At 44.8% G+C, this 144,179-nt stretch overlaps 1 protein-coding gene across 1 annotated transcript; it reads right to left on the bottom strand.

Annotated features, from left to right (window-relative positions):
- Positions 1–57,670: 57,670 nt before the first annotated feature.
- On the bottom strand, positions 57,671–114,380 carry LOC145360912 (uncharacterized). Its single transcript, XM_080216415.1, has 6 exons — positions 114,290–114,380; positions 112,960–113,079; positions 77,187–77,261; positions 65,710–65,861; positions 60,393–60,499; positions 57,671–58,028 (listed from the first exon to the last, which is right to left on the bottom strand). Exons 1-6 carry the CDS (start codon positions 114,378–114,380, stop codon positions 57,671–57,673), a joined length of 903 nt encoding a protein of 300 aa, XP_080072541.1.
- Positions 114,381–144,179: the final 29,799 nt, after the last annotated feature.

Below are 144,179 nucleotides of genomic sequence, written 5' to 3' on the forward strand. Positions count from 1 at the left end.
TTGGTCAATGCATCCACCATGTTAGTTCAATGGCTGTGAGGCAGACTGGGATGAGCCAATCCCAGCACAGAACTGGGCCTGCTGAATGATTGGTTTTACTGAGGGTTGAGAAACACTGACTCTCTGGATTTGATGGAGCTGCTGCTGGTTTTCTGTTTGAGCCCAGTGTGGGGGAGGGGGGTGTGATCAGGTCTGGGGATGTCCTTGTGGAGCTGAGGCTGCTGCCTCCTTTCCCATGGTGATGTTCACCCTCCTGGAGAGTGGCACAGTCAATTGGAATGTTTGACTAGTGGTTGTCACCCACAGTGTTAATTTGAGATGAATTTATTAGTTTAGCACCAAACTGTGAGCAACCCATTTACTGCTCTGAGGCTATGTGACTTTTCCATCATCTCTAAGCTCTTCACCTGAAGAAATTATACCATGAGCCTTCACACTTTAATTTTTTGGCAGGGTCCAACCCAAAATGTGCCCCAGATCACTTGATTTTCCTACAGCTTGTTGCTGTTGTACTGAGATGGTTCAGGATCTTTTCAGCCAGGTAGTCCTCCAACTTGCATCATTGCATGCACAGTTGTAAATGCATTTTACTGACTGCTTGTTCAGTGCTCTATAGTTTGAGATTTGTTTCTGCTGAAAATAGAGCATCTCCAATTTGAAGCTTGAAGATTGAAGATGGGTGAGTTCCAGAACAGGTACAGCACTTGGATATTCTACTGTATTGATAAATTCTCTACAATGGAGTCAGAGGGGACAGTATTTAAACAAACCCTTTGACCCAACTCATCCATGGCATCCAGTTTTTACTGTTAAACTAGTCCTGTATTGCCACTTTCAGTGACCTGTGTACCTGTACACCCAGATCCCTTTGCCTATCAATATTCTTATTCTGCCATTTAATGTATATTTCCTATCCATTTTAGACCTTCCAAAATGCATTACTTAACATTTGCCAGCATTGTGATGGGACTCGCCCCTTTTCTCAGAGCAGGATTTCCCCAATGGATTCCACTGGTCTGATCTTCCAGTCTGGAGGGCAGTGACCCACAGGATGTGAATAATGGTGGCAGTGCCCTGTCACTGGCAGTGGGTTATCTCTTCCACCATGACAGGGAGTGGAAAATCCCATGTTTAGTGTGAGTACACAGTGGAGAAAGCCACCATTCTGTCCATGGCATCAGCACCGTTCTTCCTGCTCCACATCGGCCTTGTCCCATTTCTGGGACAATTCTGCCCACAATGTCGGGTTTTGTCACAGCTGTGTCAATGTTTCCTAACTTTCTCAGAATTCAAAGTATATCTTCACCCTCTCCTTGTCATGGTGATTGTTCTTGCTGCACAGCAAAACTCCATACTGTGTGGACACCTCCATCTACCAGACATAAATTTTATTATTCATTCCTGGGATGTGGGCATCACTGGCTGGCCACATTTGCCCATCCCTAATTGCCCAAGGGCAGCTGAGAGTCAACCATATTGCTGTGCCTCTGGGGTCACATGTAGGCCAGACTAGTAAGGATGGCAGATTTCCTTCCCTAAAAGATATTAGTGAAGCAGATGGGTGTTTCTGACAATTGACATTGGTTTTGTGGTCATCAGTAGATTCTTAATTCCAGATATTTATTGAATTCAAATTCCATCATCTGCTGTGGTGGGAGTCGAACCTGTGTCCCCAGAACATTAGCTTCTGGATAAATAATCTAGTGGTAATACCACTTGGCCATTGCCTAGTATCGCTCTGGGTGTCCTGACACCCCATTCATTTTGGAGGGATTAGAATTATTCTTATCCACTTCCTTCCAGGCTCATAAGGAAGGTGCCATACTTGTCTCTTCCAGCTAACAGTGTAGATAACCACCCATTGGTGGAGGGATAGAGACACAAAGGCAATGGCAGGGGGAGGATGATTGATTTTCTGGAGGCACTGCCTGACACTGTTCTTTCCCAGGAGAACTCCATCATTGTCTGAAATGAAGTGGTTGTCTGGGCCAATGGGGGAACTGCTTTTACAGAGTGGCAAAGATGATGCACCAAATGTCCCAATGACTGAGAACTAACCTGTGGTTCAATAATGTCATCCATAATTTTAATATCTGACTGTTTGTTTCACTGCTAGTCAATAAAACACCCCTAGATTTTAAAAAAATCATTTTTAGGATCTGGGTGTCACTGGCAAGGCCAGCATTTAGAAACATAAAAACCCTACAGTGAAGAAGGAAGCCATTCACCCCCATTGAGCCTGCCCTGACCACAATCCCACCCAGGCCCTAACCCTGTACCCCACATATTCACCTTGTGCATTCGCCCTGACAGTAAGGGACAATTTAGAAAGGCAAAGCCACCAAACCCACACATCCTTGGGCTGTGGGAGGAAACACACAGAATATGGAAACTCCAAACAGACAGTGATCTGAGGCCAGAATTTATTCCCCATCCCTATTTGCCCTCCAGAAGGTGCTGATGACCTGCTTTCCTGAACCATTGCAGTTCCTGCTGGGATGTTCCAGAATTTTGACCCAGCGACAGTGAAGGCACAGTGAGTGGCCTCACTCACCTGAGGAAGGAGCAGTGCTCTGAAAGCTCGTGATAACAAATAAACCTGTTGGACTTTAACCTGGTGTTGTGAGACTTCTGGATGGTGACGGTCATGGGCTTGGAAAGTGCTGGCTAAGGAACCTTGAGTTCTTGGAGATGGTATACGGCTGCCACTGTGTCAGTGGTGGATTAAATGGTTGTGGATGGGTGGGGAGGAGGGGTTGTAATCCAGTGGGCTGCTTTGTTCTGTTCTTGAGTATTGGAGCTATACCTATTGGGGTAAGTGGAGAGTGTTCCATCACACTCCTGACTTGTGCCTTGTCAATGATGGACTGTTACTAGAGAGGCGGTGCTCGACAGACTGGAGGGGCTGATTGTGGACAAGTCCCCAGGACCGGATGGAATGCATCCGAGGGTTCTGAAAGAAATGGCGGAGGTTATAGTGGATGCCTTGGTGGTTATTTTCCAGACGTCGCTTGATTCCGGGGAAGTGCCAGAAGATTGGAAAACGGCTAATGTTACGCCGTTGTTTAAGAAGGGTGCCAGGCAAAAGGCGGGGAATTATAGACTGGTTAGTTTAACATCTGTGGTAGGTAAAATGTTAGAATCTGTCATTAAGGAGGAAATTGCGAGGCATCTTGAAGGGAATTGCTTGATAGAGCAGGCGCAGCACGGTTTCATTAAAGGGAAGTCGTGCCTGACAAATTTACTGGAGTTCTGAGGATGTGTCTAGGGCGGTGGATAGAGGAGAGTCGGTGGATATGGTCTTTCTGGATTTTCAGAAGGCGTTTGACAAAGTACCTCAATAGGTTATTGCAGAAGGTCAGGGCACTTGGAGTTGGGGGTAGGGTGTTAGCGTGGATAGAGGATTGGTTGTCAAATAGGAGGCAGAGAGTAGGGGTCAACGGGTGCTATTCGGATTGGCGGATGGTGACTAGTGGAGTGCCCCAGGGGTCGGTGCTGGGGCCTCAGCTTTTTACCATTTATACAGATGATCTGGAGGAGGGAACCGAGTGTAGGGTGTCGAAATTTGCAGATGACACCAAAATTGGGGGAACGGCAAATTGTGCGGAGGGTGTGGAGAGTCTGCAGAAGGATCTAGATAGGCTGGGCGAATGGGCCAGGAAATGGCAAATGGAATTTAATGTTGGCAAGTGTGAGGTGGTCCACTTTGGTAGGAAGAATGGTAGGAAGGACTATTACTTACATGGTGAAAAACTGCAGCAGGCGACGGTGCAGAGGGACCTCGGGGTCCTTGTGCATGAGTCGCAAAAACCCAGCTTGCAGGTGCAGCAGGTGGTCAGGAAGGCGAATGGGATGCTGGCCTTCATAGCGAAAGGGATTGAATATAAAAGTAGGGAGGTCTTGCTGCAGCTGTATAAGGCATTGGTGAGGCCGCAGCTGGAGTACTGTGTGCAGTTTTGGGCGCCGCACCTGCGCAAAGATATTTTGGCCTTGGAGGGAGTGCAGAGGAGGTTTACTAGGCTGATGCCGGAGCTGAGGGGGTTGAGCTATGAGGAGAGGCTGAATAAACTAGGCTTGTACTCGTTGGCGTTTAGAAGAATGAGGGGAGATCTCATTGAGACGTATAAGATGATGAATGGGATGGATACGATAGAGGTGGAGAGACTCTTCCCGCTCAAAAAAGACAGCAGGACTAGGGGGCACAGCCTCAAGATAAAGGGGGGGCGTTTTAGAACGGAGTTGAGGAGGAACTTCTTCACTCAAAGGGTGGTGAATCTCTGGAATTCTCTACCCGTTGAAGTGGTGGAAGCTGCCTCGCTAAATATTTTCAAGAAGCGGGTTGATGGGTTTTTGATAAGAGAGGGGATTAAGGGTTATGGGGAGAGGGCGGGAAAGTGGAACTGAGCCACGACAGATCAGCCATGATCTTATTGAATGGCGGGGCAGGCTCGAAGGGCCAGATGGCCTACTCCTGCTCCTATTTCTTATGTTCTTATGTCTTTGGGGAGTCAGGAGGTGAGTTCCTCACCACAGGATCCCTAGCCTCTGACCTGCTCTTCCAACCCCAGTATTAATATGATGAGTCTATTTTGGTTTCTGGTCAATGGTAACTCCTAGGGCTTTGAGAGATTTCCCCACTAAGACACTTGTTAAAAGGCCGCACTGTCTGGAATCTCACACTGAAGAGAATATTAACTTCAAACTTGACTGAATTATCACTCCTTTCTGAATCGCCACTTGTAGATGTTTTGACAATTGGGGTCAATTAACTCCTTAAACCCCACACCTAGTTCTGAAAAGATTCAAAATGATAATGACTCTTTTGGTGAAAGTGTATGTTTTGTTCAGTATCAGTAAGACTTTATGAATGTCAGTGAGATATCAAAGCAGAGCAGCATTCCCTTTCCCCATTCTCCATGGAAGTATTCCTCGCTTATGCCCCAGGAGCCATCATATTGGTTAACATGTTGCTAATATCCTGACAATTTCTGTGCTGGAGGAATTTCCTCTTGTGCTTTATTTACACAGAAAAGGCTGTAGACACTGATGTAAGCCAATAATTACTGCCCTGCTACTTGAATACTTCAATAGCAATAAATCTCGATGACCCATTTCCCCATTCAAACCAGATCAGTGTCTCAGGATGAATGGAATTGTCTGTGTTTCATTGTACCATCAGACCCTGATTAGCAGGGTTACGTTGGAAGAACTGTGGCTGGCTCAAACAAAATAATTCGGTGGCCATAATTCCAAAAGCAAAATTCTGCAGATGCTGGAAATATGAAATAAGAGAAAATGCTAAAAGAACAATAGAGTCCAATTGAATTTGCGGCTTTAATTCTGTTTCTCTCTCACAGATGCTGCCATGCGTGTTGGTATTTCCAGCATCTTCTCTTTTAATTATGGGTCAGTTGTGTGGCCTTGGATCTGCCTGGGTCTCCGAGATTCTGTTTGTTTGTCTTTTCATTCTGATGCAGCATACAACCTTATTACACAAGCTGATTGAACTGTTCAGATCTGATAAATCAATGTCAGCAGAAATCTATGTCCAATCAACTGTGACTCACCAGCCAGCCCTGTGGCTGCTTTTTACATCAAGGGTGTAAAATAAGCATTAATTAGCAAGGAAAATAATGCGTACAAGCGATTAGCATTGCTGTCTCACAGCGCCAGGGCCCAGCATTTGATTACGGCATTGGGTGACTGTATACAGTTTATATGATCTCCCTTTATCTGTGTGGGTTTCTTCCCCCACTCTCTAAAGATGTGTAGATTAGATCAATTGGCCATGCTAAATTGTCCCTTAATGTCTCAAGATGTGTAGGCTAGGGGGATTGTAGGGAAAATACTTAGGGATAAAGACTGGGTCAGGTGATGTTTGAAGAGTCAGTGTCGACTTGATGGGGCAAATGGCCTCTTTCTACACTGCAGGCATTCTAAGTAGGAGTGACTATGGGTGGGAATTTATGGTCTTGCTCGTCCTGAATCCTACTCAGGGTCAAGGGACCTTTCTATGGTCTGCCCCTCATCCACAGCGATTGTCTTGGTGGGAGGGATAGTAAATTTCTGGTCGAAATATGTGAGCCATGGAAAAGAATGGAGAGTGAATGAAAAGAGAGGTGAAGCAAGCTAGGAGTGAGAGTGAGTGATGGGGAAAAAGAAAATGGTTGAAAGTGAAGTGATAATGAGAAAGTGGTCAAATATAGGAGAGCATGCCCATAGGATAATGAGGTGCAGGAAATGTTTGGTTCTTCTCAGGATTTAATCAAATTTATAATTGCAGCATAGGGATATTTAAAAATATTCTTCAACTGCTCTCTGAATTTGGTTTGAGTCAGAGCATAAATGCAGGTGTTTGTGCAGCAACTCAGGAGCTGCAGCATGAATCCTATTTCTTGCACAAAAGGATGCAACTATGCAGTCTAGAGCCCAGAAAAACGTATTCTATTCCATATGAAATACAGCATATATATGGACCATAACAGCATGAAATTTCCCGAGATAACAAACAGTAAAATGATGGATTTCCTCCGGCTTTCCATCTCTTGGTCCGTCTCTTGACCCTTTCCACTGTTCTGACAGCGTATTCTCTTGCGGGCTTTGCTAGCCAATAAAATATATCTGACAGTTAAAACATTGAGCAGTAGAATCAGGAAAAAGGGGATCCCAGGGGTTATAACATAATGAACAAGTTCAATTGCTGACCATACAATTGAAAACAGAGCATTGTGTGCTGTATCACAAAACCAAGGAATATTTATCATATAGTATTGACCAGTAAACATAAAATACCAGAAGATATTGTTTGAAACGCTCAGCACAGACACTATTCCAAGAACCACAGCTGCCGTTTTCTCTGTGCAGTAGCTATTTTTCAGCTTCTGGCAACAAATGGCCATGAACCGATCAAAGGTAAACATGACAGTGAACCAGACAGAACAGTCTGTGGCTGCATACAGTAGGACAGCATAGATATTACACACAGGGAGGTAAAGCAGAGGGAAAAAATAGTCATAATAAAGAATTGGAATGTGCCTCAAGATCAGATCGATGATAATGACCAGTAGATCGGATGTTGCCATGGCCACCAAGTAATGAGTGACGCACTTTGAGAGACCGCACTTGCCACCAGCCAGGATCACAATGGTAATTAAGTTTGCTATAAGGAAGGAACAATGCTGGGAACACAGAGCTCTGTTTGACTGATTTTGTGTAGATACTTGCAGATACGTACTGCATCCAGCGATGGATTGTGATGGTTGAACCTTTCAATGAAACAAACTGTTGAACATAAGTAGGCCTTTGGGATTAAATGGGACATCAGGAATAACGTACTATAGGAGAACACACAATTCACTGCTTAACTGGCTGTTTCTTTCATTGTCTGGTTAAAAGAGCTGAATGCTGCAGCAACTCATAAAGGACAAAGCACCGAAACTTCATTTGGGGAAAGTAGAATTAAGCTTCATGGTCTGGGTTTGTGTGTCGAGATCAGCTGAAGTTCTTGATTTTGATCATTCTGCAGTGACCCTAGGCTAGTTTGTGCTAGTCAGCCTAGGCTCCTACTCTTGATAATGGGAGGACTGCAGCCATTGTATCCAGTCCCTGCTTCAAACTCCATTCCCTAGTTGGCAACACTTGGAGATTAATGCAATCTCTTTGTAAATTTGCTATCACATTTGCTTCCCCATTTACCTCTCAACCTCATTCTTGTGGCGTCACTAAAACTGTGCATTTCCACCAGTGTGACTTCACCCAATATTGCCACTATCTCAGCCCATCTGCTGCTGAAACATTCATTTGCACTCTTGTTTCATCTAGACTCAAATATTCCAATATATCACAGCTCATCTCCCAAATTCTACACGCCATTAACTTATAGAAATTAAAAACTCTGCTGCCATTGTCTTCCTAATGCCCTCACTTCTTCCTTCTCTAATTGGACTCTAGACTGCTGAACCCACAGACCACAATCAATGGGCAATAGATAACAACACCTCTTTCATGATTATCATCAACACTGGTGCTCTGCAAGACTGTGTCCTCAGCTTCTTAGTATACTCCTTATACACCTATAACTGTGAGGCCAAATTGCCCTCAAACTCCATTTTCAAGTTTGCTGATGACATCACCACAGTGGATCAGATGCGATGGAGTGTGGGGAAGAGATAGGGAATCTGGAGAACTGGTGTGACGTCAATAATCTCTCTCAATGTCAGTGAAACGAAAGAAATAATCATCCACTTCAGGAACCATAGTCAAGGATATGTCCCCTGTCAACGTCAATGGGGATGAAATGGGAATGGTTGAGAGTTTCAAGTTTCTAGGTGTCCATTATCACCAACAATCTGTCTTGGTCTATCCATGCCAATGTTATAGTTAAGAAAACCCACCAATGCCTCTGCTTTCTCAGGAGGCTGAGAAAATTTGGCATGTCGCTACAACATAAGAAATAGGAGCAGGAGTAGGCCATCTAGCCCTTCGAGCCTGCCCTGCCATTCAATAAGATCATGGGTGATCTGAAGTGGATCAGTTCCACTTTCCTGCTTTCTCCCCAAAACCCTTAATTCCATTGTCTATCAGAAACCTATCTACCCGTGACTTAAACATATTTAGCGAGGCAGCCTCCACCACTTCATCGGGCAGAGAATTCCAGAGATTCACCACCCTTTGAGTGAAGAATTTCCTACTCAACTCCGTTCTAAACTGCACCCCCCCTTATCTTGAGGCTGTGCCCTCTAGTCCTGCTATCCTTTCTAAGCGGGAAGAATCTCTCTACCTCTACCCTATCCATCCCCTTCATTATCTTATACGTCTCTATCAACTATTACAGATGCACCATCGAAAGCATTCTTTCTGGTTGTATCACAGCTTGGAATGGATCCTGCTCTGCCCAAGATCACAAGAAACTACAAAAGGTCATGAATGTAACCCAGTCATCACACAAACCAGCCTCCCATCTATTGACTCTGTCGACTCTTCCCGCTGCCTCAGCAGCATAATCAAGGATCCCACACACCCCGGACATTCTCTCTTCCATGTTCTTCCATTGGGAAAAAGATACAATAGTCTGAGGTCACATATCAACTGACTCAAGAACAACTTCTTCCCTGCTGCTATCAGACTTTTGAATGGACATATGTTATATGAAGTTAATCTTTCTCTACACCCTAGCTATGATGTAAGGCTACATTCTGCACTCTCTCCTTTCCTTCTCTATGAATGGTATGGTGCAGAAGAAAGTGACAATAATGAATCAAATCAAACTCAAATCGAATCATTGATGCCATGAATAATACATTGAAGCACGGGTCAGAGAATTATTAGTTGGAGACAGAGCCTTACCAAGAACTCCAAAGACAGCAAGCAGGGGATAATAAATCTCTTCTATCCTCACAAGGATGTCAAAAAATGAATAACCGTAGCCCATTCTCTGTCTCTGTGAAGCCTTTGGTTCCTGCTATTACTGGTGGTGATCTCTCACTGACACTGTGGAATGACAGATTGAAAACATTCCTATTAATAGGAAATAGGGAGTTTCCAGTGTTGTAATTAGTGTTCCTAAAGACTGCCATTAATTACAGTCACCGAACAAACACTTCCAGTTAACCGCTTTCACATCAAAACATTCTCTAACACTATTTAATTAATGACATGTAAAATCAAACTCTCTAAAACCAATCTATAGTTTTCAAAGCTCCACATTTATCATCAGGTTTATACAGGATGGATCTGTACTTATAAAAGTTTGAGTATTGTGACAGAAGAAAACTAAACATTGTCTATTTTTATAAACTGTATCCTTATTATTTCTTATTTTGAAATGGGAGTTATTGACCAAACAAAGACCATTAAGATGGATAAGCTTCTATCTATTGGCACAATGGCACTGTGGTTTGCCAGGGACCTGGGTTTGATTCCTGGCTTGGGTCACTGTCTGTGTGAAATCTGCACATTCTCCCTGTATCTAGGTGGGTTTCCTCCAGGTGCTCTGGTTTCCTCCCGCTGTCCAGAGCTGTGCGATTTAGGTGTATAGGCCATGCTAAATTCTCCCTAGGTGTCAGGGACTAGCCAGCGTAAATGCATGGGGTTATGGGGATAACCCTGATCAAGCCCTGGAGGGGGTGTAATGCCTCATCCTATCAGTTTGGATTTGGTTCAATCGAGCCCAAGACAAGAGTATGGACTGTCTTGTCAGCTTGGATATGTAAAGTCTCTCATGCGGGGACTCTGGGTCAAAATGGAGTTTTGATTGGAAATAAAGTACCAAAAGGTACAAAGAATTTAAAAAAAATCCTGGCATTGCTAATGACGCTTATTTCCATCCAATGAATAAAAACCCACACCAAAACAAGCCCAGGCCAGGAGGGACAACTGGCCTCCCATCTCACTTCAGTCTGCTGGTTGATTTGTGCTATTTCTTACGAAGCTGCTGCTGCTTCATCTTTGCATCCTCTGCTTCGTCTTGAGACGTCAACACAACCAGAACAAATTTCACAACACCAGTATTCAGCCCACCATCCTCCACTGAAGAATTCCTCCTTGCCCTTTGATTCTGGACTCTGGGAATAAATTCTTACTTCTCTGTGGGAGATGAAGCTCAATACAAACTGGAGGAAACCCACATGTCTCTCCTTGTCTTGCTGCAATGTTCCAGTGAAGCTCAATGTAAACTGGAGGAACAGCATCTCATCTTCCAGCTAGGCACTTTACAGCCTCCCAGTCTCAGCACCCAATTCAACAACATCAGCTGATTAGCTCTGCCCCACCTCGACCCCTTTGTTTCCATTCTATTTTATTTAATTTTATTTCTTTATTGTCTTTCTTCATTTTCTTCCCACTGTTTTGCCCCACTTTATGCCCTTCCCTTACCTTTTCTCCCCCTTTGTTCTCCTTTTCTAAATCTCACCTCTGTCCCATCCACTCGTAGCCAATGTATGTAACCAACATGGAATAGCCTGTTTAATCTGTTGTTCAAAGTTTTGAGATCCTTTGTCTTTCCAGGGTAATTTCAGGGAGTCTGAGCACTTTTCAGTTCCAAAAGTAGTGGTCTTCAGCCCATTTGCGAATTTTTGAAATGTAAATCTGATCAGAGTACCGAATCACATCTGATCACTGAAAACACACTCCTTCTCCGTCCAGATGCCCTCATGAGTTTGAACATGGCACGGTGGCACAGTGGTTAGCACTGCTGCCTCACAGCGCCAGGGATCTGGGTTCGATGGTGGGTGGGACTGCAAGATCCTGCTGCAAGCCAATGGCGGATGAGACTGGAAGATCCCACCACCAGGCCATGGTAGGCAGACTGGAAGATCTTTTTTACCAGCAAATGGTGGGCGGGACTGCAAGATCCCATTACCAGCCAGTGACAGTAGGACTGGAAGATCTTTCTACCAGCCAATGGTGGGCAGAACTGCAAGATCCTGTTACCAACCAGTGACTGTAGGGCTGGAAAATCTTTCTACCAGCCGATGGAAGGCGGACCTGGAAGATCCTACTATCAGCCAATGGCAGGTGGGACTGGAAGATCCCACTCCCAGTCAATGGTAGAAGGACTGGAAGATCTTTTTCCCAGCAAATGGTGGGTGGGACTACAAGATCCTGTTACCAGCCACTGGCTGGGGGACTGGAGGATTTTTCTACCAGCCAGTGGTGGATGGGACTGGAAGATCCCATTAGCGGCAATGGTGAGCAGGACTGGAAGATTCCATTAGCAGCCAAAGGCAGGTGGGACCGGAAGATCCCACTACCAGCCAATGATGGGCTGCCTAATTCGCTACAAAAGAGGCTGCAGAGTGGGCAGGAAATCCTGCCCTTTGTGCTCAACAGATCCCTTTCCTCAAATTCCTCTTAGCTTTACTACTTACAATAACTTCGCCAATATTCTACCCTTGTGCAAAATGCATCGCTGCATTCTTGTACCTGAAAATGTGCCACATCGATGCAGATTTCTGTTTGGTTCTTTCTTCTCACTGGTTTATCCGTTAGCAGTGTGATGTCTGAGATTTGAATGTCAGCAATTCCACAACCTGGAATAACCAATAAAATCAAACAGAAATTAATTCACACATTATGATGGCTTAGGTAACGGAAGAATATGAAAACCCGTTCAAAAATCTGAACTTATTCACTGATCCTCTGGAACGCCATCACCTTCCAGGTCACCTCCGAGTCATTCACCATCCTAACTTGGAAATATCACTGGGTCAAAACCTTGGAGTTCCCTCTCTAACAGCACTGTGGGTGTACCTACACCACATGGACTGCGGTGGTTCAAGCAGGCAGCTCACCTTCTGCATCGGTGCAGCACATATTCATGCACACCGCAATGAACCGTCGCATTTTTCACAAGAGTAGAATATTGGTAAAGTGGTTCAAGGTGGCAGCTCACCACCACCTTCTCAAGGCGCGATTCCAGATGATCAATAAATGCTGGTCTAGTCGTTGATGCTCAAATTGCATGAATGTACTGAGTAAATGATAGGTGGGATTTCAGTAAAATGTGTCATCAGATTCTGACTGAAAATCAGTGTGATTCTCCCCAGACTCACACCACGTTTTCACACCAGCTTCCTGGTACTCAGTGCACAGAAAATCTGAGGGATCTTTGGGGGGGGGGGGGGGGGGAGGTGGGGGGAGGTGGTGGTGGTGGTGATGATGATGATGGTTACCTTGTTAGTGCGATGGGGCAGGACTAGCAGAGATGGCTCCACAGAGATCGGGGCGCCATCCTTAAAGTGCGGACATACAATAATCCCCCATTCCACGGGCATAGAGGAAATGCATGGTGGCACAGCGAGTTAGCACTGCTGCCTCACTGCACCAGGGGCCTGGGTTTGATTCCCAGCTCGGGTCACTGGCTGTGTGGAGTTTGCACGTTCTCCCCATGTCTGTGTGGGTTTCCTCCGGGTGCTCCAGTTCCCTCCCACACTCCAAAAAATGTGTTGGTTAGATATATTGGCCATGCTATATTCTCCCTCAGTGTACCTGAACGGACGCCACAGTGTGGCGACTGGGGCATTTTCACAGTCACTTCATTGCAGTGTTAATGTAAGCCTATTTGTGATGAATGAATAAACTTCCCCAACATCAGGCACATTGTTCCTGCATCTCGCCTGCCCAGTCCCATCAGGAATTTATATGTTTCTATGAGAGCCCTTTTTAGAGTTTGCACATTCTCCCCAAGTCTGCGTGGGTTTCCTCCAGATGCTCCGGTTTTCTCCCACAGTCTGAGACACGTGCGGGTTAGGTGGATAGGTCATGCTCAATTGCCCCTTAATGTCAGGGGGACTAACTAGGGTAAATTCATGGAGATATTTGAATAGGGTCTGGGTGGGATTCTGGTCAGTGCAGACTTGATGGGCTGAATGGCCTCCTTCTGCACTATAGGATTCTATGATTCTACAAGCATCAGAGCAACCCCTCCATACCATACAAGTAGCAGGGCACTCCCCACCTCCAACGGGCATAAAGGTAAACCTACCGCCCCTAAACATGGATCCCACCCCCCCTAAACATGGATCTCCCCTGAGGTGGGTGGCGGTGGAGCATGTCCCTCCCTGGGGGTTATATGTCCACTTGGCAGCCCCGATCACTTCCCCTCGAATGATTGCTGTTTCTATATATCTGCTGTAAACCTCAGCAATGTGAGGTTATGTCAGCGAGATGTGACTATTCAGAGAGTGGCCATCATATGGCTGGGAAGCCCGTTAATGATATTTAAATGTGTTTAAATAGGAGGCAGGAACTTCTTTACATCACAAGCAAGGGGTGTAGTAAATCTGGAGATGGGATCTCTCCGGCGAGAATATCATTTCCCAACTCTCGTGGGATATTGGGCCTGTGCCGCGATTTACACTGAGACCAACATGACCCCACTCTAACCCCCGCCCCGTCTATCTAATCGACAGACTACACACAGGCAAATGATGCAGTTCAGAACTGGAGAAGATTAGTTGAAACATTGCTCCCTCAACATAGATGTGACTAAACAAGGTTAGAGTCATAGGGCAGGATTTTACCACCTCCCTCAGGCAAGATCGTAGGATCCCACCCGAGGCTAAAGGAGCTTTCCTTTGTGGTACCCTCACCTGCCCTGGAATCAGCACAGGTGAGTTAGAGTTTGGGCCATAGAGTCACAGAGATATCCAGCATGGAAACAGGCCTTCAGCCCAACCCACCTATGCTGACCAGGTTTCCTAAACTGAACTAGTCCCATTTGCCTTTGTTTGACCCATATCCCTCTAAACCTTTCCTATCCATGTCCCTGTACAGGAGTCTTTTAAATGTTGTCATTGTACCCGCCTCTACCACCTCCTCTGGCAGCTCATTCCATATACACATCTCTCTCTGTGTGAAAAAGTTGCCCCTCAGATCCTTTTAAATCTTTATCCTCTCACCTTAAACCCATGCCCTCTACTCTTGGACTCCCCCACCCTGGGGAAAAGACCTTGGCTATCTTTGCCCCTCTTGATTTTATAAACCTTTCCCCTCATCCTCCTACGCTCCAGGGAAAAAAGTCCCAGCCTATCCAGCCTCTCCTTATAATTCAAACCTTCCAGTCCTGTTAATGTATTTTGCACTCTCTCCAGTTTAATAACATCCTTCCTATAGCAGGGCGACCAGAATTGTACGCAGTGCTCTAAATGTGGCCTTACCAGTGTCTTGTACAGTTGCAACACAACATCCCAACTCCTGTACTAAGTACTCTGACCCGATGAAGGCAAGTGTCCCAAACACCTTCTTCACCACCTTGTCTATCTGTGACTGAACTTTTATGGAGCTATGTACCTGCATCTCTCTGTTTGACAACATTCTCCAAGCCCGTACCGTTCACCCAATGATGATGCAGAATAGCAGGAACTAAGATGAGGAAGTCTTGCTGCAACAATGCAGATTATTCATGAGAGATCTGGGTCAGAATTTGACTCTCTCCTATTGGATTTTTTTATATCAGAACCATCAGACACCCCCTTCCGAAGTCAGGTGCCTCCCACTGAAGGTGGACTTTGGACCACCCTCATTCTCCCACCCGAGGCTATTTCCAGAAACCCCAATCACCCCCTTTGTGCATCACTAGGCCTTCCTTACGCTCCCCGTCCTGGGACCTCTTGAACTGAGCTGGGCCTCTGGTGCCTGTGATGTTCTCTTGCATTTCCTCATGAGTCCCCAGTTCTGTAGTAGACTCAACACCTGTCCATAGCTCTGTGAACTCAACACCTGTCCATAGCTCTGTGGACTCAACACCTGTCCATAGCTCTGTGGACTCAACACCTGTCCATAGCTCTGTGGACTCAACACCTGTCCATAGCTCTGTGGACTCAACACCTGTCCATAGCTCTGTGGACTCAACACCTGTCCATAGCTCTGTGGACTCAACATCTGCTGGCCAATCAGCTTAGCTCCAAAAATGTGTGGGTTAGGTTGACTGGCCATGCTAAATTGCCCCTTAGTGACAGGAGGATTAGCAGGGTAAATACGGGGATTACAGGGATAGGGCTTGGGTGGGATTGTAGCCACTGCAAGCCTGATGGGCCAAATGGTCTCTGCCATGGTTCTATGACTCCTATTCCTATTTCTCATCCTCCCAGGTTAGAGTGAGATGGGCCTCTGGCCTCTGTTAATATTGCAACAACAACCACATCAATGTGTTTCTATGTAGTACCTTTCATAGGCGGCATGGTGGCACAGTGGTTGGCACTGCTGCCTCACAGTGCCAGAGACCCGGATTCAATTCCCGGCTCGGGTCACTGTCTGTGTGGTGTCTGCACATTCTCCCCATGTCTGCGTGAGTTGCCTCCGGTTTCCTCCCACAGTCTGAAAGACGTTCTGGTTCGGTGCATTGGCCGTGCTAAATTCTGCCTGAGCGTACCTGTACAGGTTCTAGAATGTGACAACCAGGGAATTTATTGCGGTGTTAATGTAAGACTCTTACTAATAAGTAAACTTTAAAAAAACCCCCTCAAATATAATGTATCATCCAAGCTTCTTCACAGTTGCACTAGAAATTATACAATGACACCTACCCACATTTGGGGATATTATCCCGTAGTTTTGTGAAGAGGTAACTAGTTGAGGACAATTTCTAAATGCCGCAACCCAATTGTAGGTTTCCCAGCATGATTCCTCGCATCTGCAATTTTCATTGGCACAGGATCAGGACCTAGTAGTTTGGGGGAGGCATCTCCTAGCCCTCACAATTTCCATGGAGTTATGTCTTCATTTCTAGGACTGATGCTTCATAGACCCTCAGGAGGGTCATGATTAAGAACAAAGAGCAAAGAACAAAAACAGCCCAGGAAACAGGCCCTTCGGCCCAACGAGCCCGCGCCGCCATCTTAACACCACCAGTTCCCCCCTCCACCCATGACCCTTATCTAATGTTTTATGGCCATCCACATTGAGGGAAACTAATTTAGGGACGATTTATTACTGCCAATCAGCCTAATAGCACATCTTTGGGGTGTGGGAGGAAACCGGAGCACCCGGAGAAAACCCACGCAAGCACGGGGAGAATGCGCAAACTCCCACAGACATCGGCCCAAATCCATGTGTCTGCACAGCAATCAGTGATAGTCACTGAGCTGTCGTCTTGCCCAGTATCTGGTCCAGTTTAGGCACACACTAACAACATGAAGCACTAGGCCAACCTCGAACATCCAAGAGCAGCCCCAGTACGACCCATCGCGTGTATGCCCCTCGTTGGACACAAGGCGGACCGACTTAAAACCTGTGAATGAAAAAGAGAAAAAAAACATTATTGTACCGTATCCATTTACCTTACCAGGGACGCCCCAATGCTAATGACCCTTATTTAAAACAATCTCCTATATCCACCCATCTCCAACCCACTCATGTGCCTGTCTAAGTTGCTCTTAAATGACTCTAGTGTGTTTGCCTCCACCACCTTACTTGGCAGAGCATTCCATGCCCCCACTACCCTCTGTGTGAAAAACCTCCCTCTAATATCTGTGTTATACCTCTCCCCCCCTCACCTTAAGCCCATGGCCCCTTGTCCTGTGTGTCTCTATCATAGGAAATAGCTTACCTCTGTTTACTCTATCTATACCCTTCATAATCTTATATACCTCTATTAGATCCCCCCTCAGTCGCTGTCTTTCGAGGGAAAAGAGCCCCAATTTCTTCAATCTTTCCTCATACCCCAGTCCTTCCATACCAGGCAACATCCTGGTAAACCTCCTCTGCACTCTCTCCAGAGTCTCCACGTCCTTCCGGTACTAAGGCGACCAGAACTGGACACAGTACTCTAAATGCGGCCTAACCAAAGTTCTGTACAACTGCAACATTAGACTCCAGCTCTTATATTCTATACCCCTTCCTATAAAGGCTAACATACCATTGGCTTTCTTCACCACACTCTCCACTTGCACTGCCACCTTCAAAGACTTGTGCACTTGCACCCCCAGGTCTCGCTGCGATTCTATACTCTTTATGGGCTTACCCTTTATCATATAACTCCCCCCTACATTATTCCGGCCAAAATGCATCACCTCACATTTATCCGGATTAAACTCCATTTGCCACATATCTGCCCAATCTACCAGCCTATCAATATCCCGCTGTATTGCCAGACACTGTTCCTCACTGCCCGCCAATCCAGCCATCTTGGTGTCATCAGCAAATTTGCTGATCACACCACCTACTCCCTCTTCCAAGTCATTTATATACACTACAAAGAGAAGAGGTCCCAGTACTGAGCCCTGTGGCACACCACTAGTGACAGACCTCCAGCAAGAAAAGGACCCCTCCACTACTACTCTCTGACTCCTCTTTGCAAGCCAGTTCTCTACCCATCTAGATACCTGGCCACATATCCCATGAGCTTTAATCTTCTCTACCAACCTACCATGAGGGACTTTGTCAAACGCCTTACTGAAATCCATATAGATGGCATCAACGGCTCGTCTTTCATCGACCATTTTTGTCACCTCCTCAAAAAATTCTACCAGATTCATAATCTGGATTCTGGAACCATCTGAAAGGTGGGATCTAATCGAAACTTATAGGATACTGCGAGGCCTGAATAGAGTGGACATGGAGAGGATGTTTCCCCTAATAGGAAAAACTAGGCCCAGAGGGCACAACCTCAGGCTAAAGGGACGACCCTTGAAAACAGAGATGAGGAGGAATTTCTTTAGGGTGAATGTGTGGAACTCTTTGCCGCAGAAGGCTACAGTGGCCTCCCCCCCTCCATCCCTGCTTCATCTCCTCCAACCATACCTGCTCCCTCTCCTCAGCCCTACCTCCCCCCCTCTATCCCTACCTTCCCCCTCTCCATCCATACCTGCCCCCTCCATCCCTACCTTGGGAATAGAGGGTTACAAATGGGTGGTCGTTAGGAACACATGCAGGCTTGGACAGCTGAAGGACCTGTTCTTGTGCTGTATTGTTGTTTGTTTTTCCCTGTGGTTCCACCCTCCATCCCGGCCTTCCCCACTCCATCCCGACCAAGCCCCTCCATCCCAATCTTCCCCTATCCTTTCTTACCTGTCCCCTCCATCCCTATCTGCCCCCTCCATTACTACCTTCCCCCTCCAGCTCTACCTACCCCCTCTAGCCATACCTTCCCCATCCATCCTGACCTGCCCGCCTCCATCCCTACCTTCCCCCCTCCATTCCTACCTGCCACCTCCATCCCTACCATCCTCCCTCAATCCCTACCTTCCCCCCTCCATCCTTATCTTCCCTCTCCATCCCTACCTGCCCCCTCCATTCCTACCTTCTCCCGTCAATCCCCACATTTTCCCCCTCCAAGCCTACCATCTTCCCTCCATCCCTACCTGCCTCCTTCATCCCTACCTGTCCCCTTCCATCCCTACCATCCTCCCTCCCTACCATCCTACCACTCACCCTCCATCTCTACCATCCACCCTTATCCCTACCACTCACCCACCATCCCCACCTGCCTCCATCCCTACCATTCCCCACTCATACCTACCATCCCCCTCCATCCCTACCTGCCCCTATCCCTACCGCCTCCCTCACCCCAGCCCCCACCCCAGCCCCCACCCGTTTCTCCCTCCCCCTCCCTGAGCAGGTGGCGGGGCTGCCGGAGCTGAGCCCCTGAAGCCAATAGGAGAGGCTGTGATTGGAGGATCCTGAGCGCGCGCGGGGGCGGGGCCTCAGTCAGCCCAACGGTCAGAGCGCCAGCGGCCGGAGCGCGGGAAAAGGAGAGGCTGTGATTGGAGGATTGGCTGTCCCGGGAGGGGGAGGGGAGCTTCTGGAAAGTTCTGGCGCTCCCGGTGCGGCTGGTGGCGCCTTGTCGGCGGAGAGACTGGGGGAAACTTGCCGGTGATAAGCCCGCATGGAGGAGGAAGAGGAGGCTGTGAGGGATGTGTTACCGGGGCCAGATAGAAGCCGCGGGCTGTGTGTATCTGAGAGCCCCGGCATTGAGCGCTGGGAATGGCCGCTCCCCGGGGAGGTCGGTGTTTCTCGGAGCTCCGGGTGAGGAGCCGCCTCTCTCCCCGGCTCCAGGAGTGGCTGCTGCTGACAGTCAGTAACCGGCTGGTGTGAGGAGACCGCGGGCCCAGCACACACTAACACGCATTGTGTTTATTCCTTAATGGGCTGGACCAACATTTATTGCCCGTCCCTAATTGTCCCGGAGAAACCATCACTTCCACTTTGTGACAGATGATCCAGAACATTCACTGGGTATGTTTATTCCAGGGTCTCCACCTCTGAAGCCTCTTCCTGAGCTGGCTGCATACGATTGAGAACATTTTCTCTTTACTGGTTGTATCACAGCTTGGTATGGCTCCTCTGCCCAAGACGTCAAGAAACTACAAAAGATTCTGAATGTAGCCCAATCCATTATGCAAACCAGCCTCCCATCTATTGACTGTCTACACTTCCTGCTGCCTCACAGAGCAGCCAACATAATTAAGGACCACACTCACCCTGGGCATTTTCTCTTCCACCTACTTCCATCGGCTAAAAGATACAAAAGTCTGAGGTCACGTACCAACCAACTCAATAACAGCTTCTGTTGCCATCAGACTTTTGAACGGACCTACCTTGCATTAAGTTGATCTTTCTCTTCACCCTAGCTATGACTGTCCAGCCGTCCTGACTCTTGTCTTGCCACTGGATCTAGATGGGAATTGGGAAGAGAGAGTGAGGCTGGCACTGTGCAACTCTCCCTCACTTTAATCCAAATCACACGCTAGTTTTGACACCATCATTATCGTCAGTGTCCTGTTCAACCCTTGAAGTCCTGTGGCGATGGGTGAGCGATGAAGCAGCAGGCGTGGATACGCTGGCAGCTGCAGTCACGGACCTGCACGCAGGCGGCTCAGGCCTAATGGTCGTTTTCTGCTGACCATTTTCTGACGGAAATCTTTGTCTCTTCACTGGATACAGGTGAGGTCCCTGAGGATTGGAGGATAGCGAGTGTGGTACCGTTATTTAAGAAGGGTAGCAGGGATAACACAGGTAATTATAGGCCGGTGAGCTTGATGTCCATGGTAGGGAAGTTGTTGGAGAGGATTCTTAAAGATAGGATGTTTGCGCATTTAGAACGGAACAATCTCATTAGTGGCAGACAGCGTGGCTTTGTAAGAGGGAGGTCATGCCTTACAAATTTGGTGGAGTTTTTTGAGGAGATGACAGAAACGGTTGACGAAGGAAGGGTGTCGTCTGTATGGATTTCAGTAAGGCTTTTGACAAAGTCTCTCATGGCAGGTTGGTTAAGAAGGTTAAGGCTCATGGGATACAAGGAGAGGTGGCTAGATGGGTAGAGAACTGGCTTGGCCACAGGAGACAGGGTAGCAGTCGAAGGATCTTTTTCCGGCTGGAGGCCTGTGACCGGTGGTGTTCCGCAGGGATCTGTACTGGGACCTCTGCTATTTGTAATATATATAAATGATATGGAAGAAGGTGTAATTGGTGTTATCAGCAAGTTTGCGGATGACGCGTTGATGGCTGGATTTGCGGATAATTATGAGCATTGTCGAACAATACAGCAGGATATAGATAGGCTGGAAAATTGGGCGGAGAAATGGCAGATGGAATTTAATCCAGATAAATGTGAGGTGATGCATTTTGGAAGAACGAATGTAGGGGGGGAGTATGCAATAAATGGCAGGGCCATCAAGAGTATCGAAACACAGAGGGACCTAGGTGTGCAAGTCCACAAATCCCTGAAGGTGGCAGCACAGGTGGAGAAGGTGGTGAAGAAGGCATATGGTATGCTTGCCTTTATAGGACGGGATGTAGAGTATAAAAGCTGGAGTCTGATGGTGCAGCTGTATCGAACGCTGGTTAGGCCACATTTTGAGTACTGCGTCCAATTCTGGTCGCCGCACTACCAGAAGGACGTGGAGGCTTTAGAAAGAGTGCAGAGAAGGTTTACCAGGATGCTGCCTGGTATGGAGGGTCTTAGCTATGAGGAGAGAGTGGGTAGACTAGGGTTCTTCTCCCTGGAAAGTTGGAGAATGAGGGGAGACCTAATAGAGGTGTACAAAATTATGAAGGGTATAGATAGGGTGAATAGTGGGAAGCTTTATCCTAGGTCAGAGGTGACAATCACAAGGGGTCACAGGCTCAAGGTGAGAGGGGTGAGGTATAACTCCGATATCAGAGGGACGTTTTTTACACAGAGAGTGGTGGGGGCCTGGAATGCCCTCGATTGATGAAGGCCAGTACACCATACCCCTTCATAGCCTTTTGCGATCAAATAAACCTGTTGGACTTTAACCTGGTGCTGTGAGACTTCTTACTATGTTTACCGCAGTCCAGTGTCGGCATCTCCACATCATGAGATAAAAGGAGCCATGAAAGAAATGATGGTGTGTCTCCTGCAGAATATCAGGTGGTGGCCCTCAGTGGGCAAGCGCATTGTACTCTTGGCGGCAGATAGGAGGGAGGTGCTTGGGGTCAGGGGCTGGAAGCATGCAGGGTGCTGGGGAAGAGATCTGGAGGCGTTTTGGGGGAAGATGCGAGATGGGGTTCAGCACTCACCCTGGTTGCCCGGATGAGGCCATTGACTTTTTTCCGGCACTGCATCCCAGATCAGGGGGCCAGTGCCCTGACACTGACGGAAGTAGCAACTGCTTCCCAGGCTGCATTGCCATCAGCCTCTCCTAGGACTGCATTCTCCTGGGGGGAAGAGAATGTCCCATCTCACCTCTGTTGCATCCAGCATCTCCCCAGATCGCCCTCACTAAATCAGGGGGCTAGATGTGTAGTCATTCCTTCTTGCACTGCCTGCCTGCCTGTCCATTCTTGGGGTTTTTATTGGAGCTGTCACTCGTTCGGACTGATCAGCTACAAGTAGGTTGACAGAGCATTCCAATAAGTTCCATGCAGTTTGCTTGTTAGCATTTAGAGGAAGGCAAGTGAGCATTTGCAGGTGTGCTGACGGGGGCTGGTGGGTGGGTAGATCAGTGCCTCAATGATTGGGGACAAGGGAGAGAGAGAGAGGGAGGTGTGGGGGGGAAATGGGAGCTTTGTGCAGTAGGGTCCAGGGTTGGAACGAACAGAATAGGGGGATCACTGCCTGAGATCGGTGGGGAGAGGGGGAATGGGGGGGGGGGGTCTGCTGTCACTCTGCCTGAGATTGGTGGGGGAAGGAGGATGGATGCCATGATTGGTCTGGGTGGCAGGGGATAAGGGGCTCAGTAATGTTGTGGGGTGGGGCAATGTCTGTAGGGGCCAGGGGGAAGCATCCCGCCCAGGAGGGATGTGGCAGGGGAGTAGCTTTTTATAATTTGTTTGCACGTGTGCAGTTGGAGGCTCCAATCGAAGCTGCAGGATTTCGGGCATGTTTCACCCCACTCACAGGCTTGTGTGACATCACTGATATTTTTTCAGGCAGAGTGCGTATGGAGGCGCCTCAGAATGGGCCTAAAAGTCAGATCTGAAACACTCCCAGTTTTGAGTCCACCCAGTACTTAGAATCAAAATGGTAAAATAGGGCCCATCATCTCTTCTGACCTCTAACAATTACTGTCAAGCAGGTTCCAGCACAGGTCGCATGAATCCATTCACTTATCCTACTTTAAAAGCTGCAGTCCCAAAATATAATAATATTCACCAAAATACATCAGCCGGGACTGCTACTTACATCAGGCTACAGCAGCGTAAAGCATTGTGTGAAGTGAAAAGTCACAGTTTCTGTCAACATGAAAGCACAACGCCATTGTTCCTTGCCATATCAGTCATGGGTCATGTTTCCTGATGTTAGGAGCATCGCTGTAGTCAGTGAACATGTCATTATTAGGCCCATTCACTGGAATCATCACTCCACATCAAACAGGTCAGAGGCTGGGAATACTGCGACGAGTAACTCACCACCTGACTCCCCAAAGTCTCCACCATCTAGTCAGGAATGTGATGGAATATTCCCTACTTGCCTGGATGGGTGCAGCTCCAACAACATTCAAGAAGCTTGACACCATCCAGGACAAAGCAGCCAGCTTGATTGGCATCACATCTACTAACATTCACTCCCTCCACTGCCGAGACTCAGTAACAGCAGCTACAGCTGGTTCCTTTTCTTGCCTGTGATTCACAAGGGCACATTCCACTGTACTCAGCAGCCTTCTGCCATTTCCTTACCATGACCAATCTTAACTTGTCAGTTGCACTATTTTTTACACAGAGGGCGGTGGGTGCCTGGAACTCATTGCCAGGGGAGGAAGTGAAAGTGGATACAATAGTGACTTTTAAGGGGCGTCTTGACAGATACATGAATAGGATGGGAATGGAGGGATTATGGTCCCCAGAAGGGTAGAGAGTTTTAGTTCATTCGGGCAGCATATTCACTATCGGCTTGGAGGTGATATTCCCTTGTATTTGTTGCCCTTATTCTTCTAGATGGAAGTAGTCGTGGGTTTAGAAGGTGCTGTCTAAGGATCTTTGGTGAATTGCTGCAGTGCATCTCGTAGATTCCAAGATAGTTCTATTGAATACAGGCTCAGGTAAAGGCTGCATTGTTTACTCTTAACACAACAAGAGTGAAGTAGCAATATGGGCTCTGTGGTAGCGGTTTTTAAAGGACCGGGAAAAGAAAATCTATGGAATTTTTGCCATTGGTAAGTGTCTAAAAGTACCCAGAGGTTTTTGGCTGCACTTGCAAGTTGTATTTTCCTCACATGGATGACAGTGGGTTAAGTGACCTGTCCGCACAAAAGCTGTAATTGTTATAGAGTAGCCATGACAGTACCTCTGGTCTTCTGTCCATCAGAGGACTGTAGACAAGTCAAGCTCCACAATATTCCCTCTGTTAAGTTGAATCTGGATTTCTCCATGCTCCGTAACAATGATGGGAAGCTGACTGGTAGATAGCCAATGTTGGTGTGTGTATCCATGGGCACTGCCAGCATGCCATCTCATCAAGGCCTCATCTGGGTCCTCTTCTGCAGAACTTGCATGCCCCTTTGTCCCCTGGAGAACTATCCTTTCCGCTTGGACGGTGTAGCCAAACGGGTCACCTAAGATGGTGGTTTGCAAAGGCATGCTGGGATAATTGGACGAGACCTGAAACAGACAGGTTGCAACCTCAAAAGTAATTGGACAGAGAGAAACAGGCTGCAGCTGCAAGAGCTAGAATACACAGGATATGGGCCTTCTCTAGAACAAGGGACACTTTCTGGTCAAACTGGGTTGTTTACCAGACGTACAGGTGCCTTAACCCCTTATTTGGGAGGGAGGTATGTGACCTACATGTCTTTAGCACCTATAGGCATGGTCATTGGGGACACACCCAGAGATCGGTGTGGTAGCACTTTATTGGACCCTAACGATCAGGGTGATCAAGTCCTGATCGATTAATTGGCAGTGGCCAAAAGGGTATGAAAATCGAGGTATAAAGGGTGCTGCACAACAAAAGAATCTCTCTCTCCCCCCCCCCCCCCCCCCCCAGTGAACGACAATAATGGTGAACATCGCCAGCAACAACCAGCACGAGGAGAGCCACCACACCCAAGAAAGAAGGAAGACCAGAGCCAGAGTGTAAGACCAGATCAAAGGACCAGATTACACAGAGGGCTACGGAGATCAATACATGGATAAAGGCCAATATCTGCCTGGGTACTTATCAGTCAGACATAAGTCAAGGACTAGCATTGGACTTGAACTTTAGTATTCTGTAAGATAACTTATTGTTGATTGGGTGGGTGATTAATAATTGTGTGTAAATAAATATTATTGCACTAACAAGAAGTCTACTTGCAATTTTTTACCATATAAGGGTTAAAACAGACTGTGTGGTAGATGCGGCAACAATATGTTACATCATACTCATGCCTGGTGACTCACCATTTCCTGACCACAGCCTCCAAGATGTCTGAGCTCATGGCTATGCTTATCAGATCAAATGGCAGAGCTATTTTATTCTTTGTTTTTTCCTTTTCCTCCTTCGGCTGTTGTGGCTGAGCAGGTGGCAGTTCTTGATTATTGAAAAGCAGGAACTCAAAAGGGGAAGTTAGGCGAGTCTAAAACTAGAGGGCATAGGTTTAAGTTGAGAGGAGAGAGATACAAAAGTGTCCAGAGGGGCAATTTTTTCACACAGTGTGTGGTGAGTACCTAGAACAAGCTGCCAGAGGTAGTGGTAGAGGCGGGTACAATTTTGTCCTTTAAAAAACATTTAGACAGTTACATGGGTAAAATGGGTATAGAGGAATATGGGCCAAATGTGAGCAATTGGGATTATCTTAGGGGTTTAAGAAAAAGGGCAGCATGGACAAGTTGGGCAGAAGAGCCTGTTTCCATGCTGTAAACCTCTATGACTCTATGATCCCAAGACTAATTGCCTACAAGTACATTATTTGTTTTGTGATGATACTTTGCCATTGACAAATGTACTTGAGTCATGTTTCTGTGCAGGATGTTTCAGGATACAAGACGTGTGGTAGTCCCTTCCATCTAATCGGTGCCATTGTGTCTACAACCAGTACCCTGCATTGTTACTGCAGCAGCATAATTGCTTCTAATTGCTAGATCGTTGGTTTTCAGATGTTTTTGAGTTGAGAGAGAAGAGTGCCTCTCTTTTCCCTGCTCAGAAGTTGGAGACTGGAATGTCTCTGTCTTGGAGATTCTGCACCATGAGATTGGATTTCTCTCTGAGAGTTGCTGTTTTGCAAGCTGCAGAGAAGGAGAGTTATCCCTTTTTGCCTCTGAAGTGTGAAGACTGGGAGCTGCCAGAGACTAAGTTTACCTCACTGAAAATTTGCTGTTTTTGAGGATTCCTTCTCTGGAAACTGCTGCCTAGATCTCAGTCTAGAAGTCAAATATAACATCACGTAAGCATCTTTCTGTGCTAACTAGTTCTATAGAAGGGGTTCATATCTATGGGGAATACTGCTGAATTGGAACAATAGAAATGATAGTTGTTAATAATCATTCTTAGTCATGTTTAAGTATTTTAATTGATAAAAGTTCATTCTTTTTGTTCTATTCTAACTGATCATAAATGAACTTTGTTTTGATAAAAGCTCCCTAGGGGGTCACTTGAATGATATCTGGGGTGAAAAATATTATGTTCACCAATGTCAAAATCAAATGTGAAAGTTGGGGTTTGAATTAATTTGTAATATATCTTTAGATAAGAACATGCCCCTATCTACATCAACGGGGACAAAGTAAAATTGGTAAGCAGGTTCACGTTTTAGGTGTCCAGATCACCAACAACCTGTCATGGTCCCCCCATGCCGACACTACAGTTAAGAAAGCCAGCCAATGCCTCTACTTTCTCAGAAGACTAAGGAAATTTGACATTTTAGCTACGACTCTCACCAACTTTTACAGATTCTTTCTGGTTGTATCACAGCTTGGTATGGCTCCTGCTCTACCCAAGACCGCAAGGAACTACAGGAGGTCATGAATGTAGCCCAATCCATCGTGCAAACCAGCCTCCCATCCACTGACTCAGTCTATACTTCCCGCTGCTTCAGCAATGCAGCCAGCATAATTAAGGACCCCACATACCCTGGATATTCTCTCTTCCACCTTCTCCCGTCAGAAAAAATGTACAAAAGTCTGAGGTCACGTACAAATCGACTCAAGAACAGCTTCTTCCCTGCTGCAGTCAGACTTTTCAATGGACTTACCTCACATTAAGTTGATCTTTCTCTACACTCTAGCTATAACTGTAACCCTACATTCTGCACTCTTTCCTTTCCTTCTCTATGAACGGTATGCTTTGTACGTATAGCGCGTAAGAAACAATACTTTTCACTGTATGCTAATACATGAGGCAATAATAAAGCAAATCAAAATCAAAAAAATCAGGTCAAATCAAAAAATGTTGGAGTTACTGGTCACGTCCTTAACAGTTTAATACACTGAAGTTCCTCTTTATCTGTTTATCTTAGGCTTGTTTCTATTTCCCACAATGCAGCCATGTTCTGACAATATATTTAGTCATTTATATGTGCAAATTTACAGTACACTCAATGGAGTGGAAGTGCACACAGTGAAATAGAACACACACTAAATGAAATGGGAATTCACACCCTGTGGAATAGGGTTGTGTACACTCGATGGAATGTGAGTTTACAGATGTAGGAGAGCTCACTCAATGGAATCAGAATATACACATCTGGGAGTGGATACACTCTGGAATGGAGTGCACACTCAATGATGGGAGTCATAGAGGCTTACAGCATGGAAACAGGCCCTTTGGCCCAACTTGTCCATGCCACCTTTTTTTTAAATGGCTCAGTTAGTCCCAATTGCCCACATTTGACCCATATCCCTCAACAACCATCTTACTCATGTAACTGTCTGAACACTTTTTTAAAGATAAAATTGTACCTGCCCCTATTACTACCTCTGGCAGCTCGTTCCAGACACTCACCATCCTCAGAGTCAAAGATTTGCCCCTTTGGATTCTTTTGAATCTCTTCTCTCTCATCTTAAACCTATGCCCATTAGTTTTAGATTCCCCTATATTTGGGAAAAGATATTTACTATCTCACTGATCTATGCCCCCATTATTTTATAGACCTCTGTAAAATCGCCCCATGCCTCCTACGCTCCACAGAAAAAGTCCCAGTCTATCCAGCATCTCCTTACAACTCAAACAATCAAGTCCTGGTACCATCCATTAAATCTTTTCTGCACTCTTTTTAGTTTAATAATATCCTTCCTATAATAGGGTGACCAGAACTGGACACAGTATTCCATGTGTGGCCCTAGCAATGTCTTGTACAACTTCAACAAGACATCCCAAATCCTGTATTCAATGTTCTGACCAATGAAACTAAGCATGCCAAATGCCTTCTTCACCACCCTCTTGTGGGAAAATCACCACTTGGAGTCAAATTTAGAGATTCACCACGCAGTTTTATCGGACAAAGCTTTGGGAGAAGTGCTGGACTCTCTGCAATGCGCGCAGTCACCTTCTCAACTTTACAATGGTAGTTGAACATCTTTTATACATTTTAAATAATAGACAGTATAGACATTAGCCGTTAGCACATCATTATACGTTGAGTAGACAAGTACGGACATCGACAGTTAGCACATCGTTACACATAGACAAATATGGACATTGACAGTTATCACATCATTGTACATAGAGTAGATACATTTATGCATTTAGGTCCCCTACCAATGGCTGATCTTGTTATCAAAACTCATTGTTTTAGTCCTGCTTTTATTTCAAGTTAAGGTGCCTCAAGGTCTGATCTGTTTCCTTCACTAATTTAAACACCAACAGGTTTTAACTCGTGCAATGTCTGTGCCCAAGTCACTGCATCTTAATGTCTCTTCTCAAAGTCCATTTTGTGCCAGGTAACCATTTTGCATCCTTTAATTTTGATTTCACTCCAACAACCCTGTCCACCTGTGACTCCACTTTCAATGAGTTATGAAGATGTACCCCTAGATCTCTTTGTACTATAATTCTCCCCAGTGCCCTACCATTAACTGAGTAAGTCCTGCCCTGGTTCGATCTACCAAAATGCATCGCCTCACATTTATCTAAATTAAACTACATATGCCATTCGCCAGCCCACTGGCCCAATTGATCAAGATCCTGTTGCAGTCTGAGAAAACCTTCTTCACTTTCCACTATGCCACTAATATTGATGTCATCTGCAAAGCTACTTACAGTTACAGATATAGGAGTTACGGATATGGAATGCACACTCAATGCAATTGGAATATACACATATGGGAGTGGACACACAGTGGAATGGCAGCATACACTATGGGAGTGGCTACAAAAGACAATGGGAGTGCATACTCAAAGGAATGGGAATATACAGCATGTACGATGGGAGTGGACACAAAAGAGAATGGGAGTACACACACAATGGAATGGGAGTATACACATAAAAGCTGCACACTCAATGGAATGAGACTGGGCAGTCAATGGACTGAGCTTATACACATATGGCAGTGTACATTCAGTGGAAATGGAAATATACACTTATGGGAGTGTACACTTAATGGAATGGGAGTATGAACATACGGGAGTGCACGATCAATGGAACGGGAGTGTATATTCAATAGTTTGGGAGTATACACATTAGGGAACACTGAATGGAATAATAGTGCATAGTCATTGATATAGGAATTCACACTGAATGGAATGCCAATGGGAATGGAAATATACACATATGTGTGTGCATATTCAATGGGAATGGGAGTGCATACTCAATGCAATGGAAGGAGACACTCAAAGGAAAGACGCTGGAAGGTTGTGGATGAAAAGTTGATCTGTAACTTCAAATACTGTACAGAATTCCACAGAAAAGTATTTCGCTAACCAGCTGTAGAAATCATCGAGAGCATACAGGAAATTCAGCAGGGGAATTCAGGCGTGATAGAGGCAGAGGGATAAAAGGTTGGGGGGGAGGGTGGCATTGTTGGTCAGGGAAAATGTTATAGCGGTACTCAGGCAGGATAGATTAGGGAGCTTGTCTGCAGAGACCCTATAGTTGGAGCTGAGAAACAGGAAAGATATGACCACATTAATGGGATTGTATTATAGATCACCCAATAGTCAGCGAGAATTGAAAGAGCAAATCAGCAGGGAGATAGCTGACAACTGCAAGAAACAGAAAGTTGTGATAGTAGGGGATTTTAATTTTCCACATATAGATTGGGACTCGCATACTGTTAAAGGTTTAGACGGGTTAGAGTTTGTAAAATGTGTTCAGGAGAATTTCCTACATCAGTATATAGAGGTGTCAACTAGAGAGGATGAGATACTGGATCTCCTATTGGAAAATGAGTTAGGGCAGGTGATGGATGTGAGTGTGACGGAACGCCTTGGATCCAGTGATCATAATGCCATTAGTTTCAACCTGATGACGGATAAGGATAGATCTGGTCCTCGGGTTGAAGTTCTGAACTGGAAAAAGGCCAAATTTGAAGAAATGAGAAGGGATCTGGGAAGTGTGGATTGGCACAGGCTGTTCTCTGGTAAGGATGTAAATGGAAAGTGGGAGGCCTTGAAAGGAGAAATTTTGAGAGTGCAGAGTTTGTATGTTCCTGTCAGGATTAAAGGCAAAGTAAATAGGGATAAGGAACGTTGGTTCTCGAGGGAGATTGTAACACTGAGTAAGAGGAAGAGAGAGTTGTATGAAATGTACAGGCAGCAAGGAACAGATCAGATGCTCGAGGAGTATAAAAATGCAAGAAGCTACTTAAGAGGGAAATCAGGAGGGCTAAAAGAAGACATGAGGTTGCTTTGGCAGACAGAGTAAAGGAAAATCCAAAGAACTTCTATAGGTATGTAAGGAGCAAAAGGATAGTGAGGGATAAAATTGGTCCTCTTGAAGATCAGAGTGGTAGACTGTGTATGGAACCAAAAGAGATGGGGGAGATACTAAATGGGTTTTTTGCATCCATATTTACTGAGGAAATGGACATGGAGTCTATGGAAATAGGGCAAAAAGGTAGGGAGGTCATGGAACATTTACAGATCAGAGGGGAGGAGGTGCTGGCTGTCTTGAGGCAAATCAGAGTGGATAAATCCCCAGGACCAGACAGGGTATTCCCATGGACCTTGAGGGAGGCTAGTGTTGAACTTGCAGGGGCACTGACAGACATATTTAAAATGTCAGTATGCACGGGGGAGGTGCCGGATGATTGAAGGGTGGTTCATGTTGTTTCATTGTTTAAAAAAGGTTCCAAAAGAAATCCAGGAAATTATAGGCTGGTAAGTTTGACATCGGTGGTGGGCAAGTTATTGGAAGGTGTGATAAGGGATAGGATCTACAAATATTTGGATAGACAGGGACTTATTAGGGAGAGTCAACATGACTTTGTGCATGGTCCGTCATGTTTGACCGATCTATTAAAGTTTTTCAAGGAGGTTACCAGGAAAGTGGATGAAGGGAAGGTGGTGGATGTTGTCTATCTGGATTTTAGCAAGGCCTTTGATAAGGGCCCTCATGGGAGGTTAGTTAGGAAGGTTCAATCGCTAGGTATATGCGGGGAAGTAGTAAATTGGATTAGGCACTGGCTCAATGGAAGAAGCCAGAGAGTGGTTGTGGAGGATTGCTTCTCTGAGTGGAGGCCTGTGACAAGTGGTGTGCTGCAGGGATCGGTGTTGGGTCCAATGCAGTTTTGTCATCTATATCAATGATCTGGATGATAATGTGGTAAATTGGATCAGCAAATTTGCTGATGATACAAAGATTGAGGTGTAGTGGACAGTGAGGAAGGATTTCAAAGCTTGCAGAGGGATTTGGACCAATTAGAAAAATGGGTTGAAAAATGGCAAATGGAATTTAACGCAGACAAATCTGAGGTATTGCACTTTGGAAGGACAAACCAAAGTAGAACGTACAGGGTAAATGGTAGGACTCTGAAGCGTGCAGTTGAACAGAGGGATCTGGGAATACGGGTACAGAATTCCCTAAAAGTGACATCACAGGTGGATAGGGTCGTAAAGAGTGCTTTTGGTACATTGGCCTTTATAAATTGGAGTACTGAGTATAAAAGTTGGAGTGTTATGGTAAGGTTGTATAAGGCATGGGTGACGCTGAATTTACAGTATTTTGTACAGTTTTGGTCACCTAGTTACAGGAAGGATGTAAATAAGGTTGAAAGAGTGCAGAGATGATTCACGAGGATGTTGCCGGAACTTGAGAAGCTGAGTTACAGAGAGAGATTGAATAGGTTAGGACTTTATTCCCTGGAGCGTAGAAGAATGAGGGGAGATTTGATAGAGGTGTATAAGATTTTGATGGGGATGGATAGAGTGAATGCAAGCAGGCTTTTTCCACTGAGGCTAGGGGTGAAAAAAACCCGAGGGCATGGGTTAAGGGTGAAAGGAGAAAAGTTTAAAGAGAATATTAGTTGGGGGGGGGGGGCTTCTTCACGCAGAGAGTGGTGGGAGTGTGGAATGAGCTGCCGGATAAAGTGGTAAATGCGGGGTCACTTTTAATATTTAAGAAAAACTTGGACGGGTACATGGATGAGAGGGGTGTGGAGCGATATGGTTCAAGTGCAGTTCAGTGGGACTAGGCAAAAAATGGTTCGGCACAGACAAGAAGGGCCAAAAGGCCTGTTTCTGAGCTTCTATGGTTTTCTATGGTTCTATGGACACAAAGGGTGGAGGAACATCGAAAAGCAGAAGTGAAAGTGCTGAATCATTTTTCAAAGACAATCTGTGACTTCCTATAAAAACCTGAAAACGCAGCAAGTGGAACTGTGAGAAAGAGCTCGTTTTTGTCTCGTCGCCTCAAGACAAGAAGTTCACCCAGCTGAGAATGGAGTTGCAAAATGACTATCAAAACTTCGATCAGTTTCAATCAAGAGGCAACAGGAAAAAACGGGAAAACCTGAAGCCAGGTACACATCTAATCATTATTGTACAGGCTATTCAGTCCTTGTTAATTGACCAGAATCCAGCCGAACTGGCAACAGTGAAAAGTAATTTTTCATTGGTTGAGAGAACACTTTGTCAGAAAATTCCATTCCTTTAGAAGAATTGATGGATTTTACAGCTAAAAATTGAATTAATGCAATAGGGACAGAACCCCCCAATCCACTATGACCTTTCCTTTAACTGATTGTGAAATTAATAACAAACAGTGGAATGAAACAGTGGGGTCAAAAAACAAACTGTGACCATTGATTCAATGGTAGTATTGACTTGGACTGATATCTGTGAGGAAGATTTTAAAGTAAAGATGCTGATGAGGGATGATGAAATGTTGAAGAATTGATGGGACAGAGCTGTGTGATGGACAATGGTCACTACTCCTTGTATGATGCAGATTACATGAGTAAATTACATTTCATAACTTCTTTTTATAACTGTCCATAACTTGCGTCATTTCAGATTCCTGTCCAATTTAAATCATGTGGCTGCTGTTAATGAATGTTCTTTAATCGTAAAAATGTGAGTTCAGTGGTCTCAACCATTCAAAGTTAACAGTTTAGTGTTGACAGCAATACTCGGCTTCTCTTCTCCAGGAGCAAATGAGGGATAATTTGGAGTCTTTTAAAGAAGACTGGTCCCTCTAATCCGTTCAGTGATAACCTTCTCATACTCTTTACAGAAGACAGTGTGCAAGTGACAGATTCTGTCCGGGGAAAATATCCGTTTCTGATCTTCTACATTCTCTTGGGTCTCTCCATCCTGCTGTCTGTGGTGATTCTAGGAACCACAGTTATACTGTGTAAGTTTTGTGAAATGATTAAATTATGGGACGTATTGTTGTGAATTCTGCAATGACAGTGCACAAAGTTAATTCAAAGATAGGCATTGATGAATGTGTATTAATGGTTGCGATAACTGTGAGTGACTCAGTATGGCAGGTATAAAACAAGAAGATTTATTCAAGGACAAGAAACTTGGTACAACTGAAGGATTTGCAGCATAACATCACAGGTCCCCAACAACTCCCCAATTCACTGTGTCAACTTTCAGTCTTGGGGGTGCGAGCCCTCGCTCCCAATTGGCTGAGCTTCAGGCACTCATAGAATTATAGAATCCAGTGGTGGAATATTATTATCTCACTGTTTGTCATTGTTTTCTATCTCTCCTGTACTCTCTTGCACCCATCAGCAACCGTGGGACACTGATAGCTGTGAGATCAGTGTTGCTGCAGCAAGACCCAAATATACAAAATGCTTTATATTTGAATGCCTTTGAGTTAGAGTTTTGCAGCACTGAAACAGGCCCTTCGGCCCAACTTGTCCATGATGCCCAGTTCTTACCACGAAGCTAGTCCCAGTTGCCTGCATTTGGCCCACATCCCTCTGAACCCATCTTACCCATTTTTTAGAAGACAAAATTGTACCCGCCTCTACTACTACCTCTGGCAGCTCATTCCAGACGCTCACCACCCACTGGGTGAAAAATTGCCCCTCTGGACTCTTGTATCTCTCCTGTCTCACCTTAAACATATATTCTCTAGTTTTTGACTCCCCTGCCTTTGGGAAAGATATTGACTATTGAGCTGATCTCTGCCCCTCATTATTTTACAGTCCTCTATAGGATCACCCCTAAGCCTCCTGTGCTCCATTGTGTTGGAAATATTCACTGTTGTGTCACACCACCAATTGCTGCCTTGTAGGTGGTCAGATGATGATCCATAAACTGTAGAATACACAGCCTCTGACCTGCTTCAGATTGCCACCACTTTTCTGTGGCTGGTTCATTTAAGTTTCTGTTCAGTGGTGACCCCAGATGTTGATGATGAAATATTTGCCATTGAATTTCAAATGGAGGGGATTAGAATCTCTCTTGTTGAAGAAGATCATTTCCTGGTACTTGTGTGGCACAAATCTCTTTTTTCCTTCTGAGTGATCCAGAGGTTATTTTGTTTTTCATCGTGTTTGTCAGGGATTTTCACTCTCTATGCTTCCTTTTTAAGATTTTTATATAAATGTGTTTAGAAATACCACCGTTTACAAAGTAAATCTGGAGAGAAGGTGATAATGGTCTCTTGGTGAAAGTGTGACATCATCTAAAGGGATGTTCCTCTTACAGTTACAGGAATATCTGAGGAGACAAACCTCTCACTTGCTGAACTTAGAACCAACATTTCACAGCTGCAGGACAGTAAGTTTAATAACCATCAGAGGGTTTATAACTTTCAAGTGTTTATACTGTAAGCTTTCAGAATGTTAACACTGGGGTCAGCTGGATTGATCATACTGTACAGCTACTTCCCACTGGCTCTACATGCCCTTTTGTCTCTGTTCTAATTAATAAATGGTGCAGCACGGTAGCACAGTGGCTAAGTACTGCTGACTGACAGCATCAGGGACCTGGGTTCGATTCCCGGCTTGGGTCACTGTGTCTGTGGAGTTTGCACATTCTCCGCCGTTTCTGTCTGGGTTTCCTCCGGGTGCACTGGCTTCCTCCAACATTCTGAAAGATGTGCTGGTTAGGTGCATTGACCCGAACAGGTGCCGGGGTGTGGCGACTAGGGGAATTTCACAGTAACTTCACTGCAGCGTTAATGTCAGCCTTACTTGTGACTAATAATAAATAAACTTTTGAATGATCTCTCCTATTTCTCAGCTCCTGGATGGGAGGTCTTGTGGAACAGTGGGTAGTGTCCCTGTCTCTGTCTCTTGAAGCTCCCAATTCGAATGTCACTCCAGGTGCCTTTGTGACATGACCAAACAGGTTGATTTTCAACCCGCAAAACCGTCTGTGGCAGTGTCAAGAGACTCCTGGTCAGCCATGCTTGATGCCAGTAGCGTTTGGCATGAGGCTAGTGAACTATTCCATGAAAACAAGCTGTGAAAACAGACATAAGCATGTCCTTTGACTGCCTCATGTGTCTCCAGATATGGGAAGTCTTCTAAGTCTCAGCTTGTCATGCTTCTGGGCATTCTCAATTTCCCAACTGAAAATAAAATGGAGGGAGGTTTGGGGGAAGGAAGAAAGACAGAGTTTCTGTGCCTTTAACATGTGAAAACATTACAATCACAAGGGTCTGAAGGGTGAGGGTGTGAACCCCCAGAACTTTTGGATTTTCTTTGAAAACTTTTTGGATGTCGATTTTGAGGGAATTGGGATGTTGAAAGATGATGCCTGGTTTTCTCAGAGGGCAGGCAGTAGATCCATGTGTTCAGTCACTATCTGACCCCTCCAGGGGCTCATCAAATCCTTTGACTCTTTGTGACAGCAGACACAAAGTGCTGAATTTTTCTGGTCCTGTTTCAATAGGTTGAAAGGCGAAACTGGGTGCAAAATTTGAGAATATTGCATTGGGGAGGTCCCCAACACAATCCCCTCTCTGAGTGGTGTTGCAACATGTAGTAGGTGACCAACACCTGCTGCCTGTCTGACAGAAGAACGTGGCTATCAGGTTTGATTAAGGCCTAGTTTTTGGCAATGTTGTGTTTCTGCCACAATGCCCCCATGTTGACACTGAAGACTAAAGGCTGCTTAGAGTTGGCACCTGAAGTGACATTCGAATTGGGAGCTTCAAGGGACAGAGTTGGCCTCCTGCAACACATCTGGAAAAATAAACTTGCTGTGAGTCTGCAGCCGAGCCTTTCTGGCCTCACTGCGGGATGCCCACTATTGACCAGGATCAGAGCCTTGCCAATGACCAGCTCAGTAATTCAGCCAGGGTCAGGTCAGGTGATGCGCGTGTTAGTTTCATTATGCTTGACTGAAAGGATATCAGATCGTTCCCCGCCACTCCCTCATTATCCCCCATGCAGTTGTCAATATTACTCATAGTAAGTTAGTTCGTACTCTGCGTATAAGCAAAACTTGAGCATATAAGACATAATGAAGTAAGCTGCTGCAAAGCTAATACTGTTGAAATGGGCAGCACGCTGGCACAATGGTTAGCACTGCTGCCTCACAGCGGCAGGGACCTGGGTTTGATTCCGGCTCGGCTTACTGTCTGTGTGGAGATTGCATGTTCTCCCCGTGTCTGTGTGGGTGTCCTCTGGGTGCTCCGATTTCCTCCTGCAGTCTGAAAGACGTGCTGGTTACGGTGCATTGGCGGTTCTAAACTCTCCCTCAGTGTAACTGAAAAGGCGCCTGAGTGTGGTGACTAGGGGATTTTGAAAGTAACTTCATTGCACTGTTAATGTAAACCTACTTGTGGGCCTAATAAATAAATAAACTTGCAATAAATCACCAAAATTTTTAAGGCTACAGTCTAATTGCTATTAATATAGACAATCTGTGGTCCATTAGAAGTCCATTGCTCTTGGTGAAGACAGTACGTAGATTAGCACATTCTTGTACATTTTTGCCTCCAGGTCAAAATAAATTTCAGCACAAAATGACTATCTGTCTATTCTTATTACGATTCTTTGAAATATATGATCTGTATGAGCTGAATGCAATCTTTAATACTTTTATATAAACATTGATAACACGATCAGAAATGTCAAATAAATCTGGAGTGAAGGTGATAATGCTGTTTTGGAGAAACAGTGCCACATGACCTAAAGGGATGTTCCTCTTACATTTACAGGAATATCTGAGCAGATAAGCCGTTCACTCGCTCAGCTGAGGGCTGAAATGTCACAACTGAAGAAGAGTAAGTTTAATAACCATCACAAAGGTCTTTAACTTTGGAGTATTCATACTGGAAAATATCAGAATGGTGACACTAGAATCAGCTGGATTGATCATATTGTATACCTGCTTATCACTGGCACAAGATACTAAATACTTCTGTCTCTGTCATGATCACATCAGTAAGTGATCCTCAGTCCCTGCAGATTGGAGGATAGCTAATGTCACCCCAATATTCAAACAAGGAGGTAGAGAGAAAACAGGGAATTTTAGACCAGTAGGCTTAACATCAGTAGTGGGGACAATTCTCAAATCCATTATCAAGGAATTTATAGCAGGGCATTTAGAAAGCAGTGGCAGGATCAGGCAGAGGATCAGTATGGATTTATGAAGGGGAAAACATTCTTGACAAATCTGTTCGAATTATTTGAAGATGTAACTGGTCGAGTTCACAAGGGGGAGCCCGCCGATGTGATATATTTGGACTTTCAGAAAGCGTTCCCTTGTGCACCAGTCACTGAAGGTAAGCATGTAGATGCAGCAGGCAGTAAAGAAGCAGGTGACCTTAGAATCACATGACAACGCAACAAAGATATTACCCACGGTTAACTGCATTCTAAACACCAGGAGCAGTAGCTATACAACCTTTAAAAGTTGTGGCCCCTTTAAGAATGTGATGCTGCACATTAGATGGAGGACTTCGAAAAATTGACGTTGAAAGAGTAAAAGAATCACACTAAATATGTCCCTATATAATATCTGCGCACTCCTGCAATTTAGTTTGCATGCGTTATCTTGGAAAGAGACTTTGTTTCATACATAACAATCCTAATTCAGAGTCAGATGGAACTGGGTTCAAAGCTGACTCCAGACATTCCCTGCAAGTGGAGACCAGAACATGGATTCTCAATCCAGGGCTGTTAATACAAAGAAACTAGAAATGCCTCAGCTATTCATTCTTAAGGATGGGTTGAAAAAAAATCAAATCATGCAAAACCTGTGATACAACTGGCGAAGGGTTCAGTACAATGGCTGGTTCGTGTGTTTATTTTGCATTGATCCTCCCATATTGTTAAATGTTCCCCATTGGATTTGTGCTTGAAACATGCATTTTATATTTTGCAAATATGGGAGCCTGCCAATTTTGCATAAGACATCAAGGATTGTGTTAGAGGGATTTAGGATAACCTGAGACTAAAAGACTAATAGATTATGATAAACTAATTTAGAGTTAATCTGGTATGCTAAAGGTACAAAGTACCAAAAATTACAAAGGTATTGTTTGTGTAGAAATACATATAACCATTATTAGAGAATTTAAACATGTCTTTTCTAGATTCTGTACTAAAATGTACACCTTGGCCTAATACAGACTGCTCCAAGGCATAATGGGATAAAAGCTGAGTCAGACAAACCACATTCTTTAAGAACAATACAGCAAAAGAGCACAGTCTTTATCAGTATGGGTTATAGACAGTACAAGCTTCCCAGGCAGTAGAATGAATAAAGCAATACAATTTTCCCAATAAAAAGAGAGAACTTTTGAACTCAATGGAATTATGTAGAAGGTTGCCGGGAGTCAGCGGGAAAGAACTTTCCAGATTTACGTAGCAGGTTGCCAGGAGATAGTGGGCAAAAATGCCCAGACTTTACAGACCTATGTATTCTCATGTTGCCAGAAGGTGGAATGCCATTAGCCAAGGTAAATGACTCAGACTAAAGTGATTGCTCATCTGGTTAGGTGATCAAATTATGCTGAATCCCATGTAATTTAGAATTGTTTGGGTTGCCCCAGACTATTTTCCCACACGTGCTACACCAGGCCTAGGCAAAATAAAATACGCCTTCAACCAGAATTACTGTCTTTGAGAGTTCTATGTATTTGCTGAGCTGGATTTAATAAAGAGAAATCTCCTGCATAAAAACCAGAATAATACTTAGGTCTCTGAAAAACTCCAACAGATTGTCCGACCATCACTTGTACCCACTCCTAACTGCCTCTAATCCATCCCCCAGTGCTCTGAATGTGTCCCCCACCTTTTCCACTATATTTCCCTCCCTGCTAAGTATCACCATTCCACAACTACCTGTTCCCCCCGGACTCTCTGAATGATCTCTGTTGGGTTGGCTGATCTTGACGCTCCCCAAGACAGATGGGATGCCTGTGGGTCTGAGAGTGGGGTGTGTATTTCACTGGTAACAAATCATTGGGTTGGGCAGACTGATTTCCCAGCCACAGTGTGCATTGAACAGGATTATGTCTGAATCAACTGAGATCCAATTATGGGGCCCTGGAGTTGAGACTCTGAATTGAACCTGGCCTGGGGGAAGACAATTGATCTTTATAATGCTGGGTAAAACCTCAGTGAATCAGGGGATTAACTGTGGCAGCAAGCTGGCACAGTGGTTAGCACTGCTGCCCCACAGCGCCAGTGACCTGGGTTCAATTCCAGCTTGGGTCACTGTGTGGAATTTGCACATTCTCCCTGTGTTTGCGTGGGTTTTCTCTGGTTTCCTCCCACAGTCTGAAAGACATGCTGGTTAGGTGCATTTGCCGTGCTAAATTCTCTCTCAGTGTACCCGAACAGGCACAGGAGTGTGGTGATGAGGGGATTGTCACAGTAACTTCATTGCAGTGTGAATGTAAGCCTACTTATGACTAATAAATAAACTTTAGATTGTCACTGGAATGTACCTAACATTTATTTAAATTTATTCATAGAACTAGTTAATGTCCAGTGTCCTGAGCAGTGGAAGAAGTTCCAACAAAGCTGTTATTTCTTTTCATCAAATGGGAAAAATTGGCTGGAAGCCCAGAGATCCTGTGCCTCAATGGACGCCAATCTTGTTGTCATTAACAGAGCAGACAAACAGGTAACAGAGTGTCAGACTGTTTTTTGCAGCATGTTCAATGATGATGTAGAACCAAATTTGGCATGTCAGCTCTGACTCTCACCAACTTTTACAGATGAACCATAGAAAGCATTTTTTTTCTGGTTGTATCACATCTTGGTATGGCTCCTGCTCTGCCCAAGACCGCAAGGAACTACAAAAAGGCATGAATGTAGCCCAATTCATCACGCTAACCAATCTCCCATCCATTGACTCTGTCTACACTTCCCGCTGCCTTGGAAAAGCAGCTAGCATTATTAAGGACCCCACACACCCTGGACATTCTCTCTTCCACCTTCTTCCATCGGGAAAAGATACAAAAGTCTGAGGTCACAAACCAACTGACTCAAGAACAGCTTCTACTCTGCTGCTGTCAGACTTTTGAATGGACCTACCTCGCATTAAGTTGATCTTTCTCTGCACCCTAGCTATGACTGTAACACTATATTCTGCACTCTCGTTTCCTTCTCTATGAACAGTATGTTTTGTCTGTATAGTGCTCAAGAAACAATGTTTTTCACTGTATGTTAATACATGTGACAATAATAAATCAAAATCAAATCAAAAGAAGACATCAGCACACAAGAAGTCAGAGCAGGATCAGATAATGCAGTCTCTCAGCCTGCTCCACCATTCAATTTGATCATTGCTTCAGCATCCCATTTGCTCCTAAATATTACTCAATTACCTCAGATCTAACATCTGTCTATTGCAGCCATAAATATATGCAATGAGGGAGAAAGACAATTCCAAAGAGTCACAATCAGCTGAGTGAAGAAATTTCTCATCTCCATCCTAAATGTTTGGTCCCTTATCCTGAGACTCTCCCTCAGTGTTCTAGATTCCCCAGCCAGGGCATCAACTTCTCACTGTTGACCCTGTCATTGGATCATTCAATGAGAGCATGCCCTCCACCTTGGAAGCCCTGGATAAACCTGTATCTGAGGTCACCATTGCAGGTATCAGAGCAGCTTTCTGAAGTTTAACCCACGGAAAGCAACTGGCCCGGATGGGATACCCGGACTTGCACTCAGATCCTGCGTGGATCAGCTGATGAGGGTATTCACAGACATCTTCAATCTCTCTTTACAACAATCTGAGGTCCCTATCTGCTTCAAGAAGATGATGATCATTCCAGTACCTAAGAAAAACCAAGCAGTGCGCCTTAATGACTATCAGTCGGTGGCTCTGAAATCTATCATTATGAAGTGCTTCGAAAGGTTAGTCATGGCACAAATCAATTTCAGCCTCCTGGGCCACCTAGACCTACTACAGTTTGCCTATTGTGGCAACAGGTCCAAAGCAGATGCCATTACCCTGACCCTGCACTCAACCCTGGAACACCTGGATAACAAGGACACCTATGTCAGACTCCTATTTATTGACTACAGCTCAGCCTTCAACACTGTTATTCCCACAAAACTCATCCCCAAACTCTGTGGCCTTGTCCTCGGCACCTCCCTCTGTGACTGGATCCTGACACAATCAGTAAAGACAGGCAACAGCACCCCCTCCACGATCATCCTCAACAGCAATGTAGTCGGATCAAAAATGTCCTAGCCCTCTTGTTGGAGGTATTAATTGTTTGCCAAGTATGGTAATTATAATCTTCCCACCACCTGCAAGGAATCTGACCGCACGGTCAAAGATGTATAAGGAGTACAGTAGGGAGCTGACAATACAGACTGAACACACTGCATCACAGCGTCACCAACCTTTAGCTGCCTTTCCAGGTCTTTAGGGCTTCTCTCATGACTATTTAACTTCAAGTCTGCTTGCTGTAGCTCGGAGCTTATGTTCCTCATTTAGCTTTACTTAAAGGGACCTATTCGTGACCCCTCTTATTACTCACATTTCCTTCTGCTACCTCTCACTGCTCCTCTCTCAGGTTTGGGACCTTCTCCCAATCCCCCCTCCTGTATCCTGCTCCCTATGATATTGACCTGGTATTTCTGCTTCAGTTCAGGTTATCTGAACCACTTTTTTGTAGCGCTTTCACTTATCTGCTCCTGCACACTGGTTCCTCGCCTGAAGAAGGTCAAATAAATTAACAAAACGAGTGGGCATTTCCTAGCCGGTTCATGTGTAAAAGGCTTGAGGCTCTCTGGGGACTGAAGTTCCTGAACTCTGATATTATTTTGAGGTAATTATTTGTCAAGTTACATCACAACAGCTACCAGTGATGGAAGGGGTGAATGTTTAATATGGTGTTTTGTATTGGAAGACAATCAGGTAGAGTTCTTTGTTCTGGATCATTAATTTTCTTGAGTGCTTTTGGAGCTGCACTCCTCCGGACAAGTGAAGAGTATCCAATCACACATGAGTCTTGCAGGTGGTGGGAAGGTGATAATTACCATACTTGGCAAGCAATTAATACCTCCAACAAGAGGGCTAGGACATTTCTGAGCCAACTACATTGCTGTAGGTCTGGAGACACACAGGTAAGGTTGGCAGCTCACCTTCTCTACAAAAAGCTCTACAAAAGATAGTAGATAGGAAGAATCATAGAATCCCTACAGTGCAGAATCGAGCCTTCACAGACAACAATCCCACCCAGGCCCTATCCCTGTAACCCCATGTATTTACCCTGCTCATCCCTCTGACACTAAGGGGAAATTTAGCATGGCCAATCAACTCATCCTGCACATCTTTGGGAATGTGGGAGGAAACTGGAGAACCCGGAGGAAACCCATGCAGACATGGGGAGAATGTGCAAACTCTATTAGGGGATCTCATGGAAACATATAAAATCCTGATGGGACTGGATATGCTAGATGTGGGAAGAATGTTCCCGATGTTGGGGAAGTGCAGAACTAAGGGTCACAGTAAGGGGTAAACCATTCAGAACTGAGGTGGCGAAGAACTTCTTCGCTCAGGGAGTTGTGGACCTGTGGAATTCTCTATCACAGAAAGCCTTGATGCCAGAAGGAGCTGGATGTGGCTCTCATGGCTAAAGGGATCAAGGGTTATGGGGAGAAAGCGGGAGTGGGAAAGTACATGGTCAGCCATGATCATAATGAATGGTTGTACACACTCGTAAAGCTGAATGGTCTACTCCAACACCTATGTTCTATGTTTCTTCACACAGTTACCCAAGGCATGCACTGAACCTCGGTTCCTGGTGCCATAAGGTGGCAGTTCTAACCACTGTGCCACCATGCCACTCAAATTAATTGAATTTAAATTCTTATCTTGGTGAGATTTGACCTGTGTCGCTAGAACATTACCTTGAGCCTCTGGATTACTTCAATAAAAACAAGACACTGCAGATGCTGTAAATGTGAAATTAAACACTAAAAATACTGCAAAAACTCAGATGGCTTGTCAGCATCTGTGGAGAGAGAAATAAACTTAACATCTCAGCTGGAATTTTACCGCCCTGCCCACCATGTACGAGGGGCGGACAATGGGAAGGTCTGTTGAATTCGGGTGGGATTTTATGGTTTCGGCATTGGCGAGGCCATAAAATCCCATCCCTCAAGTTCAACATGACTCTCGGGATCTCTGGATTACCAGTGAAGTGACATCACCACTATGTGATCACCTCCCAAATGAGTTCTTCAGAATGGAGTGCAAAGAACTCCCCACTGAGCGAAGCAAAACCTGCACTTGTCTCATAATTTAGTATGGGGGAAAATCAATGGGTCTAAATCAATGGGTTAAGGCCTCAGACAGAAGATTGCCAAAGTAGAGAGTTTGTCATGAATATTGTTGACAATTAATGCTGTTCCATGTACTGTAAAAACACTGTTATTCATATGGCAGGTATTTATACGAAGATTGCTGCAAGTAGGATATCACTGGATTGGACTCAGTGATTGACCTCTGAAGGTGACTGGCGTTGGGTGGATGGAACAGATTATACTTCCTCATTAAAGTGAGTTTCTTTTTAACACGTTTTTGACAATATCTTAAGCAAAAGCTGGATTTGTTTTGAAACTTCAACTTCAGATATTTAGTCGAACAGGAGAAAGCTTCCTCGTTAGTGTAGCGGTTGATGTCCCCACCTGACATGTGGGAGATTGGGGTTCAATTCCCCGAAAGGGAGCTGTTAAGTTCCATGACAATATGGCAGCAGTGTCTGTTTTAATTTACTTCCAGCATGGGTTGTCGATTCCACCTAGAGCACATCGCTAAGCACTGCATTCTCAGTGGCACACCACTTGAAATCAGCTGGTTGTCATCTCTTTTGTACAGACTGGGCACTCAGAAATTGAGCAACACCACCTGAAGACTGGAATTCATGCAACTCCTAATGGGTGGCGGCACAGTGGTTAGCACTGCCGCCTCACAGTGCCAGGGACCCGGGTTCAATTCCGACCTCGGGTGACTCTCTGTGTAGAGTTTGCACCTTCTCCCCGCATCTACGTGGTTTTCCTCTAGGTGCTTCTGTTTCCTCCCAGGCTCCAAAGAAATGCGGGTTAAGTTAATTGGCCATGGTAAATTGTCCCAAAATGTCAGGGGGAGTAGCAGGGTAAATATGTGGGGTTACGGGAATAGGGCCTGGGTAGGATTATGGTGGGTGCAGACTCGATGAGCCAAGAGGCCTCCTTCTGTACTATAGGAATTCTATGATTCTGTGAGATGCCGATAACTTCCTGGTTTCCCGGTGTTACATTTGGGGGAGAGCCCAATGATGCACTGGGGAATCCCACGAGGAGGTTCCCATTTGCCCAGCAATTGCCCAGAAGTGTGAACTGCCTCTGGACAATTGAGCTGCGCTTAGCTGGGAGCAATCTGACAGGAAGCAATTTAAATGGCTACCTTCGGATGGTTCTGCAGCTTTACCCTGATAGTTACTCTGAAAGTGTTAGTCATAGAGTCAGACAGTGGAGAAAAGGCCCTTCGACCCATTGAATCTGCAGTGTTAGTAATGACCATTAAAGGGAAAAACAACAATTAGAAGGAAATAAGCACTTCTTAATCCAGGGTAATTGGCACAGAGGGGCCTGTTTCTATGCTGTAAACTTCTATGACTATGGGTTGCAGAGTGTAAAGAAAGCTGTCTTTAGTGTTTACCAGCCGTACCAGATGCACAGAGTCAAAAGTTTTGAAATATAAGATGCCTAGACAAAATTATATTGAACATAGAACATAGAACACTACAGCACAAACAGGCCCTTCGGCCCACAAGTTGCACCAATCACATCTATACCTACCAGGCCATAGAACTATCTGTAACTCCCAATCCCATTAAATCCCAAATACTCATCCAGAAGTCTTTTAAAAGACCCCAGCAAGTTCAACTCCACCACCACCGACTGCAGCCGATTCCACTCACTCACCACCCTCTGAGTGAAAAAACTCTGAGTGAACTTGGAGAGTTAAAACAAGTCACTATACTAGGTGGATGTGGGGCTTTAAAAATAATGAGAATCTATGAAGTCTTTAGAGAAGTGATTTCTTTGGAATAATTTAAAGATTCATTGCTTTCAGTGATAAGAGCTCATGTGGAGGAACAAAAAGTTAAAACTACTAGGCAGGCAACAGAGCTGGCAAATTACTACAAGTTAATCCACAGATAGAAAATGGGAAGAATCGTAGAATCCTACAGTGCAGAAGGAGGCCATTCAGCCCATAGAACCTGCATAGATAACAATTCCACCCAGTCCCTACCCCTGTAACTCCATGTATTTACCCTGCTCATTCCCATGGTACTAAGGGGCAATTTAGCATAGTGTGGGAGGAAACCAGTGCCCCCAGAAGAAAACCACACACATGGGGAGAATGTACAAACTCCATTCAGACAGCCACCCAAGGCTGGAATTGAACCCAGGGGTCCCTGGAGCTGTGAGGCAGCAGCGCTAACCACTGTGCCACCGTGCTGTGAGAAAAATCAAGGAGGTAAAGTAAGAGAAGGGAGAGTTGAAGATTCTAAGGAGATTTTACCTCAGAATAAAAAGGAAGGTGCTAGATGTGGAAGGGATATGAAGAAGATTAGGGGCAGGATTTTCCAATCTTGTCTGTCCCACTCCACTGCTAGTGGGAATGGACAAGTTGGCACTCAACTAAAACTCCATTTATTGCAGTGGTATCAGAGAATCCCAGTTGGGGGCAAGTTTGGTGGTTTTCAAAATAGATATTTTCATTACAATCAAGTCATTGTGCTGGGGATCAGTTGGCAGATCATTAAGACAGGAGTAATGAGACCACAGGTCATAGAACAACAAGAGCAGGGGAGGAGTCGGAGCACAGTGGATGTCGGGGTGGGGATGTGATGTGGGGGGGGGGGGGGTGTTCCCTGGCGGAATCATGTGACGTTGGGTCTGGATGTTCAAAGTTTATTTATTTATTTATTAGTTACAAGTAAAGCTTACATTAACACTGCAACAAAGTTACTGTGAAATTCCCCGAGTCGCCACATTCCGACGCCTGTCCGGGTCAATGCACATAACCAGCACGTCTTTCAGACTGTGGGAGGAAACTGGAGCACCCGGAGGAAACTCACGGGGAGAACATGCAAACTCCACACAGACAGTGACCCAAGTCCGGAATCAAACGCAAGTTCCTGGCACCGTGAGGCAGCAGTGCTAACCACTGTGCCATCCCAGATCAAAGCTTTTATGATCCTAAGGGTTATTGGCAAGGTGGATATGTTGGAGAATCTAAGACTAGGGATCACAGATTCAGAATAAGGCAGTCGCTCATTTAAGACGGAGGTGAGGAGAATTATTCTCTCTCAGCAGGTGGTGAGTGTCTGGAATTTTCTCCCTCAAAAGGCAGTGGAAGCAGAGACTTTGAATATTTTTAAGGCAGTGTGAGATAGATTCTTGATGAACTGGCGGGGTGAGGTTCCAGTCAGATCAGCCATGATCTTATTGAATGGGAGACCAGGCTTGAGGGGCCAAGTGGCCTACTCCTGCTCTGAATTCGTATGTAAGGATGTTCATTCACTATCACATTGTCTCTCTTTACACTGTGGATGACCTTTGAGTGACAGAGTTGTAATAACAAACTCCAACAAAGTAGCTGGCATTCTGGGGTTTGATTTTATGCCCAAAGATGAAGAGGTTGTGGTCTCTATATACTAATATCTCCCTGATTCTGTGGAGTATATATGTTTCAAAAGGTGTTGAAGAGACAGTAATAGTCTCAGGGTTTCCTTCTCCACAGTGCAGTATCTCTTTTGGTTTTGATTTAACTTGTTGGAGAGGTATCTCACTGGCCTCCCTCTGCCTGATGCATCTTCTTGGGGCAGGATGGCACCAACTCCCAGGCCATGAGGTTTGGGGTGACCAACACTGGTGCATCAATTAAAATAGCTAGCTTTCAGTCTCTCAGATGCTGCTTCGCACTCCCCTGATCACACTGCCTTCAGTCTTGTCCTTATCCTGCATGGACTGCTGTTTACTGGCTGCCCAATCTGCCCTTCAGTCAACTGGCAGCCTGCATCATTGAATATTGGGGACTCTGACAATATCCCCTCCAGGTAGGATCAGGGTCCTCGAAACAGTCCCTATGTCTGGTTTCAGTCTTCAGAGAGAAAGACCTGTCCTCAGCATCCCAACTTCATTTAGATACATCAAACTACCTGAGATCACTGACTTCCTATTCTATTGCTTTGCACTTGAACAAGTTTCATTCCAGCAGTGTAAGAATGATGACATGCTAAAGTTTCTGCATAAATCCGGTTAACTGGTGATGAAGAAGCTTGGCTCTGCACAGTAATACATCTGATTTTTGAACTGTCAGTGGAAATGCAAAGAGGAAAAGGAACGTTCCTTTGTTAATGTCAGTGCACGGGATTGGAGCATCTTATACATCATTGGCCAGAATACTCCGGCCATTCACAGTGTATCACTGCTGCCAGCGAGGATGGAGAATTTGGCTCTCAGCTAAATCTCCATTCAGTGCAGCGGGATGGAGAATCCCAGCTATTGGCGAGGTCGGAGAATCCTGGCCCAATAAACATGGAAAATTCCATGTCCATGTGCTGACTCATTATTGTACTGGTTGCAAGAACTCTTAAATGCTTAGACATCAATTTACCGTATATACATTTACACTGAGTTTAGCATAAAACAGTCCGTTAATTCTGTTCTATTCTCTCTTCTCATTCAGGTTTTGGGGTGATAACCAACCCAATGGTCATGAAATTGAAAATTGTGTCACAGTGCTCAATAATGGAAAGTGGCATGATTGGCCATGTAATTCCATGCATACCTTCATCTGTGAAAAATCAGCATAATCCTGTTTTCTTTAAAGTTACAGTCAGTGGAAAGTGAATCTGTTTTTAAATGTTCAGTCCATGGACATTGGGCTGGCAGCCCTGGATCTAGTATTGCTATGGAGGGTGTGTGAGACCAGGAATCTCTGCCCATCCATCTGTCTTAAACATACTTTACATAATGTGGATATGCTGGCGTTGGACTGGGGTAAACGCAGTAAAAAGTCTGACAACACCAGGTTTAAGTCCAACCGATTTATTTGATAATAAACTCACTAGCTTTCAGGGTTTCCCTCTTCTTCAGGTGAATGGAGAGTTCTGGCCTCAGACAGAGCATATAAAGCACAGACAGTTTACAGATTACTGATTAGAATGCGAATCTTTACACTTAACCTGCTGTTCAAGTCCTAAAGTGACCGACAATGTGAGCGGAAGGAGCACTGATCACAGGTTACTAGGCTTGTACTCGTTAGAGTTTAGCAGAATGAGGGGAGATCTCATTGAGACGTATAAGATGATGAATGGGATGGATAGGATAGAGGTGGAGAGACTCTTCCTACTCAGAAAGGACAGTAGGACTAGAGGGAACAGCCTCAAGATAAAGGGGGGGCGGTTTAGAACGGAGTTGAGGAGGAACTTCTTCACTCAAAGGGTGGCGAATCTCTGGAATTCTCTGCCCGTTGAAGTGGTGGAGGCTGCCTCGCTAAATATTTTTAAGACGCGGGTTGATGGGTTTTTGATAAGCGAGGGGATTAAGGGTTGTGGGGAGAGGGCGGGAATGTGGAACTGAGCCACGACAGATCAGCCATGATCTTATTGAATGGCGGGGCAGGCTCGAAGGGCCAGATGGCCTACTCCTGCTCCTATTTCTTATGTTCTTATGTAAAGGGATGTGTATTGTCTCCAGACAGTACAGTAAATGAGGTTTTGCAAACCCAGGCAAGTCATGGGGGTTACAGATAGTGTGACATGAACGCAAGATCCCGGTTGAGACCGTCCTCATGTGTGCGGAACTTGGCTATCAGTCTCTGCTCAGCGACTCTGCGCTGTTGTGTGTCGTGAAGGCCGCCTTGGAGAATGCTTACCCGAAGGTCAGAGGCTGAATGCCCACGACCGCTGAAGTGTTCGCCAGCAGGAAGAGAACAGTCTTGCCTGGTGATTGTCGAGCGATGTTCATTTATCCGTTGTCGTAGCGTCTGCATGGTCTCCCCAATGTACCATGCTTCGGGACATCCTTTCTTGCAACGTATCAGGTAGACAATGTTGGCCGAGTTGCTAGAGTATTTACCATGTACCTGGTGGATGGTGTTCTCATGTGTGATGATGGCATCCATGTCGATGATCCGGCATGTCTTGCAGAGGTTGCTGTGGCAGGGTTGTGTGGTGTTGTGGTCACTGTTCTCCTGAAGGCTGGGTAGTTTGCTGCAAACAATGGTCTGTTTGAGGTTGTGTGGTTGTCTGAAGGCAAGAAGTGGGGGTGTGGGGATAGCCCTGGTGAGATGTTGGTCCTCATCAATGATATGTTGAAGACTCCGGAGAAGATGTCGTAGCTTCTCCGCTCCGGGGAAATACTGGACGACGAAGGGTACTCTGTCCACTGTGTCCCGTGTTGTCTTCTGAGGAGATCGGTGCGGTTTTTTGTTGTGTCGCATCGGAACTGTCGATCTATGAGTCAAGCGCCATATCCTGTTCTTACGAGGGCATCTTTCAGTGTCTGGAGGTGTCTGTCATGATCCTCCTCATCTGAGCATGGTACATTGGGGAGACCATGCAGACGCTACGACAACGGATGAATGAACATCGCTCGACAATCACCAGGCAAGACTGTTCCCTTCCTGTTGGCGAACACTTCAGTGGTCGTGGGCATTCAGCCTCTGACCTTCGGGTAAGCATTCTCCAAGGCGGCCTTCACGACACACGACAGCACAGAGTCGCTGAGCAGAGACTGATAGCCAAGTTCCACACACGAGGACAGTCTCAACCGGGATCTTGGGTTCATGTCGCATTATCTGTAACCCCCGTGACTTGCCTGGGTTTGCAAAACCTCACTTACTGTACTGTCTGGAGACAATACACATCTCTTTAACCTGTGATCAGTGCTCCTTCCACTCACATTGTCGGCCACTTTAGGACTTGAACAGCAGGTTAGGTGTAAAGATTCGCATTCTAATCAGTAATCTGTAAACTGTCTGTGCTTTATATGCTCTGTCCGAGGCCAGAACTCTCCATTCACCTGAAGAAGAGGGAAACCTCGAAAGCTTGTGAGTTTACTATCAAATAAATCGGTTGGACTTAAACCTGGTGTTGTCAGAATTTTTACCATACTGTACATACTCAGTTTTGTTCCTTTACCTTATAACAAACCAGAATGATCCTATTGTCCTTTTCACTGCAGCAGATTCAATCCTCCAGAATGTTGAAATGAACCAGTGCAGTGTTTGTACACCTGCATGATCTCATTCCATTGGAAGGAGCTACTCTGGGCATCTTGCATTATACAGAGTATCTGGAAACCATGATACGTGATATCTCTAATGTGAGGGATGCAATGGGTTTTCAGCAGTTGATTGTAGATTGATCTTGGATTCACTCAAATCATACTGCCCTATCTCCCTCCAAATTCCGCCTCTTCTCCATGCACAACCTCCCCCTTCATTTCACTCTCTCCAGCCACATCCTTTACCCCCTGCCCTGATGGCTCCTCTAGCCCCACCTATCCCTTAGTGAACTCCAAGCTCCATCTTCATTAACCCCACCCATTCCTCTATATCCATTTTATCTGGGTAACTGTATAAATGCTTATTAAAACCCCAAGATGGTACTCACCTCTACTACTGCCTCTGGCGCCTCATTCCAGACACTCATTACCCTCTGTGTGAAACAATTGCCCCTCTGGACCCTTTTGTACCTTTCCCATCTCACCTTAAACCTATGTCCTCTAGTTTTAGACTCCCCTACCTTTGGGAAAAGATATTGACTATCTAGGCTCTCACCAGATTTGCCGCGTTCAATTATCACCAAACGTGCCACGGCCATTGTCAGGATTCAATCCAAACATTTTGTACAAAAATACTAAATAAATTAAAATTCAGTTTCTGTTTGGCGATATGGATTGTCATGTGTCAGATAGCCAAATTCCGTACACATGAGGACGGCCTCAATTTGTGTTCATGTCACACTATCTGTAACGCCCACGACTTGCCTGGGCTGCAAAATCTCACTAACTGTCCTGGCTTGAGACAATTCACACCTCTTTAACCTGCGCTTAATCCTCTCTCCGCTCACATTGTCTGTACCTGTAAAGATTTACCTATTAAGACTCGCATTCCAATCATTATCTTGTCATTGAGTTTCTATCTATATTTGTCTTGTTTGTGAACTAAATCCTGCACTCATCCGATGAAGGGGCAGCACTCCGAAAGCTCGTGCTACCAAATAAACCTGTTGGACTTTAACTTGGTGTTGTGAGACTTCTTACTGTGCATATTCCATGAAGCCCATGGGGAGATTTGTTGATGACCTCTTGTATCCTTTTTGGCCACCAGAATGGCCCATAATCAGGAAAAATCTGCCATTGGGTTTCTTACCCAACACAAGAACTTGCTGGAGGTCATTGACTTTTCTTCAAAAAGCCTTCATTAACATCACAAACTATTTACAAGGCTATAAGAGATCAGGACATGGCTACAGCTCCTCTCTAAGATGTTTCTCACTTACTGTCTCTCAGTAAATGTCATCACTGTGACATAGCTTACTATTAGGAGAGGCAGTGGCATAGTGGTATTGTCACTGGTTGAGACTAGGTGGGATGGTGGCACAGTGGTTAGCACTGCTGCCTCACAAGTCCAGGGACCTGGGTTCGATTCCTGGCCTGGGTCACTGTCTGTACAGAGTGTGCAGGTTCTCTCTATGTCTGTATGGGTTTCCTCCAGGTGCTCCAATTTCCTCCCAGACTCCAAAGATATGCGGGTTAGGTTGATTGGATATGCTACATTAATCCTTAGTATCCCGGGATGTGATAGGTTAGAAGGATTAGCAGGGTAATTAAGCGGGAATCGACCCTGAGTGGGATTGGCTTTGGTGAAGACTTAATGGGCCAAATGGCCTTCTTCTGCATTGTAGGGATTATATAATTCTAGTAACCCAGGGGAATATGCTCAGAAGGCAGGTTCAAATCCCACCATGACAGATGGAACAATTTTAATTCACTAAAAGTCTGGAATTACAGCACAAAACTACTGCTAATTGCCATAAAATGCCTTTGAGGGAAGGAAATCTGCCATCCTAACCTGGTGTGGCCTACATGTGATTCCAGAAGCACACTAACGTGGTTGATTCTTAACTGATCTCTGAAACGGTCTCGCATACCATTCAACTCAAGGGCAATCCGGGATGGGCAACAAATACTGGTCAAACCAGCTATGTGCACATCTCATAAATTAATTTTTAAAAAGTACCCTGAGGAACTAAGGAGTGATGTCCTGGAACTGAGGTGGTGATGACCTCCAACCATCATTACCATCTTTCTTTGTGACAAGTACAGCCCTAATCAGCGAAGGGTTTTGCCCCTGATTCCCGCTGACTTCAGTTTGACAAGAGTCCTTGATGCCACACTTGGTCAATTCATGCCCTGGTGTCAAGGGCAGTCACTCTCACCTCATCTCTGGATCTCAGCTCATTTGTCTGTTTTGAAATCAAGGCTGTAATGATGTCATGAGCTGAATGACCCTGGTGGAACCGAAATGGAGCAACAGTGGGTAAGGTATTGCTAAGTCAATGTTACTATTGATGACCCTTTCCATCACTTTACTAATTATCGAGTCCAGACATGGGATGAATTTAACCAGGCTGAAATTGTCCTGCTTTTTGTGTAGGGAACACCTGGGCAATTTTCCAAATTGCCAAGTAGATGTCAGTGTTGTACAGGGGCTGATTGGCCAGGGGCACAATTATGATACTTCTCTCCATCCTCCCCTTCCCGCAAATTCCCACCACACAAATCCGCTCTGTACTCACCCCCATGTACATCTCCCTCAGTACAAATCTGCATATCTTCTTAGCCTTTTCATTACTTGATGGAGCATAGGCCACAGATAAATTCTCTCCATCTGATAGTCTTTTGGGCCAAAATCTCCAGTCGTTGCCAGGTATAGTCCTCAGCTCTCCTCTGCTTTTCTGTAACCTGCCTCCAAGTGTTCCTTGGTTTGCCTTGCTTTCTCATTCCTTGTGGGTTCCGTGTGATAGCTTGCTGTGTAACATTGTTCCGTGACTTCCTCATCAGAATGATATCAGATCCACAAGAATGCAAGCTAATTATTGACCACTCAGGAATATCATAGACTAACAGTGTGTAGAGGACACTGAAAGTCTGCAAAGGGAAATAGATAGTTTGAGTGAGTGGGCAAGGGTCTGGCAGATAGAATACAAATTGCAGCATACTGCTGTGCAGAGGGACCTGGGGATCCTTGTGCCTGGATCACAAAAAATTGGTTTGCAGGTAATTAAGAAGCAAATGGAATTTTGTCCTTCATTGCGAGAGGAATGGAGTTTAAAAACAAGGTAGTTATGTTGCAGCTGTAAAAGGTGCTGGCGAAGCTAGTGAACCTAGTAAAGTTCACTAGGCTGATACCGGAGATGAGGGGGTTGGACTATGAAGAGAGACTAAGTAGACTGGGTCTGTACTCGTTGGAGTTTAGGAGGATGACAGGGGATCTTATAGAGACGTATAAGATAATGAAGAGGATGGATAGGGTAGAGGTAGAGAGATTCTTCCCGCGTAGAAAAGATAGCAGGACGAGAGGACACAGCCTCAAGATAAAGGGGGGGGGGGGTCACTGTGCAGTTTAGATCAGAGTTGAGGAGGAACTTCTTCACTCAAGGGGTGGTGAATCTCTGGAATTCTCTGCCCGTTGAAGTGGTGGAGGCTACCTCGCTAAATATATTTAAGTCACGGGTAGATAGGTTTCTGATAGACAGGATTATGGGGAGAAAGTGGGAAAGTGGAACTGATCCACTTCAGATCAGCCATGATCTTATTAAATGGCGGGGCAGGCTCAAAGGGCTAGATGGCCTACTCTTGCTCCTATTTCTTATGTTCTTATGTACTCTGTAAAGTTTTGGCCTCTTTACTTGAGAAAGGATATACTGGCACAGGAGGGGTGCAGAGGAGATTCACTAGGTTGATTCTGGAGTTGAGAAGGTTGCTTTTTGAGGAGAGACTGAGTAGACTGGGACTATACTCATTGGAATTTCAAAGAATGAGGAGGGATTTTATAGAAACATATATGAAGGGAATGGATAAGACAGAAGCAGGGAAGTTGTTTCCACTGGCGGATGAAACTAGAACTAGAGGGCATAGTCTCAAAATAAGGGGGAGGGGAAGGGGCGGCAGGTTTAGGACTGATGTGAGGAGGAACTTCTTCACCCAAAGGGTTGTGAATCTGTGGAATTCCCTACCCAGTGAAGCAGTTGAGTCCACCTCGTTGAACATTTTTGAGGCAATGTTAGACTTTTGAACAGTAAAGGAATTAAGAGTTATGGTGAGCGGGTGGGTAAGTGGGGCTGATTCTATGGAAAGATCAGCCATGATCTTACTGAATGGTCGAGCAGGCTCGAGGGGCTTGACATCGGCTCCGAGTTCTTACGTTTAACTATATGAGTTTGCTTAATAAATTGGCCCAGTTCAATTTACTGCTCAGAAATAAGTCCCGATTTCTAGATTCAGCATCTGAGGTCTGAATAGTTAAATTTAGTATTAAAGATCAATCACTTTTATTCTGTGTTCACTATAACAAGGTCAATGATTCCATTTTTAATGATAACATTCGGCTTCCTGTAACCATCTTATTTCTATTAGATTTCTTTACTAATTATAGATTGATTTGTATTTTTAAAAGTTATAAAACAGATTATCAAGAAATGCACCTTCATTAAATTATAATAGGCAAACTAATGTAACCGAATTATTATTGAAAAAGGATGGATCCATATTTTTAAATGAATGCTGCATAGAGCTAGATTTTTTTAGAAAAAATTCAGAGCTAGCATAAGATATATAAAAGAAATTCCTTTACAATGTTAATACGCTGTCAAAACCCAGAAGAATAAGACTCATTGTTTAATTTGACTAAGATTAGTTCAAAATCTCACCTTCTTTAACACACAGTTCCCATCCCTTTCCTTTCTCCCTCCCACACCCGTCCCCATATGTTCACCCGCCTGCTCACACTATTTCATTCACCTCTACTTTGTCTCTTCAAGTCATATTTCACCCCACTCTTTCCTCCTCCCCATCTCAACTGGTTCCCTCTTCCCTGCTCAACCCTTTCCCTAACCTCTCTCCTTCCCATCACACTCCCTCTTCACACCCACCCCTTCCTTTATCCTCTCCCCTCTTTCACCCACACTATTGATCTTCCTATATCAAATTCCCACCCTCCCTTCCCTCCTTTTCCTTAACACTTGTATGACCCGTTCCCTCCCCATTTCACAGACCCTTTTCCCCTTCCCTTCCTTTTCCTCTTTTCTTTCATCTTTTCCCACTTTGATGTTCCCATTTTCTTCAACAAAGTAACTTCTGGTTAATTAGTAACACAGGAAGGTCGTTCACATATCCATCGAAACTGGGATGTACAAGGTGCATCATTCCATTTTCCATCTGGTCTTACTTCAACACAATGCTCATTGTTATTTTGATTATTTGGCTCGTCAGATGCCCAAAACCTGCAATATTGAGAATGGTAAGAAAATCAACAAGGAATCAGAGAAATTTAATTTCTTTATCACTTCAGCAGCATTGAGGGATATATTGTTAGAATGACAGTATGATGGTGAGCTGAGACAGGATGAAGTTTCTCAGACATGTTTAGCTGAAACTGATGGACAAGGAATCTCAATGTAAGGTCACAAGGATCTGAACACACATGTTGGTTTTGTGTTGTTAACGCTTTTGCCAAAAAGACAGGTGGCTCAAATTGCACTCCAGAGACTTGAGTACATAATCAAGGCTGACACCCCCTTGCAGTGTTAGAAGGAAGGGGTGCTACCTTTTGAATGAAATCAAGATGCCATCAACCCTCTCAGATGGATGTAAACGTTCCCATGGCAATTTGGGTTGGAGTTCTCCCTTGTATGCATAATTTTGGTGCCATTGTTAAGACTGTCCTTCCACCTCTGTAACAATACCCAATTTCACTCCTACCTCAGCTCATCAGCTTCAATACCTTCAATAAAGCCTTTGTTACCTCCAAGCATAACTGTTCCATATCACACCTGGCTGGCTTCTCACATTCTGCCCTCCGTAAATTTTGTCATCCAAAACTGCAATTTCTCAATTTGCACCAAGCCCCATCTATCCACCAGGCCTGTACTCAATGACCTGAGCACTGGGTCCTGAAGAAGGGGTTCCAAGGCCCCCTCCCCAGCTTACTCCTCACAAATGTCCAGTCTCTGGAAAACAAGCCAGACGAAATTAGAGCCAGACTCGTTTTCCAAAGAGAACGGAGGGACTGCTGTGTGCTCTGTTTCATGGAGATGTGGCTCACTCCTGCTTCACCAGACTGTGCCCTATAACCAGAGGGCTTCTCAATCCATTGAATGGACCGTACAGCGGCCTTGGGTAAGGTGGGGCCTGCTTCTTATCACGTTGTGGTGCCTAGATGTAGCAACACTGGCAACTTTCTGTGCCCCAGACCTAGACTATCTGACACTAAAATGCTGCCCCTACGACCTTCCGTGGGAGTTCACCTCCCTGAACCTCAGTTGCATCCCATTCCATGTAGACCGAAGATCACGCTGGATGAAATATACACCACTATGAATAGCCTTGCGACAAAACATCATGAGGACTTGTTCATCATGGCTGGGAACTTCAACTTGCAGGGCCCCAACACCTGAACCTCATTTTCAGGAGCCCTATGCATCTCCACGCTGTAGAGCAGGTGGCTACGTGGACCTCATTATACTGGGTCTCCGCATCAGTCTCAATCTTCTGCATAGGCGTCATCAGCCAAGACTGAAGCAGGTACCTTATGTCACCCAAGAACCATCCCTGCACCCGGGGCTCCTCCCCAAAGGCCTCTGGCATGTCTGAGTCCTCAGTGTGAAACTGTTACGCACGCTGCCAGGGTGTCTGATGCAGATGTGCATGAACATCTTGTGGTCACAAACCAATTTCCCATTTAGGGAATGGAGCCCCTTTCTGTTGATGAATCATCGTGGATTCTGAAATGGGACGTTGAGGGTGACCTGAGTACAGTCCATAGCCTCCTGTACATTAGACATCCCTGCAATGGCCGCGAATCCTGCAGCTCCCTGCTGGGCCTGGCCTGGGTGAAATTTAATATACCAGCCAGTCCAGGCATACAGGGCACAGTGACATCCTTCACACAGGCGGGGATAGTTGACTGGGAAATGCCACACTCATCCCCACTGTGGGTCTGGAAGGAGCCAGTGACATCAAAGTCGATACCCATCAGATCGCATTTCTTCTCGATTATTTTGCCACAACGTAGTAATTTGTTCTGAAGATTTTGATGACTATGTACAAATACCATAGTTATTTGTCAATGTGACCTTAGAAGCAAAGGGAGAGGGATTATATATATTTGAGTAGTTGTGTTGTTGCATGGTCTCTTTAGAAGAACAATCACATGGTCACTGTGTGACATCATTGGGTATTTTGCAGGAACATAGGAACAGGAGTAGGCCATCAAGCCCCTTGTGCCTGTTCTACTATTCAATAAGATCATGGCTGATCTATGGGCTAACTCCATATATCTGCCATTGGCCCTTATCTCTTCATATCTTTGCTTAACAAAACTGTATCCATCTCAGATTTAAAATTAGCAACTGACCTAGCAGTTTGTGGAAGAAAGTTCCAAGCTTCTATCACCCTTTGTGTGTAGAAGTCCATCCTACCATCTCCCCTGAATGCTCTGGCCCTCATTTTCATACTATGCCCCCCCGAGTTCTAGAATCTCCAATCAGTGGAAATAGTTTATCTTTATCTACCCTGTCACTTCCTGCTGGTATCTTGAAGATTTCAACCAGATCACCCCTTAACAAAGAACAACAAAGGAAATTACAGTACAGGAGCAGGCCCTTCAGCCCTCCAAGCCTGCACCGACCATGCTGCCTATATGAACTGAAACCCCCTACCCTTTCAGGGACCATATCCCTCTATTCCATTCTATTCATGTATTTGTCCAGACATCCCTTAAAAGTCACTACTACAGGTGACACGGTAGCACATGATTAGCACTGCTGCTTCACAGCACCAGGGACCTGGGTTCGATTCCAGCTTTGATCACTGTCTGAGGGGAGTTTGCACATTCTCCCTGTGTCTGCGTGGGCTTTCTCAGGGTGCTCTGGTCCCACATTCTGAAAGATGTGCTGGTTAGGTGCATTGACCCAAACAGGCTGGACTGTGGTGAGAGGGAAATTTCACAGTAACATCATTGCAGTGTTACTGTAAGCCTTACCTGTGACTAATAAATAAACTTTACTGTTACATCGTGTAACAATCTAATTTGAATAATCTGTCCTAATAACTGAACTGCTGAAGTCCAGATGTCATTCTTGTAAACCTACATTGTACTCCCTCCAAGACCAATATGGTAGTAAGGGTGTGGAATGCCCTGCCTGCAGCAGTTGTGGACTTGCCAACTTTAAGGGTGTTCAAATAGTCAGTAGATAGGCATATGGATAATGCTGGAATAGTTTAGGTTAGAGGGTTATTAGATTGGTTCCACTGGTCGGCGCAACATCGAGGGCCGAAGGGCCTGTACTGCTCTGTAATGTTCTACGTTCTATGTCCTTGCGGGCTTTGCCTCAGTCTAGGTCCAGCCCTTGTACAGTGAACAGCTCTTAATAAACCTGCTTGTTGTTTTTCACAGGACCCACACTTTTCAACTCCACATTCTTTTTACCCGAAGGAATTAACCTGACAAATTCCTACATCTCTATTTTGTGTGAAGTAAATGAAACAATCACAGATCCCCAGGATTAAATACACGAAGAAAGAGAGTTTGCAGGAGACTAACTTAATAACCGTTCAAGGAGCCAACACAGGCACAGAGGGCCATCTCTCCTCTCAGTGAGCAGTGGTTCTAGTTCTTTAATAATCACTTCTGACTCAGATCTTTTGCTGCAGGAACTGACTCATGCTCAAGTAAAGTTGTGTGGGCACTTACGCTCCTTCTTTTCAAATCCAGAATTGAATTTTCTGGCTGTGTTTGCTGGTGGGATCTTCTGATCTACCAAAGTGAATAGACTTCTAGCTGGCTCATCACATCCATGGCGGGAGGCACTGCACCAAGGCCTACTTCTGGTGACCAAGTGCAAACCTAAGAAGAAGTGCTGGCAGGCTGTAGAGCTAAGCCAGGCATACACACACACACACACACACACTCCAGTAGGGATCACTGGTCAGTGATTAGGAGCAGTCATATGGGCAGCTTTTCTTTCTTCCTGCCAGATTCAGGGCCATAACAGTAAATCACATAGATATCGCACCTTGAATGAGAATCGCAAATCTGAATAGGAACAAGTACTTTCCTGGTTCAGAGATACACCAGCCTTGGGTTTTCTCCGGGTGCTCCGGTTTCTTCCCACACCCCAAAGATGTGCTATTAGGCTGGTTGGAAGTAATAAATTGTCTCTAAATTAGTTTCCCTCAATGTGGATGGCCATAAAACAATAGATAAGGGTCATGGGTGGAGGGGGGGACTGGTAATGTTAAAGTGGCGGCGCAGGCTTGTTGGGCCAAAGGGTCTGTTTCCCGGGCTGTTTTTGTTCTTTGTTCTTGCAAAGGGAGGCAGTTGTTCTGCTTATGTGTAAACCTTTTCTCTGATCTGACAAAGCCAAAGAGTTTGGAGGAAGTATTGCAGTTTTAATACTTACGTTTTTGTGGCTGTAGTCCCATCGACCCAATTCCATTGCCCTCGCACAGCGAGATCACTGAGTCCTATCCAGTATCGCTGATTCACTGTAATTTCACTCATAAAATTCTGCATCAACAAGAATAAAAATTAAAGTAGCAATCTATCACCATCTTAATATTTTAAAATTAACTTTGTGTGCACACAGACTTCTGATGAAGTACAATTTCAGGGATATAGAATCAGAATTTAGTTCCCATTCTATCCACATTTATAATGCAACATAGCTGTAAAACATATTGCACAGTACTTAGAACATAAGAAATAGGAGCAGGAGTAGGCCATCTGGCCCTTCGAGCCTGCCCCGCCATTCAATAAGATCATGGCTGATCTGTCGTGGCTCAGTTCCACTTTCCTGCCCTCTCCCCATAACCCTTAATCCCCTCTCTTATCAAAAACCCATCAACCCGCTTCTTGAAAATATTTAGCGAGGCAGCTTCCACCACTTCAACAGGTAGAGAATTCCAGAGATTCACCAACCTTTGAGTGAAGAAGTTCCTCCTCAACTCCGTTCTAAAACGCCCCCCCTTTATCTTGAGGCTGTGCCCCCTAGTCCTGCTGTCTTTTTTGAGCGGGAAGAGTCTCTCCACCTCTATCCTATCCATCCCATTCATCATCTTATACGTCTCAATGAGATCTCCCCTCATTCTTCTAAACGCCAACGAGTACAAGCCTAGTTTATTCAGCCTCTCCTCATAGCTCAACCCCCTCAACTCCGGTATCAGCCTAGTAAACCTCCTCTGCACTCCCTCCAAGGCCAAAATATCTTTGCGCAGGTGCGGCGCCCAAAACTGCACACAGTACTCCAGCTGCGGCCTCACCAATGCCCTATACAGCTGCAGCAAGACCTCCCTACTTTTATATTCAATCCCCTTCGCTATGAAGGCCAGCATCCCATTCGTCTTCCTGACCACCTGCTGCACCTGCAAGCTGGGTTTTTGCGACTCATGCACAAGGACCCCGAGGTCCCTCTGCACCGTCGCCTGCTGCAGTTTTTCGCCATGTAAGTAATAGTCCTTCCTACCATTCTTCCTACCAAAGTGGACCACCTCACACTTGCCAACATTAAATACCATTTGCCATTTCCTGGCCCATTCGCCCAGCCTATCTAGATCCTTCTGCAGACTCTCCACACCCTCCGCACAATTTGCCGTTCCCCCAATTTTGGTGTCATCAGCAAATTTCGACACCCTACACTCGGTTCCCTCCTCCAGATCATCTATATAAATTGTAAAAAGCTGAGGCCCCAGCACCGACCCCTGGGGCACTCCACTAGTCACCATCCGCCAATCCGAATAGCACCCGTTGACCCCTACTCTCTGCCTCCTATTTGACAACCAATCCTCTATCCACACTAACACCCTACCCCCAACTCCAAGTGCCCTGACCTTCTGCAATAACCTCTTATGAGGTACTTTGTCAAACGCCTTCTGAAAATCCAGAAAGACCACATCCACCGGCTCTCCTCTATCCACCGCCCTAGACACATCCTCATAGAACTCCAGTAAATTTGTCAGACACGACTTCCCTTTAATGAAACCGTGCTGCGTCTGCTCTATCAAGCAATTCCCTTCAAGATGCCTCGCAATTTCCTCCTTAATGACGGATTCTAACATTTTACCTACCACAGACGTTAAACTAACCGGTCTATAATTCCCCGCCTTTTGCCTGGCACCCTTCTTAAACAACGGCGTAACATTAGCCGTTTTCCAATCTTCCGGCACTTCCCCGGAATCAAGCGACGTCTGGAAAATAACCACCAAGGCATCCACTATAACCTCCGCCATTTCTTTCAAAAACTTAGATCTGCCTCCAGGTGGTCAGGTGCACAACCACTGTGCAGGGCCAGAATTTAATTCCCAATTGCTTTTGAGAATGTAGTGATAAACCACCACCTTGCAGTACGGCAGTCTATCTGATGAAGGTACACCCACAATGCTGTTAGGAAGCGAATTTGACCCAATGGTTGTTAAGGTTCAGCAACATATCTCCATGTTAGAATGATGTTCAATTTGGAGTTCCCATCCATCTGCTACTCTTGTCTTTATAGGTGGCAGAGATCAGAAGCTTGGAAGATGCACCGGCATACCCACTTTCTGAGACTCATGCACAAGGAAACCCAGATCCCTCTGCACAGACGCCTTTTCAATCTGTTTTCCATTTAAATAGTAATTTACTCTTTTATTTTTCCATTTGCAATGGATAACCTCGCATTTATCCATATTCAACTCCATCTGCCAGATACTGGTCCAATCTCCTGGCCTGTCAAAATCCATTTGTAAATTTTTGATCTCCTTGCCACAGCGTGCTTTCCCATCTATTTTTGCGTTGTCAGCGAATTTTGCTATGTTACACTCTGTCCCTGCTTGTAGGTCACTTATATAGATTGTAATTAGATGTGGTCTGAGAACTGAGCCCTACGGGACCCCATTAGTTGCAGATCACCAGCTGGAGAAGGACCCATTTATCCCAACTCTCTGCTTTCGAACCATCAGCCAATCCTCAATCCAAGCCACTACTCTACACCCAACCCTTGGAATCTAACCTTCTGGATCAGTCTCTTATGCGGCACCTTATCCAATGCCTATTCAGTTCTAAATTATTATTATATAAATGAAATTACTCATTATTGCAATGGAGAGGGATACGATCACATGGCAGGTTAAGGTTTATAATTGGGGCAGGGGTAATTATGATGCGATTGGATGAGAATTAGGGACCATGAGATGGGAACAGAAACTGTCAGGTATGGGCACAAACGAAAAGTGGAGCTTGTTCAAGTGGATAAGCTTACAGTGTGTTAGCATTTATTAACAGGGGTTTGAGTTTAAGAGCTGTGGGGCTATGCTGCAACTATACTGGACCTTGGTGAGACAACATTTGGAAGATTGTGTTCTGTTCTGGTCACCTCACTATAAGAAGGATGTGGAAGCATTGGAGAGAGTGCAGAGGAGACTTACCAGGAGCTGCCTGATTTGGAGGGTAGGTCTTATGAGGAAAGGTTGAGGGGGCTGGGGTTTTCTCTTTAGAGCGGAGGAGGATGAGAGGTGACTTAATAGAGGTTTATAAGATGATGAGGGGGATAGGTAGAGTGGACATGCAGAGACTATTTCCTCAGGTGGATGTAGCTGTTACTAGGGGGCATAACTTTAAGGTTCATGGGGGGGTGATATAGGAGGGTTGTGTGAGGTAGACTTTTTACTCAGAGAGTGGTTGGGGTGTGGAATGCACTGCCTGCTACGATGGTGGAGTCAGGCACTTTAGGAATTTTCAAGCGATTCTTGGATAGGCGCATGGAGCACACCACAATGATAGAGAGTGGAATAGCTTGATCTTGGGTTCGGACATAGCTCGGCACAACATTGAGGGCTGAAGGACCTGTACTGTGCTGTATTGTTCTATGTTCTATCCTAGTTGAGAGCTCAGAATACAGTTAGATAGTCAGAACTCTCAAATCCCCATCAGCTTTGAGTGGCTACAGCAACTACAGAGCTGGCTCTTCAGGGACAGTTTCCTTTGCCTAACAAGAATCTATCTATCTGTGCCTTTTAAATATTCAGTGACCTCTCCACTGCCTTTTGAGGCAGAGTTCCAAAGTCACACAATCTTCTGACAGAAAACATGTTTCCTCTCTGTTCTAAAAGAGTGATCCCTAATTTTAACAGTGCCCCCGAGTTCTAGACTCACCAACAAGAGGCACCATCCTTACCACGCCCACCTTTTCAAGACCATTCAGGATCTCATATGCTTCAAACAAGTTACCCCTCACTCTTCTAAACTCCAGAGGGTCCAGATATAAGCCAGGTCTGTCCATCCATTCCTCATAAGAGAAGTCACTCATACCAAGTATCAATCTAGTGAACCCTGAATCATCTCTAACGCCTTTACATCCACCCTTAAATAAGGAGACCAAAATTGCATGCAATATTTAAGATGTAGTCTTAACAATGTCTTGCATAACATCCTTTATTTTATGTTCAATTCCTTTCATAATAAGGGATAATATCCCTTCTTAATTACTTTCTGTACCTGCATACAAAATATCTATGACTCATGCGCTAAAACACCTAGTTCCCTCTGCATCTCAAAACTTGGGAGCTGTTCATCATTTATGTTATTCTGCTTTTTCACTCTTCCCACCAAAGTGAACTACTTCACATTTTCCTACATTATAATCCATGTGCCAGCTTTTTGCACAACTGATCTCTATCCGTCTACAATCTCCTCATGCCCTCTTCACAACATACCTTCCTACCTATCTTTGTGTTATCTGCAAATGTAATTACCATCCTTCACTTTCCCCATCTAGGTCATTGATATAAATTGTAAACGGCTGAGGCCCCAGCACAGACACCTGTAGGTCTCCACATTGCATATCCTGCCAAACAGAAAAAATACTCATTTATGCATATTGTTTTCCTGCCAGCCATTCAGTCTTCTATCCATGCTAATATGTTACCCCCTCCAACAGGAGCTTTTATTTTCTGCAATAGCCTTTCATGTGGCACCTTATCAAATATCTTCTGGACTACTACTGCATGTCCACAGGCTCTCTTTTATTCACAGCAAATGTTACTCCTTCAAAGAACCCGTTAAACATTTCCCATTCAATAAATCGTTAAACATGATTTCCCTTTCACAAAATCACTGATTATCTTGCATTTTCAAAGTGCCCAGATATAATCTCCTTAAAGGTTGATTCTAATACTTTAACTGACTTGGGGGAGAGTTTCTTTTCTGAGGACAAACACAGATTGAAGAGTGGTTGGAAGGGGAATTAGGTTTAGGATGGTGAGGGATACAGCAAAGCCATCTGAATTGGTCTGCAACAGGGGTGAGTCACTGATGATCATAGAAATCATTGAAACCCTACAGTGAAGAAGGAGGCCATTCAGCCCATCGAGTCTGCACTGACCACAATCCTACCCAAGTCCCTATCCCACAATCCCACATATCTACCCTACTGATCCCTCTAACCTGCACATCCTGGGACACTAAGGGGCAATTTAGCACGGCCAATCAACCTAACCTACCCATCTTTGGACTGTGGGAGGAAGCAGGAGCACCTGGAGGAAACCCACGCAGACACAAGGAGAATGTGCAAACTCCACACAAACAGTGACCCAAGCTGGGAATCGGATGTGGGTCCCTGGTGCTATGAGGCAGCAGTGTTAACCACTGTGCCACCATGCCACCCTAATCTGTAGGATTGGGGGCAGAAATTAGGTGAGAAAAGATTGGTGCTGGCCTTGCCCCCATGTATAAACATTAATCCTTACCTGCTGTTGATTGGTGTGAATGACTATGAGGTTGGACTGTTTGGAGGAGCAATCCAACTTAGCTTCAGACCATGTCTTCAAAGATTGAGAAAATTGATAACATTTTCCCTCAAAGTAACTCCAGCCACTGGCACAATGTCTACACCCAGGATCTGGAAAAAGATTGCACATTGATAGTCTGTGAAACTCAATGTGGAATGCCATAAGCATAGATAAGGGTCATGGGTAGAGGGTGGACTCGTAATGTTAAAATAGCAGTCTGGGCTCGTTGGGCCAAAGGGCCTGTTTCCTGGGTTGTTTTGTTCTTTGTTCTTTGAAACAGGATTTCCTTGGTGTGTCATTGCAATATCTATCATTACGCTGGGAGTAGCAGTGCAGGTGTTGATGGCGATATTCTAAATTCACTCGAGTTCCTCAATATAAAACTAGCCTCTTTAACCAGGCACTTAATGCTCTCTGTCGCCATCTTTGGTTTTTGGCTGCAGTTACCTGTAATGGTTGCATTGTCTGTGTTCTGTTTGGAGTCATTTATTGCTTCAGTTGTAATACTCTGAAAATGTACAGTGAATCTTTACATTGGCTCATTGATTATTTTCCCATACAGGTGTGGAGGCTATTAACCATGTTATTTTGAATCATTGATGGAAACAAATTTAAATTAGAATTAATTCCAGGTGATGAAAAAGTAATGAATAAATACCTTTATAAATATAATTTGATTTTATGACCCAACGTCTCAAGGTGTGAAAGCCCCTTGCAACTGACAATCTCACTACTCTATGGATTTGAGACTTATCCTGTCTTTCCCAAATTTTACTTTCCTCTATAAACTGCAGTGCCAGTTAAGCTCCATTCACTTCCTCAACAATTCTAATGTTTTTAACATATATACTGCTTCTTCAGGCAGAGCCCTCAGGGATGCAAGTGATGCAAGAAGCATCTACCAGATGCCACAGTGCTATTTAGCCAAGAGGTTACCAGCGTGTCCAGTCAGAATTCCCTCTTTCCTGTGACCCTGCTCCAGCTGCTCAGGCCAAGAAGGGTATACCTGCCCCACAGCAGAGGATCCAAAGCAGGTCTGGGGCCAGCAGGACACCCACTGAAGTAATCTCAGACAACAGGGCGGAGAAGTCAGCAGGGTGCCTTCATGTCTGCGGTTGATATCAGAGCTGGGGCCAGGCATAGCAGTCGATTGCATTAAGTTAAGAAATTATATTGGATACTGGAGGCACGGCTGCTCATTCACCTTTATAAATATAATTTGATTTTATGACCCAACACCTGAAGGTGTGAAAGTCGCTTGCAACTGATTCTATATGGCGTCTGTTCGAAATGCTAGGGGTGATTTTTTACCATCGCGTCCCGATAGGCCGGGCATACTGTTAAGATCGTGTGAGAACCGAGACATTAGGTTTGCGCCTGATTTTTTGCCTCTCACAATCTTACTGGCACTGGATATTCAGTGTATTCAGCCTCCCGCTCATCTCGGGTGAGACGCTGAATATATTATTCAAATCTACGTTTGAACAGAATTAGCAAATCCGACATGCAATCATCTCGGCTCACTTGCCTGTGTGGCCTTGCTGGGAGAGGTTCTCCCCGGCCAGGATCACAGCTGGTCCCCACAAACAGGGACCAGTCATGATGGCCTCTCTGGTAGAACAAGAGTCCATTGAGGGCCTCCGGGAGGGCGAGCCTGGCACTGCCCACTGGGCACCCTGGCACTGCCCAACTGTGGGGGGCTGGGCCTACAAGGGTGGGGCGAAACTGGGAGAGGGGTGATTGATTAAGGAGGGGGAGGCCTCACTGCCACTCTGCAGGAGTTTGGTGGGATAGGGAGGTGATGTCCCATATGCCATACTGGACTTCATATTGGGGAATGAGCCAGGCCATGTGATTGATGTTTCAGTGGGGACAAATTTGGGCTTAGCGACCATAATTCCATAGGATTTTGGATAGTCATGGAAGAGTGGCCTTCTTAATTGGGTGGGGGTCAAATACATCCAAATTCGACAAGAACTGGGTAATGTGGATTGGGAGCCGCTATTTGAGGGTAAAGCCACATCCCTTTTCCCCGCAAAAATGAAGGATAGAAATGGCAGGATTCATGAATCATGGATGACAAGGAAAATTGTAAACTTACTCAAAAGGGAAAAGGAAGCATACAATAGGTCTAGTTAACTAAAAACTGACAAAGCCCTTGAAAAGTATAAAGTAGAAAGAAACTTGAATGCAGAATTAAGAGGACTAAAAAGGGACATGAAATATCTTTAGCAAACAGATTCAAGGAGAATCCCAAGGCTATTTTGATATAGTAGGAGCAAGAGGGTAGCAAGAGAAAGAATAGGCCCACTCAAGGGCAATGGAAAGAAATTATGTGTGAAGTCACAGGAAGTGGGTAAGATCCATATAGAGTACTTTGTACCGGTATTCACCAAGGAGGGCATGATGGATGTTGAGGTCAGGGATGAGTGTGTGAATGCTCTACAGAATGTCAATATATCAGAGGAGGGAGTGTTGGGTATCCTAAATTGTGGTAGACAGGTGTCCGGGGCTCAGTCTATCCTGGGTTACTGTGGGAGGCTTGGGGAGAAATAGCTGGGGCCTTAATATATCTTCACATCTTCTTTGAGCACAGGCAATTATCCAGAGGACTGGAGAATAGCCAATGTTGTTCCCTTGTTTAAGAAAGGAAGCAGGAATTATCTAGGAAATTATAGGCCGGTGAGTCTGATATCTGCAGTAGGGAAGCTTTTGGGGAAGATACTGAGGGACAGGACAAATGCACATTTGGAAGACAATGGACTAGAGACAGCGTGGTTTGTATGGTGAAGGTCATGTCTCACCAACTTAATTAGGTTTTTTGAGAAGGTGACAAAGATAATTCATGAGGGAAAAGCTGTGGATGTAGTTTGTATAGACTTTAAGTTTATTTATTAGTGTCACAAGTAGGCTTACATTAACACTGCAATGAAACTACTGTGAAAGTCCCCTAATCTTCACACTCCAGTGCCTGTTTGGGTACACTGAAGGAGAATTTAGCATGGCCAGTGCATCTTACCAGCATGTCTTTCGGACTAAGGGAGGAAACCAGAGCATCCGGAGAAACCCATGCGGAACACAGGGAGAACGTGCAGACTCCGCATAGACAGTGGTGCAAGCTGGGAATCGAACCTGGCTCCTTGACATTGTGAGGCTGCTGTCAAGGTCCCTTATGGCAAACTTTTACAAAAACTAAAATCACATGGGATTTGGGGTGAGCTAGCTAGATGGATACAAACTGGCTTGGTCATAGAAGACAGACAGGTGGAAGGGTGTTTTCAGAATGAGGATCTGTGGCTAGTGGTGTTCCACAGGGGTCAGTGCTGGAACCACTGTTTTTTCTGGTGTATATAAATGATCTGGAGGAAAATGTGGGTGGTCTGATTAGTAAGTTTGCAGGTGACACTAAGATTAATGGAGTTGCTGATGGTGCTGGGATTGTCAGAGGATCCAACAGGATATAGATAGATTGGAGGTTAGGGCATAGAAATGGCAGATGAGTTTAATCAGACAAATGCGAGTTGATGCATTTTGAAAGATCAAATTTAGGTCTGAATTATACTGTAAAACATGAAGTTTATTAGTCACAAATAAGACTTACATTAACACTGCAATGAAGCTACTGTGAAATTCTGCTAGTCACCGCAGTCCGGGTCAATGCACCTAACCAGAATGTTCTTTTAGAATGTGGGAGGAAACCCCCACCCAAAGGAAACCCATGCAGATGTGGGGAGAACATCCAAACTCCACACAGACGGTCACCCAAGCCGAGAATCGAACCAGGGTCCCTGGCGCTGTGAAACAACAGTGCTAACCACTGTGCTTCAGTGTGGTGCCATAAATGGCAGAACCTTTAGGAACATTAACATGCAGAGGGATCCAGGTGTGCAGGTCCACTGTTCCCTAAAAGTGGCAACATAGGTGGCCATGGTGATTAAGAAGACATATGATATGCTTGTCTTCATTGGCTGGGGCATTGCTTGCAAGAGAAGGCAAATCACGTTCCAGCTCTATAAAACCTTGGTTAGATCACATTTGGAGTATTGCATGTAGTTCTGGTCACCACACTACCAGAAGGATGTGGAAGCTTTGGAGAGAGTGCAAAGAAGGTGCACCAGGATGTTGCCTGGTCTCGAGGGTGTTGACTATGAGGAGAGGTTGAATAAACTAGGATTGTTTTCACTGGAAACACAGAGGCTGAGGGGAGACCTGATAGTTAGTCACAAGCTTTTCCTGGGTTTTAGTGTCATTTACAAGGGGGCACGGGTTCCAGGTGAGAGGAGGAGGGTTTAAGGGAAATGTGCGGGGGAAGATTTTCATGCAGAATGGTGGGTGCCTGCAACATGCTGCCAGAGGATGTGATGGAAGCATCACATTAGCAACATTGAAGAGGCATCTGGATGGGAACATGAATAGGGAGGGATTAGGGGATGATGGACCAAAGGCAGAAGATTTCTTTTAGTTAATTGGGACATCATGATTGGCATGGGCTTGGAGGGCTGAAGGGCCTTTTCCTGTGCTGTATTTTTCTTTGTTATAATGTTTATGTGGGTAACTGTTACACAGGTAACTGTTGAGAAAGATCGCAGCCTGAAGTGGACACACCAACTTCATAAAGCTCTTCAGTTTGTTAAATATCCACGGCCCCCGAGCCTTAATCCTGTGAAGACCACACAAAAACCATGCCATGTCTGACGGTGAAGACTAAAGCAAGAAGTTGTTTTCTGATTTTTGCCTAGTGCATCTCAGCGTCAGTGAGGGCCATTGAAGCAAAGGTCTGCCAGTCTCATTCATGCAGACTGTGGTAGGTCCTTGCTGGGAGGCATCTTGTGATGAACTATGATGATGTTTCTGTGAAGGTGTCTCAATGTGAGACACTGGCTCAAGGTGGTGTATAGTTTTGTTTTGGAACGGCATAAAGAGCCATGTGAAACTACCTGTGAGAATAAGCAGCTCAGTCATAGTGTAACAATTACTATAGACTACTTACTAAATTAAAGACAAATACACACAAACAAGACTATAACAGTATATATAAGACAAGTAAACAGCGGAGGTGACAAGCACTCTCACAGTTTTATCTAGAAATTACCCCTTGTTCCAAATTATACCTACGATAACTGAAGTCTGTAAGCCTCCCTGTTCCCAAATAACATCAGGCACAAGTCAGGAGTGTGATGGAATATTCCCCACTTGCCTGGATGGGTGCAGCTTCAACAACACTCAAGAACATAAGAACATAAGAAATAGGAGCAGGAGTAGGCCATCTGGCCCTTCGAGCCTGCCCCGCCATTCAATAAGATCATGGCTGATCTGTCGTGGCTCAGTTCCACTTTCCCGCCCTCTCCCCATAACCCTTAATCCCCTCTCTTATCAAAAACCCATCAACCCGCTTCTTGAAAATATTTAGCGAGGCAGCCTCCACCACTTCAACGGGTAGAGAATTCCAGAGATTCACCACCCTTTGAGTGAAGAAGTTCCTCCTCAACTCCGTTCTAAAACGCCCCCCCTTTATCTTGAGGCTGTGCCCCCTAGTCCTGCTGTCTTCTTTGAGCGGGAAGAGTCTCTCCACCTCTATCCTATCCATCTCATTCATCATCTTATACGTCTCAATGAGATCTCCCCTCATTCTTCTAAACTCTAACGAGTACAAGCCTAGTTTATTCAGCCTCTCCTCATAGCTCAACCCTCTCAACTCCGGTATCAGCCTAGTAAACCTCCTCTGCACTCCCTCCAAGGCCAAAATATCCTTGCGTAAGTACGGCGCCCAAAACTGCACACAGTACTCCAGCTGCGGCCTCACCAATGCCCTATACAGCTGCAGCAAAACCTCCCTACTTTTATATTCAATCCCCTTCGCTATGAAGGCCAGCATCCCATTCGCCTTCCTGACCACCTGCTGCACCTGCAAGCTGGGTTTTTGCGACTCATGCACAAGGACCCCAAGGTCCCTCTGCACCGTCGCCTGCTGCAGTTTTTCGCCATGTAAGTAATAGCCCTTCCTACCATTCTTCCTACCAAAGTGGACCACCTCACACTTGCCAACATTAAATTCCATTTGCCATTTCCTGGCCCATTCGCCCAGCTTATCTAGATCCTTCTGCAGACTCTCCACACCCTCCGCACAATTTGCCGTTCCCCCAATTTTGGTGTCATCCGCAAATTTCGACACCCTACACTCGGTTCCCTCCTCCAGATCATCTATATAAATTGTAAAAAGCTGAGGCCCCAGCACCGACCCCTGGGGCACTCCACTAGTCACCATCCGCCAATCCGAATAGCACCCGTTGACCTCTACTCTCTGCCTCCTATTTGACAACCAATCCTCTATCCACACTAACACCCTACCCCCAACTCCAAGTGCCCTGACCTTCTGCAATAACCTCTTATGAGGTACTTTGTCAAACGCCTTCTGAAAATCCAGAAAGACCACATCCACCGGCTCTCCTCTATCCACCGCCCTAGACACATCCTCATAGAACTCCAGTAAATTTGTCAGACACGACTTCCCTTTAATGAAACCGTGCTGCGTCTGCTCTATCAAGCAATTCCCTTCAAGATGCCTCGCAATTTCCTCCTTAATGACGGATTCTAACATTTTACCTACCACAGACGTTAAACTAACCGGTCTATAATTCCCCGCCTTTTGCCTGGCACCCTTCTTAAACAACGGCGTAACATTAGCCGTTTTCCAATCTTCCGGCACTTCCCCGGAATCAAGCGACGTCTGGAAAATAACCACCAAGGCATCCACTATAACCTCCGCCATTTCTTTCAGAACCCTCGGATGCATTCCATCCGGTCCTGGGGACTTGTCCACAATCAGCCCCTCCAGTCTGTCGAGCACCGCCTCTCTAGTAACAGTAATGTCATTAAGACCCTCCAGTCCTACCACCTTTCCATCTCTAACACCCGGCAAATTATTCACGTCCTCCTCCGTGAAGACAGAAACAAAAAAGTTATTCAATACCTTAGCCATATCCCCATCCCCTACCACTAGGTCCCCTTTCTCATCTTCTAAAGGACCAACGTTCACCCTAGCCAGCCTCTTCCTTTTTATATATTTATAAAAACTCTTGCTATCCTTTTTTATATTAAGTGCTAGCCCAGCTTCATAGTTTCTCCTACCCTCCTTTATCAACTTCTTTGTCAATCTTTGTTGACATTTAAACCTCTCCCAATCCTCTTCACGCCCACTACTCTTAGCTACTCTAAATTCCTCCGCTTTTAATTTAATACTTTCCTTCACCATCCAGGACAAAGCAGCCCACTTGATTGGCAGCACATCTATAAACATTCACTCCACCGACATTCAGTAGCAGCCATGTGGACCATCTACAAGATGCACTGCAGCAATTCACCAAAGATCCTTAGACAGCACCTTCCAAATCCACGGCCACTTCCATCTCAAAGGACAAAAGCAGCAGATACATGGGAACACCACCACCTGGAGGCTCCCCTCTGAGTCACTCACCATCCTGATTTGGAAATACATACCCGTTCTGTCACAGTTGCTGGGTCAAAGTCCTGGAATTTCCTCTTTAATGGCATTGTGGATCAACCCACAGCACATGGACTGCAGCAATTCAAGAAGGCAACTCACCAACACCTTCTCAAGGGCAACTAGGGATGGGCAACAGATGCTGGCCAGCCAGTGGTGTCCATGTCCCACAAATGAAGTTGTAAAAATTTCCAATGTATTGCTGTGCCAAAGACCAAATGATGGCCTTACATTCTGGTCAATTACATGAAAGTTGAAAGTGCCTGCGTGTCGTGGAAGGTAGCAACACCGTTCATACCAATGGCTTGTCCACCATAAGCCAGTGGTCTGCCTGAATGCTGGGACCTGGTGCTGCATACCGGTCTAGTTCATACAATATTCAGCTAGACAAAAGGTTATAATTTATTCCGGTATCAATATTTACCTTCAATCTTGTGTTCCTGCAAATTACATTGTGGGTGGTGAAGTTATCACTATTTCCTGTGACAGTGAATACACTCTCGCAATAGAGTTGTAGTAATTGAGGCAAACACCAGTTTTCTGTCAACAGAAACCCTTTATTGTGTGCCAAACAGAGAGGGGCCAGTGAAGGCAGGGCAGGGTCAGGCAGCATTAACAGAAGAGGAATCTTCATTTTCAGAGGAATCATTGCAGGGATAGCAATGCAGATTCCTCCTCAAGTTCTGCATCAGCCAGGAGACCCGCTTCTTCAGCTTCCACCCCCATCTGGAGGGTCAAAGTTGAAGTCAGTTTTGGGCTGAGGGCTGACACTGTAAGTATTCATCTTCATTGCCGGAAGTGAGGCCGGCTCGGTGGATGCTGCCAGTTGTCTTTTCATGTCATTTTTGAAGTTTTGAACCACCCAATTGCCAGTCCATTTTGCGACAGGTGATAAGGTGCTGTTCAGATGTGCCTGGCACCATGAGAGAGCACAAAGTTCTGGAAATCTCCAGTAGTAAAGGCCATGCTGTTTTCAGAAACCAGGAATCTCTGTACTGAAGCTTTGTTGTAATTTCTCAATCGTTGTCTGAGTAGTTGTAGACCTCATGAGATGCCCCTTCAGCCATTTGGTCTGTGCATCTACCATGATTAAAAACATAGAACCCATAAAGGGCTCCATAAAGCCCACATGTTCACACACCCATGGCCCGCTAGGCCACTCCCATGAGCGTAGGGAGGCTGAGGGAGGGAATTTTTGAAGTTTTCTCGGCACAAGCCGCATCGCTTTAGCAAGCCCATGATGTCAGAGTCAAGACCGGGCGACCAGACGTAATGACTAGCCAGCATTTTCATTTCAGTAACTCCAGTGTGTCCATTATCTGTTAATATTGGACATCGTTCTGGGGGCAGAACAAATCTCAGGACCCCCAAAGGATGATTCTGTTCTCAACACTATTCTTGTTTAGTAAGATAGGGTTTCATTTCTTCAGAGGGTTGTCCTTGAAATCTACCGTGGAGGATCATGTGTCTTATTTAAGATAAGGTGGGATCTTTTTGGTCCAGGCCTTAATCTGCTTTGCGGACACTGGCAAAGAAGTTAGGACCACCACAACCTCTCTAATTCCGGTAATGAAGCCACATTGGTGGACAATAGTTGGTGATTCAGTGCATCATCATTGGCTATCTGGGTTGCAGGGTAATATTCTAGAAGATAGTTGTAAACTGCCGATAACGAGGCCCAGCGCTGTATGTGAGTGGAGGCAATAAGGGGGATTGCCTTGCACTCTTGAAAAGACCAAATAAAGGTTTATAGATGGTAACTATTAAAAGAAAGTCTGATGGAAGTTTTCACACCTAACACGACTGCCAACTTTTTTCAAACTGAGAATACCTTTGGCCTGTGTGTGAAAGGGTCCTGGATGCATACGCAATGGACTTTTCCATCTGGCTTTCCAGAAGTGTGACAGCACCACACGAACCCATATGGGGAAGCGTCACCAGTCAACTGAAGATCTTTCTTAGCATCAAAATGGGCCAATAGGTTAGATTACAGTAACTGATGATCCAAAGGGAGAACTTATATTGACTGGTGGCACTATGCCATTACTACCCTGTCAGTGCCATTTATGTGCTTTTCACTCCTGATGAGGTCAGTCGGAACTATAAGGTTGTTTGATTTGCTGCTTTGGCTGGAATCGCAAGAGTCCAGGAACATAACATAAGAACATAAGAAATAGGAGCAGGAGTAGGCCATCTAGCCCTTCGAGCCTGCCCCACCATTCAATAAGATCATGGCTGATCTGTCGTGGCTCAGTTCCACTTTCCCGCCCTCTCCCCATAACCCTTAATCCCCTCTCTTATCAAGAACCCATCAACCCGCTTCTTAAAAATATTTAGCGAGGCAGCCTCCACCACTTCAACGGGCAGAGAATTCCAGAGATTCACCACCCTTTGAGTGAAGGAGACTGGACACATGTGGTAATTAAGGCCCCCTCAAATTATATACATAAATTGAAAGAGATTTCATCACATGCATGTTCAGCTGGCTCACACGCAGAAACATCATCAAACATCTGTGTAAGATTCTCAGGGATTTCCTCTGATACTTTCATCCTGTGTCAGTCAAGTCTCACTGAGATATTCAAACTTCGAAGCAGTGTCTAGAAAAGGCCCCCATGGACACATTTTCTGAGTAAGAGGTCTCCCAATAAAGACAGATGAGGAGGAATTTCTTCTGTCAGAGGGTCATTAATCTTTGGATATATCTATTAGCTTCCTCATCCTGGAGCTCCAGTCCTCATTTCTGTACAATGTTGTGCAGGGTGCTGCAAACAATAACTATTCTAAAACCTCTTGCTCTATATCGCCAGATCTGTCCAGGCATCTGAATCATATCTTCAGCTTGATTTGTCATTATTTAAATCTTTCCCTGGTTTCTAAGCTTGTGGCCCTTGAGAAGGTAACCCGTAAATAAAAATGTAAGAAATAGGAACAAGAGTGTGCTATTCTGTTCTTTGATTCTGGATTCGTTAAGATCATAATTGATCAGATTATTTTCTGCACTCTACTGTCCTGCCTGAACTCCATACGTTTGCCTCCCTTGTTATCAAATGTCTATCTATCTCAGATTTATGTATTCAATGATCCAATCTACTCACTGTAACTGTGCTTTCTGTATCTTTGGAAGATGAGCCTGATGTGACTGAGCCACATGAAGTTGCTCACATAGCTGAGGTTGGGGAGTGTTTGGACAGAGAAATGTCTGCATTCGGGTTACTGGGTTACGACCATAAGGAACAGGAACAGAACTTCATGTCTGCTCTTAGTAAGTTCATGGCTGATGTAACACTCCTGGGTGGAGTTTTACCGACATGCCCTCCCGACGCTTGTAACGTCGCACCTGAGGCCGATGAAGAATGCGTTCTGTGAGCCTAGTTCTGCATCGGTAAACTCAGGGCCACTAAGTCCATTTTCCTGCCATAACTCCATAACCCTTAATTATCCTACTTATAATATCCATCGATCACAGTCTTAAAAATGTTCAAGGACTCAGCCATCATAATTTTCTGGGGCAAAGAATTCCAAAAATTCACCACACTTCCTCAAATCCATCTTAAGTGAGTGCCCACTTATTCTGTGACTATGCCTTTTGGTCCTATACCTTCCCAGGAGTTGGAGCATCATCTGACATTTACCCTGTGATATTGTTTGAGTGGAGGCGTGTTTTGGTTGGGGTGGATGTTTGAAAAGTGTTCAGGGGTGGATGTTTGGATGGTGATGTGTCATGGTGTTTGTTTGGGTAGTGGTGGGTACAATTGAACGGGTGCGTGGACTGAGGGGACGTTTGTATGATGTTGAAGGGGTGTTTGGGAATGATGTCTGGGTGATGGAGATGTTCTGTGCACATTTCTGGGTGAAGGAAAATAAAGAGAGAACAGAAAAGTCAATTCAAAGAATATGGTAACATTTTAATTGTGATAAATCTCAGACTCACCATTTCGTCGGAGGTTAGATATTTGTTGTTGGAACTTATTCCCAATTGCTGCCAGTTTTGTTGACAACTCAGTGACTAAAAACAGAATAAGTTATCAGAAAGGTAAGTTAAAGATCCAACAGCTAGTGTTATATTTCCAACAGCACATTACATGTATTGGAACACACTGGAGCTGGACAGTACACTACCAGTTTAGTGGGTTTGAAAGCCTTCCCATCATCTGTCTGGCAGCACCAAGCGGGTCAGCGGAGGCCTTGGACCGCTCGACCATCTTGGGTCTATTCAGCGACCAATTAGTGGCTATTTATGGGTCTCATCTCACCCCGCTTATCTATCCCACCATCAACTTAGGCTTTAAAAGATCAGGGCACCCTTGAACCCCCTTCTACCCAAACACACCGCAATCCTGCACATCTTCCTCCACAGCCACCCCCAGCCACACCTCCCCCCCCCCCCCCCCCCACCCCCCACCCCATCCTCCCATCCCTCCTTGCCACCCTGCAGCAGTGTTCCAAAATTTAAGAGACAGGGCCTGGGAGATTAATGATCTATTCGAGGGAATTCAGGAAATTCAAAACACAATTTAATGTGTCCTGGATGAACCTGATCTACCTGAGGTATAATTATCTCTCCAGGGATGGACTAGAAAAACAAATCACAAAACATCAGTGTGTTTTGGATACTCAGGGTACAATCTTACCAAAAATAAGTCTAAGGGGGTAAGCAATTTTACCAAGTGCCAAACGAATGTAAAAACGGGAGGGAATTGTGATAATGTTTGTCCGATTCTTGGAGAGAATAAAGAGCCCAGATGTGACTTTTGCCAGTAGGGGGGAGGGTGCAGAGCGTATCCATGTTGGCAAATGGCTGCTGAGCTGTAGGAGCGCCATTGTGCATGCGAACCAATCTCCCAAAGCACTGTGTTCACACGGTATACTGGGAAATTCTTACCCACCACCCTCAGATCACCGGCCAGGACATCTCCCTCTCACCCTCACTGATTGCTCCTCCAGACAAAGCCTACAACTCACCCTCCCAAATATCACCAATCGTCACCCCAGCTCGCGCTGTTCCCCATTCCTCCCCCGCCTCCCTCCCCCCCACCCCACCGATGCAGAATATTCCATTTCCCTCCTGCCCCTCAGAGCTCCTCCCCAACCATGCCCCCTACCAGTCATGGGCCTATTCAGTGGTTAGCACTGCCAGGATGCTCATTGGGCACTGCCTGGCAATGCCCAAACCATCCCCCCCCCACCACCCCCAGAGGCTTCAATGGCCTCTGACCCTTCCAGGGTGGTCATCACGTCTGGTCCCCATTTGGTGGGGACTATGAGTGATTTGTGCCAGCGAGGTGTAGGTGAGGCCCTCACTGGCTGTGCCGATTATGCTAATGTCATGCTATTCATAACATTGATATGCAAATCTGCTTTGTGCCCTTTTTTTGGGCCAATTCTGCCAGCCAAACAGTTCCAGTTACATTGTGTGTGTGTCGCAAAACAGGGGCGCAAACCTGATTTCTAGTTTTCCACGCAATCGAACTGTCTTGCTGTGCCGGTCAACAGGTGAGATGAGATCATAAGATTGGACCTAGATTTTAACTCCAGCTACAAACTGAAATACAGAATTGGTATTCCAGCCTCTTTCACCCAAACAGCATTATCCTCCTTTGTTGTATCATCTGCTACAAACTTTCCCAACTCAAAAGGATTGCAACATCTCAGGGAAGTGGCGAGAGAATAATCAGGCCCTCTGAAAAATTAAAGATATCTCTGAATTAGAAATATGGAGTTCATACATTTACGCTTCAACTGGATAAATTCCATTTTGAAATCATCATCTGCTGTCTTCATTTCACTAAACAGCTCTGAAACTGAAACAGAAATAAGGAATTAACTCCCAAATATTAGTAAAAATGAATTTGTTTCAAATCAACCGATTATTGTCTTTCGGCATTAGTTTTAGACATGCATTTTCCACTCAAACTGAATGTGAATTTCTATTGTATTATGGTTACTGTTTGTGAGAAGCCCCTTTACCATAAATTAAACCTGTCTCACTGCACATTTGCAGGTCTGGAATTGCCTGCTCCCTGGCTCTATAATGTACTTAAATTGTCACAAATACTTAAGGAGAACTTATCTTCTAGGCTACTCATTCTAATCTCACTCATCCTATTTATATGCAGATTAAAATCATTCATGATTATTGCTATAACTTTCTTACAAGCCCCATTATTTCTTCCTGTACACTCTGATATAGTGTAGCTACAGTGAGAGTGCCTAAAAATTACTCCCACAAATGACAACTTACCATTGCTATTTCATACCTCTACCAAAATTGATTATACATCTTGATCTGCCTAACTAAGGTCATCAATCACAACTTTATTAATGCCCCATGCTTAATTAACCAAGCTCCCAACCACCTTTTCTTAGTTTCCTGTCCTTCCGAATAGAGGGTCATGATTGATTTAGATGAGGAAAAGTGGAAGGAATTTCAAGACAAACATTACTTTTTTTCCTATTCATTCACGGGACATGGACATCACTGTCTGAGCCAGGATATATTGCCTATCTGCATTTGCCTTTGAACTGAGTGGTTTGTCAGGCTATTTTAGAGTCAGCCACACTGCTGTGGATCTGGAGTCACACATAGGCTGAACCAAATAAAGATAGCAGCTTTCCTTCCCTATTTGGCCCAAACAGAACAGCAACAATCAGTTGACTCCTTCAGTGAGATTTTGCTGAATTTCTAAAGATTCTCATGTTACCAGTGGAGAACTGAAGGTGCATTAAATATATATGTCTTGCAACGCAATACAAGAATGGATTAGCACCCGATGACCTTAGAAAACCAGGCATTAGGGGGAAATGGGCTCAATTAATGTGTAAATCCATGGCAACAGGTGTGAAAATTTGGCCTTTCTGAAACAGGTCATAAGCAGGGAAAAGACGATTTTGTGTCTTTCACAAAAATGAGCACTTAAGCTGCAAATCAAAACGACAAGTTTGAAATATTGCCAAAGTTGGAGATGAGATGACCAAGCCAGCAGCAAGAAAATAGTCAATGGAGATTGAGGTACGTTACTGTTCCTGCAGACCATCAAGGAACCTGGTAGAGCTGGGTCAGCTCTACTGACGGACCAACAAACATCATCAGAAGATAACCAACCATGGGGTGGCTGTATTGTAATGGGGAAGGAGGGGAAGGGTTAGCCTTTGTCAAAACAGGGTCCTGGGTAGTACAAAGACCAAAGAACAACACAGCACGGGAAACAGGCCCTTCGGCCCAACGAGCCCACGCCACCATTTCAACATTGTGAGTCCCCTCTCCACCCATGACCCTTGTCAATGCTTATGGCATTCCACATTGGAAACCACATTGAGGGGAGACTAATTTAGGGACAACTTGTTACACCAATCAGCCGAAAAGCACATCTTTGGGGTGTGGGAGGAAACCGGAGCACCCGGAGAAAACCCACGCAAGCACGGGGAGAATGCGCAAACTCCCACAGACACTTAGTGTAATTAAGTTGCCAGTCAAATGCGGGTTAAAAGGACTGCACTGACATCGAATGGAAAGAAGGCTTTGGGTTCGAAGGGATTTCAAAGGCTGTGAGTTTTCTGTGAAGGCTCCGAAACTTGAAACAAATACTGTGTTAAAAGAATGGGGCTGAATGAGCAGCTGTGGAGAAGGGAATCCCCCACACCCCACCCACACCAGTGGAAGTGATTGACTTCTGTAAGTCAGGACTTGAAATGGGTCTTCCCACACCTGCAGCTTCTTAGAGAGAGAAAGGTCAATCTCTTATGCTGTATGGAATCCTGTTGCGATTTGGAAGTCTGCTAAGTGTCCAGGGGCTATGGAGATTAAGCTGACCAGCCCAGTTCAAAGTTTTCACAGCCCACAGACCAGAAAGAAAACTTTGATCAGAAAAGTACTTGAAATCACCATTCCAACAGTGACCTTTAGGGTTCCCAGGGCTGGAAGGGGCAGTCCAGCCAGGACACCCCATTCTGAGGGACAGTGCAGATATCAAACTTTTGCCCCCTGTCTGAATCCATTAAAAACCCAAGACCCCTGGGAGACCCTCCCTCTGCAGGCTGGCAGCAGTAGAGGGGTGCATGAGCACTGGATCTACCTCCTGGACCCCCCTTGGGTTCACCACACCAGGCCAGGGTGTCAGTACCAGAGGCAGCAAAACATTGGCATTTCAAAAAGGGGAAACCTGAGGGGATGGGGTGGTGGGTCATCCTCATATTTGTATGGTGTTGATGAGGTGACCATTCCTATAGTGGTTGGGGGAAGCTGCCCCTCTTTGCTGAGGGATTAGGGATGGTTATAAAGTCATAGAGGTTTACAGCATAGAAACAGGCCCTTCGGCCCAACTTGTCCATGCCACCATTATTTTTGTAAACCCCTAAGCTAATCCCAATTGCCCGCATTTGGCCCATATCCCTCTATACCATCTTACCCATGTAACTATCTTTTTAAAAGGCAAAATTGTACCCGCCTCTACTACTACCTCTGGCAGCTTGTTCCAGACACTCACCAACCTCTGTGTGAAAAAATTGCCCCTCAGGACACTTTTGTATCTCTCCCCTCTGACCTTAAACCTATGCCTTCAAATTTTAGCCTCACCTATCTTTGGGAAAAGATATTGATTATCTACTTTATCTATGCCCTCATTATTTTATAAATCTGGTCAGAGGAAGGAGGGAGGGGGGGTGTGCTTTGCAAACATCATTCTATAGTGGGGGTAAGGGGCCTCTCTATGAGCGCGGAGATTGAAGCGCCTCTGATCTCTGAATATTTGGGTTGGAGAGGATGTTTCACACTTTGCATGAAATTACATGGTGAGTAGCACAGTGGGCGGCACAGTGGCACAGTGGTTAGCATTGCTGCCTCACAGCGCCAGGGACCTGGGTTCGATTCCTGGCTCGGGTCCTTGTCTGTGTGGAGTTTGAATGTTCTCCCCATGTCTGCGTGGGTTTCCTTCGCGTGTCCGGTTTCCTCCCACAGTCCGAGAGTGTTGGTTAGGTGCGTTGGCCATTTTAAATTCTCTCTCAGTGTATCGGAACAGGTGTCAGAGTGTGGCAACTGGGGGATTTTCACAGTAACTTCATTGCAGTGTTAATGTGGGCCTACTTGTGACTCTAACAAATAAACTTTAAACTTTTTACACCTGTGCACTTCCTCTGATGCACCTGGGGAAAGCCTGCCATTGACACTGATCCCATCATGGACTGAACCTGGGGTAGATTTCCTTCCCTAAGCCCTGAAACAGATGGGTTTTATGACAAGTTACAATGGGTCATCATGAGGCTCTTAGACCCAGATTTTAACTGGATTCAAATTTCACCATCTGATATGGTGGGTTTTGAACTCAGACCCCAGAGCATTACCCTGGGTCTCTGGATTATTAGCTCAGTGACAATACCACTATTTCCCTATGCCCTCTATCTCACCCTTCTATTTCTTGTTGGTCAATCTCAGAGGCTCTGCCATCTCATGTCTGGGTGTATTAACTCTAGCTATATGTAGCTGACGCTGGCTTGTTGTGAAGGTTCTGGGCCCATTTCCACGACTTCCTTCCTTCCTGACTGAAATATTCCAAACGCAGTGAGACTAGCAGTCAGTACTGTTCTCACAGCAAGAAATGATAAGCAGCATCCAGAATCTTTGCCTTCTACAGTCAGCCCACCCCTCTTTCCTGAGGGCAAAGACCAACCTCTCACAGAAGGAAGTTCAGTTTTGTTGCTGCTGCTTCACACAGCTCTATATAAAACTTTAAATCATTTAGTGCTGTTCTTCAGATCTATTCAAATCTCCAGCTAACGTGTAAGAAACAATACTTTTCAATGTATGTTACTACATGTGACAATAATCAAGTCAAATCAGCACCAAGTCACATGACACACACTCTGAGTTCTAGAAGCTTTGAGGATAAGAATCCAACTTTCTGCACCGCACTGTCTTTTTAAATGACCTGGCTGATTCGTAGTTGCCGTGAATGCAATTTACATCCTGCCTCCTTTCCCACAACTGTCAATATTAGGAATGTCGTGCTGAAAGGGGGACTTTCAGGTTCCAGTCGAATCTGCCATTTTTATCCCTTCACTGAATCTCCATGACTCCATCAAGGCCAAAGACTGGTCAGATTGATATTTCACACTCACCATTTTTCTTCATCTGGGAAAGTTCCATTTTGAAATCCGCACCTGATGTCTTCATTTCACTGAACAGCTTAGAATCTATAATGGAAATAAGAATTTTACCCTCACGTCTTAGCAGGCTGGATTTGCCTCAATTGTTCCTCTTGGAGAGAAACCTCTTTGTGAAGCTAACCTTGACATTCCCACCCTGTACTCAATTTCCCCATCTCATCCCACCCTTGCCAAGATTGTTGTGAACCATATCTTCCACAGACACTGCATAAATATTAGAGAAAGTTTAGACATTTTATCCAAGGAACCAGAGCTGGCTGATGGTCCATTTTTGTTCCTGGGTTCTCAGAGTTGGAATTCAGCAGGGCCCAATCCCACAATGACCAAAGACTAAAAATTAGTGTTTTGCAACTGAGGCATAATATATCACATCAACATAGACAGATTGGTGAAATCCATAGGAAGATAGCAGAGGCAATGTAATACAAAGAAGTGTGAGATGAGAGGTAAGAAGGGAAATCAGGAAATTATAAAGCTGACAATCTAACATCTGTTATTGATCAGTATCCAGAACAGAACCTGGCCATTCAGCCCAAGCAGTCAATGTTGGCATCTGTGCTCCACTCGAACCTCCTCCCATTGCTCCCCTTTCATATCCATTGTAACCTTCCATACCCTTTCCCTCATTTGTTTGACTCACCTTTCCTCAAAGGCACCTATACTAATTGCATCAGCTAGTCCCTGTCGCATCAAGTTCCACATTATAACCAGACTGATTACAGATGTTGCTTCTGGAATTCCCATTGAATTTCTTGGTTATTGGAACATAATTGAGAGCAGAGTGACTGAATAATTACAAAAATGTGAGTTGATAATAGACTGCCAGCATTGAATTGTTTGAACAAGAAATGGGAATATCAATGGAGATGATTTCCGTGGAATTACAGAATGCATTCAATAAGGTTCCACATAAAAGGCTTGTAGCTAAAATTAAAGATCAGGAAATATTGGCCTTTTAAGAGTTGGTTGAGTAGAAAGTTAGGATAAAGGGTGGAATTATCCGTCTTTTTTCAAAGTGCTGATTGTGATGAGAAAAGCATTGTGCAGTACACTGGCTTCATAGCAAGCTTTTCTCACCATAGTTCTCAAAACTTAGGAAAAAAAATGCTGGATAAATGCCTCAGAACCTACTCCATCAACAATGTGGACTTTCCCAAGATTGGGACACCTCCAATCCCCAGTACTAAGAATAAAATCAAAGAGCCTCCTCCACCCACGCACAGTCACTATTTGTGTCTGCAAAACCCAGGCAAATGCGTAAGGGTTTTACAGAAGGAACTATGCTGGTACCTCAATTATTCAATATATTTATTCATGAATTAGATAGATGGCTATAAATTCAAATCTGATCATACACACATTGTTGGCACAGTAAGTAGGTGGGAGCATAATTTAATAATGTATTTTTGGAACATTAAATGGATGGGCAAATCATGTTAAATTAGCTTAAGTATGAGTTATCCATTTTGGGTAAAAAGAAGTACTTGCTGTGAGCTCAATCTTCTTATTAATAATTTTATGTTTGAGATTAATAGAGTTTTGCTATCCAGGGGTGCTGAGATATCTGGATTAGAATTCGTATCTTCCATAACCTCACTGGATGGTAGAACAAGCTCAAAGATATCATTGCATAAAGCGTTAACAGAATGGATAATATGTAACAAACATCGACCAGACGCTGAGATCAAGCAGTCATGGGCCAGGTGGTCAGGGCCAGTGGTTTTCTACTGGTGTGCATTGGCCATGAGGCAGACTCTGGGAACTGACTTAATTTGAAACACTGCTCGAAAAATGCCTCAAATGCATTCGTTCAGCATCAGAACTGATACTATAAATGAGAAAATGTTTGTGTTAAAAAAACTTCAAACTCTTTACATATATGTTTTGTTGAGCAGAACTCTTGTGCTTTTGGAAAGCCTGCTTTCTACTGTTCTCACTCCTAGTGGTGGAATCAATTTAGTCATTTTTCATGCTATACAATGAACATTCATGACCAAAGAAGATTTTGACTCCTGGTAAGCGTGATACCTTGGCAGGCATCTTGGCAATACTGTCACTGAAAACAGGTAGCAATGGCGGTGCTGCAAGTATAGTCACTGTTCCCACTCAACCCATTTCCAAGCCATGAGGACCCACACACAGATCACTCCTGTGTCCAACTTCTCCTGGCACCTGTTTCCAACTGAACTAAAACTGTTCTCTGTCCCAGTGGTTCCCTGTTGCAAGGCAAAAGCTCATTTTTCTCTGAACCGCAGCTTTCCACTTCAGGGGTCATAAAACTTCATTGAAACGTAGGTTTCCGACAGACTTAATGACAGCTCTTTAAAGTGAAATCAAAACTTAGGTTTTGCCTTGTTTTATCACACAATTGTAGAAATATAAATTAAACTCGAAGCTCTAGTTTGCTAACACCCACAAATACAATGTATTTGAAACTCTCTCTAGTTCTTAATACCTCCTCCCTAAAAAACTTCACAATAGTGAAGGTTTCGTAACAATGGCCTTACATATGCTACAAGCAAACTTATCATAAATATCTAAAAAATAACTTGTTCCAATTGAAATGTGGAGCTTGTTCAAGGAACAGCTACTGCGCGTCCTTTATAAGTATGTACCTGTCAGGCAGGGAGGAAGAGCGAGGGAACCGTGGTTTACTAAAGAAGTTGAACCTCTTGTGAAGAGGAAGAAGGAGACTTATGTAAAGGTGAGACGTGAAGGCTCAGTTAGGGTGCTTGAGAGTTACAAGTTAGCCAGGAAGGAGCTAAAGAGAGAGCTAAGAAGAGCCAGAAGGGGACATGAGAAGTCTTTGGCAGGTAGGATAAAGAAAAACCCTACAGCTTTCAATAGGTATGTCAGGAATAAAAGAATGACTAGGGTAAGATTAGGCTAGTCAAAGACAGTAGTGGGAAGTTGTGCGAGGCGTCTGAAGGGATAGGAGTGGCGCTAAATGAATATTTTTTTGTCAGTATTCACACAGGGCAAATACAAAAGAGACACAGGCTATTAGATTAAACAGCATTGAGGTTCATAAGGAGGAGGTGTTAGCAATTCTGGAAAGTGTGAAAATAGTTAAGTCTCCTGGGCCGGATGGGATTTAGCCTAGTATTCTCTGGGAAGCTAGAGGGGAGATTGCAGAGCCTTTGGCTTTGATCTTTATATTGTCATTGTCTATAGGAATACTGCCAGAAGATTGGAGGATAGCAAATGTTGCCCCTTGTTCAAGAAGGCGGGTAGAAACAACCCTGATAATTATAGAACAGTGAGCCTTAGTTCTGTTGTGGGCAAAGTTTTGGAAAGGATTACAAGAGACAGGATTTATAATCATCTAGAAAGGAATAATTTGATTAGGGATAGTCAACACAGTTTTGTGAAGGGTAGGTCGTGCTCACAAACCTTATTGAGTTCTTTGAGAAGGTGACCAAAGAGGTGGTTGAAGGTAAAGCAGTTGACGTGGTGTATATGGATTTCAGTAAAGCGTTTGATAAGGTTCCCCATGGTAGGCTATTGCAGAAAATGCAGAGGTATGGGATTGAGGGTGATTTAGCTGTTTGGATCAGCAATTGGTTGGCTATAAGAAGACAGAGGGTGTTGGTTGATGGGAAACGTTCATCTTGGACTTCAGTTATGAGTGATGTACCGCAAGGATCTGTTTTGGGGCCACTGCTGTTTGTCATTTTCATAAAAGATTTGGATGAGGGTGTAGAAGGATGGGTTAGTAAATTTGTGGATAACACTAAAGTCGGTGGAGTTGCAGACAGTGCGGAAGGATGTTGCAGGTTACAGAGGAACATAGATAAACTGCAGAGCTGGGCTGAGAGGTGGCAAATGGAGCTTGATGCAGAAAAGTGTAAGGTGATTCACTTTGGAAGGAGTAACTGGAATACAGAGTACTGGGCTAATACTTAGTAGTGTGGACGAGCAGAGCGATCTCGGGGTCCAAGTGCATACATCCCTGAAAGTTGGCACCCAGGTTGATAAGGTTGTTAAGAAGGCGTACGGTGTGTTAGCTTTTATTGGTAGAGGGATTGGTTTTGGAGCCATGAGGTCATGTTGCAGCTGTACAAAACTCTGGTGCGGCTGCACTTGGAGTATTGCGTACAGTTTTGGTTGCCGCATTACAGGAAGGGTGTGGAAGCATTGGAAAAGGTGCAGAGGAGATTTACAGGATATTGCCTGGTAGGAAACTCTCATGAGGAAAGGCTGAGGGACTTGAGGCTGTTTTCGTTAGAGAGAAGAAGGTTAAGAGGTGACTTAATAGAAGTATACAAGATGATCAGAGGACTAGATAGGGTGGACAGCGAGAGCCTTTTTCCTCGGATGGTGATGGTTAGCACGAGGGGACAGAGCTGTAAATTGAGGGGTGATAAATATAGGACAGCTGTCAGAGATAGGTTCTTTACTCAGAGAGTTATAAGGGCATGAAATGCCCTGCCTGCAACAGGAGTGGACTCGCCAATATTAAGGGCATTTAAATGGTCATTGGATAAATGCATGGATGATATTGGAATAGTGTAGATTAGATAGGCTTTTGACTGGTTTCACAGGTCGGGGCAACATTGAGGGTCAAAGGGCCTGGACTACGCTGTAATGTTCTATGTTCTAAAACAAACTAAATGCAGGAAACCAAAGCACACATGTCTTTATTCATAACCCTGCCACAAACTCAATCAGAATCCTTTCTTGTATTGTCCACAGGTGGAGCTGAAACTCTCTGCACACAAAAAGATTTGAACATGGTCTTGGGGTGATTGCCAGGAGAATGATCTCTGAGAAGCTAGAGGAATCTCTGGATTGGAGACACAAGGATCTGTCAGGTTGGGATTTTACACTCACCAGTACTCTTCAACTGGGAAATTTCCATCTTCAAATCAGTGTCCGACACCTTCATTTTACTGAGCATCTGTGTAACTGAAATAGAAACAAGGCTTTAACTCACACATTCGCTTACTCACACATTCGCTCACACTTCATTCGCCTCCCCTGTCCTTAATGGAGAAAATCACACAGCAAGTCTAACTTCTATCTTTCTACCCCAAATTCAATTCCCCACCATCACCGTCCCAGGACTGTTACAAACCACCCTCTTCCATAGAGATCACATGCAAATTAGAGAGAGTTTAGCCATGGTTAGTCCCAGGGACCAGAGCTGGGATCAAGCTACACTATTAAATCTGGATTCGGAATTCAGCAAAGCACAATTCCATCGAGGGAAAAGTCAAAATCAAGAGGCTTTGAGCACAGTGAAATAGATAGATGCAAAAGAGATCAGGTAGACATGGACAAGTGAGCGAATTGAGCAGAGTAAAAATCACCATAGTCCTAGATGACCAAAAGGCTTCTCAGTCCTTTGAGAGGGAGAGCTGACTGCTGGTGATTTAACCTGATGATCACCATACCTCACGGAGGGGCAATGTTGAGAGGAAAGGGCCAGGGATAACCTCAGCCAGTACGGGAATTGAACTCACTCTGTTGGCATCGCTCTGCATCATGTACCAACTGGTCCAGACAACTCTGGGCTAACCAACTCCCCAAGAAAGACGCACACGGGCAGCAGAGAGAATTTAATTTAGAGAGTTTGCAATGTGAGACAAGAGAGGATGAAATGAGGAAATGTTCAATTCTCATCTGTTGTGGCGAAGTTACACAGGATTACGTAGAATATAAACCACAGAACCACATTATTCAGCCTCATCAGTCCATGGCAGTATTTATATTGCACTCAAGCCTCCTCCCATCTTTCCTCAGCTGAATACATAATTTTAATCCTTTATTGCCAGCTCCCTTCTTATCTAGCCTCCCCCAAAATGCATCAATATAATTTGTATCAACCATTCCCTCTGTCAACCAGTTCATCATTTTAATCATTCTGGATAAAGGTTCCATCAGGTTTCTTCCACAAAATACATAGAGTGCAGGAGGAGGCCATTTGGCCCATCAAGTCCATATCAACCACAATCCCATACAGGCCCACATCCTAAATATTTACCCTGCTAATCCTCTGACACTAGGGTCAATTTTTCATGGCCGATGTACCTAAACAGCATGGCTTCCGGACTCTGGGAGGAAACTGAAGCACCCAGAGGAAACCCATGCAGACGTGGGGAGAATGTGCAGTAGTCACACAGACAGTGACCTAAGCCGGGAATCGAATCCAGGCCCCTGGAGCTGTGAGGCAGTAGTGCTAACTGCTATGCCACCGTGCCACCCATAGTTTGCTGATCACACAAAGATTGGTGACACAGTGAGTGGTGGAGGTGGGAGTATAACATTACAATGATAGATTGATAGATTAAGTGACAAAAACATGACAACTGCATTTCAACACTGATTGACGAGGAGCCTCTTGAGCTGTACAGTATGATCAATCCAGCTGACTCCAGTGTTAACATTCTGATAGCTTACAGTTTAAACACTGGAAAGTTATAAACCCTCTGATGGTTATTAAACTTACTGTCCTCCATCTGTGAAATGTTGGTTCTAAGTTCAGCAAGTGAGAGGTTTGTCTCCTCAGATATTCCTGTAACTGTAAGAGAAACATCCCTTTAGATGATGTCACACTGTTTCACCAAGAGACCATTATCACCTTCTCTCCAGATTTACTTTGTAAACGGTGGTATTTCTAAACACATTTATATAAAAGTATAAAAATCTTAAAAAGGAACCACAGAGAGTGAAAATCCCTGACAAACACAATGAAAAATAAAATAACCTCTGGATCACTCAGCAGAAAAAAAGAGATTTGTGTCACACAAGTACCAGGAAATGATCTTCTTCAACAAGAGAGATTCTAATCCCCTCCATTTGAAATTCAATGGCAAATATTTCATCATCAACATCTGGGGTCACCACTGAACAGACACTTAACTGAACCAGCCACAGAAAAGTGGAAAGTGGTGGCGATTTACAGCAGGTCAGAGGCTGTATATTCTAGGTTAATGGATCACCATCTGACTACCTACAAGGCACAGATTGATGGTGTGACAAAACAGTGAATATGCTCAAAAGAATGGAGCATAGGAGGCTTAGGGGTGATCCTATAGAGTACTGTAAAATAATGAGGGGCATAGATCAGCTCGATAGTCAATACCTTTCCCAAAGGTAGGAGATTATAAAACTAGAGGATATAGGTTTAAGGTGAGAGGCGAGAGATACAAAAGAGTCCAGAGGGACAATTTTTCACCCAGAGAGTGGTGAGTGCCTGGAATGAGCTGCCAGAGTTAATAGTAGAGGTGGGTACAATTTTGTCTTTTAAGAAGTGTTTAGATAGTTACATGGGTAAGATGGGTACAGAGGGATTATGGCCAAATGCAGTCAATTGGGATTAGCTTAGTGGTAAAAACTGGGCAGCATGGACAAGTTGGGCCAAAGGGCCTGTTTCAATGCTGCAAACTTCTAACTCAAAGGCATTCAAATATAAAGCATTTTGTATACTTGGGTCTTGCTGCAGCAACACTGATCTCACAGCTATCAGTGTCCCACGGTTGCTGATGGGTGCAAAAGAGTACAGGAGAGACAGAAAGCAATGACAAACATTGAGATAATAATATTCCACCACTGGAGGTGGTGGCACAAAGTGGGTTAAGGATGGAGGGTTGTGAGGAGATATACACTAGCATGTCATTGCAAGGCACTTGGGTGAAATTGGAAAGGCACAGCTCTCCTGGACTGCTGATGTAGGGTCTGGGAGATTTATGAATTAGTTCAAGAACAATATATTGCATTACATTTAATGCTTATTTATTAGTCACAAGTACGGCTTACAGTAACACTACAATGAAGTTATTGTGAAATTCCCATAGTCGCCAAACTCTGGCACCATTCGGATCAATGCACCGAGTCAGCACAAATTTTAGGCTGTGGGAGGAGATTGGAGCACCTGGAGGAAACCCACACAGAGATGGGGAATATGTGCAAACTCCATCCAGAAAGTGACCCAAGGTGGGAATCGAACACAGGTCCCTGGATCTGTGAGGAAGCAGAGCTCACCACTGTGTCACTGTGCCACCCCAGTTATCAGTGCATGGCTCCTAACACAAACTAAATGCAGTAAACCAAAGCACACTCTTTTTATTTGTAACCCTGCCACAAACTGGATCAGAATCCTTTCTTGTTTTGTCCACAGGTGGAGCTGAAACTCTCTGGACACAAAAATATTTGAACATGGTCTTGGGGTGATTGCCAGGAGAATGATCTCTGAGAAGCGAGAGGAATCTCTGGATTGGAGACACAAGGATCTGTCAGGTTGGGATTTTACACTCACCAGTACTCTTCAACTGGGAAATTTCCATCTTCAAATCAGTGTCTGACATCTTCATTTTACTGAGCATCTGTGTAACTGAAATAGAAACAAGGCTTTAACTCACACATTCGCTAACTCACACATTCGCTCACACTTCATTCGCCTCCCCTGTCCTTAATGGAGAAAATCACACAGCAAATCCAACTTCTATCTTTCTACCCCAAATTCAATTCCCCACCATCACCGTCCCAGGACTGTTACAAACCACCTCTTCCACAGAGATCACATGCAAATTAGAGAGAGTTTAGCCATGGTCAGTCCCAGGGACCAGAGCTGGGATCAAGCTACACTATTAAATCTGGATTCGCAACTCAGCAAAGCACAATTCCATAGAGGGAAAAGTCAAAATGAAGAGGCTTTGAGCACAGTGAAATAGATAGATGCAAAAGAGATCAGGTAGACATGGACAGGTGAGCGAATTGAGCAGAGTAAAAATCACCATAGTCCTAGATGACCAAAAGGCTTCTCAGTCCTTTGAGAGGGAGAGGTGGCTGCTGGGGATTTAACCTGATGATCACCATACCTCACGGAGGGGCAATGTTGAGAAGGTGGGGCCTCAGCCAGTACGGGAATTGAGCCCACACTCTTGGCATCATGTACCAACTGGTCCAGACAGCTCTGGGCCAATCAACTCCCCAAGAAAGGTGCGCACGGGTAGCAGAGAGAATTTAATTTCGAGAGTTTGCAATGTGAGATAAAGGAGAATGAAATGAGGAAATGTTCAATTCTCATCTGTTGTGGCGAAGTTACACAGGATTACATAGGATATAAAGCACAGAACCAGGATATTCAGCGTCATCAGTCCATGGCAGTATTTATGTTCCATTCAAGCCTTCTCCCATCTTTCCTCATCTGAATACATAATTTTAATCCTTTATTGCCAGCTCCCTTCTTATCTAGCCTCCCCCAAAATGCATCAATATTGTTTGTATCAACCATTCCCTCTGTCAACCAGTCCATCATTTTAATCATTCTGGATAAAGGTTCCATCAGATTTCTTCCACAGAATACATAGAGTGCAGGAGGAGGACATTTGGTCCATCAAGTCTGTACCAAACACAATCCCACCCAGGCCCTAATCCGACATATTTTATCCTGCTAATCCTCTGACACTAGGGTCAATTTTTCATGGCCGATGTACCTAAACAACATGGCATTCGGACTCTGGGAGGCAACCGAAGCACCCGGAGGAAACCCATGCAGACATGGGGAGAATGTGCAGTAGTCACACAGACAGTGACCTAAGCCGGGAATCGAACCAAGGCCCCTGGAGCTGTGAGGCAGTAGTGCTAACTGCTACGCCACGTGCCGCCCATAGTTTGCTGATCACACAAAGATTGGTGGCACAGTGAGTGGTGGAGGTGGGAGCATAACATTTCAATGATAGATTGATAGATTAAGTGACAAAAACATGACAACTGCATTTCAACACTGATTGACTAGGAATCTCTTGAGCTGTACAGTATGATCAATCCAGCCGACTCCAGTGTTAACATTCTGATAGCTTACAGTATAAATACTTGAAAGTTATAAACCCTCTGATGGTTATTAAACTTACTGTCCTCCATCTGTGAAACGTTGGTTCTAAGTTCAGCAAGTGAGAGGTTTGTCTCCTCAGATATTCCTGTAACTGTAAGAGAAACATCCCTTTAGATGATGTCACACTGTTTCACCAAGAGACCATTATCACCTTCTCTCCAGATTTACTTTGTAAACGGTGGTATTTCTAAACACATTTATATAAAAGTATAAAAATCTTAAAAAGGAATCACAGAGAGTGAAAATCCCTGACAAACACAATGAAAAACAAAATAAGCTCTGGATCACTCAGCAGAAGAGATTTGTGTCACACAAGTACCAGGAAATGTTCTTCTTCAACAAGAGAGATTCTAATCCCCTCCATTTGAAATTCAATGGCAAATATTTCATCATCAACATCTGGGGTCACCACTGAGCAGACACTTAACTGAACCAGCCACAGAAAAGTGGAAAGTGGTGGCGATTTACAGCAGGTCAGAGGCTGTATATTCTAGGTTAATGGATCACCATCTGACTACCTACAAGGCACAAGTTGATGGTGTGACAAAACAGTGAATATGCTCAAAAGAATGGAGCATAGGAGGCTTAGGGGTGATCCTATAGAGTACTGTAAGATAATGAGGGGCATAGATCGGCTCGATAGTCAATACCTTTCCCAAAGGTAGGAGATTATAAAACTAGAGGATATAGGTTTAAGGTGAGAGGCGAGAGATACAAAAGAGTCCAGAGGGACAATTTTTCACCAAGAGGATGGTGAGTGTCTGGAATGAGCTGCCAGAGGTAGTAGTAGAGGTGGGTACAATTTTCTCTTTTAAAAAGCATTTAGACAGTCACATGGGTAAGATGGGTTCAGAGGGATGTGGGCCAAATGCAGGCAATTGGGATTAGCTTAGTGGTAAGAACTGGGCAGCATGGACAAGTTGGGCCAAAGGGCCTGTTTCAACGCTACAGAATTCTAACTCAAAGGCATTCAAATATAAAGCATTTCGTACACTTGGATCTTGCTGCAGCAACACTGATCTCACAGCTATCAGTGTCCCACGGCTGCTGATGGGTGCAAATGGGTACAGGAGAGACAGAAAGCAATGACAAACATTGAGATAATAATATTCCACCACTGGAGGTGGTGGCACAAAGTGGGTTAAGGATGGAGGGTAGTGAGGAGATATACACTAGCATGTCATTGCAAGGCATTTGGGTGAAGTTGGAAAGGCACAGCTCTCCTGGACTGCTGAAGTAGGGTCTGGGAGATTTATGAATGAATTCAAGAAACTCAGCAAACTCTAAGCACAGGACATTGAGGGCTGGATACAACTATTCCATCTGCCCCTAAGTCTGACTCATCGAGATAAACATGCACTATATTGCATAACATTTAATGCTTATTTATTAGTCACAAGTATGGCTTACATTAACACTACAATGAAGTTACTGTGAAATTCCGCGAGTCGCCACATTCTGGCGCCTGTTCAGGTCAATGCACCTCGCAGCACAACTTTCAGTTTGTGGGAGGAAACTGGAGCACCCGGAATAAACCCATGCAGGGATGGGGAGAATGTGCAAACTCCGACCAGAAAATGACCCAAGGCGGGAATTGAACACGGGTCCCTGGCGCTGTGAGGCAGCAGTGCTCACCACTGTGTCACTGTGCCACCCCAGTTATCAGTGCATAGTTCCTAATACAAACTAAATGCAGGAAACCAAAGCACACTCTTTTTATTTGTAATCCTGCCACAAACTGGATCAGAATCCTTTCTTGTTTTGTTCACAGGTGGAGATGAAACTCTCTGGACACAAAAAGATTTGAACATGGTCTTGGGGTGATTGCCAGGAGAATGATCTCTGAGAAGCTAGAGGAATCTCTGGATTGGAGACACAAGGATCTGTCAGGTTGGGATTTTACACTCACCAGTACTCTTCAACTGGGAAATTTCCATCTTCAAATCAGTGTCCGACATCTTCATTTTACTGAGCATCTGTGTAACTGAAATAGAAACAAGGCTTTAACTCACACATTCGCTAACTCACACATTCGCTCACACTTCATTCGCCTCCCCTGTCCTTAATGGAGAAAATCACACAGTAAGTCCAACTTCTACCTTTCTACCCCAAATTCAATTCCCCACCATCACCATCCCACGACTGTTACAAACCACCTCTTCCATAGAGATCACATGCAAATTAGAGAGAGTTTAGCCATGGTTAGTCCCAGGGACCAGAGCTGGGATCAAGCTACACTATTAAATCTGGATTCAGAATTCAGCGAAGCACAATTCCACAGAGGGAAAAGTCAAAATCAAGAGGCTTTGAGCACAGTGGAATAGATAGATGCAAAAGAGATCAGGTAGACATGGACAGGTGAGCGAATTGAGCAGAGTAAAAATCACCATAGTCCTAGATGACCAAAAGGCTGCTCAGTCCTTTGAGAGGGAGAGCTGGCTGCTGGTGATTTAACCTGATGATCACCATACCTCACGGAGGGGCAATGTTGAGAAGGTGGGGCCTCAGCCAGTACGGGAATTGAGCCCACACTCTTGGCATCATGTACCAACTGGTCCAGACAGCTCTGGGCCAATCAACTCCCCAAGAAAGGTGCACATGGGTAGCAGAGAGAATTTAATTTAGAGAGTTTGCAATGTGAGGTAAGAGAGAATGAAATGAGGAAATGTTCAATTCTCATCTGTTGTGGCGAAGTTACACAGGATTACATAGGATATAAAGCACAGAACCAGGATATTCAGCGTCATCAGTCCATGGCAGTATTTATGTTCCACTCAAGCCTCCTCCCATCTTTCCTCATCTGAATACATAATTTTAATCCTTTATTGCCAGCTCCCTTCTTTTCTAGCCTCCCCCAAAATGCATTAATATTGTTTGTATCAACCATTCCCTCTGTCAACCAGTTCATCATTTTAATCATTCTGGATAAAGGTTCCATCAGATTTCTTCCATAGAATACATAGAGTGCAGGAGGAGGCTATTCGGCCCATCAAGTCCATACCAAACACAATCCCACCCAGGCCCTAATCCTACATATGTACCCTGCTAATCCTCTGACACTAGGGTCAATTTTTCATGGCCGCTGTACCTAAACAGCATGGCTTCCGGACTCTGGGAGGAAACCGAAGCACCTGGAGGAAACCCATGCAGACATGAGGAGAATGTGCAGAATCCACACAGACAGTGACCTAAGCCGGGAATCGAACCAAGGCCCCTGGAGCTGTGAGGCAGTAGTGCTAACTGCTATGCCACCATGCCGCCCATAGATTGCTGATCACACAAAGATTGGTGGCACAGTGAGTGTTGGAGGTGGGAGCATAACATTACAATGATAGATTGATAGATTAAGTGACAAAAACATGACAACTGCATTTCAACACTGATTGACTAGGAATCTCTTGAGCTGTACAGTATGATCAATCCAGCTGACTCCAGTGTTAACATTCTGATAGCTTACAGTATAAACACTGGAAAGTTATAAACCCTCTGATGGTTATTAAACTTACTGTCCTCCATCTGTGAAATGTTGGTTCTAAGTTCAGCAAGTGAGAGGTTTGTCTCCTCAGATATTCCTGTAACTGTAAGAGGAACATCCCTTTAGATGATGTCACACTGTTTCACCAAGAGACCATTATCACCTTCTCTCCAGATTTACTTTGTAAACGATGGTATTTCTAAACATGTTTATATAAAAGAATAAAAATCTTAAAAAGGAAGCATAGAGAGTGAAAATCCCTGACAAGCACAATGAAAAACAAAATAACCTCTAGATCACTCAGCAGAAAAAAAGAGATTTGTGCCACACAAGTACCAGGAAATGATCTTCTTCAACAAGAGAGATTCTAATCCCCTCCATTTGAAATTCAATGGGAAATATTTCATCATCAACATCTGGGTTCACCATTGGACAGAAACTTAAATGAACCAGCCACAGAAAAGTGGAGGCAATCTGAAGCAGGTCAGAGTCTGTATATTCTACAGTTTATGGATCACCATCTGACTACCAGCAATTGGTGGTGTGACACAACAGTGAATATATCCAACACAATGGAGCACAGGAGGCTTAGGGGTGATCCTATAGAGTACTGTAAAATAATGAGGGGCATAGATCGGCTCAATAGTCAATACCTTTCCCAAAGGTAGGAGATTATAAAACTAGAGGATATAGGTTTAAGGTGAAAGGCTAGAGATACAAAAGAGTCCAGAGGGACAATTTTTCTCCCAGAGGATGGTGAGTGTCTGGAATGAGCTGCCAGAGGTAGTAGTAGAGGTGGGTACAATTTTCTCTTTTAAAAAGCATTTAGACAGTTACATGGGTAAGATGGGTTCAGAGGGATGTGGGCCAAATGCAGGCAATTGGGATTAGCTTAGTGGTAAGAACTGGGCAGCATGGACAAGTTGGGCTGAAGGGCCTGTTTCAATGGCACAAAATTCTAACTCAAAGGCATTCAAATATAAAGCATTTCGTACACTTGGATCTTGCTGCAGCAACACTGATCTCACAGCTATCAGTGTCCCACGGCTGCTGATGGGTGCAAATGGGTACAGGAGAGACAGGAAGCAATGACAAACATTGAGATAATAATATTCCACCACTGGAGGTGGTGGCACAGAGTGGGTTAAGGATGGAGGGTTGTGAGGAGATATACACTAGTATGTCATTACAAGGCATTTGGGTGATGTTGGAAAGGCACAGCTCTCCTGGACTGCTGACGTAGGGTCTGGGAGATTTATGAATGAATTCAAGAAACTCAGCAAATTCTAAGCACAGGACATTGAGGGCTGGATACAACTATTCCATCTGCCCCTAAGTCTGACTCCCCGAGATAAACGTACAATATATTGCATAACATTTAATGCTTATTTATTAGTCACAAGTATGGCTTACATTAACACTACAATGAAGTTACTGTGAAATTCCGCGAGTCGCCACATTCTGGCGCCTGTTCAGGTCAATGCACCTCACAGCACAACTTTCAGATTGTGGGAGGAAACTGGGGCACCCGGAAGAAACCCATGCAGGGATGGGGAGAATGTGCAAACTCCATCCAGAAAATGACCCAAGGCGGGAATTGAACACGGGTCCCTGGCGCTGTGAGGCAGCAGCGCTCACCACTGTGTCACTGTGCCACCCCAGTTATCAGTGCATAGTTCCTAATACAAACTAAATGCAGTAAACCAAAGCACACTCTTTTTATTTGTAATCCTGCCACAAACTGGATCAGAATTCTTTCTTGTATTGTCCATAGGTGGAGATGAAACTCTCTGGACACAAAAAGATTTGAACATGGTCTTGGGGTGATTGCCAGGAGAAAGATTCTGAGAAGCTAGAGGAATTTCTGGATTGGAGACACAAGGATCTGTCAGGTTGGGATTTTACACTCACCAGTGCTCTTCAACTGGGAAATTTCCATCTTCAAATCAGTGTCCGACATCTTCATTTTACTGAGCATCTGTGTAACTGAAATAGAAACAAGGCTTTAACTCACACATTCGCTAACACACATTCGCTCACACTTCATTTGCCTCCCCTGTCCTTAATGGAGAAAATCACGCAGCAAGTTCAACTTCTATCTTTCTACCCCAAATTCAATTCCCCACCATCACCATCCCACGACTGTTACAAACCACCTCTTCCATAGAGATCACATGCAAATTAGAGAGAGTTTAGCCATGGTTAGTCCCAGGGACCAGAGCTGGGATCAAGCTACACTATTAAATCTGGATTCAGAATTCAGCAAAGCACAATTCCACAGAGGGAAAAGTCAAAATCAAGAGGCTTTGAGCACAGTGAAATAGATAGATGTAAAAGAGATCAGGCAGACATGGACAGGTGAGCGAATTGAGCAGAGTAAAAATCACCATAGTCCTAGATGACCAAAAGGCTGCTCAGTCCTTTGAGAGGGAGAGCTGGCTGCTGGTGATTTAACCTGATGATCACCATAACTCACGGTGGGGCAATGTTGAGAAGGTGGGGCCTCAGCCAGTACGGGAATTGAGCCCACACTCTTGGCATCATGTACCAACTGGTCCAGACAGCTCTGGGCCAATCAACTCCCCAAGAAAGGTGCACATGGGTAGCAGAGAGAATTTAATTTAGAGAGTTTGCAATGTGAGGTAAGAGAGAATGAAATGAGGAAATGTTCAATTCTCATCTGTTGTGGCAAAGTTACACAGGATTACATAGGATATAAAGCACAGAACCAGGATATTCAGCGTCATCAGTCCATGGCAGTATTTATGTTCCACTCAAGCCTCCTCCCATCTTTCCTCATCTGAATACATAATTTTAATCCTTTATTGCCAGCTCCCTTCTTTTCTAGCCTCCCCCAAAATGCATTAATATTGTTTGTATCAACCATTCCCTCTGTCAACCAGTTCATCATTTTAATCATTCTGGATAAAGGTTCCATCAGATTTCTTCCATAGAATACATAGAGTGCAGGAGGAGGCCATTCGGCCCATCAAGTCCGTACCAAACACAATCCCACCCAGGCCCTAATCCTACATATGTACCCTGCTAATCCTCTGACACTAGGGTCAATTTTTCATGGCCGCTGTACCTAAACAGCATGGCTTCCGGACTCTGGGAGGAAACCGAAGCACCTGGAGGAAACCCATGCAGACATGAGGAGAATGTGCAGAATCCACACAGACAGTGACCTAAGCCGGGAATCGAACCAAGGCCCCTGGAGCTGTGAGGCAGTAGTGCTAACTGCTATGCCACCATGCCGCCCATAGATTGCTGATCACACAAAGATTGGTGGCACAGTGAGTGTTGGAGGTGAGAGCATAACATTACAATGATAGATTGATAGATTAAGTGACAAAAACATGACAACTGCATTTCAACACTGATTGACTAGGAATCTCTTGAGCTGTACAGTATGATCAATCCAGCTGACTCCAGTGTTAACATTCTGACAGCTTACAGTATAAACACTGGAAAGTTATAAACCCTCTGAAGGTTATTAAACTTACTGTCCTCCATCTGTGAAATGTTGGTTCTAAGTTCAGCAAGTGAGAGGTTTGTCTCCTCAGATATTCCTGTAACTGTAAGAGGAACATCCCTTTAGATGATGTCACACTGTTTCACCAAGAGACCATTATCACCTTCTCTCCAGATTTACTTTGTAAACGATGGTATTTCTAAACACGTTTATATAAAAGAATAAAAATCTTAAAAAGGAAGCATAGAGAGTGAAAATCCCTGACAAGCACAATGAAAAACAAAATAACCTCTAGATCACTCAGCAGAAAAAAAGAGATTTGTGCCACACAAGTACCAGGAAATGATCTTCTTCAACAAGAGAGATTCTAATCCCCTCCATTTGAAATTCAATGGGAAATATTTCATCATCAACATCTGGGTTCACCATTGGACAGAAACTTAAATGAACCAGCCACAGAAAAGTGGAGGCAATCTGAAGCAGGTCAGAGGCTGTGTATTCTACAGTTTATGGATCACCATCTGACTACCTACAAGGCAGCAATTGGTGGTGTGACACAACAGTGAATATGTCCAACACAATGGAGCACAGGAGGCTTAGGGGTGATCCTATAGAGTACTGTAAAATAATGAGGGGCATAGATCGGCTCAATAGTCAATACCTTTCCCAAAGGTAGGAGATTATAAAACTAGAGGATATAGGTTTAAGGTGAGAGGCGAGAGATACAAAAGAGTCCAGAGGGACAACTTTTCTCCCAGAGGATGGTGAGTGTCTGGAATGAGCTGCAACAGGTAGTCGTAGAGGCGGGTACAATTTTCTCTTTTAAAAAGCATTTAGACAGTTACATGGGTAAGATGGGTTCAGAGGGATGTGGGCCAAATGCAGGCAATTGGGATTAGCTTAGTGGTAAGAACTGGGCAGCATGGACAAGTTGGGCCAAAGGGCCTGTTTCAACGCTACAGAATTCTAACTCAAAGGCATTCAAATATAAAGCATTTCGTACACTTGGATCTTGCTGCAGCAACACTGATCTCACAGCTATCAGTGTCCCACGGCTGCTGATGGGTTCAAAAGTGTACAGGAGAGACAGGAAGCAATGACAAACATTGAGGTAATAATATTCCACCACTGGAGGTGGTGGCACAAAGTGGGTTAAGGATGGAGGGTTGTGAGGAGATATACACTAGCATGTCATTGCAAGGCACTTGGGTGAAATTGTAAAGGCACAACTCTCCTGGACTGCTGATGTAGGGTCTGGGAGATTTATGAATTAATTCAAGAAACTCATCAAACTCTAAGGGCTGGATACAACTATTCCATCTGCCTCTAAATCTGACTCACCAAGACAAACATGCAATATATTGCATAACATTTAATGCTTAATTATTAGTCACAAGTATGGCTTACATTAACACTACAATGAAGTTACTGTGAAATTCCCCTCGTTGCCGCATTCTGGCACCTGTTCAGGTCAATGCACCTAGCAGGATAACTTTCACATTGTGGGAGGAAAGTGGAGCACCTGGAAGAAACCCACGCAGAGATGGGGAGAATGTGCAAACTCCATCCAGAAAGTGACCCAAGGTGGGAATTGAACACGGGTCCCTGGCGTTGTGAGGCAGCTGTGCTCACCACTGTGTCACTGTGCCACCCCAGTTATCAATGCATGGTTCCTAATACAAACTAAATTCAGTCACCCACAGCACACTCTTTTTATTTGTCACCCTGCCACAAACTGGATCAGAATCCTTTCTTGTATTGTCCACAGGTGGAGATGAAACTCTCTGGACACAAAAAGATTTGAACATGGTCTTGGGGTGATTGTCAGGAGAATGATCTCTGAGAAGCTAGAGGAATCTCTGGTTTGGAGACACAAGGATCTGTCAGGTTGGGATTTTACACTCACCAGTACTCTTCAACTGGGAAATTTCCATCTTCAAATCAGTGTCCGACATCTTCATTTTACTGAGCATCTGTGTAACTGAAATAGAAACAAGGCTTTAACCCACACATTCGCTAACACACATTCGCTCACACTTCATTCGCCTTCCCTGTCCTTAATGGAGAAAATCACACAGCAAATCCAGCTTCTATCTTTCTACCCCAAATTCAATTCCCCACCATCACCATCCCACGACTGTTACAAACCACCTCTTCCACAGAGATCACATGCAAATTAGAGAGAGTTTAGCCATGGTTAGTCCCAGGGACCAGAGCTGGGATCAAGCTACACTATTAAATCTGGATTCGCAATTCAGCAAAGCACAATTCCATAGAGGGAAAAGTCAAAATCAAGAGGCTTTGAGCACATGAAATAGATAGATGCAAAAGAGATCAAGTAGACACGGACAGGTGAGTGAATTGAGCAGAGTAAAAATCACCATAGTCCTAGATGACCAAAAGGCTCCTCAGTCCTTTGAGAGGGAGAGGTGGCTGCTGGGGATTTAACCTGATGATCACCATACCTCACGGAGGGGCAATGTTGAGAAGGTGGGGCCTCAGCTAGTACGGGAATTGAGCCCACATTCTTAGCATCATGTACCAACTGGTCCAGACAACTCTGGGCCAATCAACTCCCCAAGAAAGGTGCACACGGGTAGCAGAGAGAATTTAATTTAGAGAGTTTGCAACGTGAGATAAAGGAGAATGAAATGAGGAAATGTTCAATTCTCATCTGTTGTGGTGAAGTTACACAGGATTACGTAGAATATAAAGCACAGAGCCACATTATTCAGCCTCATCAGTCCATGGCAGTATTTATGTTCCACTCAAGCCTCCTCCCATCTTTCCTCATCTGAATACATAATTTTAATCCTTTACTGCCAGCTCCCTTCTTATCTAGCCTCCCCCAAAATGCATCAATATTGTTTGTATCAACCATTCCCTCTGTCAACCAGTTCATCATTTTAATCATTCTGGATAAAGTTTCCATCAGATTTCTTCCATAGAATACATAGAGTGCAGGAAGAGGCCATTTGGCCCATCAAGTCTGTACCAACCACAATACCACCCAGACCCTAATTTTACATATTTACCCTGTTAATTCCCTGACACTAAGGTCAATTTTTCATTACCAATGTTACCTAACAAACATGGCTTTGGACTGTGGGAGGAAACTGAAGCAGCCAGAGGAAATCCATGCAGAGATGAGGAGACTGTCCAGAAGTCACACTGACAGTGACCTAAGCCAGGAATCGAACCAAGGCCCCTGGAGCTGTGAGGCAGCAGGGCTAACAAATATGCCACTGTGCCACCCATAGAGCACCCGGAGGAAACCCATACAGAGATGGATACAATGTGCAAACCCCATCCAGAAAGTGACCCAAGGTGGGAATTGAACACAGGTCCCTGGAGCTGTAAGGCAGCAGCACTAACCACTGTGTCCACCAGTTATCAGCACATGGTTCCTAACACAAACAAAATGCAGTAAACGAAAGCACACTCTTTTTATCTGTAACCCTGCCACAAACTGGATCAGAATCCTTTCTTGTATTGTCCACAGGTGGAGCTGAAACTCTCTGGACACAAAAAGATTTGAACATGGTCTTGGGGTGATTGCCAGGAGAATGATCTCTGAGAAGCTAGAGGAATCTCTGGATTGGAGACACAAGGATCTGTCAGGTTGGGATTTTACACTCACCAGTACTCTTCAACTGGGAAATTTCCATCTTCAAATCAGTGCCCGACATCTTCATTTTACTGAGCATCTGTGTAACTGAAATAGAAACAAGGCTTTAACCCACACATTCGCTACTCACACATTCGCTCACACTTCATTCGCCTCCCCTGTCCTTAATGGAGAAAATCACACAGCAAATCCAGCTTCTATCTTTCTACCCCAAATTCAATTCCCCACCATCACCATCCCAGGACTGTTACAAACCACCTCTTCCATAGAGAACACATGCAAATTAGAGAGAGTTTAGCCATGGTTAGTCCCAGGGACCAGAGCTGGGATCAAGCTACACTATTAAATCTGGATTCGGAATTCAGCAAAGCACAATTCCATCGAGGGAAAAGTCAAAATCAAGAGGCTTTGAGCACAGTGGAATAGATAGATGCAAAAGAAATCGGGTAGACATGGACAAGTGAGCGAATTGAGCAGAGTAAAAATCACCATAGTCCTAGATGACCAAAAGGCTCCTCAGTCCTTTGAGAGGGAGAGCTGGCTGCTGGTGATTTAACCTGATGATCACCATATTTCACGGAGGGACAATGTTGAGAAGAAAGGGCCAGGGATAACCTCAGCCAGTACGGGAATTGAACCCACTCTGTTGGCATCACTCTGCATCATGTACCAACTGGTCCAGACAGCTCTGGGCCAATCAACTCCCCAAGAAAGACGCACACGGGCAGCAGAGAGAATTTAATTTAGAGAATTTGCAATGTGAGACAAGAGAGAATGAAATGAGGAAATGGTAAAATGTTCAATTCTCACCTGTTGTGATCAAACTATGCCACCATGCCGCCCATAGTTTGCTAATCACACAAAGATTGGTGACACAGTGAGTGTTGGAGGTGGGAGCATAACATTGCAATGATAGATTGATAGATTAAGTGACAAAAACATGACAACTGCATTTCAACACTGATTGACTTGGAATCTCTTGAGCTGTACAGTATGATCAATCCAGCTGACTCCAGTGTTAACATTCTGATAGCTTACAGTATAAATACTTGAAAGTTATAAACCCTCTGATGGTTATTAAACTTACTGTCCTCCATCTGTGAAATGTTGGTTCTCAGTTCAGCAAGTGAGAGGTTTGTATCCTCAGATACTCCTGTAACTGTAAGAGAAACATCCCTTTAGATGATGTCACACTGTTTCACCAAGAGACCATTATCACCTTCTCTCCAGATTTACTTTGTAAACGATGGTATTTCTAAACACATTTATATAAAACTATAAAAATCTTAAAAAGGAAGCATAGAGAGAGAAAATCCCTGACAAACACAATGAAAAATAAAACAACCTCTGGATCACTCAGCAGAAAAAAAGAGATTTGTGTCACACAAGTACCAGGAAATGTTCTTCTTCAACAAGAGAGATTCTAATCCCCTCCATTTGAAATTCAATGGCAAATATTTCATCATCAACATCTGGGGTCACCACTGAACAGACACTTAACTGAACCAGCCACAGAAAAGTGGAAAGTGGTGGCGATTTACAGCAGGTCAGAGGCTGTATATTCTAGGTTAATGGATCACCATCTGACTACCTACAAGGCACAGATTGATGGTGTGACAAAACAGTGAATATGCTCAAAAGAATGGAGCATAGGAGGCTTAGGGGTGATCCTATAGAGTACTGTAAGATAATGAGGGGCATAGATCAGCTCGATAGTCAATATTTTTCCCAAAGCTAGGGAGTCTAAAACTAGAGGATATAGGTTTAAGGTGTGAAGGGAGAAATACAAAGTCCAAGGGACAATTTTTCTCCCAGAGGATGGTGAGTGTCTGGAATGAGCTGCCAGGGGTAGTAGTAGAGGCGGGTACAATTTTCTCTTTTAAAAAGCATTTAGACAGTTACATGGGTACGATGGGTTCAGAGGGATTATGGCCAAATGCAGGCAATTGGGATTAGCTTAGTGGTAAAAACTGGGTGGCATGGACAAGTTGGGCCAAAGGGCCTGTTTCATTGCCGCAAAATTCTAACTCAAAGGCATTCAAATATAAAGCATTTTGTATACTTGGGTCTTGCTGCAGCAACACTGATCTCACAGCTATCAGTGTCCCACGGTTGCTGATGGGTGCAAATGGGTACAGGAGAGACAGGAAGCAATGACAAACATTGAGACAATAATATTCCACCACTGGAGGTGGTGGCACAAAGGGTTAAGGATGGAGGGTTGTGAGGAGATATACACTAGCATGTCATTGCAAGGCATTTGGGTGAAATTGGAAAGGCACAGCGCTCCTGGACTGCTGAAGTAGGGTCTGGGAGATTTATGAATTAATTCAAGAAACTCAGAAACTCTAAGCACAGGACATTGAGGGCTGGATACAACTATTCCATCTGCCCCTAAGTCTGACTCCCCGAGATAAATGTACAAAAAAATTGCATAACATTTAAAGTTTATTTATTCATCACAAGTATGGCTGACATTAACACTACAATGAAGTTGCTGTGAAATTCCCCTCGTTGCCACACTCCAGCATCTGTTTGGGTCATGGCATCTAGCCAGCACAACTTTCAGACTGTGGGAGGAAACTGGAGCACCCGGAGGAAACCCATACAGAGATGGATAAAATGTGCAAACTCCACACAGACAGTGACCCAAGGCGGGAACTGAACACGGGTCCCTGGAGCTGTGAGGCAGCAGCACTAACCACTGTGTCACCATGCCACCCCAGTTGTCAGCACATGGCTCCTAACACAAACTAAGTGCAGTAAACTAAAGCACACACATTTTTATTTGTAACCCTGCCACAAACTGGATCAGAATCCTTTCTTGTTTTGTCCACAGGTGGAGCTGAAACTCTCTGGACACAAAAAGATTTGAACATGGTCTTGGGGTGATTGCCAGGAGAATGATCTCTGAGAAGCAAGAGGAATCTCTGGATTGGAGACACAAGGATCTGTCATAGAATATTACGGCACAGTACAGGCCCTTCAGCCCTCAATGTTGTGCCAACCTGTGAAACCAATCTAATGACCCTCGAACCTAAACGATTCCATAGTCAGGTTGGGATTTTACACTCACCAGTACTCTTCAACTGGGAAATTTCCATCTTCAAATCAGTGTCCGACACCTTCATTTCACTGAGCATCTGTGCAACTGAAATAGAAACAAGGCTTTAACTCACACATTCGCTCACACTTCATTCGCCTCCCCTGTCCTGAATGGAGAAAATCACACAGCAAATCCAACTTCTATCTTTCTACCCCAAATTCAATTCCCCACCATCACCATCCCACGACTGTTACAAACCACCCTCTTCCATAGAGATCACATGCAAATTAGAGAGAGTTTAGCCATGGTTAGTCCCAGGGACCAGAGCTGGGATCAAGCTACACTATTAAATCTGGATTCGGAATTCAGCAAAGCACAATTCCATAGAGGGGAAAGTCAAAATCAAGAGGCTTTGAGCACAGTGAAATAGATAGATGCAAAAGAGATCAGGTAGACATGGACAGGTGAGTGAATTGAGCAGAGTAAAAATCACCATAGTCCTAGATGACCAAAAGGCTCCTCAGTCCTTTAAGGGGTCTCAACATTGCCCCTCCGTGAGTTAACCTGATGATCACCACACCTCACGGAGGGCCAATGTTGAGAAGGTGGGGCCTTTCATGGATAACCTCAGCCAGTACGGGAATTGACATCGCTCGGCATCATGTACCAACTGGTCCAGACAGCTCTGGGCTCACCAACTCCCCAAGAAAGACGCAGACGAGAAGCAGGGAGAATTTAATTTTGAGAGTTTACAATGTGAGGTAGGAGAGAATGAAATGAGGAAATGGTAAAACTGTTCAATTCTCATCTGTTGTGGTGAAGTTACACAGGATTACGTAGGATATAAAGCACAGAACCAGGCTATTCAGCCTCATCAGTCCATGGCAGTATTTATGTTCCACTCAAGCCTCCTCCCATCTTTCCTCATCTGAATACATAATTTTAATCCTTTGTTTTCAGCCCCCTTCTTATCCAGCCTCCTCCAAAATGCATCAATATTATTTGTATAAATTATTTATTATGTCAGAAGTTCATCATTTTAATCATTCTGGATAAAAGTTCCATCAGGTTTTTTCCATAGGAAACGTAGAGTGCAGGAGGAAGCCATTCGGCCCATCAAGTCTGCACCAAACACAGTCCCACCCAGGCCCTAACTCTTCATATTAGCCCTGCTAATACCCAGACACTAGTGCCTGAGAGGTGATCTTATGGGATCGAGGCGATGGATGTCCTTCTGCTCTCCTCATGATGCAGCTACAGTTAGGATGGTCAGATTGTGGCAAAGCACATTTGGGGCAGCACGGTGGCACAGTGGTTAGCGCTGCTGCCTCATAACACCAGGGACCCAGGTTCGACTCTCGACTTGGGTCACTGTCTGCGTGGAGTTTGCACATTCTCCCTGTGTCTGTGTGGGTTTCCTCCAGATGCTCCGGTTACCTCCCACAGTCGAAAGATGCGCTGGTTAGGTGGATTGACCCGAACAGGTGCTGGAGTGTAGCGACTGGGGGAATTTCACAGTAACTTCATTGCAGTGTTTCTGTCAGCCTGCCTGTTACTTATAAATAAACTAAAATACTGCAGAGAAACATTCTCACCATCCTCATTGCCTTTACAGACATTAGAGACAGGGATATCACTTCCTCCAAGTGTTGGTCTAATTCCCCGTTAGATTAGTGAGTTTATACTCAGGATGAGGGTAAGTGTTCTGCCTGATAATCTTGAATCACCTGAGGGATTTTTGACATGATGCCCCATTTGCTTTTGTTTGGGGAGGTGGGGGGTTAAAAACTGGGTTAGTTCCCATTGCGTTGGGGAACAGGTTCCAACATGACCACTTCTACATTTCACTGCAAGGAGTTAGCTTGAGGATGCACAAATCCTCAACTATGGGTTCAGTGTTGGCAAGTGGAATTAGGTGGATAATGCAGAACCTTTCGTGCAACGATGCAGACTAGATGGGCTGAAGGACCTGTTGTGCACTGTAGGATTTTGTGATTCTGTCAGATCTCTGCACTCCATCAATTCTGGCCCCTTGAGCTTCCTCCTGATTCCCATCACTCCGCTATTGATGAAGGATCTATTACCAATGGCTGCCAATAGCAGAGTGATGGCAATTAGGGGGAAGCTTGCTGGGGATGGGGGGACTAGGCTCTGGAATTCCCTCCCTAAACCTCTCTCTCGAGGTGGGATTTTCTGGCCTTGCTCATCCAGAAAGTGTAAAATCCCACCCGTGGGACCTTTCCATGGAGTGCCCCTGGGCCGCTCCGATTCCCGTGGTGGGCAGGATGGTAAAGTTCCGGCTTCTGTCTCTCTCTTCCTTGAAGAGTTCCCGTAATACTAGCTCGATGTCACATCTTCTGGCCCTCTGCCACCATCTCTCGTTACGGGAACAGTTTATTTTTGTTGGGTTATATTCCTTTCGAGTGCCAAAACATTTTCCATCCATTGATAAGTGTGATTCCGAGCGAGTGTTCCGTCTTCTGGCTGAGATAACCAATGAGGTCTCAGTTTCAAAATGGCAGCCCTGACCTTTGAGCTTGCGAGCGATGTCTCGGGTGAAGGGTCATCATTGTCTGATAACACAGAGATGGGTCGGTCTGATAAAAGGAGGGAGACTCCATGTGACTCACAGTAACGAAGGCTCTATTACCAACAACTGCCCCTAACCCAGGAACAACTGACTTTGTACAACACACATTCCCACTTCCAACTGAGGGTCCATCGTCATCCCGGGATACACCCCTCACACCCGATTGGCTCTGCTTCCCGCCTCAACACTGCATTGGGTCTGGCCCGATCACATGGCCCTCAGGAATCTCAAACCTCCCACTTAAAGCGGCCATGCCACCACACCCTGGAGGGAGTGCAGAGGAGGTTTACCAGGATGCTGCCTGGTATGGAAGGACTGGGTTATGAGGAAAGATTGGGTAAACTGGGGCTGTTTTCCTTAGAAAGACGGAGAATGAGGGGGGATCTAATAGAGGTGTATGAGATAATGAAGTGTATAGATAGAGTAAACAGTGGCAGGCTTTTTCCTAGATTGGAGACAAATATCACGAGGGGCCACGGGCTTAGGGTGAGGGGGGGCGGTGGCGAGGTATAATTTGGATGCTAGAGGGAGGTTTTTCACACTGAGGGTCGTGGGGATATGGAATGCGCTGCCAAGTAAGGTGGTGGAGGCAGGCATGCTGGACTTGTTTAAAGTTTACTTATATAGACACATGAGCGAAATAGGGATGGAGGGTTAGAGGAGACTGTTTTAAATAAGGATCAGAGCCTCGGGACATTCCTGGAAATCAACTGTTACATGTGTTGATGTTTTGTCCCTTTTACTCCGCAGGTGTGTTGGTCCACCTTGTTGTCCAATGAGGGGCATACACGCGGTGGGTTGTGCGTGGGCTGCTCTTGGATGTTTCGAGAGTGGCCTAGTACTTCACGTGGTTAGTGTACGCTTAAACTGGACCAGCAGATGGGCACCACGACAGCTCAGTGACTATCACTGTTTGCAGTACAGATACATGGATTTGGGCCTGTGTCTGTGGGAATTTGCACATTCTCCCCGTGCTTGCGTGGGTTTTCTCCGGGTGCTCCAGTTTCCTCCCACACCCAAAAGATGTGCTCTTAGGCTGATTGGTGTAACAAATTGTCCCTAAATTATTCTCCCCTCAATCTGGTTTCCAATGGGGGTACCACGAGCATAGACATGGGTCAAGGGTGGAGGAGGAAAAGCACATTGTTAAGATGGCAGCGCGGGCTCGTTGGACCGAAGGGCCTGTTTCCCGTGCTGTATTTTTCTTTGTTCTTTTCTTTGTTCTTTATAGCAATTTTTACAGAGACTCCTGACTTTAAGGTCAGATCATCATGAAATTTGCTGATGAAAGATCTCGGAAATGCAACAGCCATTAAAGGAGTCAAAGCTTTCGTGGAAATATGGCAATGAACTGGACCTTCAGGTTTGCTGACCATAGTGGGTCGGATCTCAAACAATGATGAGACAGAGTACATGACAGAGATAGAGAATCTGGTGAACTGGTGTGATGACAATAATCTCTCCCTCAATGTCAACAAAATGAAAGAGATAGTCATTAACTTCAGCAAGTATAAAGGAGAACATGCCCCTGTCTACATCAATGGGGCTGAGGTAGAAATGATCAAGGGCTTCAAATTTTTAGGTGCTCAGATCACCAACAACTTGTCCTGGTCTCCCCCATGCCAACAGTATAGTTAAGAAAGCCCACCAAAGCCTCTACTTTCTGAAGACTAAGGAAATTTGGCATACCCATTAAAACTCTCACCAACTTTTACAGATGCACGATAGAAAGCATTCTTTCTGATTTTGTCATAGCTTGTATGGCTCCTGCTTTGTCCAGGACTGCAAGAAACTACAAAGCGTCATGAACAAAGCCCAGTCCAACACTCAAATCAGTCTCCCATCCATTGATTTCCCACTACCTCGGAAAAGCAGCCAACATAATCAAGGACCCCATGCACCCTAGCCATACTCTTACACCTCCTTCTGGAGGAAAAGATACAAAACTCCAAGATCACTTACCAACCAACCTAAGAATAGCATTTTCCCCTGCTGCCATCAGACTTTTGAATGGACCTACCTCGCATTAAGTTGACCTTTCTCTGCACCCTAGCTGAGACTGTAATACTACATTTCATTCTCTCTTTTCCTTTTCTATGAACAGTATGCTCTGCCAATACAGCACATAAGAAACAATATTTTCCCAAGACATGTGACAATAATAAATCAAATCAATCAATGCTCAGTTTTGAAAGTTTCCTTGCTGGTGGAATGTCAGGGATATCCTTATTAGTGTGAGGGAGAGTTAGGGTGTCCCAGTCAAGCAGGTCACAATAGCAACCAACTCTGGCTGGCAGTTGGCAGGGGAAGTCAGGGAGTTGTTGGGAGCAGACCTGTGTAGTTGTTTTGCAAATCCTTAGAGTAATAGAGGTTCACAGCATGGAAACAGTCCCTTCGGTCCAACTTGTCCATGCCGCCCTTATTTCTTTTAAAAACCCCTAAGCTAATCCCAATTGCCTGCATTTGGCCCACATCCCTCTAATCTCATCGTACCAAGGTAACTATCTAAATGTTTTTTAAAAGATAAAATTGTACCTGCCTCTACTAGGTCTGGCCTAACTCACACCCTCCCCGCCTTCCCTACCTCAGAGAACAGACTGGCCTCACTCAACACCAGCACCACCCCCCACCCGCCCCCACCTCCTCCCCCTCAGAGAATGATCTGGCCTCACTCACACTCCCCCAGAGAATGATCCGGCTTCACTCCCCCCAACTCCCAGAGGAACACCTGACCCACGTCCTCCTCTCTTCCCACCAGACAGCGATTGCACCCCCCCCCGACACCACAACCAGACAATGATCAGACCTCCCCCCCCCCAACAACTACCACCAGACAACAATCAGCCCACCCCCCCACCACCAGACAATGACCGCCTCCTCCCCCACCAGGCAATGATCAGATCTCTCTCCCTCCCCCACCACAAGACAATGGTCAGCCCTCCCTTCTACCACGATCAATGATCAGCCCTCCTCGCGCCCCCCCCAACCCCCCCACCAAACAATAAGCCCTCCCCCTCCTCACCACCAGTCAACGATCAGACCTGCCTCCTCCCCTCCCCTCCTAAATTGTCCCACACTAAATTGTCCCTTAGTTCAGGGGGGATTAACAAGGTAAATATGTAGGGTTACAGGGATAGGGCCTGGGTGGGATTGCTGTTGGTACAGGCTCGATGGGCCAAATGGCTTCCCTCTGGACTGTAGGAATTCTATAAGTGCCTGAATCTCAGCCAATTGGGAGCGAGGGCTCGCATCCCTGAGACTGAAAGTTGAAAGAGTGAATTGAGGAGTTGTTGGGACCAATGATATTATATTGCAAATCCTTCATTCTTGTTGAATAAATCTTCTTGTATTATACCTGCCGTACCGAGTCACCTCCAGTTATCACAATCATTAATACACGTTCATCTACATCTATCTTTGAATTAACTTTGTGCACTGTCATTGCAGAATTCACAACAATACGTTCCATAATTTAGTCATATCACAAAACTTACACAGTATAACTGCGGATCCTAGAACCACCACAGACAGCAGGGCGGAGAGACCCAGGAGAATGTAGAAGACCAGAGGTGAACATTTTCCCCGGACAGGATCTGCTGCTTGAGCAATGTGTTCTGTAAAGAGTAAGAGGGTTATCATTGAACAGATTAGAGGGACCAGTCTTCTTTAAAAGACTCCAAATTATCCCTCATTTGTACCTGGAGAAGAGAAGCCAAGTATTGCTGTCAACACTAGACTGTTAACTTTGAATGGTTGAGACCACTGAACTCACATTTTTACGATTAAAGAACATTCATTAACAGCAGCCACATGATTTAAATTGGACAGGAATCTGAAATGACGCAAGTTAAGGACAGTTATAAAAAGAAGTTATGAAATGTAATTTACTCATGTAATCTGCATCATACAAGGAATAGTGACCATTATCCATCACACAGCTCTGTCCCATCAATTCTTCAACATTTCATCATCCCTCATCAGCATCTTTACTTTAAAATCTTCCTCACAGATATCAGTCCAAGTCAATACCACCATTGAATCAATGGTCGCAGTTTGTTTTTTGACCCCACTGTTTCATTCCACTGTTTGTTATTAATTTCACAATCAGTTAAAGGAAAGGTCATAGTGGATTGGGGGGTTCTGTCCCCATTGCATTAATTCAATTTTTAGCTGTAAAATCCATCAATTCTTCTAAAGGAGTGGAATTTTCTGACAAAGTGTTCTCTCAACCAATGAAAAATTACTTTTCACTGGATTCTAGTCAATTCTAGCCTAATCAGCGGTCACAGACATTCAACCTCTGATCTTCGGGTCAGCATTCTCCAAGGCGGCCTTCACAACACACGACAGCGCAGAGTCGCTGAGCAGAGACTGATAGCCAAGTTCCGCACACATGAGGACGGCCTCAACCAGGATCTTGGGTTCATGTCACACTGTCTGTAACCTCCATGACTTGCAAAATCTCACTAACTGTCCTGTCTGGAGACAATACACATCTCTTTAACCTGTGCTTAACCCTTTCTCCACTCACATTGTCTGTACCTTTAAGACTTGATTACCTGTAAAGACTCGCATTCCAACCATTATTTTGTAAATTGAGTTTGTTTATCTGCCCTGTTTGTGAACTGAAATCTCACTCACCTGATGAAGGGGCAGCACTCCAAAAGCTAGTGGCTTTTGCTACCAAATAAATCTGTTGGACTTTAACCTGGTGTTGTGAGACTTCTTACTGTGTTTACCCCAGTCCAACGCTGGCATCTCCATATCACTTCCAGTCAACTAACAAGGACTGAGTAGCCTGTGCAATAATGATTAGATGTGTACCTGGCTTCAAGTTTTCCTGTTTTTTCCTGTCGCTTCTCAGCTGATCAAGATGAAGCTCTTCAAAGTTTTGATAGTCATTTTGCAACTCCATTCTCATCTGGATGAACTTCTTGTCTTGAGGCAATGAGACAAAAGTGAGCTCTTTCTCACAGTTCCACTTGCTGTGTTTTCAGGTTTTTATAGAAAGCCACAGATTGTGTCCGAAGATCGTTTTAGCACTTTCACTTCCATTTCTTGATGTTCCCCCGCCCTTTGTGTCCCCACTGAATTTCCTGTATGCTCTCGATGACTTCTACAGCTGGTTATCCAATTACTTTTCTGTGGAATTCTGTACCGTATTTGAAGTTACAGATCAACTTTTCATCCATAACCTTCCAGCATTTTTCCTTTGAGTGTCTCCTTCCATTGTATTGAGTATGCACTCCCATTCCCATTGGATATGCACACACATATGTGTATATTTCCATTCCCATCGGCATTCCATTCAGTGTGAATTCCTATATCAATGACTGTGCATTCTTATTCCATTTAGTGTTCCCTAATGTGTATACTCTCATACCATTGAATGTACACTCCCATTCCATTGATGGTGCACTCCCGTATGTTCATACTCCCATTCCATTAAGTATACACTCCCATAAGTGTATATTTCCATTTCCACTGAATGTGTCCATTGACTGCCCACTCTCATTCTATTGAGTTTCCAACTTTTTTGTGTTAACTCCCGTTCCATTGAGTATGCATTCCCATTCTCTTTTGTGGCCACTCCCACAGTGTATGCTGCCATTCCATTGTGTGTCCACTCCCATATGTATAAACTCCCATTTGTGTATGCTTCCATTTCATTGACTATACCACCCCCCCCCCCGCATTCCATTGTGTGTCCAGTCCCAAATGTATATATTCTAATTGCATTGAGTGTGCATTCCCATATCTGTAACTGTTAGTAAGTTTGCAGATGACACTAAGATTAGTGGCATAGTGGAAAGTGAAAAGGTTATTTCAGATTGCAACAGGATCTTGATCAATTGGGCCAGTGGGCTGGCAAATTGCAGATGGAGTTTAATTTAGATAAATGCGAGGTGATGCATTTTGGTAGATCGAACCAGGGCAGGACTTACTCAGTTAATGGTAGGGCACTGGGGAGAATTATAGTACAAAGAGATCTAGGGGTACATCTTCATAACTCATTGAAAGTGGAGTCACTGGTGGACAGGATGGTGAAGAAGGCATTCGGCATGCTTGGTTTCATTGGTCAGAACATTGAATACAGGAGTTGGGATGTCTTGTTGAAGTTGTACAAGACATTGGTAAGGCCACGCATGGAATACTGTATACAGTTCTGGTCACCCTATTATAGGAAGGATATTATTAAACTAGAAAGAGTGCAGAAAAGATTTACTAGGATGCTACCAGGACTTGATGGTTTGAGTTATAAGGAGACTTTTTTCTGTGGAGCGTAGGAGGTGTGGGGTGATCTTACAAAAGTCTATAAAATAATGAGGGGCATAGATCAGCGAGATAGTGAATACCTTTTCCCAAATATAGGGGAGTCTAAAACTAGAGGGCATAGGTTTAAGGTAAGAGGGAAGAGATATAACAAAATCCAAAGGGGCAAATCTTTCACTCAGAGGGTGGCAAGTGTCCAGAATGAGCTGCCAGAGGTAGTAATAGAGGTAAGTAGAATTTTTCTTTAAAAAAGCGTTTAGACAATTATGGGAGTAAGATGGCTATCGAGGGATATGGGCCAAATGCGGGCAATTGGGACAAGCTTAACTGTTAAAAAAAAAGGCGGCATGGACAAGTTGGGCCAAAGGGCCTGTTTCCATGCTGTAAACCTCTATGACTCTGATCATTGAGTGTGCACTCCATTCCAGAGTGTATCCACTCCCAGATGTGTATATTCTGATTCCATTGAGTGAGCTCTCCTACATCTGTAAACTCACATTCCATTGTGTACACAACCCTATTCCACAGGGTGTGAATTCCCATTTCATTTAGTGTGTGTTCTATTTCACTGTGTGCGCTTCCACTCCATTGAGTGTACTGTAAATTTTGTATATATGACTAAATACATTGTCAGAAGATGGCTGTTATTAACTGCATTGTGGGAAATAGAAATAAGCCTAAGATAGACAGATAAAGAGGAACTTCAGTGTATTAAACTGTTAAGGACCCGACCAATAACTCCAAGATTTTTTGATTTGACCTGATTTTTTTGATTTTGATTTGATTTATGAAATTGCCATTTTAGATGGCCTGTTTGGTAACAGTCCCCGCTTTGATCCTGAATGCAAAGCATGATGGATCACAAACTCAGGACCAGGACCTGTCAGGAATTCCCCAGTCACTCAACAGTCAGGTAAAGCCCAGGTATTGGCGTGCACAGTAATAACACATCTCTGCAGCATGTTGACATTCCAGAAGCTACAGAAAACAACACTCTACAAATACAAACAACTACATATTCTAAACACCATTATTACAATAAGTTAATTACCCACAAATACAAACACTCACATACTCTAAACACCATTTTAGGTTCAGAGTTATGCACAGGTCAATAATAAATCATTGATACAGAAGCAAAAGGGACATAACATTTAAATTTGGATTTTGGAGGGTCATGCACCAAAAGTGCTGAAGAGGTAGGTTTAACTCTCCAAATAGTTGTTATTTAAAAATGATCCAAATTTGCATAATGAACACTTTTTGTCACAGTTACCATTTTAAACTTCCACAGTCACAGCTCAAAATCTATCTCCTTCGAACATACACATGCCATGTTCTTTTCTGACCCAATTAACACAATGTTACCAAAGTACAAGTTCAAAGTAATTCAAATGACTTTCTACCAGTTTAACAAATCATAGAGGAAACTTCTCCATCATTCTGTCAACTTTACCAATTTTATTTATAAATAGCATGATTTGCACAAATGGTTTATTTGTTCCTCTTTTAAGCATTTTAACTCCTGTAACCCCAAATAACTATGTACTAGGAAATATCCTATAGTTCATACATTGAACTGAACAAACTTTGTGAACATGAGGATTACCACAGATAACATGTACTTAGTATAGGAAAGTCACAAAACAAACAGATATTACTTTATAAAATTATCTCACATTCAAATGGTTACATCGTAAACTGAGAATATGTTTCAATGCATCCCTCACTGAAACACAAAACCCACACAGACTCTCTTTCTATTACTCTATATTTGTCAAAGTTAAACTTATTTACCTCTTTAGAATTTAGGGAACTTCCCATTTATAAATTGGTTATTTTGTGTGCTCAATTTATTCTATCAATTAAATTAGTGTAACCAATCACTTTAATTTGAAAGTTAACAGTGAAAATATCTGAATAAGCCAAACTCTTTAAGTCTCAATTATCACTAGATTGTGATAAACAATCCTGGAGTCTTGAAACTGCTAGACTTGTTATTCACGAGCTATCTATTTAAAACAAAACACAAAAAATACATTCGGCTTGGAGTCAAATGAGTTAATTTGGTCTCAAAATCGACCAAATTAAAAAAAGCAAAAATAAAATTTACCACCTCCAATGTATATAATTTTTTAATTGCCAAATTAGGGACAGAAGATGGTGAATTTTCTGCCAGTTTAAAGAAACACAAGAAATAAAACACATTCCAATGTGATGATGTCACGATTTCTTCAAGACAAAGGAAAGAGCACATGGTTCCCTCCAAGGTTTAAATCCTTTCTTAACAAAATTTGAACCCAGGATTATTCAAAATTCAAGTTGGTTATTTCAAACTTCAATTTACGTACTTTCGTTTTGAAATTTCAATTTACTTTCCAAAACTTGTGTTCAAAATAACTTCTCACACACAGTGTGTATGTATATATATATATACACACACACATACTTACACATATATATGTATTTATATTCTACAATATAAGCACAATCATGGCCATTGATTATACTTAGAAGGTTAAGGAATTCCAAAAATTTATTTCCCCTCCCTCTTTTTTCAAAATTTATTTCACACTCCCTCCTTTTAAAAAAAAGGACCACTGGGTGTTTTTCGTGATATTAGTGACAGTGTAAATTCCTTACCCCTCACGGTTTTTTTTAATAAGAACATAAGAAATAGGAGCAGGAGTAGGCCATCTAGCCCTTCGAGCCTGCCCCGCCATTCAATAAGATCATGGCTGATCTGTCGTGGCTCAGTTCCACATTCCCGCCCTCTCCCCATAACCCTTAATCCCCTCTCTTATCAAATGGAGTTCATGGACATAACAAGTTCGAATAACACAAGACTATCCATTGATGGGGACAGATAAGTCTGCATTCAGAACTATGTGATGTGGAGATGCTGGCATTGGACTTTAATCTGGTGTTGTGAAACTTCTTACTGTGTCAAGGATTACTATCAAATAAACTGGCTGGACTCAACCCTGGTGTTGTGAGACTTCTTACTGTGTTCAGAACTATATACAGTGCTGAGATTCTTTCAAACATTCATGTCTTCTCAATCTAAAACATCTTCTGGTTATTCCATGCCCTCCTTGCAATTAATAGTCACAGAATTCATCAGACAAAGGGCAATTTCTAAACTTACTGTGGGATCAGGTGCCTTTGGAAAAGGAGGTGGGGGTCCCCAGTCAATGCCATGTGCAAAATGAGCATTCTTTTCCAGATACAATCCACAACCCAATCCACAAACACCATCTCCCTCAGACTCAACTGTCCCAATTCTAGACAACATCCCCATTTGCATTGACAACTGAGATTTTAATTGATTAATCTCCTGCTGGAACTTGGAGTAATCAGAACTTTGATTCTTTTCACTAACTTGATATACTTTAAACTGAGTCACAGACAATATATTTACCTCATTGTGTTGTTCCTGCTTGTCTACTTTCCTGCAAAATTATTTTCTTCTCTTCTCAACTAACTCTCTCATAATTTTTAACTCATCGTTTAACTTCATTTTCTCTAAACTAACAATCACAATAACTTCACTCATTTCAACCAACATTTTCCTTTATCTTTGCCCAATCTGCATTCTCTATCTCCTCTTAATTCTTTTTCTGTTCCAAACAGCTCACAATGGCAATTTCTTTCTCACATTTGTCTGCCCGTTTTCCCTGAACTTTCCTTAGATCATCACAATACTTCTGCCCTAGGGATCCTGGTCCTGTCTCTGTTTTGGCACAAGATTCTGCGCATAGGGGCCACCTTTTCTTCTTAATAAATTCCCTGATTCTTTTTTCTCACATGGGACACTTCTCTGTCTCTGTGCTGTTTCCTGCCATTCTATATTTAACAACGAGGGGTAGGGAGTTGATTGGACTGCTGGTACAGCTTTGGGCTATGTTCCAGTTCTAATTCCTTCAGATCCTAATGCAAACCTACAGAGTTTACCCTATCCTCTTTATTAGTAACAATGCATGCACAATAAACAATTTCCCGAAAGCAGTTATTTGTCCAATAAGGAATTTACACATGTTGGCTCTGAGTTTTAAATTATCATTCAATATAGATTCTGCTGGATTCGATATCGGAGCAACAAAGTTACTTTTTAATCGAGCCCACCCAGGGCCACCAATTGTTGTGCCTGCTGCACAGTCTGTTTTAATCTTGTTAGTATAACCAATATTTATTTAATCCATAATCATCCACCCAACAATAAGTTACCCTACAAAGAATATTAGAGTTCAAGCCCAGTTTAACACCTTAATTTAACTTTGCGTGACCGGCAAGTACCCAAGCAGATATTGGTCTTTATCTGTGCATTGGTCTCGGTCGTCCTCTGCGTACTCTGGTCCTTTGGTCTGGTCTGGCACTCTGGCTCTGGTCTTCCTTTCACCTCCGGTGTGGTGGCTCTCCTCGTGCTGCTCATTGCTGCGATGGTCACAGTTGTTGTAGCCCATTCATGGGGTCAGAGAGAGAGATTCCTGTTTGCACAGCACCCTTTATACCCCATTGGGTTTCACACCCCTTTTGGCCATTGCCAATCAATTGATCAGATCTTGATCATCCTGATCGATAAGAATCCAATCAGGTGCTGCCACACCGATCTCTGGGTGTGTACCCAACGGCCATGCCTGTAGGTGCTAGAGGAACATAGAGTTCACACCTTCCCCCCAAACAAGGGGCCACGGCGCCCTCATATCTGGTAAACAACCCAGTGTGACCAGAAAGTCTTTTCTATCCTGGAGATGAAACAACCCAGTGTGACCAGAAAGTCTTTTCCACCCTGGAGATGATCCATATCTTGTTTATTCACTTGTCAGAGTTGCAGTCTATTTGTCTCTGTCTTTAGGTTGCAGCCTGTCATGTTAGTTTTGCCCAATTGTTCCAGAGTACTTTTCAAATCGCCATTTTAGATAGCCTGGTTAGCCACAGTCCCCCCTTTGATCCTGAACGCGAAGCATGATGGATCACAAACTCAGGACCAGTGTCTGTCATGAATTCCCCAGTCACTCAACAGTCAAGTAAGGCCCAGGTATTGGCGTGCACAGTAATAACACATCCCTACAACATGCTGACATTCCAGAAGCTACAGCCAATAACACTCTACAAATACAAACAATCACATATTTTAAACACCATTTTAGGTTCAGAGTTATGCACAGGTCAATAATAAATCATTGATACAGATGCAAAAGGGATATAACATTTAAATTTGGATTTTGAGGGTCATGCACCAAATGTGCTGAAGAGGTAGGTTTAACTCTCCAAAGTATTTGTTCTTTAAAAATGATCCAGATTTGCATAATAAACACTTTTTGTCACAGTTACCATTTTAAACTTCTAGAGTCACAGCTCAAAATCTATCTCCTTCTAGCATACACATGACCCAATTAACACAATGTTACCAAAGTACAAGTTCAAAGTAATTCAAATGATTTTCTATCAGTTTAACAAATCATAGAGGAAACTTCTCCATCATTCTGTCAACTTTACCAATTTTATTTATAAATAGCATGATTTGCACAAATGGTTTATTTGTTCCTCTTTTAAGCATTTTAACTCCTGTAACCCCAAATAACTAAATACTAGGAAAAATCCTGTCATCTGTTGTAAAGTCATTGACACTCTCCAGAGCCCTCAACATTTCAGAAAAATTAACTCCCAATTTATTGTCATTTACATACATTGAACTGAACAAACTTTACGTGTGAACATGAGGATTACCACAGATAACATTTACTCAGTATAGGAAAGTCACAAAACAAACAGATATTACTTTATAAAATTATCTCACATTCAAATGGTTACATCATAAACTGAGAATATGTTTCAATGCATCCCTCTTTGAAACACAAAACCCACACAGACACTTTCCATTAATCTTTATTTGTCAAAATTAAACTTATTTACCTCTTCAGAATTTAGGGAGCTTCCCATTTATAAGTTGGTTATTTTGTGTGCTCAATTTATTCTATCAATTAAATGTCGGGAACTGTAACACTTAAGCGTAACCAATCGCTTTAATTTGAAAGTTAACAGTGAAAATATCTGAATGAGCCAAACTCTTCAAGTCTCAATTATCACACGGTTGTGATAAACAATCCTGGAGTCTTGAAACTGCTAGACTTGTTATTCACAGGCTATCTATTTAAAACAAAACACAAAAATTACATTCGGCTTGGAGTCAAATGAGTTAATTTGGTCTCAAAATCTGTCAAATTAAAAACAAAAATAAAATTTGCCACCTCCAATGTATATAAATTTTTAATTACCAAATTAGGGACAGAAGATGGTGAATTTTCTGCCAGTTAAAAAAAGAAATAAAACACATTCCAATGTGATGATGTCACGATTTCTTCAAGACAAAGGAAAGAGCACATGGTTCCCTCCAAGGTTTAAATCCTTTCTTAACAAAATTTGAACCCAGGATTATTCAAAATTCAAGTTGGTTATTTCAAACTTCAATTTATGTACTTTCATTTTGAAATTTCAATTTACTTTCCAAAACTTGTGTTCAAAGTAACATCACAAACACACATACACACACACAGATATATCCTATACCTCTTAAGCACAATCATGGCCATTGATTATACTTGAAGGTTAAGGAAATCCAAAAATTTATTTCAATTTAATCCAATCTCCAATTTTTATTTAACTCTGTATCAAACCCACTGTTGTAAAATCACAATTAGGGGAAGAATATTAAAACATTAAAGCAAACAACAACAAAAACCTCCAACCACCACTTTATTAAACATACAGACACACATGGAAGCTTCCAACATTCATGAGTTACTCGTCGCAGTATTCCCAGCCTCTGACCTGTTTGATGTGGAGTGATGATTCCAGTGAATGGGCCTAATAATGACATGTTCACTGACTACAGCGATGCTCCTAACATCAGGAAACATGACCCATGACTGATGTGGCAAGGAACAATGGCGTTGTGCTTTCATGTTGACAGAAACTGTGACTTTTCACTTCACACAATGCTTTACACTGCTGTAGCCTGATGTAAGTAGCAGTCCCGGCTGATGTATTTTGATGAATATTATTATATTTTGGGACTGCAGCTTTTAAAGTAGGATAAGTGAATGGAGTCATGCGACCTGTGCTGGAACCTGCTTGACAGTAATTGTTAGAGGTCAGAAGAGACGATGGGCCCTATTTTACCATTTTGATTCTAAGTACTGGGTGGACTCAAAACTGGGAGTGTTTCAGATCTGACTTTTAGGCCCATTCTGAGGCGCCTCCATACGCACTCTGCCTGAAAAAATATCAGTGATGTCACACAAGCCTGTGAGTGGGGCGAAACATGCCCGAAATCCTGCAGCTTCGATTGGAGCCTCCAACTGCGCACGTGCAAACAAATTATAAAAAGCTGCTCCCCTGCCACATCCCTCCTGGGCGGGATGCTTCCCCCTGGCCCCCACAGACATTGCCCCACCCCACAACATTACTGAGCCCCTTACCCCTGCCACCCAGACCAATCATGGCATCCATCCTCCTTCCCCCACCAATCTCAGGCAGAGTGGCAGCAGACCCCCCCCCCCCACCATTCCCCCTCTCCCCACCGATCTCAGGCAGTGATCCCCCTATTCTGTTCGTTCCAACCCTGGACCCTACTGCACAAAGCTCCCATTACCCCCCCACACCTCCCTCTCTCTCTCTCCCTTGTCCCCAATCATTGAGGCACTGATCTACCCACCCGCCAGCCCCCGTCAGCACACCTGCAAATGCTCACTTGCCTTCCTCTAAATGCTAACAAGCAAACTGCATGGAACTTGTTGGAATGCTCTGTCAACCTGCTTGTAGCTGATCGGCCCGAACGAGTGACAGCTCCATAAAAACCCCAAGAATGGACAGGCAGGCAGGCAGTGCAGGAAGGAATGACTACACATCTAGCCCCCTGATTTAGTGAGGGCGACCTGAGGAGATGCTGGATGCAACAGAGGTGAGATGGGACGTTCTCTTCCCCCCAGGAGAATGCAGTCCTAGGAGAGGCTGATGGCAATGCAGCCTGGGAAGCAGTTGCTACTTCCGTCAGTGTCAGGGCACTGGCCCCCTGATCTGGGATGCAGTGCCGGAAAAAAGTCAATGGCCTCATCCGGGCAAACAGGGTGAGTGCTGAACCCCATCTCGCATCTTAGAACATAGAACACTACAGCACAAACAGGCCCTTCGGCCCACAAGTTGCGCCGATCACATCATCACCTACCAACCTACAGACCTATCTATAACCCTCAATCTCATTAAACCCCATATACTCTTCCAGAAGTCTTTTAAAAGACCCCAGCGAGTTCGCCTCCACCACCACTGACGGCAGCCGATTCCATTCACTCACCACCCTCTGAGTGAAAAACTTACCCCTAACATCACTTCTGAACCTCCCTCCCCGCACCTTAAATCTGTGTCCTCTCGTAGCGACCATTTCAACCCGGGGAAATAGCCTCTGAGAGTCCACCCCAAAGCGCCTCCAGATCTCTTCCCCAGCACCCTGCATGCTTCCAGCCCCTGACCCCAAGCACCTCCCTCCTATCTGCCGCCAAGAGTACAATGCGCTTGCCCACTGAGGGCCACCACCTGATATTCTGCAGGAGACACACCATCATTTCTTTCATGGCTCCTTTTATCTCATGATGTGGAGATGCCGACACTGGACTGCGGTAAACATAGTAAGAAGTCTCACAGCACCAGGTTAAAGTCCAACAGGTTTATTTGATCGCAAAAGGCTATGAAGGGGTATGGTGTACTGGCCTTCATCAATCGAGGGCATTCCAGGCCCCCACCACTCTGTGTAAAAAACGTCCCTCTGATATCGGAGTTATACCTCACCCCTCTCACCTTGAGCCTGTGACCCCTTGTGATCGTCACCTCTGACCTGGGATAAAGCTTCCCACTATTCACCCTATCTATACCCTTCATAATTTTGTACACCTCTATTAGGTCTCCCCTCATTCTCCAACTTTCCAGGGAGAAGAACCCTAGTCTACCCACTCTCTCCTCATAGCTAAGACCCTCCATACCAGGCAGCATCCTGGTAAACCTTCTCTGCACTCTCTCTAAAGCCTCCACGTCCTTCTGGTAGTGCGGTGACCAGAATTGGACGCAGTACTCAAAATGTGGCCTAACCAGCGTTCTATACAGCTGCACCATCAGACTCCAGCTTTTATACTCTACATCCCGTCCTATAAAGGCAAGCATACCATATGCCTTCTTCACCACCTGTGCTGCCACCTTCAGGGATTTGTGGACTTGCACACCTAGGTCCCTCTGTGTTTCTATACTCTTGATGGCCCTGCCATTTATTGCATACTCCCCCCCCTACATTCGTTCTTCCAAAATGCATCACCTCACATTTATCTGGATTAAATTCCATCTGCCATTTCTCCGCCCAATTTTCCAGCCTATCTATATCCTGCTGTATTGTTCGACAATGCTCATAATTATCCGCAAATCCAGCCATCAACGCGTCATCCGCAAACTTGCTGATAACACCAATTACACCTTCTTCCATATCATTTATATATATTACAAATAGCAAAGGTCCCAGTACAGAGCCCTGCGGAACACCACCGGTCACAGGCCTCCAACCGGAAAAAGAACCTTCGACTGCTACCCTGTCTCCTGTGGCCAAGCCAGTTCTCTACCCATCTAGCCACCTCTCCTTGTATCCCATGAGCCTTAACCTTCTTAACCAACCTGCCATGAGAGACTTTGTCAAAAGCCTTACTGAAATCCATACAGATGACACCCTTCCTTCGTCAACCGTTTTTGTCATCTCCTCAAAAAACTCCACCAAATTTGTAAGGCATGACCTCCCTCTTACAAAGCCACGCTGTCTGCCACTAATGAGATTGTTCCGTTCTAAATGCGCAAACATCCTATCTTTAAGAATCCTCTCCAACAACTTCCCTAACATGGACATCAAGCTCACCGGCCTATAATTACCTGTGTTATCCCTGCTACCCTTCTTAAATAACGGTACCACACTCGCTATCCTCCAATCCTCATGGACCTCACCTGTATCCAGTGAAGAGACAAAGATTTCCGTCAGAAAATGGTCAGCAGAAAACGACCATTAGGCCTGAGCCGCCTGCGTGCAGGTCCGTGACTGCAGCTGCCAGCGTATCCATGCCTGCTGCTTCATCGCTCACCCATCGCCACAGGACTTCAAGGGTTGAACAGGACACTGACGATGATGATGGTGTCAAAACTAGCGTGTGATTTGGATTAAAGTGAGGGAGAGTTGCACAGTGCCAGCCTCACTCTCTCTTCCCAATTCCCATCTAGATCCAGTGGCAAGACAAGAGTCAGGACGGCTGGACAGTCATAGCTAGGGTGAAGAGAAAGATCAACTTAATGCAAGGTAGGTCCGTTCAAAAGTCTGATGGCAACAGAAGCTGTTATTGAGTTGGTTGGTACGTGACCTCAGGCTTTTGTATCTTTTAGTCGATGGAAGTAGGTGGAAGAGAAAATGCCCAGGGTGAGTGTGGTCCTTAATTATGTTGGCTGCTCTGTGAGGCAGCAGGAAGTGTAGACAGTCAATAGATGGGAGGCTGGTTTGCGTAATGGATTGGGCTACATTCAGAATCTTTTGTAGTTTCTTGACGTCTTGGGCAGAGGAGCCATACCAAGCTGTGATACAACCAGTAAAGAGAAAATGTTCTCAATCGTATGCAGCCAGCTCAGGAAGAGGCTTCAGAGGTGGAGACCCTGGAATAAACATACCCAGTGAATGTTCTGGATCATCTGTCACAAAGTGGAAGTGATGGTTTCTCCGGGACAATTAGGGACGGGCAATAAATGTTGGTCCAGCCCATTAAGGAATAAACACAATGCGTGTTAGTGTGTGCTGGGCCCGCGGTCTCCTCACACCAGCCGGTTACTGACTGTCAGCAGCAGCCACTCCTGGAGCCGGGGACAGAGGCGGCTCCTCACCCGGGGCTCCCAGAAACACCGACCCCCCCGGGGAGCGGCCATTCCCAGCGCTCAATGCCGGGGCTCTCAGATACACACAGCCCGCGGCTTCTATCTGGCCCCGGTAACACATCCCTCACAGCCTCCTCTTCCTCTTCCATGCGCGCTTGTCACCGGCAAGTTTTCCCCCAGTCTCTCCGCCGCCAAGACGCCACCAGCCGCACCGAGAGCGCCAGAACTTTCCAGAAGCTCCCCTCCCCCTCCCGGGACAGCCAATCCTCCAATCACAGCCTCTCCTTTTCCCGCGCTCCGGCCGCTGGCGCTCTGACCGTTGGGCTGACTGAGGCCCCGCCCCCGCGCGCGCTCAGGATCCTCCAATCACAGCCTCTCCTATTGGCTTCAGGGGCTCAGCTCCGGCAGCCCCGCCACCTGCTCAGGGAGGGGGAGGGAGAAACGGATGGGGGCTGGGGTGAGGGAGGCGGTAGGGATGGGGGCAGGTAGGGATGGAGGGGGATGGTAGGTATGAGTGGGGAATGGTAGGGATGGAGGCAGGTGGGGATGGTGGGTGAGTGGTAGGGATAAGGGTGGATGGTAGAGATGGAGGGTGAGTGGTAGGATGGTAGGGAGGGAGGATGGTAGGGATGGAAGGGGACAGGTAGGGTTGAAGGAGGCAGGTAGGGATGGAGGGAAGATGGTAGGCTTGGAGGGGGAAAATGTGGGGATTGACGGGAGAAGGTAGGAATGGAGGGGGCAGGTAGGGATGGAGAGGGAAGGTAAGGATGGAGGGGGGGAAGGTAGGGATTGAGGGAGGATGGTAAGGATGGAGGGGGCAAGCAGGGATGGAGGTGGCAGGTAGGAATGGAGGGGGGAAGGTAGGGATGGAGGGGGGATGGAGGCGGGCAGGTCAGGATGGATGGGGAAGGTATGGCTAGAGGGGGTAGGTAGAGCTGGAGGGGGAAGGTAGTAATGGAGGGGGCAGATGGGGATGGAGGGGACAGGTAAGAAAGGATAGGGGAAGATTGGGATGGAGGGGCTTGGTCGGGACGGAGTGGGGAAGGCCGGGATGGAGGGTGGAACCACAGGGAAAAACAAACAACAGTACAGCGCAAGAACAGGTCCTCCAGCTGTCCAAGCCTGCATGTGTTCCTAATGACCACCCATTTGTAACCCTCTATTCCCAAGGTAGGGATGGAGGGGGCAGGTATGGATGGAGGGGGGGAAGGTAGGGATAGAGGGGGGGAGGTAGGGCTGAGGAGAGGGAGCAGGGATGGAGGGGGGGAGGCCATGGGGATGGGGCAGACATAGTGATGGAGGGGGGAGATAAGGAGGGGAGCAGGGATGGAGGGAATTGTAGGGATGAAGGGGGGATGGTGGGGATGGAGAGAGGATAGTGGGTGGATGTAGGCATAGAGGGGTAGGTGGTAGAGATGGAAGAGGGGAGGTAGGGATGTGGGGGGCAACGGTGATTGCTCTGGACAGTTGAATGCTCAGACACCCTTCAAATTCAAAATGAAAAGAGCGCTGGTACAACAAGGAAAATGGAAAAGCACAGACCATGGTGAAGAGATGTATTATTGCCCAGTTTTTTTATTCATTCGCAGGAATAGGCGTGGCTGGCTGGCTAGCATTTATTGCTCATCCCTAGTTCTCGAGAAACTACCACTTTCTTGAACCAGTCTGTGTGGTGTAGGTACACCCACGGTGCTGTTAGGGAGGGAATTCCTGTATTGACCCAGTGACAGTGAAGGAACGGCCGATATATTTCCAAGTCAGGATGGTAGGAGACTCAGAGGGAACCTCCAGGTGTTAGTGTTCCCATATGTCTGCTGCTCTTATCCTAGATGGGAAAGGTTGTGAGTTTAAAGGCGCTGTTTAAGGAGTCTTGGTGAGTAGCCGCAGTGCATCTTGTAAATGGTACACACGGCTGTAACTGAGCGTCAGTAGTGGAGGGAGTTGGTGCCAGTCAAGAGGGCTGCTTTGTCCTGGATAGTATTTAGCTTTGTGTGTGTTGTTGGAGCTACGCTCTTACAGGCAAGTGGAGAGTTTTCTATGACACTCTTGTCTTGTGTCTACGGGATTTATGTTTACACATGTCCACATGGTGGGATCTATTGGTGGATGGAGTGGGGGTTGGAAGTCTCTGCCGTGAACCTTCCTGTGACTGAACAGGCCCATTCCTGATCTGCAGACTGTTGAGTTCATGGGACAGGATATCCCAGAAGTTAGTGGCATCAGGACAGCATCCTTTTGCTGCTTTCTCTGCCACTCTGGTTCATCATTAAAGCATATGGACTCAAAGCGCGATGCAGCTTGATGGACATGTGATTGCCATTTTCGACGACTGGTCACAAGCTCTTCCCAGTCATTAATGTTTCATTGTTCTCCTCTTGAACAGTGGTCAGATAGGGGGAAAAAAGGCCTTGTGAATCATAGAATCCCAGTAGTGCAGAAGGAGACCATTTGACCCATTGAATCCGCACTGACCACAATCCACCCAGGTCCCATCTCCCTAACTACATATATGGTAATGTCCCGAACTATCTCATGTGGCTCCTGGTCAGTTTTTAAAATAATGTCTCTGAGAGGTGCCTTGAGATGTGTTATTGCGGTGTCGATAGCAGTCATGATGTGGATGTGCCGGCGTTGGACAGGGGTAAACACAGTAAAAAGTCTGACAACACCAGGTTTTAGTCCAGCTGATTTATTTGATAGTAAACTCACAAGCTTTCGAGGGGACTCTCCGTCAGGTGAATGGAGAGTTCTGGCCTCGGACAGAGCATATACCTGACGAAGAGGGAGTCCCCTCGAAAGCTTGTGAGTTTACTATCAAATAAATCGGTTGGACTAAAACCTGGTGTTGTCAGACTTTTTAATGTGTTATTGCACCATGGATGAGTGAAAAACATCATAATGCACAAAATAGTGCTAGTCCACCTGACATTATGGGGCTATTTAGCTAATCCTCCTGACACTATGGGGCATATAGCTAGTCCTCCTGACAGTAGGGGGCAATATAGCTCATCCTCCTGAAACCAGGGGGGAATTTAGCTAGTCCTCCTGACACATTGGGGAATTTAGCTAGTCCTCCTGACACTATGGGACAATTTAGCTAGTCCTCCTGACACTAGGGGACAATTTAGTTCGTCCTCCTGACACTATGGGGAATTTAGCTAGTCTCCCTGACACTGGGGGGCAACTTAGCTAGTCCTCCTGACACCAGGGACGAATTTAGCTAGTCTTCCTGACACCAGGGAGGAATTTAGCTAGTCCTCCTGACACTATGGGGAATTTAGCTAGTCCTCCTGACACTATGGGGAATTTAGCTAGTCCTCCTGACACTATGGGACAATTTAGCTAGTCCTCCTGACACTAGGGGACAATTTAGCTCGTCCTCCTGACACTAGGGGACAATTTAGCTCGTCCTCCTGACACTATGGGGAATTTAGCTAGTCTTCCTGACACTGGGGGGCAACTTAGCTAGTCCTCCTGACACTAGGGAGGAATTTAGCTAGTCCTCCTGACATCAGGGAGGAATTTAGCTAGTCCTCCTGACACCAGGGAGGAATTTAGCTAGTCCTCCTGACACTATGGGGAATTTAGCTAGTCCTCCTGACACTATGCGGAATTTAGCTAGACCTCCTGACACTATGGGGAAGTTAGCTAGTCCTGCTGACATGATGGGTAATCTAACCCGCATGTCTTTGGACTGTGGGAGGAAACAGAGCACCCAGAGAAAACCCACACAGACACGGAGAGAACATTCAAACTCCACACAGTCACCCGAGGCCGAATTGAACCTGGGTCCCTGGCGCTGTGAGGCAGCAGTGCTAACCTCTGTGCCACTGTACCGCCCATGAAGATGTGTTCTTCAGCCATTTGGAGTTGATTTTATAGGCATTTTGCCTGCATGCTTGTGCAGCTGGATGACGAAGGCATTTGTTCAATGGTCCTCCTGTTGAATCCAAGGAATGCAGTGGAGGCATTGCTTATGGAATTTCTCTCACACACTCTCGTGTTACTGATACACAGCGCAGATCTCACCACAGTATAAAAGTGGTGATGTCAGCTGTTCTGTACATTGTACCATTTTTCACTCATCCACGGTGTATAACACATCTCAAGGTGCCTCTCAGGGACATTATTTTAAAAATTGACTAGGAGCCACATCAGCTATTTGGACAGATTACCATACGTCCCATCCAAAAAAATGGGTCTTATGAGCATTTGAAAGAAGGAAAGGGAGAAAGGCAAAGAAATTCACAGAGGGTATTCCACTATTTAGGTCTTCGACAGTTGAAGGCACTGCTACGAATGGAGGAGCAATCTAAATCAAAGATGTACAAGATGCCAGAATTAGAGCAGGGCAGATGTTTATGAGGTTGGAGGAGATTAGAAATAGGGAGATTCAAAGTCATTGGGGCTTTTCAAAACAAGAATGAGAAGTTTCAAGTCAAGGCATTATTTAATTTGGTTTATTATTGTCACATATTAAAATACAGTGAAAAGTATTGTTTCTTGCACGTTATATAGACAAAACTGTTCGTAGAGAAGGAAAGGAGAGAGCGCAGAATGTAATGTTACAGTCATAGCTAGGGTGTAGAGAAAGATCAACTTAATGCAAGCTAAGTCAGACAAAAGTCTGACAGCAGCAGGGAAGAAGCTGTTCTTGAGTATGTGACCTCAGACTTCTGTATCTTTTTCCCGAAGGAAGAAGGTGGAAGAGAGAATGTCTAGGGTGCGTAGGGTCCTTAATTATGCTGGCTGTTTTGCCAAGTCAGCGGGAAGTGTAGACAGAGTCAGTGGATGGGAGGCTGGTTGCTTGACTGTTGCTTGACTGGGAGCCGGTATAGGTCAGGAAGTTCGGCTGTGAAAGGGGAACAGGACCTGGTGCAAGAAGCATGGGCAGCAGAGTTTTGGATGACCTCAAGTTTACGGATGGTAGAATATGGTGTTTATTGGAGTAGTCCCACTTTTCATGGATGATCCCCAAAGCTCAGCATGGCATTCTGTTGAGCACAAACCATAGTGGCCTGTGCCCACCAATGAGGACTCCCCAGTGCTGTACCTCTCGCCAACACATGCTTCTGATGGGTGATGTGAATGTTTCTCACCATCTAAAATACTAGATTTGTATGTGTGCACTGTTGGAGGGTGTGCCAGAGTTGTGACGATGAACCCTGAGTGCTGACTCCCATTTGGTCACCCCTTAACCTGCTCTCTTATCAGCTTTTATACCATCATTGAAGCTGGTGTGACCATTATCTATGAAAGAGATGTTTAAGCTGTATTAATATGGTTCCCTCCAATTTAGACACAACAAGGAATCCATGAAAAGTCTTCAGGAGATCTGCGAAGCTGGTGGCTGCTACGTGACTGGTAAATGTCAATACCTATGTGTAAAATTTGAAAATAATTAGAGAAATCAGTGGGCCAATCAGCAGAGTGTATGAGATGTGTCCCGTTAACAATGAAAAAGGGTACCTATTTTTACTCAGAATTATTTATGACCAGCATAATACATGCATAGATATAGCTAGAAAAGACTTATTTATATTTGATTCCTATCTTCTCACCTATTTCACCTATTGGGGCAGCATAGTGGGGAGGCAGCACCAGGCATCCAGGTTCAATTCCGGTCTCGGGTCATTGTCTGTAAGGATTCTGCATGTTCTCCCTGTGTCTGTGTGGGTTTCTTCCGGGTGTTCTAATGTTTTAATAAACTGAATTGGACGGATAAAGGAACATTAATTTTTTGCGACGAAATGTTCTTTTTGAAGCGATATCAAAGTAGTGTAGAGATAATGTGAGACGAAGGAATCTTCTGAAACCTTCACCCTGCACTGACCATCGCCTAAGCCTGACTTGTCCCTGAACACCATCAAACACATATTGGTGTTGGAAAGACGTAACTTGCATCTCTATTCCCCTTTCAACCCAAGGCACTTCACAGACAATGAAGAAGTTCTGAAGGATAATTACTGTTGTAATATAGATAATCTGGCAGCATTGTGTGTACAACAAGTTTCTGGAAATAATAGTGTAATAATGGTCTGATAAGCCGCTTGAGGGGTAAAATATTGGCCAGGAATTAGGTGCAAGTTCCCTGGTTCTTCCAATAGTGCTATAGCATCTTTTATGTCCACTTGTGAGGACAGATGAAGGCTTCAGTTTCACAGCTCATGCAAAAGAAGGCACTTCTTTCAGTGCAGCATCTAGTACAGCACTGAACATATCAGCCTGGTAATGTGTTCAAGTTCTGGATATATTATGAACCAAAATATTGACACCCTAATTTTAAACAGAATGGGTTTTGGGTGGGTGAGTGGTGAAGTGAGTTTGACCTGTTGATAAAAGGTATAGATAAAGTCGGCATGGAGCGATGTTTCCTCTTGTGTAGCATTCTAGGACAAGACGTCATAATCTTATGATAAGGGAGTAGCAAATTTAGAGAAACTACTTCTGTCAAAACATTGTGAATCTGTGGAATTTGTTACCCCAAAGTGCTGTGGATGCTGGGATGATGAGTACATTTCAGGAGGAGTTAAACATTTTTAATCGGTAATGGGTTGATGGGTTATGGGGATGAGGAGCATATCAGCCGTGATCGAATAGCAGAGCAAACTTGATGGGCCGAATGGCCTAATTCTGCTCCTAGTCTTATGAGCTTATCTGCTCAAGCCATCTTCTCCCCATACTGTGCCCATTGGAGACGAGCTGATTGGGTAGCACGGTAGCACAGTGGTTAGCACTGCTGCTTCACAGCTCCAGGGTCCTGGGTTCGATTCCCGGCTCGGGTCACTGTCTGTGTGGAGTTTGCACATTCTCCTCGTGTCTGCGTGGGTTTCCTCCCACAGTCCAAAGATGTGCGGTTTAGATTGATTGGCCATGCTAAGAAATTGCCCCTTAGTGTCTCAGGGATTTGTAGGTTAGAGGGATTAGTGGGTATAATATGAAGAGATATGGGGGTAGGACCTGGGTGGGATTGTGTTCAGTGCAGACTCGATGGGCCAAAGGGCCTCTTTCTGCACTGTAGAGTTCTATGATTCTCTGCTGCCCATATGTTACTAGGGCTGAAATGGTGCATTTTGTTTGCAAAGGTTCCCCCCTTGCAGATGGCTAGTCCAACCTTCATATCTTCCAAACTCAGAGTTGGATGCCAGATTGGAGATGTTTATGTGTTCTCTGATACACAGAAACACAGCTCTTGTGTTTGCTTCCATCTTCAAGGAATGGCTGTTCACTAGTAATTCTATCATTATTGGAGCAACATTTGTTGTAATGATACAATTCAGTCGTAATGCCCCTGTCTCGAAGTGGAGATAACTGCATGATACAGTCAGATACTGGCCTCGGCATTTTTACTTGACAGTACACATTTTGGCCGTTCCTGAAACTTCACCTTAGCTGTGTCCTTTGACAGTGCTTATAATAATCCATCGTCTGGCAACTACTTTTGTGGAGTGTGTTCTCTAATAGTCTTGGAGACATCACTGCCTTTTCTTAACTAATGGTAATGTTAGTCTTATTATCAGAAGGAGTCCTTTAACACCTGATTTACATAAGCACTCTGTATTGAAGACTAATTACATGACGTGTCTCTTCCTAGTTGGAGGACATTACTGCCTGATGCCCCTGTAATTCCTAAGTCCATGTTTCATCATCCTCAAATGTCATGGCTTTTGTTTAAAGTCCACATCAGATTCTGCCAACAGCTTCTTTCGGGATGTTAGGTCATTTATGTCACATACCAATCTGTCTCACAACATTTCATTAAGAGGCAGTCCAAATTTGCAATATTCTGCCAATTTTCATAACCTAGCCAAGACCTCAGGGACATGTTCCACAGGAGTTTTTCTGACCATGTTAAAGTGATATCTCTGGAGTATTACAGAGGGCTTTGGGTTTTTGTGGTTTTTCACTGGTTCTACTCATTATTTAAAATATTTGAGTAAAGGATATTCAATAAGTCAGACTTTTTATCACACTAAATGTGGGGACCCCATAACTTGGGGCCCCATATGCCATCAACAATATCACCTCTTGTTCTTTCTTTCCTTCAATGTTGTTAGCATGGAAAAAGTAATCCATGCACTCAGTGTATTGGGTCCAATCTTCCCCATGCCTATTGTAGAGTTCAAGTTTCCTGAGAAGAAGCATAATGGTTTTTTTCTGACCAGAGAAGATTCTTGACTTATGGATGTTGCCTGGAGGGAGAGATGGAGAAAATAAATCTTCTCATCGCCTATGTAGAATTCAGTATGTCAGTATCCTGTCACCAAAGACCCTTTGTTGGACACCAAAGAGAAAGGCTGCACCTACCGCTCACAGCTCCTCAGTCTGCATCTCGGAACTGGTCCAGGTTGAGCAGCAAGTATATAAGCCTCAGCTTCTCTGCTTCTTCTTCCTGATTGTTCATTTAAAAGGCAGATACTCATTTCTGTTTTAAGGCTACATCTTTTTCTCGCAGCAACTGTTCACGGAATAAATCATTATGAATCTCACAAACTATTTGATCCCTGATTAGTTAATCAGAAACTAATATTTTCTTTGTTTGGATTCTCAAAGGGTACAATTCGATTGATACATCTGTTCTTCGGCTTGCTGAATTGAAGGCATGTCTATTGAGGAAAATAATCAACACAAATTTTTCACCGGTCTCAGGGCCCGCTAAGTTCAAACTTGTTAGGGAATGCAGCAGTGCAGTAAATTCACAACTTCTTCTTGTACTTTTCCCAGCTATCTGCAGTATTTTCGGATTGATGCAGCAAAGTCCTTGTGCTGCATTGCCAACTCCTGACACTATGTAAATGTGTTGGATTTTTGAGTCACAAGAACAAGGCCTTATAATGAAGAGTAGTTTATTCTGCAGCTTAGCAGCTACTTCAACACTTCTGCTCTGCCCACGTTCCCGGGGCTAACTGACTCTGGCCTCCCAATGTGTGACCTCTTCTGTAACCACCTCATTACCGCTCTGTCTGTAGTTTCCTTGGCAGTTTTGTCAGCTGTGGTTTGTCAATGCCTTCCATTCTCAGGGGTAGGATGAGAGTCAGATTGTATCTCAGCTGAAATGTGATTTCAGTGCTCACCAGATAAAACAAGGTGAAAGGGATTTTATAGAACTGAGCAATTGACTGATGGCTTTAAGTACTGTAGCCTGACAATGTTACCTGTTAGAATGTAACCAGTGACAACTTTGTATTGGATGTAATGTGACCAATGGGAACAAGGTGTAAGGGTCAGTTGACCCAGTAAACCATGGAACCAATTACAGAGTGATGTAATAGTCAGCTGACCAGCTGATTCACTATAAATAAGGAATAATGTAAAATTGTCAGTAGCTTGGAGCGGCCCAGGGCAAGGTCCCAAGTTTGGAGTAAAGATGTTTCTTTATTAAACCCTTCCTTTTGTTTTTAAGTTGGAGTATGTTTTGTTGTATTTTCATTAGCTATATTTTGAAAAGTTCCTTCTGAAGAAACATTACCTGCCTAAATTAGAAGCTTTCATCCATTGGACTTGTTTTTATTGCTTTGGAGGTGATTTCCAATACTTTGGATGTAATTTCTATTACCTTGAAGATGTTTGCATTTGACAGCTGCCAGCATTCTTATGCAGCTCAACCTTGGACCTGAGATGAGGAACACGAGGAAGAGCAACACCAACTGCAGATGGAGCAGCAGTAGTGCCTGCTTCTCCTGAGTTTTTTTTTTGCTACTCCACAGGACAGAGGATTAGCAAGGAACTCTAGCCTGCAGCAGGTATTCTAGCTCCCAACATCCCTCTGTCCTTTTCGGCTCTTATCTGCTCTATCCTTTCCTGCTTTTGTTCCTTTAGTTTCTTAATCTTTTCCCTCTGCCTGCTTCGATTCCTCCAGTTTCTTACGAACTGTGTTTAATTCCTTTTCTGTTCCTAGCAGTTGTCCTAAGCAACCCACAATGGCAATTTCTTTCTCGCATTTGTCTGCCCGTTTTCCCTGAACTTTCCTTAGATCATCCCAATACTTCTACCCTAGGGATCCCGGTCCTGTCTCCATGTGTTGGCACAAGATTCTGCCCATAGGGGCCACCCTTTCTTCTTAATAAATTCCCTGATTTTTGTTTCCCATATGGGACACTTCTCTGTCTCTGTGCTGTTTCCTGCCATTCTATATTCAACAACAAGGGGTAGAGAGTTGATTGGACTGCTGGTACAGCTTTGGGCTATGTTCCGGTTCTAATTCCTTATTAGTAACAATGCATGCACAATAAACAATTTCCCGAAAGCAGTTATTTGTCCAGTAAGGAATTTACACCTGTTGGCTCTGAGTTTTAAATAATCGTTCAATATAGATTCTACAGGATTCAATATTGGAGCAACAAAGTTACTTCTTATTGATGTCCCTGCAGAGTCGCCAATTGTTTTGCCTGCCGCACAGTTTGTTTTAACCCTTATACGATCCCTGGAGAGGGAGCACGCGGTGTCTGCGGGCACAGTTGAGGCCTTCCGTGCCCGTTGGGCACCGCAGGGGCTGAGGTGCCTTATAGACCCCGATAATCACATTTTGATTTGACTCGTCTTAAGTTTCCTTTGTACTTTTTGTTTCTGTTCGGGCCGTTCCCCCTCCTTTTGGAGAGCCGCCCCCTTTTTCTTTGTCCAAACGTAATTTAAGTTTGTTTACTTGGTTCGACCCTCAAGAACTGGACAAATAACTGTAAGTAGATGTCTTGTTAGTTCAACCAATATTTATTTAAAGCAAACAATCAATAATCACCCACCCAACCAACAATAAGTTATCTTACGGAAAATACTAGAGTTCACGTCCAGTGCAAGATCTTGACTTAACTTTGCATGACTGGCAAGTACCCAAGCAGATAGTGGTCTTTATCTGTGCGTTGGTCTCAATCGTCCTCTGCATAGTCTGGTCCTTTGGTTAGGCCTGGCACTCTGGCTCTGGTCTTCCTTCCTTCTCGGGTGTGGTGGCTGTCCTCGTGCTGGTCTTCGCTGGCAACAGTCACTGTTTTTGTAGCCCATTTGTGGGGTCAGAGAACGAGAGAGAGATTCCTGGTTGCGCAGCACCCTTTATGCCCCATTGGGTTTTGCTCCCTTTTTGACCATTGCCAATCAATTGATAAGGACTTGATCACCCTGATCGATAAGAGTCCAATCAGGTGCTGCCAAACTAATCCCTGGGTGTGTCCCCAGCGGCCATATCTGTAGGTGCTGGTGGCACGTAGAATACACATCTCCCTCCCAAATAAGGGGTTACTGCACCCTTATGTCTGGTAAATAACCCAGTTTGACCAGAAAGTCTCTTTTGTCCTGGAGATGACCCATATCCTGTGTATTCATTTGTCTGGGTTGCAGCCTGTTTATCTCTGTCTTTTAGGCTGCAGCCTATCGTTTTAGTTCTTGCCTAATTGTCCCAAAGTCCTTTACAAATCGCCATTTTAGCTGGCCCGTTTGGCCACATCTTTAAGGGGTGTCTTTACAACTACATGAATGGGATGGGAACAGAGGCATATGGTCTCCGGAAGGATAAGGGGTTACAAATCAGGTGGGCAGCCTGATTGCAACAGGCTTGGAGGGCCGAAGGGCCTGTTCCTGTGATGTAATCTTCTTTGTGCTTTGTTTTATGTTTAATGGAGAAATGGGAATGACACATTTTTTTAATCACTGATCCCTCTCCCTCTCTTGCATTTAACCTTGTGTCCTGTGTTTGCAGGGACAGATATGTATGCTCCAGGGCCTTCTGGGCTCCAGGGCCTTCTGGACTCTAGGCCTCTACTGTGGCTCCTGCTTATCCTGCTCCAGAGAGCTTGGAGGTGTCCTCAGAAATGGCTGAAGGGACCTCTGAGGGTAGCACAGTTTTGGCATCAGCTTCCACCTCGCAGTTTACCATCCCAGATACTGACACGTCAGTGGGTTCAGTTAGTGATGAGGCTTCTGGATCACTCCCTGGTGAGCAAGACATCTGCTGATGTACGTCGGGTGGAGGAGGGAATGTCTGAGGCCTCTGGCACATGGGGTCTGCTGGAAGCGCGGACTGAGCTGGCCCCAGGCTACATGTTGGGCTTTTGAGATCACTTCTCCCTCAGATGCTGGAGATTCAGCAACAGAGCCAAGGAATGCAGGAGGGGCTGACAGCCACACTGGACCAACTGCGAGGCTTTTGAGAGTTGTTCCAAAGCTATTGCCTGTGTTACATGGTTCCCAGGCCAACTCTGCAAGGGTGGTGGCCATGGTGGAAAGTCTGGGGGAGGGAATCCTCACCATGAGTGGCAGGCTCCAAGCAATGGCCGAGTCACAGCAGAGTCTCAGAGGGCTGTGCCCGAGTCACAGTGGGCCATAGCTGAGGGACTGAAAGGGATTCTTGAGATTCTGTGGCCAATGGCTAAGAGGCTCGAGAGTTTGCAGGACACCCAGCAGGACAGCACTGAGACACAGTGGCCCCCAGGCTTTCCACCATGGCCACCACCCTTGCAGAGTCAGCCTGGGAATCACGTAACACAGGCAATAACTTTGGGACTCCTCCCAACAGCCTCGCAGTTGGTCCAGTGTGGGTGTCAGCCCCTCCTGCATTCCCCGGCCCAGTAAAAAGTCCAACCAATGTTGGACTTAAACCTGGTGTTGTCAGACTTTTTACTGTGTTTACCCCAGTCCAACGCCGGCAATTCCACATCATGACTACTATCAACACCGTTCCCTGGCCCAGTCTTAGAGGGTTATGGCTGAGGGGTTGTAGAGCGTGGCCCACTCTCAGAGGGCACTTGCTATGACTATGGTTAGGGCTGTAGTTAGGTGGCCCTTCAGGACTGGCAGGCCAGGTGAAGCAAGCACCGCTGTCCCATTTGCCTCAAATTTGTTTGTTCCATTGATCATTGCCGGAGGGATCCTTCATGTTGATGTCAGTTGGGGAAGCCACTCAATGTTGTGTCACTGAGAAAAGGAAGCCATTGGTTCCCCAGACCCCACAAGCGATTCCCTCCCCTCCCCACCCCAGGACCCCATGTGGGGGTTTACAGATATCTTATCCATTACACTGACATGGGCCCAGGTGCCAGCGTGCATGCAGAGCTGAAATAGGAGTCAAACTAGTTTGCACCAGGGCATTGTAATAATGATGATTAGCGAGTTGTCATCACCCTCCTGCCTGCCAAAGAAACTCACTAACACAGCATACCCAGGTGTGACAATGTTGCAGGAGTTAGAATGACTTGGAGGGATGGGGGGCAGGGGGGAGAATGGAAGCCACAGACAGAAGCCCCTAGCAACTGAACCGCCTGCTGATCAGTGCCTCCCTAGCTGCCCTCACTTGCCTCATTCAAGCTGCCAGCCCTCCGCCATTCCCCCACCCACATGCTCCCCAGAATCCCCAGACCCCCTGTTCCCCCATCCAGATTCTCCACAGAATACAGATTCCCCCTATTCCCTCACGCACATGCTGTCCAGAATCACAGACTCCCATACACATGCTCCCCAGAATCACAGACCTACATTCCCTGTAGCCACATGCTCCCCACAATCACAGCCTCCTCAATTCCCCCAGCCACATGCACCCACAATCACAGCGCCCCCCCCAATTCCTCCAGCCATATGCTCTCCACAGTGACAGCCCCCAAAATTCCCCCAGCCACATGCTCCCCACGATCTCAGCCCCCACTTCCACCAGCCACATCCTCCCCACAATCACATCTGCCCCAATCCCCCCAGCCACATACTCCCAGAATTACAGACCCCCAATTCCTCCAGCCACATGCTCCCCACAATCACAGCCCCCCCCAATTCCTCCAGCCATATGGTCCCCACATTCACAGCCCCAAAATTCCCCTAGCCATATGTTCCCAACAATCAGTCTCCCCAATTCCCCCAGCCACATGCTTCCCAGAATCACAGCCCCCCAATTCCCCCAGATATATGTTCCCCACAATCATAGACCCCCAACTCCCCCAGCAATATGCTCCCCACAATCACAGCCCCCCAATTCCCCCAGCCACATGCTCCCCACAATCACAGCCACCCCAGTTCCCCAAGCCATGTGCTGCCCACGATCACAGCCCTCCCAGTTCTCTCAGCCACAGGCTCTCCACAATCACAGTCCCCCCAATTCCCCCAGCCATATGTTCCCCACAATCTCATCTTCTTGAAAACTTGAGAGGCTGTAGCAGTGCAATGTGCAAGAGCTTTGTGCACATCCTTCAGCTGGAAGAGTGCTGAGTGCACTTGGACCCAGCAGCATCCACAAGACCTGCTGCAAATCCACATCATACACCCTGCTGAGCAACAGCACTCCCCCAACCCCCCCACACATTTGCAGAGCCGTCCCCGATCCGAGAAACAAATGACTGCAATGAAAGAAGTAGAGAGCTGTTGGATGATTGGCACTTAGCTCCTCACTAACCTTCACTGATGGAGCTCCAGTATTCGACTTTTACGGAGCGTGTCTGTTTCATGCCAATTTTGAATGGGCAAACACGGTGGTAAAGGGGAACTGCCAATAAAGTTGGGCGTGTAGCCGATTAAGTCAATTGAAATGCATGTAAATGCAAAATGGCCGTTGCGACCATTTCAAACGTCGTCTAGATCGTGACCATTTTTGGGCCTTTGTAAAGGTGAACCAGTGCATAGGCGGGCGCGGATTGCGCTAGTCGCCTCACGCCTGACTTTGCCACGTTTTCACACACGTAAATGATTGCAACTAGATGGTAAAATCGGGCCATAAGTTTGCTTCATTGTAAGGTGAGGTGTGAGGCATTTACATTTGAAGACAATGCCAGCATGTTCTGCGTATACCATAAACAGAGCTCAAGCCTGCTGAAGTACTAGGAAGATGCTATAATTATTAAGCTGTACGCAGTGGAGTTGTAAACTATCCTTTCTAAGGTGAAAGGAGAGTTAGGAGATAATTGATTAGCATTTTTACTTAATGTGCTTCCTGTTGCTATGGGCCAGAGGGTAGTGGGAGGCACCTTGAGATTAGGTTACAGGCTGTGCTAAATTGCCCCTTGGTGTCAGGGAGATCAGCAGGGTAAATACGTGGGCATAGGGCCTGGATGGGATTGTTGTTGATGCAGGCTTGATGGGCCAAATGGTCTCCTGCTGCACTGTGAAAAGCCCAGAAAACTGAAGGTAACTTTCACACGTGGGTTCCGTCTGAGAGAGAAAATTCACAAATCCAGAGAGGCCTCGTCTTAAAAACCATTGGTTTCCAATCACATTCAAGGCAGGATTGCCCGACTGATCACTCATTCTTCAGTTCCAGACATTGCCACTTAAACCCTTCATTAAGAAACAGAAGTGAAATATATAAATATCAAGCAGAGACAATCCATAGCTACGGTTCCTCTGAGAAATACTGAGACCAGCAAGAGGAACTGGCTGAAGTAGAAAGCCGAGGTTCTCTTAACTTTTCACATACTCTTTAGAGACAATTACCAAAATTCCACTGCCCCACCCCAGAATCAGTGGGCGAGGGGGCGAACAAAGGAAATATCCATTGATCTTGGACATGAATTTTTGGTCTCACTCAAACGAAGTTGTAAAATCCCACCCAGTAAAACCAGAAAGACTGGCCCATCGGGACATAGGTAAGCTGCAGAGCTGGACTGAGGTAGCAAATGGAGTTTAATATGGAAAAGTGTGAGGTGATTCATTTTGGAAGGAGTAACAAGAATACAGAGTACTGGGCAAATGGTAAGTTACTTGGTAGTGTGGATGAGCAGAAAGATCTCGGTGCCCACGTGCATAAATCCCCTGACAGTTGGCACCCAGTTTGATAGGGTTTTTAAGATAGCGTATGGTGTGTTAGCTTTATTGGTAGAGGGATTGAGTTTAGGACCATGAGAACATTTTGCAGCTGTACAAAACTGGTGCAACCGCACTTGGAGTATTGTGTACAGTTCTGGTCGCTGCATTATAGGAAGGATGTGGAAGCATGGGAAAGGGTGCAGAGGAGATTTACCAGGATGTTGCCTGGTATGGTGGGCAGGTCTTATGAGGAAAGGCTGAGGGACTTGAAGCTGTTTTTGTTAGAAGAATGTTAAGAGGTGACTTAATAGAGGCACATAACAGTGTGAATCTTTTTCGTCAGATGGAGATGGCTAGCCACGAGTGGACATAGCTTTAAATTGAGGGGTGATAGATATAGGATAGATGTCAGATGTAGGTTCTTTGCTCAAAGTAGCAAGAGTGTGAAATGCCCTGCCTGCAACAGGAGTGGACATTAAGGGCATTAAAATGGTCATTGGATAAACATATGGATGATATTGGAATAGTGTAGGTTAGATAGGCTTTAGATTGGTTTCACAGGTCAGCGCAACTTCAAGGGCCGAAGGGCCTGTACTGCGCTGTAATGTTCTATAAGACAAAGGAGCAGAATTAGGCCACTCAGCCCATCGAGTCTGCTCCACCATTCAGTTATGGCTGATATTTTTCTCATCCTCTTTCTTCTGCTTTCTCCCCATAACCCCTGATACTCTTATTAATCAAGAACCTATCTATCTCTGTGTTAAAAACACTCAATGACCTGGGCTCCACAGCCTTCTGCGGCAAAGAGTTCCACAGATTCACCACTTTCTGGCTGAAGAAATTCTTCTGGGTGAGAACATGGAGCTTATAGCAATAAAGGCACGGGACACTTTAATCTGATCTATTCATCATTCTTTTGCTGGCTTGTTGTGTGTAATAATGGAGAATTTTGATTTGATTTATTATTGTCACATGTATTAGTAACGTCCTGTTTCTTGTGCGCTGTACAGACAAAGCATGCCATACATAGAGAAGGAAAGAGTAAGGTGTCAAATGTAGTGTTACAGCCATAGCTGGGGGACAGAGAAAGAAAAACTTAAATGTGAGGTAGGTTCATTCAAAAGTCTGATGCCAGCAGGGAAGAAACTGTTTTTTAGTCAGTTTGTATGTGTCCTCAGACTTTTGTATCTTTTTCCCAGTGGAAGAACTTGGAATATAGAATGTCCGGGGTGAGTGAGGTTCTTGATCACACTGCTGCTTTGCTGAGACAGTGGGAAGTGTAGATAGAGTCAATGGATGGGAGGCTGGTTTGTGTGATGGATTGGACTTCATTCATGACCCTTTATAGTTTCTTGCAGTCTTGGGCAGAGCTGGAGCCATACCAAGCTGCGATACAACCAGAAATAATGCTTTCTATGTGCATTTGTAAAGGTTGGCGAGAGTCATAGAAATGTTGGTGGGCTCTCTTAACTATAGTGTTGACATGAGGGGAGCCAGGACAGGTTGTTGGTGACCTGGACACCTGGAAACTTAAAGATCTTGACCATTTCCACTTCATCTCCATTGATGTAGACAGGGACATATTCTGCACTACGTTTCATAAAATTGATGATCATTTGTTGACATTGAGGGAGAGAACTGCACCCGTTCACCAGATTGTCTGTCTCATTCCTGTACTCTTTCTCATCATTGTTTGAGATCCAATCCACTACGGTAGTGTCATCAGCAAACTTGAAAATGGAGTTGGAGGGGAATTTGACCACACAGTCATTGGTGTATAAGGAATATAGTA

The sequence above is a fragment of the Carcharhinus amblyrhynchos genome, chromosome 33 (assembly GCF_965287045.1).
Source record: "Carcharhinus amblyrhynchos chromosome 33, sCarAmb.v2.hapA, whole genome shotgun sequence".
Classification (NCBI taxonomy): Eukaryota; Metazoa; Chordata; class Chondrichthyes; order Carcharhiniformes; family Carcharhinidae; genus Carcharhinus; species Carcharhinus amblyrhynchos.

Excerpts from the sequence above, each read along its gene's own strand:
- LOC145360912 (XM_080216415.1), bottom strand. The coding sequence starts at position 114,380 with ATGGAGTTGCAAAATGACTATCAAAACTTTGAAGAGCTTCATCTTGAT. Across the intron at positions 65,862-77,186 it reads ATCTAACCTCCGACGAAATG|ATCCTGGGTGTAGACATTGT; the intron begins GTGAGTCTGAGA and ends ATCTTTTTCCAG. Across the intron at positions 60,500-65,709 it reads TTCACACCAATCAACAGCAG|AATTTTATGAGTGAAATTAC; the intron begins GTAAGGATTAAT and ends TTGTTGATGCAG.